The sequence below is a fragment of the Callithrix jacchus genome, chromosome 19, assembly GCF_049354715.1.
Source record: "Callithrix jacchus isolate 240 chromosome 19, calJac240_pri, whole genome shotgun sequence".
In the NCBI taxonomy this organism is placed as follows: Eukaryota; Metazoa; Chordata; class Mammalia; order Primates; family Cebidae; genus Callithrix; species Callithrix jacchus.
This window is the reverse complement of record NC_133520.1, coordinates 21191300-21335085: the sequence shown is the minus strand read 5'-3', so window position 1 is coordinate 21335085 and position 143786 is coordinate 21191300. Positions and strand designations below refer to the sequence as shown.

The 143786-nt window shown below is 43.9% G+C and overlaps 2 protein-coding genes and 2 long non-coding RNA genes across 10 annotated transcripts; 2 read left to right on the top strand and 2 right to left on the bottom strand.

Moving 5' to 3' along the window:
- Nucleotides 1-19999: 19999 nt before the first annotated feature.
- LOC118149465 (uncharacterized) lies at nucleotides 20000-25694 on the bottom strand. Its single transcript, XR_004736907.3, has 2 exons — nucleotides 25319-25694; nucleotides 20000-21304 (listed from the first exon to the last, which is right to left on the bottom strand). It is a non-coding gene; the product is annotated as an uncharacterized LOC118149465 (long non-coding RNA).
- On the top strand, nucleotides 25235-35298 carry LOC103789231 (uncharacterized). Of its 2 annotated transcripts, none has more exons than XR_615382.5 (4): nucleotides 25235-25540; nucleotides 31357-31515; nucleotides 32571-32679; nucleotides 33606-35298. It is a non-coding gene; the product is annotated as an uncharacterized LOC103789231 (long non-coding RNA). The 2 variants fall into 2 exon arrangements; XR_001908338.5 differs by lacking the exon at nucleotides 25235-25540 and adding an exon at nucleotides 27291-27496.
- A 34328-nt stretch (nucleotides 35299-69626) lies between these two features.
- Nucleotides 69627-102494, top strand: RAB4A (RAB4A, member RAS oncogene family). 3 transcript variants are annotated; one of them, XM_008985291.5, is made up of 8 exons: nucleotides 69627-69824; nucleotides 84236-84316; nucleotides 86401-86515; nucleotides 92897-92959; nucleotides 94561-94677; nucleotides 96025-96120; nucleotides 99838-99974; nucleotides 100787-102494. In XM_008985291.5, exons 4-7 carry the CDS (start codon nucleotides 92947-92949, stop codon nucleotides 99951-99953), a joined length of 342 nt encoding a protein of 113 aa, XP_008983539.1. In that variant the 5' UTR covers nucleotides 69627-69824; nucleotides 84236-84316; nucleotides 86401-86515; nucleotides 92897-92946; the 3' UTR covers nucleotides 99954-99974; nucleotides 100787-102494. The 3 variants fall into 3 exon arrangements, with proteins under 3 accessions (XP_008983539.1, XP_002760619.1, XP_078212802.1); XM_002760573.7 differs by having other exon boundaries at nucleotides 94523-94677; XM_078356676.1 differs by lacking the exons at nucleotides 84236-84316; nucleotides 86401-86515.
- Nucleotides 102495-117509: 15015 nt separating this feature from the next.
- On the bottom strand, nucleotides 117510-138184 carry CCSAP (centriole, cilia and spindle associated protein). 4 transcript variants are annotated; one of them, XM_035281119.3, is made up of 4 exons: nucleotides 138065-138184; nucleotides 137259-137670; nucleotides 123262-123530; nucleotides 117510-121921 (listed from the first exon to the last, which is right to left on the bottom strand). In XM_035281119.3, the coding sequence occupies exons 2-4, from the start codon at nucleotides 137620-137622 to the stop codon at nucleotides 121745-121747; spliced, it is 810 nt and encodes a 269-aa protein (XP_035137010.1). In that variant the 5' UTR covers nucleotides 137623-137670; nucleotides 138065-138184; the 3' UTR covers nucleotides 117510-121744. The 4 variants fall into 4 exon arrangements, with proteins under 4 accessions (XP_035137010.1, XP_078212801.1, XP_078212799.1 ...); XM_078356675.1 differs by lacking the exon at nucleotides 123262-123530; XM_078356673.1 differs by lacking the exon at nucleotides 138065-138184 and having other exon boundaries at nucleotides 137259-137713.
- Nucleotides 138185-143786: the final 5602 nt, after the last annotated feature.

The following is a 143786-nucleotide window of genomic DNA, read 5'->3' as shown; positions in this document are numbered from 1 at the left end:
AAGAGAAGTCTAAAGATAGGTGAATAGGAAGATAATGCGTGGCCACAGGAAGGAATTATTAAGTATTATGGGCTGGCCACATGGGGACACTAGACTCCTATCTATATGCTCAATCAGATCTTCTGGTTGCAGACTGCCTTGGAAATACTCGTTAATGAAATGGAAAAAGCTCTGTCCATTTTGGCCTGACAAGAAACTCAAATGGGAAATGGGATTTATCAGAACCAGTTGGTCTTAGATTTAGCAGCTGAAGGAGGAGTCTGTGGAAAATTCAATCTAACCAACTGCTGCCTACACAGAGATGACCAGGGTCAAGCAGTTGAGGATATCGTAAGAGACACAACTAAACTGGCACACGTGCCCGTGCAGGCATGGCACGGATTTAACCCTGAGTCCTTGTTTGGAGGTTGGCTCTCAACCTTAGGAGGATTCAAGACTCTCATCACAAGTGTTGTATAATAATAGGTGTTTGCTTGCTACTCCCTTGTGTGCTTCCCCTGGTCTTTCAGATGATTAGAGAAATTTTCACTGCTGTAATAGACCAGAGAGCCACATCACAATTATATTATATGCCTCATTATCAGTTTCTTCGGAGGATCATGAGAATGAGAATGAGAGTGAGAACTCTCACTAATGTTTTAAGTAAGATTCTCAAAGGGTGGGGTGAGGGAGGAGACCCTTAATCACCCTTAAGCATCTAAGACCATCTCCCCCCTTGACTTCCACACTGCAATTCATAGGAGTAACAGCTGGCAGACCGGGAGCCATCTTAATCACCCTCCTACAGATGGCAGGCATGGAGTGGAGGCATCTTTCCGGAAGGCACTGTTTTTACTTGAACGAGATTAAACCCCCACCTAGTCACTATACCACATGCCTTTTCCATGGCCCAAGACCCCTTCACATGTAAATTCTAGAGTTGTAAGCCCAAGACCCTTTCACATGTAATTTGTAGAGTTGTAAGCCTTTAAAAGAGCAGGGACTTTGTGAGCTTGAGCTTGGCTGTTAGGCAACTATGCCACCTTGCTCCCAGCTGAATAAATCACCCCTTCCAAGTTTGGCGTTCGAGAAGTCTGTTTCACTGCCTTTCCTGCTTTGATTAACTGGTTTAACAAGAAAGCTTTCTGACCAGACACAGTGGCTCATGCCTGTAATCCCAACATTTTGGAAGGCTGAGGTGGGAGGATTGCTTGAGGCCGGGAGTTTGAGACAACTCTGAGCAACAGAGCAACAACCCATCTCTACAAAAATAAAAAGAAAGTTGAAGGGAGGGAGGCCAGTGGGCAGGGTTGGGCAATGGGTCTCTGGCTGAGCACCTGGGTCAGCTGCTGGCTAGAGGGCCAGGCAGTGAGGGAGGAGGACTGAGTCCAAGGGTGGGTCTCTGGGTCCTCCCCCGCCACTCCACCAGAGCAATCTCACATACGTTGTTTTTTGTGTTAAGATACAATATCAGATCTCATTTAACCACAAAGTTTCACTGATAAAAACACTGCAGAACAGGCACTGGTGTCAGAGGTGATCTTGAATCAGCTGATTCCTGGACGTCACCTTCCTCTCTTCGTTTGCTAAATGCCTAATATGAGCTGTTTTCTTATCAATTTCCCTAATCTGCAAAAACAGTCTGTAAAGTCTTTTAGGCTGACTGACGGTGCCATGGACACCATGTTAACCAACTCTGACCTGCACGGACACTCCAGATGAGTTCCTGGAAACCCTAAAGCAACTGGAAGACCATGAAAAGAGGAAGAAATAATCAACCCCTTAACTTTGAGACATTCTTAGGTTCCTTATTCCAACCTTAATTGATAAGGCCATTGGACTTTGTAACTGACCTTGTTCAGCCTCTTGACTCCACACCCTATGACCCCCTCCCAGCTTGCAAACCTATGACCCCCTCCCAGCTTGCAAAAAACCACCCTAAACAGTAACTTTCCACGGCCTACTCCAAACCTATAAAACTAACTCCTATCCCACCTTCCATCATTGACTCCCTTTTTGGCCTCAGCCCATCCTCACCTGGGTGAATAAACAGCCATGTTGCTCACACAAAGCCTGTTTGGGGGGTCTCTTCATTCAATGCACGTGTTTTAACACAGTCTAGTGTAGAAAAGATTTGAACCAATTGGGGGCATGTGCTCAGTATCAATTCTAGCATCTATGGCCCTGAGTATGCCAAGGAATGGTCTGACTGCTTCCCCCGGGGCCTCCCACTACCCAGCAGCCACCTTCTTACTGTTGGTTTCATCAATAAAGTGGGATAGAAAGCCAAGAGGAAAAAAATTCTGCTTCTGCAAGAAACTCTCATAAGCCTTTACCCACCCTCAATAATCACTCACTTGCCACACTACTCAGCATCTTCTTACAACTGGAATTCCAGGGACAACAAGGAATGTTCACTGAACTATGGATAAAGATTTTCCCGATGAACTGAGGACTTCTCTGCTACCCCTATTTATTTCTTGCCTCCTCCGCCTTCTGGCCTCCCAATAGCTCCTACCGACTTCATGCCAGGTGCATGGACCTGCTGCTGGTTCCCAGGTCTTTCTAAAAGTCAGGAGGGGTTCTGGCTGAACGCTTCTGAGCTCACTGGGGACAGTGACGCTGCTGCTTTTCTGCTGCAGGACAGTGGTTTGTTCCCTCATTCCATCAGATAACATACTTTGGGTCCCTGCTAGATGCCAGGCTCTGCTTTAAACACTACACACACAGAGATAAACACACACTGAGATAAACATGCACACACATTTCCTGCATAAAATCCAGTTATAACATGGCAAGGGAGACAGATAATAATAACAGAGTGACTGATAATGAAGGCAGGCGGGTGGGTTGAGGGGTGGGGACAGGACCCAGAGATGGAGCATGTTACCAAGACAAAGAGACAGGCGTAACCTTCCTGACAAGCCATTCTGCAGCTGCAACCTGAACACCCAGTGGCTCTGGCAGGGGAGCACAAATGGTTTGAGACATTTCACTAACTTAGATCGGGGCTTAGGGCCTACAAACCTCTACACCTGGCCCAGGTGACTCAGGTAATGCAGGAGTCACTCTGCCTCACACCACCCCCTCCAACCATCTACCTGGGGCCTGAGTGGCTGCTGTTCTGCAAATCTGGGAGGAAACTAGTCCCAACAACTGGTTTGGCATTGGAATAAAGAATATTCCAATTTTTAAAAATACTCTTGTATTCCAAAATTAGTATTGCTACCAGAAATTCATGTGCCCTCTCCCAAGCCCTGGAGAGGCAATCTATTTGCCCAGGCTCGAGTGAGACCACTTCTTCTTTTACGGGCCGAGCTCCAGAAGCAGAGTGGGCTGATGGCATTCTGGTTGTCCCCAGCCAACCATCCCTGGCTTCATGGGAAGCTGCTTTCAGCGGTGAGGCATCAGTGGGCCACAGTAAGCCAGGGAAGAGTCTTCGAGAGCAATTTACTTAAACTCTTGCTTCCAGGCCTCAGAGGTTCCATCCTTCACTCAAGAAAAACATGCTAAGTAGCTCCAAGAAACAATTAAGGAAAAAATCATGGCACAGCACTTTAGGAAAACGTATCAACAAGTGAAAATATCAGCAGATTTACTGGAGGAGGGGGAGAGCAGCCCTCTAGTTGGGAAGGCAGCTCTTTGACAAAAAAGTTTAAAACTCCCCGATAAGCATTTTGTTGACAAGGTCAGTCTTCATTCTTTCTGCCAAAATTAGAAACCACCTTTCTTTCCTTGTCATAACAGCACTGGTGCTTATCACCAATTGTGCGGGGAGAGAAGAGTAACATCCTCTAGGTCTGGAGATTGACAGTATGGAAGAGGAAGCTCTTAATTTCCAGAACCACCCTGTCCAGGAACTATTTTCCCTTCCCCTCTTACCAGACACCCAGATGGAAATCTGCTCTTCAGAGAAGGAAGGAAATGACACAAGGAAAAAGACATCCACAGATGAGTAAGCTTTGCCCAGGAAGCCACGTTAAGTGAGGTGGATGGAAACATAAATCAGAGAGAGCGAGAGAGAGCCCTAATCCTGCCTGGCTCTACTTTGCAAAGATGCTCACTCGCCACCAGCTCATGTGCTCCCTGATGGCCGCAACAATGTTGTATTTCCTTCCCTGTTCTAGCATAGAGTAACCTGCAATACTGAGCAGTTTATGCGCCTTCCCCTATGCACCCTGCAAGTTCCTGGAAAAACAAGGAGTTGGCATGCCACGTTTCCAGCCCCTCAGCCCAACTACCTCAGGACGCCTGCCTGCCAGCCTCCATACATCAGGGCCACAGTTTCAGATGCTCATTCAATGACCTCACGCTTTCTCTCGGACAGGGGCAGAGGCACATGACTGATGATCCAAGTTTAGAGCAGAAATATACAAGGCAGTCAGGGTTATAAAAGGTGTGCAGAGGTGGCAGGAGAATCACTGCTAAAGTGAAGCAGGATAAACACGGTTTCTTGGGATAAGGGTAAGAGCGCTTCAGAGAAGCTTGATTACCAAGAAGGCTGCAGTTCTGTCCGAGGGGAGATGTGCACAGACAGGCCTGTGATCGAAGCAGCGTTCCAGGGTAGAAGGGCAATGTTCAACCTAACTTGATGGAAAACACCAGTTTTTTTTTTTAGTCTCGTTTTTCCTGCCTTAGATTTAACCCATTCTGGGATGGGCAGGGAGAAAGAAAGACCTTCCCCAAGGAGTGCTGACCAGGCAGTTGTGTTTATGGGGAGAGCCTTTCTGACAGCAAAGAAGGAAGAACTAAGACTCAGAATCCTGGAGGGACTGGCTGCTGTTTTCTGGTGGGTTTTCTTAGAGACAGGGCCTTGCTCTGTTGTTCACTGCAACCTCATCGCCTGGGCTCAAGGAATTCTCCTGCCTCAGCCTCCCGAGCAGCTGGGACTACAGGTGTGCGCATCACATCCAGCTAATTTTGAAGCACTTTGTAGAGATGGGGATCTCACTATGTTGCCCAGACTGGTCTCAAACTCCTGGCCTCAAGCAATCCTTCCGCCTCAGCCCCACGAAGTGCTGAGATTACAGCTATGTCCCGTCACACCAGGATTTAGAATCCTGTCTAAAAGATCTTTCTAATTCGACCACCATAGCTTCTTGTGGAAAAAAAAAAAAAGCCAGGAGGACAGCTTTCACATGAAGGAGAAACAGTGGATCAAGATGCAAAGTGGCACAAGGTGAGGAAGGAACCAAGCAGTGGAGAGAAGCTCCAGCTCCAGGGTACTTAGAGACCACAAGGGAGAGAGCCATCAGGTGGTCCCTAACGCAGCCCTGCCTCAAGGAAAGACCCCTTGGAGGGTGCGATTTCAGTGCTCAGGAGCTCCTTCCCCACAGGCAGTGCACCCAGAGCTCTCATCCCTTTCCAGATTGCACCACGCACTATACACACCTCACACACACACCCACCATAATACAAAGGAGTCTCCTGACACTGTGCTCGGTGGTAGGCAGTGGCTCGCCCCAAGCAAGCGGTTGAATTGAGTCACCTGGGCCAGAACAGTGGGGGTCAGCACACACCAGGAATACTCATTACTTGGAAAACAAAGGGATTTTGTGACAACCTGAGGTAAAGCAAGTTCAGGGAAAATCACATCATAACCTCTACTTAAGGCTGACTGATGTTGATAGCCAGCTTCCAGGTGGCCCCAAAGGTCTTGCCTCTGTGTCTTCACACCCTTGTAGGGTCCCCTTCTCACATCAGTTCAGGGCTGGTAAGTGTGACTGACAGATTATGTGATATTGTTTGAATATTTGTTCCCTCCAAATCTCATGTTGAAATTTAACTCCCCAGTGTTTGAGGTGGGGCCTGCTGGGAGGTGCTTGGTGCCATTTTCACAGAGTGAGTTAACTCTCACTCTTGTTCCCATGGAAACTGTCTCCTCCTCCTCTCTCTTGCTTCCTCTCTCACCATAGGATGCCTGCTCCCCTTCACCCTCTCCATGAGTGGAAACATCTGAGGCCCTCACTAGAAGCAGATGTGGCACCATCCTGTGGAGCCTGCAGAATCATGAACCAAGTAAGACTTTCCTTGTTATAAATTTCCCAGCCTCAGGTACTCCTTTATAGCAACACAAATGGACTAAGACAGTGTGGCAGGGGCAATGATGTCTGACTTTCAAGTATCCCCGCTGTGGGGCATTGCAGCTTCTCCCTTGTTCTCTGAAAGAAGCTGGCCTGCATACCATGAGGACCCTCAAGCAGCCCTGTTGAGAGGGGCCCATGGAGAAGAGCTGAGGGCTCCCACCAAAAACCAGCTTGCCAGCCATGTGGCATCTTGGAAGTGGATCCTCCAGCCCCGGTCCAGCCTTCAGATAATACAGCACCAGCCAACATCTCAGCTGCAACCTCAGGAAAGACCATGAGCCTGAACAACCCAACCAAGCTGTTCACACATGCCTGGCCCACAGAAATTGTGAGTGGTATTAATGTTTATTGTTTTTAGTCACTGAGTTTGGGGATCATTTGTTACCTAGCAATAGATAGCTAATACAACTATGTATTAGCATATTTGAATCCTAGAGGGAGTCCTGCAGTATAAAAGAAAAAAAATTAAGTATTTAACTTTGTTTGACTCATTATTTCCCAAATGCTCTGGTTACATTACTTTTTTTTTTTTTTTGAAGAACGCCTCAATAACATCTTGGTGTGCTAATGCTGCACACAACATAGTTTCGAAAGATCCAGGCTGGCTTTGGTGGTATTTGTTGTAAAAATTATATCACATACACTTTATACAACAGTCTGATGCCAGATCAATTACATCTAATAAAACACATTTGTATAAAAGCTTAATTCCACTTTTTTTTTTTTTTTTTTTTTTTTTTTTGAGATAACACAGACTGGAGTGCAATGACTTGATCTTGGCTCACTGCAACTTCCACCGCCCAGGTTCAGGCAGTTCCCCCTGCCTCAGCCTCCCAAGTAGCTGGGATTACAAGTGCCTGCCATTATGCCCAGCTGATCTTTGTATTTTTAGTAAGATGGTTTCACCACATTGGCTAGGCTGGTCTCAGACTCCTGGCCTCAGATGATCCGCCCACCTCACCCTCCCAAAGTGCTGGGATTACAGACATGAGCCACCATGCCCATCCTAATTCCAATTTTAGAAACATAGTCACATTTAGATAGTTAAACGAATGCTAAAGGAAATCTGTTGAGTTAGCATTTTGAACATGGAAATATAATTCCCATCCCATCAGCTTTTACTTTCTTGGTTTTTGTAAATTTAAAGCTTATTTTTTATGGTTATATTTAACGCGTTTGTAAAATGCAAAAAGCATATATATAGTCATTAAGAACTTTAACCCCAGCTGCTGGTTAAAATGGGTCAAGGTTGCTTGGCGCAGGCCCCAGGCATCAAAGAGGGCAAGAGAGAAAGCCTGAGCCACAGCACTGCATGCCACAGTGGAACCACGCAAGCACACTCATCCAGAGAAAACCTCACTTTTCTTTTTTTTTTTTGAGTTGTGTCACTCTGATATCCAGGCTGGAGTACAACAGCATGGTCATGGCTCACTGCAGCCTCGAACTCCTGGGTTCCAGAGACCCTCCTGCCTAAGCCTCTTCAGTAGCTAGGACTGTAAGCATGTGCACCATGCCCAGCTATGTGTTTAAAATTTCTTAGAGATGAGGTCTTGCTATGCTTCCAGGCTGGCCTCCAACTCCTGGTCTCAAGTGATCACTGGGACGACAGGACTGAGCTACTGACCCCAGCTCTATCTACCTGTTTTGAAGGACAAGAGGACTTAACACTGAGAAGGACTTCAAGGAGTTTAAAAAGAGTGTGGGCTAGAAATCCAGAGACAAAGCTGCCCAGTAAGGTTGTTTCTCAGGGAAAGACCTGGGCGCCGGGAGGAGGGCTTTGAGCACTTGGGGCCTCCTTCCAGGTCAGGTGGCACCGTGGCCTCAGACTGACTCCTGGCACAGCCCTGACCTGCTGTGCAACTTCAGACATGTATATAACCTCTTCTGAGCCGCACTTTTTTAACCTGCAAAATGGGGTAATAATACCTACCTCACAGGACTTTCAAGTGGATTGTGTGAGAGCTGGAAGCACGGGCACTTCCCAAGTGCGCTGCCTTGCCCCCAGGTGTCTGCCTCCTCAGGAGCCTGGTAGATGAGGCATGAATTCCAAGGCATTAAAGATTGTAGGACAGGCGCAGTGTCTCACACCGGTAATCCCAGATCTTTGGGAGGCCAAGGCAGGCGGATCATGAAGTCAAGAGAGTGAGATCACCCTGGCCAACATGGTGAAACCCCATCTCTACTAACAATACAAAAATTAGCTGGGTGTGTTGACTCACACTTGTAGTTCCAGCTACTCGGGAGGCTGAGGCAGGAGAACTTGCTTGAACCAGGGAGGCAGAGGTTGCAGTGAGCCGAGATCGTGCCACTGCACTCCAGCCTGGCAACAGAGCTCAGTCTCAAAAAAAAATATGTGTGTGTGTGTGTGTGTGTGTGTGTGTGTGTGTGTGTGTGTATGACAGCAAGGGAACCCTCATTTACCACAGGGATCAATTATGGGAGATTTTTCTTCACTATAAAAGGAGTTTTTGCCTTCCAAAAGGATTCACTTAAAATGGCTTATTGCCTCAACCAGGAAATCTTCTATTGCAGTTTACAGACAATTAACTGCTTAGGAAATTAAAAGAGGCAGCACTCAGGGGCACTCCAAACTCAGTGAGACATTCGGCAGTTCTGATACAATAATGTCAACCAAATGTAAATATTTATAAAACCCAATTGTACACCATTTCTGAGGAATGTTCTTAATGCAGGCAGGCTCTCCAACACCAATGTGCCCTCTAGTGCTCCAGCATCAAAGCTGGCCTCACATCCACTGCTGGCAGGCAGAGGCAGGCTGCCGCTCCCTTACGCTCACCAAAACCGGGCCAATGCCTGGCTAAGTGATTTCAATTTAGTGGTGAACAATGGGTTATAAGTACATTGTCAAGAAGTCAGTTCATGTAGTGTCTCCAGCTTGAGTCTTGAATTCCCCTCATTAAATGGAACACATGCCTGTTTCATGAAAAAAAATCCCCCTTTTCCTGTTCCAATTTGTTGCCTCTGAAGATTCTACAGGACATGCAAAGCAGGAGGTTGGCTGGCCCCTGGGGACTACAGTTGTGTAGCCCCTGTCACCCAGCAAGCTGTTATGATGCCAGGTACCTACAAGTAAGTGGCTGGGTACCCAGGACACAGCACCCGCTCCACTGGGCACAGGTCTGCTGGGTGCAAATCCAGCTCTGGGTGTCTGCTCTCCAGGTGGGTGGCCCCAGCCCTAAATCTTATGGGAGCTGCAGGGCTTTAAGGAGCCTAAATTCAGAGGACCTGAACTCACTGCGGATGAAGAAAATTCCCCATGGTCCCCTTACCTCCGTCCACAAGAAATTGTAACTGCTATAGGTGTACAAAAGGAACAAGGAGAAACCGTCCAGACGCAGTGGCTCACACCAGTAATCCCAGCACTCTGGGAGACTGAGGCGGTGGATCAAGACCAGCCTGGGGAACACAGAGAGACCCCATCTCTACAAAAAAAAAAAAATACAAAAAATTAGCTTGCGTGGTGACACATGCCTGTAGTCCCAGCTACTCAGGAGGCTGAGGTGAGAGGATCACATGAACCCAGGAAGTGGAGGTGGTGGTGAGCTGAGATGGCACCATTGCACTTCAGCCTGGGTGACAGCATGAGACTCTGTCTCAAAAAAATAAGAAAAAAGAAAAACCATAGTCTATGCGTCTAAGTGTACAATCTAGTTTGAGAGATATGTCTCATCCATTCACCATGCGGAAAATAACTCAAGGCCAAATTTGGTGTCCTCAGTGTGGTTGAACTTGACTGCCATGTAGTTAGGAAAGACGAAGAAGCCTCAGGAAGAAGGCAGGTCTGGGGCTGGACCTTTACGGACAGAGGATAACAATGACCCTGACTTGGGTCTTCCCATTTCGCAGCTCCTGTGCTCGTGCTTTGCAAGGAGCTCTTCAGGTGCCACTCCTCTGCCAACACTATACAATTGCCACTACCATTTTCCTTTTACATGAAGAAACTCTGACTGAAGGTCAAATCCAGCCAGCCAAGTGATACTAACATAATTTTAACACAGATCTCTTTAACCTCAAAGCCCACAATCCTAACAACATTTGGATGGGTAGGAGGAGGAAGAGCAGTGCTTTTAAAAAAGATGAATGGAAAGGCAAGTGTTTGAAAGAGCCTAGGATCTGCATTGAAGAAAGGGAAGGGCATCCTTGCTAGCCAGCAGGTGTCAACTTGCAGAGGAAGGGAGACCAGGGCAAATGTGTTGGGAGTAACAAGATCGTGCATGGTTTTGCAGCCCTGCCTGGGGGTCCAGACTTGAAAAATGTGGTCTTGGGAACTAAGATAGGACCTAGAGTGGAGAGAACAGAGCCAGGGGCCAACCAAGAAATTGTAGCAAGAGGTCGAGGTGAGGGTGAACAGGGTCTGAACAGATTGATGAAAAGGAAAAAGCAGAGATGCAAAGCCAAGAGAGGAGCAGGAGAACGGAGCAGACACAAAACGAAAGACTCAAGATCAAGCTTCTTGACTCACTGAGCACCCAGGGCCCAGGGCCGGAGCCACCCAAGGACCAGATCTACCGTGGGGTACCTGTCTCTCACTGGAAGGAAACTCCCTTTGGGGCAGGTGTGTTTTCTTTACCAATATCCCCAAGGAGCATTCCATTCCTCTCACACCCTTACTGCACTCCCTCTGTGTCACCAGATCTGAGGAGGAAGAAAAGGGGACATAGGGAAGTCCCCTTAGCTGCTGTAAGAGATTGGTATATGTTACGACTTCTCTGAGCCTGTTTTCACATTAGCAAAATGCAAACAGTGATCTCCTGCAGTTGTTAGGAGGATTAAATTAGATAATGAAGGTGTTCGGAACATGCCACCCCAAAATACGCCACGTTGGCGTGTTGACTATTTTAAGTCAAAGACACTTAAAAAATAACAACAGCAGCGGCAGGTACAGGAAGGGTACTCTGACCTTCTCTAAAGCAGGATGTGAAACTCCCATGTGGAAGGTGTCTCTGCTTACAGCTCAAACAATGGGCCATTTTTCACAGTGCTGAGACCGGAAATGTAACCTGTTCTACCTTAAGTTTGCAGTCTCTAGGCCCTTTATCTTCTGGCAATGTTTTATGCCACCGTGGCCTCATAACGTTAATGTGGGGAGAGACTGCACGGCCCATCCGTGCAGCCTGATGCCCTCCCGCTCTCCATTCATTCAGCACGTGCTCGTGGAGGCTTTACTGCATGCTAGGTGCTGTGGTCTCCATGGGAAGCACAAACGTGAAAATGACTAGATCCTGCCTGAAGTTGCTCACAGTCCTCTGAGTCTATGTCCACCATTCTGTTGAGTTAAGAAGGGAGAAAAGCCCACTCTGGTCTCCAAGCTCCTTCTCCAATTGTGAAACAAAGAGGAATGAAAAGTCCTGTGCGGATCTGTGGTTTGAGCCAATGAGCCTTAGAAGCTCAAGTCTGCTCTGGGGAGGGCTAGAGCATCAGATGAAATGCAGAAAGGTCCTCGGAAAAAAGTAATTGCATGTGTGGATGGGGTGTGTGGGTGAGCATCAGGTGGGAGTCAGATGTCTTTTTTTTTTTTTAGACAGAGTCTACTCTGTTGGCCAGGCTGGAGTGCAATGGTGCGATCTTGGCTCACTGCAACCTCTGCCTCCCTTCAAGCAATTCTCCTGTCTCATCCTCCCAAGTAGCTGGGACTACAGACGTGTACAACCACGCCAGCCTTATTTTTGTATTTTCAGTAGAGACGGGGGTTTCACCATGTTGGCCAGACTGGTCTCGAACTCCTGACCTCAGGTGATCTGCCTGCCTCGGCCTCCCAAAGTGCTGGGATTACAGGCATGAGCCACCACACCTGGCCCAAGCTGTCAATCTTGGACCAGCCTCTTCAATTCTTTCAACCTCAGGCTCCTTATCTAAGAGGTGAGATGTATACAGAATTTATGGAAATGAGCAGAAACATTTTCATGGAAAGGGGGCCTCTAGCCTCTGGGGCCAAGGGGTCTCGGCTGCCAAGAACCCCGCCATGCATGTGTCAGCCCCACATACAAGGCATTATGCCAGGCAGTAGTGCCCATAGTAAAACACTAGACTAGCTGGTGGCCTGTATGGCATTAGATGACTCTGAGAACCATCTTAATACAATTAACATAAGATACTCACCACTCTGGACTTACAGATTAGCATTTCAAACTATGTTAGCTTTGGATTATATAAACTGCCATCTGCAAAAGCAATTTCCTTCTTCTTTACCCTAAACCATGTCCTTCAAGTCTCAACGGTATACCCACTGCCTCCGCTGTGGAGAATCTGCATGCTCAGTGCATAATGGGCAACGCCAGCCTCAGCCATGCCTGGCATCACCAGTGACAATATCCAAGGACAAGGAAGGGACTTCTTGCCCGCAGATGACTGAGCAGGTGCTTTATTTCAGAGTCAGCCCTGGAATGCCTACCCAGAGGAAGAAAAGAAAACTGAACTACCACTTTCAACAAAGAGCCAAGGACTCGCCCAATGGATGAAATGGCAGCTCATTTACTAATTGCGGAAGAAGCCCAGAAATCCAATTAGGAAGTAATTGGATTTGAAGGTTTAAAGCGTCGTATTGGACGTGGGCAGAGGCAATCCCTCCAATGTTATAAATCAAGAAAAATACAGCCTGCTGCTGAAAAGAGAAAGATACCTTAAAATAACGTGGTAATAAACAAGCAGAAATGCCAAAGACGACTCGCTTTGCTTTGCACTTAGCAGACTTTTTGCTAGCCTGCTGCGTTTAACTTGTTGGCTGGCGTAGCACTTAGGCAAAGTCAATGATCAAAACATCTGTTCACACATGAATCCAGCTGAAAACAAGAAATTAAATCTGCGGGATAGGAGGGATGGAGAAACAGGCAGAGTGAGGAGGAGGGAGGGAAAGAGAAGGGGAGGCAGGAGGGAGGGGGAGAGGGAAGCAGGGCAATGACTGCCGGTAATTCACAGGATCAAGGTTTCATATACAGCTCACTCTTCAACTAACGAGAGGTTGGGTTGCCAACCCCCCCATGCAGCCAAAACTTCCCATAGAACTAGTGACTCCCCCAAAACTTAAGTAATAATCTGTCTACTATTGACTGGAAGCTTCACTGATAATATCAACAGTAGGTTAACATCTATTTTGTAGATTATACGTATGAGTATACTGTATTCTTATAATAAAGTAAGCGAGAGAAAAGAAAATGTTATTAAGAAAATTGTAAGGAAGAGAAAATACATTCCCTGTTCATTAAGTGAAAGTGGATCATCAAGATCTTCATCCTCATCATCTCCGCATTGAGTAGCTGGGGAGGAGGAGAAAGAGGAGGGACTGGTCTTGCTGTCTCGGAGGTGGCAGAGGCAAAAGAAGTGGAGGAGGTGGAAGGGAAGGCAGGGAAGCAAGCACACTCAGTGTTACTTTCACTGAAAAAAAAATCCATGGACTTTTGCAGTTCAAACCACAGTTCAAGGGTCAACTGTATTATTAGGCTCCCATTTGCATGGAGCATGAAAACTAGAGCGCCATTGAACCTCTGTGGGATAAAGACATAGGACCTTCAGTGACTGCTCCATGCAGAGCTGTTCATAACTAATGCCTTCCAAGGAGGGAACTGGGAGAGCCCAAGCTGGGCAGGGCTGGGTTGTGGGGAGCACACACTGTTCTGTCTGTCCAGCCCCCACCTCACCCCACATGGCGTTGTCACTGTGCCCTCCCTCCCTGGGAGAGCTCTCTCCCTGCGTCCATGTGTTTCTGGTGGGGCCGCCCATCGCACGTTCCCACACTTGGCCCTAGCCTGGCTGATCCAACACCCTCCATGTGACTCAATGAGGGGCTGGCTCGAGGCCTGCTGTTTACCCTGTGTACACAGTGAAAGCTTCTTCCTCTGTCCTGAGGTGTTTCACTGAGATGACAGACAGCTAGCCTGTCTGTCTACGCTAAGCCCTTAATACATTATATAATCCAAAGCTAACGCAGTTTGAAAATGCTAATCTGTAAGTCCAGAGTGGTGAGTATCTTGTGTTAATTGTATTAAGATGCACCATTTAAATGTTCCCAGAGTCATCTAATGTCATACAGGCCACCAGCTAGTCCAGTGTTTTACTATGGGCACTACTGCCTGGCATAATGCCTTGTACGTGGGGCTGACACATGCATGGCGGGGTTTTTGGCATCCTGGACCCCTTGGCCCCAGAGGCTAGAGGGTTTCTTTCCATGAAAATGTTTCTGCTCATTTCCCTAAACCCTGTATACGTCTCACCTCTTAGACAAGGAGCCTGAGGTTGAAAGAATTGAAGTGGCTGGTCCAAGATCGACATGTGCGCCCTTCTGCTAGACAAGGAAGAAGTCCCTCCCTTTAGAAGGAGCTTGAGTCCCCCCACCTGCACCCAGGACTGAGGGAGGGTTAGAGACGACCCTGACCCAATCACTGAGCTCTTTTGTCCAACCTGCCCAAGACTGCTTTGCTTGTTTCTCACTTAAGTGAGGTCACAAAGTCTCCCTTTTCTTTAAGCTAGTGTGAGGGGTTTAAGTTTTTCCTTGCAACAGGAAGTGTCCTGATTCATAGGGGAGGCTTGTTGTAGTGTCGCTCTTAGACCTCCTCCACCACAGGCCCTGGGGCCCACATTTTAAGGGTGCTGCCCGGGTCCTGTCTGGCTGTTCCCCTCCCTGGGGGCTGAGGAGTCTGGAAGTCAAGGGACTTCGAGCATCTCCCTGTCTGAGCCAGACTCCAGAATCTCCTGCCACAAATCCAGCTCTCCTCCAGGGCCACACAGCCCTCTCCCTGGGTCTGTCTTCCAAAGGCAGAACGTGCTATAGGTGTGTGGACTCCTAGGCTGGAACCGGGTCAGGCTGGGAGGGAAGGGAGGGAGTCTTCTATCTGCACTCTTTCTTGAGCTCACAAATATTGGGAAGGAGGTTGCATTCGATGGATTTAAACCTCCAAACAACCTCTGAGGTCATGATTAGGACACCTTTTTGTAAATCAGCCAAGAGAGGAGTCAGGCACCTGGGAGAGAACCTAGCTTGGCCAGAGGTAACACTCTCAGGAACTGGGACATCCTCTTGAATTTTGTGTCTAACAAAATTAATACTAATTAATAACAGGAAAAATGTCCCAATACCTGCAAGAAAGACATAGTCACACCTGGTGGAAGTCATAGGCACAGCCGGCAAGGGTATTCACAGGCAAGAAGCCTTCCCAGTCAACTCTCAGAGCCAGCATGAGCCAGGGGGGCAGGGGTCAAGATTTGCTCACAGACATCAATGACACATGGAGTTCTGAGCGCTACGGGCACCTTCCAACTGACCGTCTGACTCTCTCCACATCTCCCTTGCCAGCCTGTCTGTCTACGCTCAGCCCTTAACAATGTATGCTTCTCCTTTCCCCTGCCATGGAACCAAACAACCCATGAACCACTTTTTATGCATGTCTTGGGACAATTCCTGCCATATCCCTTGTATCAGACACAGCTTGATTGTACAGCACAGCAGCTATTCCAGCGAATCCAAGCCCACGGAGATGTCGCCAGGGACAGTAACTGGTTAACGGAATTCACAGGAGAGCTGAAGCAGCAAACCCTAGGCTAGTTTTCCAAGAATGACAAGGAGCTGTTCCCTGCTACAGCCAGTAACCTCTTAATGGTACAGAGAAGCCCCTGCTAAGGTGTCTGACTCATGTTTGAGCCACAGTAGCAAAACTGAGGCCCACGCTCTCCCCTCTTTCTGTTTGGCTCTGCTCAGAAAGCAAGCCCCTCACAGGTCAGCAGATTCATGGTCTTAAGTGACCTCTGGATCTTCGGTTGTAAAGGAGTCTGAGAGATGTTAGCTTTTGCACCCTAGCAGAGATCAGAACAGCTGCAAAGAGGGCCAGCCTGCTATGTACCATCCTCCCCTGAAACCCGCTCAGAACACTGAGAGCACTGCAACTCCACGAAAGGAAAGTGGCCTCAGCACAGCTGTCAGAGGTGCCTCCAGCTTGGAAACCCCCATTGGCAGCCATGAGACCTTGCACCAGACAGCAAGGGCAAGCCATCCCCTTAATGTAAGCAGACAGCGCCCAAGCAAATGGGAGTGAGGAGGCGGCTGCGTCCGGGAGCCTCAGGGGTCCATCCCCCAGGCTGTCTTATCTTCCTTGGGGCCTCCCAGACTTCCTTTGGAGGAGAGCTGAGTTCCAACAGAGAGAACAAGACAGAGCCAGAGGAACTGTCACAGAGTACTATGACAAGGCTCTAGTCTACCCTTGATCCTGTGTGGCCTGAGAGGCACAGGGTCTGTGGGCACCCCTGCCTGAGGGCCTCCGGAAGGCTGGCCCTGCAGCCCGCCTCTGAGGGCATCTCCTGTCTCCTTTCTTACGAAATCCATACAGCATGACAGCCATCTCCCCAGAAAGTCACTTTATGACTTAGGATCGCTGTCACAACAGTTCACCTTCAATAAGACACTTACAGAGATTCAAAACAACCAAGTGATTTAAGTCTGTTTGCTTCAGGGACTTCTATCTTGGGAGGCCAACCCATCGAGCTGGGCATGCACCCCCTAGTGAGTTCTCCCTTTGTGCTCTCACATCAAACAGCAGGAACAAAAGGATCATAAATCAATGTTTTCAGAGAGGGCCAAGGTCTTTGTATGCGAGCAATGCCAAGTGGAGTGCCGGCGCACTCTGAGCAGCACACAGGTTCCATGATGCAAACAGGAATTTGAGAGATGAAGTAAATTCCAGGAACCACCAAGCCACCGCCCTCTTCTCCAGGTGGTTAATATTAATAAAACACTGGAATTTGTATTGGACTTGTTTTTAGAAATATCAAATGGCCCCTTTTCCTGTATTTTGCACATGCACTGCTAGACACACTCACCCGGGCAAGGTCCACATGCCCCAAACCTGCAGCTCAGAGAGCAGACAGAATCTCTCTGAGGCCTCAACTGCCCATCTCACTCTCATGTGACCTTGAGAAGGGCTGGCATACCAGCCTCAGGGCCACCCCTTCAGCCCCTGTGCTGGAAAAAACATTTAGGAAATGGCCAAATGAGTCCCAACTGTCCCAACTTTTACCTCATGTCATATTCATTAGAGATTCTCTGAGGGCAAATAATTGGGAAGAGGGAAGAGTGGGGTCATGCAATCGCATTGCTAATAACTTATCATGAAAACTTGAGGCTGGGCGCGGTGGCTCAGGCCTGAAATCCCAGCACTTTGGGAGGCCGAGGCAGGTGGATCACCTGAGATCACGAGTTCCAGACCATCTTGGCCAACATGGAGAAACCCTGTCTCTACTAAAAATACAAAAATTAGCTGGGAGTGATGGCAGGCACCTATAATCCCAGGTACTTGGGAGGCTGAGGCAAGAGAATTGCTTGAACCCAAGAGGCGGAGGTTGCAGTGAGCTGAGATCGCTCCACTGCAATCCAGCCTGGGCAAAAGAGTGAGATTCAGTCTCAAACAAACAAACAAACAAACAAACACTTGAATTACTGGTCTGGATGAAAAGGGTTTGTAATAAATCAGTTTAAACCAGAGTCAACAGGAATGAGTAGAAGTCTAGATGTATTTTTCATCTTTTAAACATAGAAAATATGTTAGGCCCAGAAAAGCTAAAGTTTACTGGAGGCCACACTGAGAACAGGTGAGCAGCGCACAGGTCTCTTGACTCCTCCGTGGCAGTTTGAGTCCCAAGCTGTGTGGTGTGGAATGGCTCCAACCAAAGTCCCTGCCAAGTGGGACAGGTGCACTGTCATTGTTCCCATGGTGACAGATGTCACAAATGGAAAACACAGGAAAGTCAGCTTATCTGAGCACAGGTGTGCCTGCTGCTTTCTCAAGGTCTCCTTGGTTGAGTCTCGGCTGTTAAAATCCCTGGCATCCTGATCTCTGTTCAGGAATTTAATTATCAGTCACTAAGAGGAAATGGTCCTCCAAAGGTGGATGGGGGGATGATTGAGGGGTGAGAGATGCCCCAGGGAGGGTAAAAGGGGAGGGAAGGGGAGGGAAAGGCCCTGGGGAGGGGAACAGGTAACAGGTAACTCCCACATCCCCACCCATACACAATGCAGATTCCAAAACGGTAGCCATTCATCCACCTCAAATGATAGGAGAGACCAGTATACTTTGGAACATCAAGAACCAATTCTTTCTTCAAAGAAGCTTTTCAGAATGCTCAAGATTTGTCAGTGAGAAGACTATGAGACCCAGATTTAACTGCTAGTACTTTTAGGTTTTTGCATCATGGATCAGTAGCCATTTGGGTCAGTACATTCAAGCTTTTCTCTTCCGAGATCTGTGTCAGCTTTGCAGGACTAAGAAAGTTGTGCTCGATAGCATTCTGCCTTGGGGACAGGTTCATTTCACAATTTGTATCAAGGTTCCAGGTAGCACAGTAGGTATTAGTTTCCTTAGGTTTGTAGATGACAAAATACTAGGAAAAGGACAAGAGGCCACGAAAGTGATGGATTAAGTTGAAATTCATCTGTAATATGCTGGAGAAGCAGAAACCATTAAGAAAGGAATTTGACTGGGTGCAGTGGCTCCCAACACTTTGGGAGGTCAAGTCAGGAAGATCACTTCTTGAACTCCTGGCTCTGGTCAATTGGATGTGGGCAGAGAACCCACAGGGTTGAACTCATTCCCACCTCCATCCCTTCATCTGGAGCAATAGGAACGATGTGGTGAGATGGTGGAGGACAGCGGAACCCAGCCTGTGCCTTCTGTGGAGAAGCGCCTCTCTGCACTCTGCCTATACTGGACTTGGGTAATACTTGATCAAGAAGTATTTATTTATTTTTTTTGAAATGGAGTCTTGCTCTGTCACCCAGGCTGGAGTGCAATGGCATGATCTTGGCTCACTGCAAGCTCTGCCTCCCAGGTTCAAGCAATTCTCCTGCCTCAGCCTCTCAAGTAGCTGGGATTACAGGTGCCCGTCACCACGTCACATGGTCCCACCTTACTGCAAGGGAGGCTGGGAAAAGTAGACTAGGAAAAGTAAACTAAAATGAGAATTGGCAAACACATAACAGTGAACCCTTTATATACATTATCTCATTACAGCCTTGTAGCTCTGTAGGGGAGCATTATCCTCACTTGCATAGTTAAGGAAACTGAAGCTAAGGATAATTAAGTGAACTGCCCCAGCTTCGCCATATTCATGGATAGTGCAGTCACAAATAAATTGAAGTCTTGGGGCTAGGTGGGATGGCTCATACCTATAATTCCAGCACTTTGGAAGGCCAAGGCAGGTGGATCACTTGAGGCCCGGAGTTCCAGTCCAGCCTGGCCAACATGATGAAACCCTGTTTCTACTGAAAATATAAAAATTAGCAGGGCATGGTTGTGGGCACCTGTAATCCCAACTACTCAGGAGGCTGAGGCAGGAGAATCACTTAAACCTGGGGGGCAGAGGTTGCAGTGAGCCAAGATCACAACACTGCACTCCAGCCTGGGTGACAGATCAAGACTCCATCTCAATCAATCAATCAATCAATCAATCAATCAATTTGAAGTCACAGGGAATTGTCCTTGCCTCTACACCTCCATTCTGATGGACTTTGAGGAGGGAAGTTGAGAAAAAGGATAGGAAGAGAAACCCTTTGGGACAAGCCTCCAAGAGAAGATAAAGGCAGGTGCCTGGGCTGCGTCTGGGGACCATCGTGTCTAGACCCCTGGGGTGCTGGTTAGCCTGCAGCACGCAGGCCCTGGCCCCTCAGATCTCCTCAATCAGAAGCTCTGTGAGTGGGAGACAAGCTTTGCACGTTAACAGGCACTCCAGATGAGGCTGATGGCTCTGAAACATGCTTCAGTGGAACAGCAGGCAAGTAGTACCTTCAGAGGGTAACGTCTGTGAGCCAGTCATTGTAATATGGGCAGGAGGAGGGCATTTCTCACCATTTCAATGTGACTCCACCACAAATAGAGTGTCTTGCTTTGTCAGGGGCAGACCACTCTTGAGTTAGATTAATTCACCAGGAGAACTTACAAGACCCAGTACACAGGTTTATTACAGCAAAAGGGTTGCAAGCACAATCAGCAAAAGGAAGAGATCAAGGGGAAGCTCAAGAGAGAATCAGGCACAAGGTTCCAAGGGTCCTCACCCAGGGAGTCATTCCCCCAGCAAGGAGTTGTGACAACACATTCAAGATGCAGCCCAAATAGGGAAGCCCATTAAAGACTCAGTACCCTGCCAAGCAGGGTGGCTCACACCAGTAATCCCAGCACTTTGGGTGGCTAAGGCAGGAGGATCGTTTGAGCCCTGGAGTTTAAGACCAGCCTGAGCAACATGGCGAAATCCGATCTCTTGTCTCTACAAAAAAGTACAAAAATTAACCGGGGGTGGTGGAGTACAACTCGAGTCCCAGCTACTCCGGAGGCTGAGCAGGGAGGATCCTTTGAGCCTGGGAGGTCAAGGCTGCAATGAGACAAGACTGGCCACTGCACTTGAGCCTGGGCAACAGAACAATGTCCCCTCTCAAAAAAAAAGACTCAGAACTCAGAGTTTTTATTGGGGTTTGGTCACACAGCACCTCTGCCTGGCAAATACCCAAATTCCAGAATCTCAGAAGAAAAGAGACGCTCAGCATGGACTCTTCTGTTTGTATAATTTAGGAACAGTGAGTCACGCTTATCAGTCAGTTAATGGTGTACCCCTCCCAAAATCTGTTTCCAGACACCAGCCAAGGGCCAACCTTGCAAGCAGGACTTTCTAAAAAAAGCAGTTTCAGGTCGCCTGTGTTAACTCTTTTCTTTCTGCTCACTGGTCAAAACAATTACACAAGAGAAAGAAATGAGAGCTGTAAAAGGATACAGAAAATCACCATTACAGAGGAAACCTGAACAGCATGGGGTCAGGGGGACCCAGCCCAGTGCAGGTGAGAATCTGAGTATAACTTTTGACTCCTCTAAAACTTAACTTCCAACATCCTACTATTGACCAGAAGCCTTAGCAATAGCATAAACAGCCAAGTAACACATATTTTGTACATTATGTGTATTAGATACTGTATTCTTATAATAAAGAAAGCCAAAGAAAAAAATGTTATTAAGAAAATCATAAGGAAGAGAAAATATATTTGCTATTCATTAAGTGGAAGCGGATCGTCATCCAGTTCTTCATCCTCATGGTCTTCAAGTTGTGGAGGCTGAGGAGGAAGAGGAAGAGAAGGAGTTGGTCTTGCTGTCTCAGGAGTGGCAGAGGCAGACGAAAATCCAAGCATAGTGGACTCATGCCGTTCAAACTTAGGTTGTTCAAGGGTCAACTGTATTTTCAGGCAATTTGGTTGTTTACTAAAAAAAATAAGAGAATCAACTGAAATTGACTAAATTAAATTTACTATACATATCAAATACATTTAAAATAAATTCTTAAAGGCTGGGCACAGTGGCTCATGCCTATAATCCCAGCACTTTGGGAGGCTGAGGCAGGCAGATCACTTGAAGTCAGGAGTTTGAGACCAGCCTGGCCAACAGGGTAAAACCCCGTCTCTCCCAAAAACATAAAAAATTAGCCGGGTGTGTTGGTGCACACCAGTTACTCAGGACGCTGAGGCAGGAGAGTCACTTGAACCCAGGAGGCAAAGGTTGCAGTGAGCTGAGATGGTGCCACTCAGCTTCAGGCTGGATGGCAGAGCAAGACTCCATTTCCAAAACAAAACAAAAAATTATTATTAGAACAACTGGTTTATAACCCCATCCCAGGTTCTGAAACACAGAAGGTCGTAGCCAGTGTAACTTTGAACCAAGTTAGAAGTTTTCTTGTTATGTGGGTCTGGACATTCTGATGACCTAATTGAGATGAAGTTTCGTGATTAAAAGTCAACAAAGGACCTTTGATTCTCTAAGAGAAACTAAAGAAGCTGTGAGGCCCATGCAGGCACAATCAGCAGAGGCAGTTTTTAAAGCTAGAGAGGCCCATGCCTCAGCCCTTCACCCAGGCCATCCTTCCTTCAGAGGCCTGTGAAGGGCTCCAGTGATGTGCTCATGTGTCCCCCTATGTTGTGGAAAATTTGCAAAAATTGTAGATTTTAACTGCAGTCAATGAGGACTACTCTCTTTTATTTTGACTTTAACTTCCTCACACTTCCCATCTTGCCTAGTGGCATTGGAGCAGGGTTTCTGCACGCCCGTGGTCAGCAGTAGGGATGGGCAGTAAGGCATTCCTGGGAGCCACCCAGACCGGACAGCCAGCAGCAACTGACTGCACAGAAGTGACTGCAAACCACTGAATTCAAATTGAATGAGTCCCCCGCTCTCATCAAGGCCTGCAACGTGACTAAACATTTTTTTAATGTCTCTAAAATGGATTTTCACAGACAGAAATGAGAAACCTGAACACAAATAAAAAGCAAAATGTTTATTCAAAATCTTCTTACATCTTAAATATGCCATTATGACTGTAATTGAAAGATGTTTTGGAACATAATTACATATTCCCAATTTGGACACATATAAAAAGGATTTTCTTTGCTCATCTTTAAGCTTATTTGTTAAGAAAGTAAGAGAAAACCCATATACAAAATTAATGGATTATGAAATAAAAGCAACAATTAGAAGCAAAGAAATTGTTGAAAATTATTTCATTATCAAGAAGGAAATTGTAACTAAAAGAAATTTCAGGCTGGGCATGGGGGCTCATGTCTATAATCTCAGGACTTTGGGAGGCCAAGGGGGATGGATCATGAGGTCAGTAGATGGAGACCATCCTGACTAACACGGTGAAACCCCATCTCTACTAAAAAATACAAAAAAGAGGCCAGGTGCGGTGCGTCACTCCTATAATCCCAGCATTTTGGGAGGCCGAGGCGGGTGGATCATGAGGTCAAGAGATCGAGACCATCCTGGTCAATATGGTGAAACCCCATCTCTACTAAAAATACAAAAATTAGCTGAGCATGGTGGTGCGCGCCTGTAGTCCCAGCTACTCGGGAGGCTGAGGCAGGAGAATTGCTTGAACCCAGGAGGCACAGGTTGCGGTAAGCCGAGATCACACCATTGCACTCCAGCCTGGGTAACAAGAGTGAAACTCTGTCTCAAAAAATATATATACAAAAAAGAAAAATTAGCCGGGCGTGGTGGCATACATTTGTAGTCTCAGCTACTCAGGAGGCTGAGGCAGGAGAATCCCTTGAACCCAGGAGGCAGAGGTTGCAGTGAGCTGAGATCACACCACTGCACTCCAGCCTGGGCGACAGACTCCATTAAAAAAAAAAAAAAAGAAAAGAGAAAGAGAAAGAAAAAGAGAGAGAAATTTGAGACTATTCGAAAAGCAATAATTCATTAAATAAGAAGAAATAGCTCTCCAGAAGAAGTGATGGATTATAATTATTAGGCTCTTGTGTTATTTTATAATTCAATTGGTTAAAAAAGAAGAAGAAAAATGCATCGCTGAATTCACTGGAAAAATATTTAAATTTTGTGCTGATTTGACACAAAATAATGGCGTTGGCATAAATAACATAAAACTCCTAACACATCACACAACTAGAGACACATCAGTGACAAACTGGCGGATAAGTTCTGCCAAAATAAAAAGTAGTTAACATTAGTCATTGCACAAGACAAGAAAACCTTGAACTCACCAGTATAAGGAATTTACTGCTTGAATAAACATTAAAAGAGAAAAAAAATAATTTCTAATGATTCAAATGCTCACCCAGTGTGCTTATTTCACAAATGAGAATTTCAGTAAGGTGACTGCTTTTAAAATTAATATGGAGAAATAATTGATTCAATAGCTTTCAATAAATACAAATCACAGTTAGAAGATTAAACAGTAATTCCCAATAGAAAAAAGAAAAACTACTTAGAAATAAACTCAACAAGAAACTATTAAGATCTATATGAAATTAAAACTTTAAAATGTTACTACTGGGGCCAGGTGCAGTGGCTCACGCCTGTAATCCCAGAACTTTGGGAGGCCGAGGTGGGCAGATCACCTCAAGTCAGGAGTTCAGAACCAGCCTGGCCAACATGGTAAATCCTCTGTTTACTAAAGATACAAAAATTAGCCAGGTGCAATGGCGGGCGCCTGTAATCACAGCTACTCAGGAGGCTGAGGCAGAAGAATTGCTTGAGATCACGGCCATTGCACTCCAGCGTGGGTGACAGAGCGAGACCCCAACTCAAAAAAAAAAAGGTAGTTACCACTGGACACATAAAAAAAATCCTGAGCAAATAAAAAGGCATATCATATTAATGGAGTGGGAAATGGGAAACACCATAAATGTCATTTCTCCCTAACTTACTCCATTAGTAAATACCCCATAAATAAACTATCCCAATAAAATAATGAGATTTTTAAACTAGATAAGCTGATCCTAAAATTCATATGTGGACATATACAAGCAAAGTAATCAGGAAACTTCTGAAAAAGAAGAGTAATAATGGGTCATCCTGGACAAACATTTGACAGTTTACAACTAATCGTTGAAATGGTATTGATGAGAAATACACAGGCAGATAAGTGGGACAGAATAAAAAGCCCATAAATAAACACAAGCCTAAGTGATAATTTAGTATATGAAAAGGACAGCACTTCAAATCAGTGCATAAAAGATGGTGTTAGAACAATTCGATAACCATCTGGGGGAGGGAAATGAAGTTGAATTCACACCTCACATCTTACACCAGGATACATTTAACATGGATTTAAACTTTTAATATAAAAAATTAAATCAAAAGTGTTAGAATACTTGATGGGCTATTTTAAAAATAATCTTGGTGTTTAAAAAAAAATCTAAGTACAAAACACAGCAGAAGTCACAAATAAAAAGACTGATCCAATCAACTACATACATTTTTTTTTAAAAGTTTGTAGGGCAAACCAACATAAATAAATCTAAAAGACAAATGACAAACTAGAAAATATATTTGCAATTCACATCACTAGCAGAGAGCTAATTTGGAGTAATATATAAAAAGTAAAGTAAGAAAAAAAAAACCGTAACTCAATAGGACAAATAGGAATGTGTGTCCAACTTTGGACACATCCACCTGAGGCCCATCTGGCAGTTACTGAAATGTGTCACAGGGGCAAGCAACCAAAGGGAAAGAATCATCAGAAAGCAACAGAAACACAAGTGTTTCATCCCTGATGAAACAGTCTTCCCAAGGCTATTTATACTGCATCATCTTCAAAAGGTCGCCAGGCACTGGATGACTTCATCTATTTATCTTGATTGAGCACAAGGTCCAAGTCCTGCTTGTGGCAGTGGCTGCAGTCCCTGTCCCACACTCACCCCCGAGACAGCCATGTTCCTGCTTATGGCCGGGTCTGCCCACCCCGCTCCACCCTACACTCACCTGGAGGAGGGAGGGGCCAGGGAGGCCTGCCACTTCTGTCAAGACAACCTCCCACGCAGGGTCACAGCAGCAGGCAGCTAGCTTAAATTGTGGTATTTACAACCAAATGAAAGCGGGAAGGAGTCAAGTGGAGATCACTGGAAGTAAACACTGCAAAACCTCCAAAACCAGGAGCCGGGAGGCACATTTTCTTTGGGAATAGGCCAACTATTTGTTCCTTTGGTGAGTGTGGGGTTTATTTAACTAGAAAAAGAGAGCCTGATTTAATTGTGTGCATGCACGTGTGTGTACATTTACACACAGAAGGGGGTGGTAACGGGGCTCCTCCAGCTAGTCAGAGTTTCTGCTCTCTTTTGTCAGAAAACAGGCCAACACTGTGAAGCCAAAGTCAGTTACTGAACATGGGTGTGCTCTTCCTCTTTATTTGCATTTCTGGAAAGGAAGGGGAGAACGGGCATAAATAACCATTGTTACATCTGCTCTGACCCGGTAGGCACTAGGCCAATGGATGTTTAAAGCAACAGCCCTCTCTCTGTAAGAAACACATTTTTATTGCAGCCCAGTCCACACACACACACATGCATACACATATTTACACAGAGTTCATGAAAATGATGTTAATCATTACTACATGTGAGGCACTCTGATATTTTCTATTTTATTTCTTATGTCTGTTTTTTTTTTTATTTTTTAGAGACAGGTTTTTGCTCCATCTCCCAGACTAGTATGCAATGGTGTGATCATAGCTCACTGCAAACTCAAACTCCTGGGCTCGAGCGATCCTCCTGTGTCAGCCTCCCTAGTAGGTAGAACTACCTGTGTGCGCTGTGCACCAATACACTCAATTAAATTTTATTTTTTATCTTTTTTTTTGTAGATACAGAGATCAATACATTATCCAGGCTGGTCTCAAGATCCTGGCATCAAGGGATCCTCCCACCTCAGCCTCCCAAAGTGCTGGATATAGGCATGCACCGCCATGCCCAGCCTGTATCTTTTTTTTTTTTTTTAACTGAGACTAAGTCTTGCTCTGTCACCCAGGCTGGAGTGCCGTGGCATAATCTCAGCTCACTGCAATCTCTGCCTCCTGGGTTCGAGCAGTTCTCCCAGTCAGCATCCCAAGTGGCTGGCATTACAGGCACGCACCACCACGCCTGGCTAATTTAGTGTATTTTTAGTGGAAAAGGGGTTTTGCCTTATTGGCCAAGCTACTCTCGAACTCCTGACCGCAAGGGATCCGTCCCCTCAGCTTCCCAAAGTGCTGGGATTAAAGGTGTGAGCCATCACGCCCAACCAAATTTTTTAATTGTGGTCTAACATATCATAATAAATTCACAATCCCAAATGTAAAGCTTGATGGTTTTTTAAGGGCTTTTTATTTTATAACCAACTTTATTAAGATATGATTTATATACCACAGAATTCACCCATTTAAAGTGTACACAGCTCAGTAGATTTTCATACATTTCCAGAGTTGTACCATTATTATCACAGTCTAATTGAGAACATTTTCATCACCCCATAATAAAATGTTATACTCATTATCTATTCTAAATTTTTTTACATGCAGTCATAATGAAATGAAATCTACTTGATTCATGGGTCAGAACTGAGAACTGTAAAATCAGTGCAGCTGTTTCACTGAAATGTCTCATTTATTCCTCACTAGACCTCAAAAGCAGGTGTTAACTATGCCCAGGTCACAGTACCGAGAGGCAGAGAGATACATAACGTGTCCAGGGTCACATACTCATAAGTGACAGAACTGAAAGTCCAAGCCAGTCCTCCAGGCGCCCTTTGGAGTTCTTCCAGTGGCACTGAGACAGCAAGAGCCACTGTCTGTCCCCGGAAGGGTGAATGCTGCAGTCACAAAAGCAGGCCCCACGCATATCCTCGCACTGCTGGGAGCCACTGGCCATGGTCAGCAGGGTGATCTCACTGCGCAAAACTGGTTACAATCAGAAATGCTGCCAGACGACCTGTGCTCAGAGCTCAGCAATGAGATTCATAACTGGGCTGAGCTGGGGTGACGCTTAGCACAGCAGGATTCGGAAGATGACTTTGAGAAGCAAACTCGTAACAAAAGGCCTTCGGGAATAATGCTGCCTCGAATTCTTTTTTTTTTTTTTTTTTTTCTGTGCCTGGCAGGGAAAGAATTTTAAGAACAAAATAACTATGGTTAGTTGCAAAAATTAACAAGAAGAATTTATGAGTCTGTGGGAAGAGGTACCTGGGTTTGTTTTTTTTTTTTTTTTTTTTTTTGAGGGAAAAAGAGAAGAAGGGGAAAAAAAGAAAAAGAGGGAAAAAGGAATATTACTTCATTCCTAAAATGGGTTTCAATAATGGCCGATAAATATTTTGAGTGTTTCAAGTGGTTAATGCATATTTTATGTGTTTAAAATGGAGACCTCTATTGTGTTTATTTGTTCTGGCTCTGAGTTCAAGTCCTGGATATCGTTATCAATTTGTTGTCTTGTTGAATCTAAATCTCATTATGTGTCTTATGTATCTGGGTGTTAAGATCTCTTATTGTTACATTAATCCTTTACCCTTGCATCCTTGTAGCTTTGAAATCTATTTTATTAAGTGTGAGAATTGCAACTCCTGCTTTTTATTTATTTATTTTTGCTCTCCATTTGGTTGGTGAGTTTTTTTCCATCCCCTTGTTTTGAGTCTTTGTATATCTTTAGATATATCGTTAGGTTTTGTGGATAATGTATATTTTGTGTGTTTAAAATGGAGAGCTCTATTGAGTTTATTTGTTCTGGATCTTAGTACCAGTCCTGGATATTGTTATCAATTTTCTGTCTCGTTGAATCTAAATCTCATTATGGGTCTTATGTATCTGGGTGTTAAGATCTCTTATTATTACATTAATCCTTTTATCCTTGTATCCTTGTAGCTTTGAAATCTATTTTGTCAAATGTGAAAATTGCAATTCCTGCTTTTTATTTATTTATTTTTGCTCTCCATTTGGTTGGTACTTTTTTTTTTCCAACCCTTTATTTTGATTCTATGCATATCTTTGGATATACTGTTAGATTTTGTCTGTATCTTTTGATTGGGAGATTTGGTCGATTTAAATTTAGTGTTGCTGCCGTTTGATATTAACTGGCTATTTTGTCCTTTTGTTGATAAAAATTCTTCTTTGTGTTAATGCTCTTTACTTTTTGGTGTATTTTTAGATAGGGTCATACTGGTTGTTCCTTTCTGTGTATAGTGCTTCTTTTAGAAGTTCTTGTAAAGCAGGCCTGGTGGTAATAAAATCTCTGAGTACTTGCTTGTTCCTAAAAAATTTTATTTTTCCTTCAAATGTAAAGCTTAAATTGGCAGGATATGAAATTCTGGGCTGAAAGTTCTGTTGATTAAGTATATTGAATATTGGCCCCCACTCTCTTCTAGCTTGTAGGGTTTCCGTTGAGAGATCTGCTGTAAGCCTAATAGGTTTACCTTTATGGGTAACTTGATCTTTCTCTCTGGCTGCCCTTAATATTTTCTCCTTCGTTTCGATCTTGGTGAATCTAACGATTATGTGCCTTGGGGTTGGTCTTCTTGAGGAATATCTTTGTGGTGTTCTCTGTATTGCCTGGGGTTGAATAGTGTCCTGCTTTGCTAAATTAGGAAAATTTTCCTGGATAATGTCCTGGAGAGTATTTTCCAGCTTGAATTCATTCTCTCCGTCACATTCAGGTACACCAATCAAGCATATATTAGGTCTTTTCACATAGTCCCATATTGCTTGGAGACTTTGCTCATTCCTTTTTATCCTTTTTTCTCTATTCTTGTCTTGTTGTTTTGTTTCATTGAGTTGATTTTCGACCTCTGATACCCTTTCTTCTGCTTGATCTATTCGGCTGTTTAAGCTTGTACATGTTTCACTAAGTTCTCGTGTTGTATTTTTCAACTCCATAAGTTCATTTGTATTCCTCTCTATATTGTCTATTCTTTTCAACATTTCATCGAACTTTTTTCCAAATTCTTAGTTTCTTTACATTGGGTTAGAACAAGTTCCTTTAACTCCCAGAAGTTTCTTATCATCCACCTTTTAAAGCCTACTTCAGATAATGGAACACAGTCCTTTTCCATCAGGGCTTGTTCCGTTACCGATGAGTCCTTTTCCATCAGGGCTTGTTCGGTTGCTGATGAGTCCTTTTCCATCAGGGTTTGTTCTGTCGCTGATGGGTTCTGATTCTGAGTATACTCGGCCTTCTTAGGCTGTTTTTTCCCCTTCATTGTAGATGAACCGCCTTTCTGATTAGTTTTCTGAGTCAACGTCCAACTTACTGATTCCCAGTGTTGGGATCCGAGCAACCCACTGTGGCGGCCTAAATAGCAGCGGTAAGACTGATGGTGCTCTTCTGACCGGGAATCTCTGGTCTGGCTTCCCTCTTGAGTCCGCAACAAGCGGCTCTGACTTCCCGGAGCTCCAAACTCCGGTCAGTAGGGGAAGCAGTCCCGTTGGCTCTGCGTGAAGAGCTGCTGTGCCGAGACGCCGGCAAAACCGCTGCGGCGGCCACAAGAGTTGCGCTGGCGACCCGTGGGGCTCCTCCTCTGGGAATCGGCTGATCAGTGAGTGACGAAAATTCGTCTAAAAGTGTGGTGTCGTCTCGTTCTCTGGGCTTTCACTGGGAGCTACAATCCTGAGCTGTTAGTGGTCGGCCATCTTGGATCGATCTCTGCTGCCTCGAATTCTATAAACGTGCAACAGATGACCACATTTCAGAAGCTGCAAACCATTGCAAGGATATATGGATATTTTCACAGCATTAAACTATTGTTATCAAGTGAAACTTAGAGAATTTCAATGACATGCATCCCAAATTCCTGCAGAACAATTGTACAGCCTGCTGTAGTGAAGTGCAGATGAAAAGTTCGTGTCTTCTCTCATATCCCAACCTCTCAAGTGGTGGAAAGGGGTGCGTGTGCGTGTGTGCAGTGTGTTTATGTATAGATGGGTATGTTTGTGCGTGTGTGCAGTGTGTTTATGTATAGATGGGTATGTTTGTGTGTGTGTAGAGTGTGTTTATGTATAGATGGGTATGTTTGTGTGTGTGTAGAGTGTGTTTATGTATAGATGGGTATGTTTGTGTGTGTGTAGAGTGTGTTTATGTATAGATGGGTATGTTTGTGTGTGTGTGTAGAGAGTGTGTTTATGTATAGATGGGTATGTTTGTGTGTGTGTGTAGAGTGTGTTTATGTATAGATGGGTATGTTTGTGTGTGTGTAGAGTGTGTTTATGTATAGATGGGTATGTTTGTGTGTGTGTAGAGAGTGTGTTTATGTATAGATGGGTATGTTTGTGTGTGTGTGTAGAGTGTGTTTATGTATAGATGGGTATGTTTGTGTGTGTGTGTAGAGTGTGTTTATGTATATGTGTTTAGTTTGTAAGCACAAGTGTGTCTATGCATATATTTTTGTGCATGTGTGTGCATGTGTTTGAGTGTGCATATGTTTGTGTATATTTGTGTGCATGCTTGGGTTGTGTTTGTGTTTGTGTGTGTCTGAATATATGAGTGTGTTTATGTTTATGTGTGTGTTTGAGTGTGTGTGTCTGAGTATATGAGTGTGTTTGTTTATGTGTGTGTGAGTGTGTGTGTCTGAGCGTGTGTGCATGTGTGCACGCATGTATGTGTTTGAGTGTGCATGTGCGTGTGTGTGTGTGTGTGTGTGTGTGTGTGTGTGTGTTGCAACAGCAGCCGGGTGTTGCAGGGCAGAAGTTTCAGATGCATGGAATGGCGAAGGCGCTGGCCAGCCTTCCACTGCACGTGCTATTTAATATGCATATCTGACTCCCACCACTTGGCTTGTTGGGTGGTAGAGGAGAGTAAAGGTCATCAGGAGAAGACAGTATACTAGAAATGAGTGTTTTTCCTTCCAGTCCAGCCCTATCCTGTTTCTACATACCCCTAAGTTATGAAATCAGGTTCCCCTTAGAGATCGTTTCCTGTTATGTAAGTAGGATGTATGTATTTGTTCAACAAGCCTTGCCTGAGCACCTTCAGCTGGAACAGACAGCACAAACTGTCATTTTCTCCCAGAAACTCCCTACTGGTCGGCATCTGGCATCCTGTCTGAGATGCTCATGAACACACACTACCAACTTGGATGCTAGGGAAGAGCTGGAGTTTGCCCAAGAGCTGTGCCAAAGAACCAGAAACCCTACTCCCAGTCTGAACACGGCTGTGCCTTGAACTCATGTAAGCTGACATCGCTTTATTGCCCAATCAAACCCAGGATTGGGGCCCCGTGGAATAGCAGGGGCGGTAGGCGCAGAGCAGTGGAGCAAGCATCTGATGGGTCAGAGTGAGCGCCTCGCCAGAGTTGGGTGTGGCTTTGTCACCTACCATTCTAGGATAGGCTTGACGTGTTTCATGGCCTCCTTCACAGCTATGGGGGCTCCCTCTGTAAGATGCAGTGCAGGGTTAAGGGGTGCGGATTGATCCCAAAACAGAACAGAGCTGGTCTTGATAGAGGTTGGACTTCCCTAGAGCACAGGATGTTGACACTGAAAAGCAGTCACAGGGCAGGGGTGCAGTTCAGGGCAGGTGGGCCCAGGTCAGCAGCAGTTCATGACCAGCATCCTCAGCAACCTCTGATCCCAGTGACAGCATGACCAGTCTCCCCTAGGAAATGGGTTCCTTTGAACTTTTCAAAGGTATGAAGGAGAGCCTCCCTTTTTATGAGTTCTGCTGCAGGCAGAGGAAGTGGCTGTGTGCAGAGAGAGCAATTAGAGGCAAAGGTTGGCAAGGTGCTCTCTGGCCAGGCATGCTGCAGCCTGCCAGGGATGGACGGGGCGTGGGCCAAGGCTCTAGTGCCCTCCTGTGGAATCTGGGTGGGGGAGGGGCTCCTGGACAAAAGCAGGAAGCCACTCCAAGGCATCCCCATTTGGGATAAGTCCGCTTTGACCCCACTAGCCGCAGTACTCTGGAAGACAGAGGCTCGGTCCAGCTCCCCATTCGTTAGGTGTTGTGAGAAGCCTCTAAGCAGCACCAGTATCAATTCTGGTGGTGGGACATGGTTAGTTCATTTTTCGGCAGCGAGGCCGGGTCCCCAAAGGCCTTATCACATCCTAAAGCCGCATTGCTTTCCTGCAGGGATCTGCCCAAGATTCACACATGATGTGATACATCCCACCAGGTGGACACCCCTTCCAGTTGCCCAGGACTGAGTGTCCTCCTGGGAGGCAGGACTTTCAGGGCTAAAGCCCGAGCAAACCCGTCACCCAACTCACATGACCCTTATCCCCCCACAGAGAGACCCAGGCCTTCAAAGAAAACAAACTAAGCTACCCCTGTGGACAGAAGGCCTCTAGACCAGCCCTCCAGGTGCAAGACAGACCCAGAAGCATTTGAAGATTAGAGGTATGGAGCCTTCCAGACCTGTCCCCAACCAAATCTCTGGTGCTAAGCCAGGCCTGGATGGTCCCCCAAGCCAGGCTGAGCTGAGCCTGGGCACTGAGCCCCACTCTCCTCTAAGCCAGCTGAGGTTGTGTCCCCGTCCCACCCACCCGCCCTCTCTGGGGTCCCAGGTCCCTACAGCAACCCTTTTCCCAGCTGCCCAGGTAGGTGCTCAGGTATGGTGAGTATGCATGCCACCCAGGGTGATGTCCACATGGCACTGCCAGTTCTGTGCATTGGGCTATAAAGAACACTCTCGTGGAGTTTATTTTTGTTATGTCTCTCAGCCCTGGTCGGGTGGCGTGGGGTAGAGGGTGGGTGCAGTGTGAGCTAATTATGGCTAATTTTGCTTCTGCTGACCAAGAGACTAGATGAGGTTCACAGAGTGCATCTGAAAAGCTGAGGGGAAGTGGAATGGCATTTCCACTGGCCTTTTCATCCTATGAGTGCCCCAGCCTCCCCTCTGGGTATCCCAGCCCTATGCAAACGGAGGCTTCCTCGTACCTGCAGGCATTGGTGTCAGGCCTGGGAAATGAAGAGCAGGGAGAAAAAGTGGGTCGGAAGGGAGAAGAAAAGGCGGTGGATGGTGAGGAGAGAGACAAGAGGGGGCCCCGAAGTAGCCTCAGTGCCCCAAGTGATGATGCTCCCCATTTCCTAAGTACCCCAGCAGCTAAGAGCTCTGCATCTATCGGCCACATGCTGACTTCCCAACATCTCTAGGGGCCAGGCTGGATTCTGCCCCATTTTTAAGTAAAAAGAAAGTGCCTCAGGGAAGCTGAGCAATGTACCCACAGTAACACAGCTGTCAGTCTCACCACAGGGAGGTGTGACTGCAAAGCTCTCAGCAGCGATAAGATACAGCTTTCTGTCTTTTAAACTTCTGTTTGCAGAAGTACCCGGTGAATCTCCATGCCAAGGAAGCTTTCTATCCTCCTAAACTGAAAGATTACAGGTACTGAACTCATTAACAGAAGCACCTGGAGAGTCAAACCCTCGCCTGAAAGCCGGGAACGGCTGATGCGCGCCCCCTGCCGGCTGTTTCGAAAACAATCAAATAACGTGAGGCTGGCAGTGTGGACAGGGACGCTTCACAAAGAAACGAGAAAACGGCAGCCATGCTGAGACTGTGCTGGGTTTGGAATATGCAATTCTGGAGACGAGAGAGAAAAGACAGGAGCAATTCAAAACGGCCGGTTCCCTAAAGGAATATTTGAGAGAGTGGTTCTGGAATGCAAATGGTCTTTCAGCTTGAAAATGTGCAGTGGCTGGTAGATTGACAGAGCCTGAATTCAGAACACAAAGAAAAGACGAGAAATGAAATGTAGTCCTTGACTAAAAATAGAAACAGTCACAAAAGCCATACATAGACAGACACATAGAAGATGTTGACGAAAACAATATTTGAGTGCTTACTAGGGGCCAAGCACCATTCTAAGAGCTTTACCTTTATTATCTCATCTAATCGTCATAATGATCTCCGAAATGATACTAATTTATCAGATGTGGAAAGTAGGGCATACAGATGTAAAGCAACTTGTGCAAGACCAAACAGCTAGAAAATAGCAGAGCTGGGATAGATACAGCAAACAAAAGGCAGGTGGAAAATGGATTACAAGTTGCCCTTATCCAAGGTGTTTGCAGTGCAGTGGCGTGTGCCTGTAACCCCAACTCCTTGAGAGGTTGAGCTCAGGAGTTTGAATCCAGCCTGGGCAACAGAACTAGACCCCTCCCCCCCGCCCATCTCTAAAAAACAAAAAAAGTGCCAGGCATGGTGGCTCACACCTGTTATCCCAACACTTTAGAAGGCCAAGGTGGGAAGATCACTTGAGCCCGGGAGTTCAAGACTGGCCTGGACAACATAGCAAGATCTCCCCAATCCACATCTCTACAAAATTTTTTTAAAAATTAGCCAGGCATGGTGGTGCACCTGCAGCCCCAGCTACTCAGGAGACTGAGGCGGGAGGATCGCTTGACCCCAGGATGTTGAGGCTGCAGTGATCACACCACTGCATTCAGTCTTGGTGACAGAGTGAGACCCTGTCTCAAAAATAAATAAATAAATATGCTTGGGACCAGAAATAATTCCAGTTGAGATTTTTTTAAATATATGAGATATATTCCAAAGACAAAATTTTAAAAAAGATATGTAATGAGGTAACTCGAAGATGGAACCCAAGTCTAAAGACAAAATTTGTTTATGCTTTATATATAAATTCTTATAAACACAGCCTCCAGGTAATTTTATACAATATTTTAATAATGTTGTGCATGGCCAGGCACGGTGGTTCATGCCTGTAATCCCAGCACTTTGGGAGGCCAAGGCGGGTGATCATGACATCAAGAGATCAAGACCATCCTGGCCAACATGATGAAACCCCGTCTCTACTAAAAACACAAACATTAGCTGGGCATGGTAGCGCACACCTGTAATCCCAGCCACTGGGGAGGCTGAGGCAGGAGAATCGCTTGAACCAGGGAGTCAGAGGTTGCTGTGAGCAAAGATCGTGCCACTGCACTCCAGTCTGGCAACAGAGGGAGTATCTTAAAAAATAAATAATAAATAAATAACCTGCCTGACGTAAAGTCTTGAATACTTTTTGACTGTGATTTGTCACGTGACGTTAAGTGTGGAATTTGCTACTTGTGGCATGATATTGCTGCTCAAAAAGCTTTGGATTTTAGAGCATTTTTGATTTTGGATTTTCAGATTAGGGATACTCCACCTGCCTGTACTGCGGGAACAAATATGCTGCCTTCCGGCGTGTGGGAAGTGACAGTGGTTTCCAGGAGTGATGAGGTATTTGAGCTGCCCGTTGCTCCTTTTTATATTCCCATTCCCCCTGGAACCAAAACAAACAAACCAGCCAAGCATTTGTAAGGCTGATGGCTAAGGTGGTGTGTGGCCACAGTAACGAAGTCCAGCCAACTCCCACTCCCGGAACGGGAATGTCTGACCCCTGCACCATGAAAAAACATCACCTCACCTCCTGAGCTGAGTAGCCGCAGAGACAAAGAGGGTAAGGAAGGGAAAGAACCTTAGGCTTGGGGCTATTTCCTATAGTTGTGGTTTTTAACAGGAGCTGGCATTCCTAGGCAGACAAGAATGCAAATTGGCCAAGGTACAGAGGCGCCTGAATCCTGTTCCTCAGACCCCAGGAGCCGCCCGAAGGTCATATTTCCCACGTCAAAGATGCCATTGTCACTGCTTGCCTAACAGAAGTGGGTGAGTGAAGGGGGCAACGTTCCCTACGGCTGACCTCAGTGTGGCTCTAGTTCCTCCATGCCTGCTGGAGCATGGAGCTGAAGAGATGGAGGGAAATAACTGCGCAGCTTTTGGAGTCAATGGCGGGTGTTCTTGCATTATGGAGGGGCGCCGAAGACTCCCTGGACCCCAAGTCTCCACCCCAGTTAGAGGGAGGAGTTGATAAACTGGGGATGGCTGCAGGGAGTAAGTTTCAACCTGAACACTGAAAATCGGCCTGGGGATCTTGGCAGGGCTTTAGCCCTCACATCTGCCTTCGGGTGAGGGACTTCCAGCTGACCTTCTGACAGTGTCCCCCAGTGTTATGTAAGGGCAGAGTTAAGCTTTTGGCAGCAGGCAGGAGCACAGAAGTGCCAGGGACATTCTGTTAACAAAGCACAAAGGGGAGAAGGAAGGAACAGGCCATTCTTGTCCACCGTGCAGACTGAGCTCCATTGTGTTGATCTGACATGACAGGATCTGTTTCATTAAAAATTCCCTCATCACCACCAGTGTCAAAGTCAAATCCCTCCCAAGGCCAGAACCCAGGCCCCACTATGGAGCCAGGATTCTGCAGCTCTCCAGTCTGTGGATGAAGCCTAAAGCTCCAGCGAAAACCCAACCGCCTGGATCTGCAAGCTGTGGGGAGGGCAGGCCATTTGGCCACAACCCACCCACTCGAGGAATCGCTCCTTTCCACTTGTCTGGGCATAGTGGGAAGGAACGCCTCCAGAAACCAGCAGGGAAGGAGTCTGCGGGGCTCCACCGTGCCGGTGATTTATGGAAGCCTTTCAGGGCCAGAATGACACCATCCACCTACTTCCTGCTAATTCATATTCTCAGAGCTTTAAATCATGGTGACAGCCCCTCCAGGTGCTCTGATCAGTCAAGGACTTCCAGGACCCCGAGGACCAGGGCACCCCACAGCTGCACTGCAGGTTACGCCCCCACCCGCCCCAAACCCATCCCAGCTCCTGCTGCTCTAGGCCCTCAGCTCAATCAGATAATCCACGGAGATGTGACCTTCTTTTCACTGATTTAGAAGCTCTCTCAACTGAAAAAATTACAGAAGTTAGAAAAAATAATTGACATTGTGACTCACCCCACCTCCTTCTATTGCTAAGCTGCAAAGTAAACACCTCCTACTGTAAACAGAATTCACCCTAAATCACTAAGATCTTTTGTTTAACAAATTCTGCGACACCACTGCAATATTGCTGGGCAGGAGGAATTTTCTGATTGCCCAAAGCATTTTGAGTGCCCATTATTTCCACCCCACCTTTAAATGTGGGACCAAACCTTTGAAGTATACTGCCTCTTGCAAAAAAAAAAAAAAAAAAAGGAAGAAAACCACGCACACTAAAAAGCTTGATTATTTCTGAGGAGCACCACAGTGGCTCACCCTCCATATGGTAGCTATAGTCAAAAGCACAAAAAACAAAGCAGGTAGAAGCAGAAATTAGGCAAGAAATAAAGCCCAAGCTGGGGAGAAACTGGAGAAAGGCTTTTCAAAGCAAAGTGACAAGGAAAAGGGAAACTTGAGGATGATTTTTTTCTCTGAGATCAGAGCCGGGCTCCACGGCCAAAGCTAAGGTGAGCCCCGCAATTGTCAGGCAGCCAGTAAGCATTTGTCATGTTTCCAGTACACGCCTGCCCTTGTATTTGGAATTAGAGGTCACCTCTGACTATACCTAGGCTCTTCTAGAAAAAGAGATCCATCCTTACAAACTTAAATTATCCAGATTGCTATGTGGCTTTTCCTGTCCTGCTTCTTGTAACATAAGGGATTCTGTCCTTAAAAGAAGGAGGCCAGATATGTACTGTGACCCATAAATTCAACTCGGGATCAGACAAGAAACTCAGGATCCTGGGATCTTGGCCAGGACATGCCCTAACTTGCTTCATGTACAGTGGGCTGTCATGTCACTGTTCTCTCGAAAACTCCAGACAGGAAGGAAGGGTTGTGATTGATTTCCAAGCACACAGCGGGGAGTCACGCTGCCTGGAAAGCAGGCCACAGGCATTGCCTCCCAGGGAGTTTGGTTCGGAGTTTTCTTTGTTTTTTTTTAATTGCTTTTTAGGTTTTGGGGTACATGTGAAGAACATGCAAGATTGTGGCATAGGTACACACATGGCAGTGTGATTTGCTGCCTTCCTCCCCGTCACTTATATCTGGCATTTCTCCCCATGCTATCTCTCCCCAACTCCCCACCCCCCACTGTCGCTCCCCTATTTCCCCCCCACCACAGACCCATTCTAATATGATCAAAGCAGTAGCTGGGGTGGGCGCCCCTCTAAAAAGGAGGTGTCTGATTAGGACTATGTGAATTTAAATTCTACTTCCACTTGGGAAAGTATGCATGTAAATCATTGACAGCTCCAAAATTCTAACGATTCTGTGAGCCCCTGGAATGAGAAAGAGACTCATCACACCAAGAATAATTAAATGACCAGCTGTGGGCAGTGTGGGGCTTCAGACAAAGCAGAGGTCTGCGTCAGGAGACATGGGCTTGGCCCTCTGTGGGGCAGGGCTGATGTTGGACACGAAAATGCACCAGCACCAGCAGAGGCACCACTGCCAGGGGATGCTGTGAGCCAAGATGCAAAGCAGAAATGAAGCGATAGGTTTCCCAGGACAGCATGATCAGAGTGATTAACCCAGTGGCGAGGAAGGTTTGTCTGAGGGAGTGATGGAAGGTAAGGTCCACTGAGAGCATCAAGAGTCTAGGCATTGTGGGGATATATAAAGGAGAAATCCAGATTTTATAATAACTATTTTACAAAGATTACTCTGGAATCAAAGTATAGGAAGGACAGGATGAAAAAAGAGGAAAGGCAGTGAAAGCTCCTGTTCAGCCTACAACATCACCCAAATAAAAGGCCTGCAGCAATGGAAGCAGATGAGAGCGGGTAATGGGAGAGACACTTCGACATCCAAAAGGTTGAGATTCAGTGTCTGGGTGATGATGGCAGATAGAAGGAAGGGTGAAGAGGAAGAGGATGGTGTGAGCCTCTGTGTGTCCGACTAGCAGCTTGCACGGCCTCCACCCTGGTCATATCCAGTCTGCCTTCAAATCACAGTCCGATTTCTACAAGTGATGCAGGATGTCTTGCTCCTTAGTTCAGTTAAATCTGGGTTCTCATCTCACAACCAGGAAAAATTAGGCACGTGGACACATTGAAAGGTGAGGAGGGCAGAATTTATTAAGCAAAAGGAAAGTTCTCAACAAAAAGAGGGGTCCTGCATGCAGGTTTTCCACCTCACAAATTGAGTGCCTGGCCATCACACATGAGTCGAAGAGGACAGGCATGAATTCCTGATGGCTTCACCCCTTCTTTCAGTGCACATGTGGGCTCTTAGTCTGGGCCACTCCACATTAATTTCTCTCCCTTACTGCGCATGTGTTGAGGGACGGAATTTTTCACCGTGGGTATGTTTAGGTAAGCCCACTGTGCAAAATGTCCTGGGTGAGTGAGAGGTTCTGCAGGGACCCTTCCCTATTTGCCTAGGCATTTGACTGTCTCCTGCCTCTAACACAAGTGGACAGGCCTCTGAGACTAAGCCACTGAACAGCTGGGGAAAATGGGGCCTCTCTGGTGGCTTTTTCTTTAGGATAAGTTTCAAATCCTCTAACAGAGACTCACAAGAATCGTGGCTTAAGCAAGATAGATGTCTATTGCTCTGTCTCCTAATTGTCCAGATAAATAGTAAGTCAAGGCTGGAATGGCAGCTGCAGAGGATCTAAGACCCTGGTTCCTCTTTTCCAGTTGCTCTGCCATCTCTACAGTGCTGCCCCTGTTGGCATTCTCCAAACTGGCTTCCCCACCCCCAGAATGTTCTAGGCAGCAGGATGAAGGATGGGATAGAAAAAGATCACACCCCTTGCTGTTAAGGATATGATCTAGAAATTACATACAATAATTTCACCCACAGCCTTTTGGCCAGAACTGAGTATGTCATGACCCCGAGAGACAGGGGCATCTAGGAAATAGAGTCTTGACCCTAAGCCACCCGAATGCAAATCCTATCACTATGAACGAAGGAATGGATGGATATTGGGGCTCCACCCAGCAGTAACTGCTACCCGTAGCACCTCACCTAAAACAACAAATCACATCATTTTCAAGTAGTGTACAAAGAATGGCCCAAGAAAATTGTGGTACTGAAAACCCATCTTTGCAAAAATTGTAACAGTGAGAACATTATGCTAGTGAAAGACCTGATCTACCCAATCCCCATCTTGCCTTTACCCTCCAAATTGCCTTTGGTCATTCCTAGGTGTGGGCCAAGCTAACTTTGGGAGTTAGAAACTTTAGTTTATAGTTTAAGTGATACTAGTCCTTCCCCAAAACTAAACTGCCTTTGTAAAAGGAACTGGGACCACCCAGTTAGAAGGATGAGAGAAGCCTGAGTTCTGCTAAGATGGAGGTGTAAACAATTACCAGCCACTATTCCGTAGATCAGAAGATCGCAACTTCCCCGATTACTCCTGTGGATAACATCACTCTTGTCGAACCTAAGCTTGGTCATTGGAGGTGTCCTTTCAGGATTTTATATTTCTCGTGACCAGATGATGGGACCTTGACTCTTGGCCCAGCCAGTCCTGTGGACCCACCCAGGAAGCAGACTCAGTGCACGAGGACCATTTTCCACACCCTTGTGATTGCATCCCCAACCAGTCAGCCACATCTGTTCCCCTTGCCCTCTGCCAGCCAAACGACCCTTGAAAAACCCTAGCCTCTGAATTTTCCAGAAGGTCGGCCTGAGTAATAACTTCATCTCCCACAGAGTGTGGCCAGCCTCATGTCAGTTAAACTCTTTCTTTATTGCAATGCCACGATGTCAAAAATTGGTTTTATCTGTGCAGCAGGCAGGAAGAACCCATCAGGTGATTACAATATCATTATCAGAAACGCGGAATGGAGAGGGGAGCCGGCAACTGAAATGGGATTATTCATTTCAGATTGTTTAGTGGCCCTCTGAAGGGACATTGGCTTGGACAGCTGGCACTTTAGCTCGGGGAGAGGTCAGATTTGGAAACCAAGGTGGCAGTCATGCTGGGGGAGACCAGGAACGTCCTCCACTGGTGACAGGATGTGCCTTATATGGGACTGTCACAGTACTGTGGATATGTTCTGAAACTCTCCCCAGAGACACCGTACATCCTGCTCTCCAGTAGTATTCCTGTTCTAAATGACACTAGCGTTTAACCTTGGGGAAAAACGTGTTCCTTTTTCCTATTGAGTCTGTATTTGAAGACTTGATTGGCAATGACTCCTCCTCACTAGGCAAGCTGGCACCTTCTTGATGCCAGTCCCTTTTAGCAAATATGTACACACTGGTAGGGGGTACAGGGGCAAAGACAAGAAAAAGAGAAGGGCTGAGAATGTCCAGGTCACCCACTGCAGCACAGACTGGCTACCTTTTCTCTGGCAGTTGTTATTAAGAGCATTTTCCAGCGTCCTGAGATTTCCATCCCGATTCTTCAGCCAACCATTCTAAAGAGTTAGCATAATTAGTGGATCTGGGGTTAAATGGACCAGGCACCAGCACCTTAATCTTGGTGGTAGAGAGCGACATCTGGCTTTTGGGAGTGAAGTCGATTCTAGAGCATAAAGTGCTGCCGACACTGTACTCCAGGGCTGCTTAGTGTGAAAGGAAAGAAATCTTGGGACCCCAAAATCACTAAGCCAAAGGGAAGAGTCAAGGGAACTGCTTAGGGCAAGCCTCCCATTCTACTCCTAAAAATGTAGCTACTAAGATTAAAAAAAAAAAATAGAGTCTTGATCCAAGGCCACCCAAATGCAAATCCTATCACTATTAAGGCAGGAATGGATGGATATTGGGGTTCCACCTAGCAGTAAGTGCTACCTGTAACACCTCACTTAAAACAATACATCACCTCGTTTTCAAGCAATGTAGAAAGAATGGCATACACACCTCCCTCACAAGGAATTTCCTTTTGGACAACAGACAGACAGAACTCAAAGTCACCCCTCTGCTCACTGAGAGTGCCTCCTTTGGAGAGGCTAATCAAAAACTCAAAAGGACGCAACCATTTTGTCTCTTACCTACCTATAACCTGGAAGCCCCCTCCTCACTTAGAGTTTGTACAGAGCCAATGACGGAGTGGGAAGATGACCTTCCCCTGGAGTCTGGACAGCCAGCAGCCAAACTCCTCGCTGACTGCCCCCAGCCAAACACCTCACAGTGCTCAGATGTTCCTCCTCTTCTCTTTCTCTGCCGCACCGTTCTGCTGTTCGTCTGCTTGTCTCTTTGTCTCCTTGTCTGCTTCTGGAGCCTGGGGATTGTGATATGAGTACAAGATGGCCAAAAGGCAAATTTTGGTGTGAAAACAGGAATGTCTGTCCTCATTTAGGGTCGCAGATATCTAGGCTTCAGGGTGGGGCCTTTGCCAGAGAACTGCCCTCTTCTACCCAGTGTTTGCCTGTCTCCTATCCCTATCACTAGCAGATGCTGCCTGTGTGTGTGTGTGTGTGTGTGTGTGTGTGTGTGTGTGACAGAGTATCACTCTGTCGCCAGGCTGGAGTGCAGCGGTGCGATCTCGGCTCATTGCAACCTCCGCTTCCCATGTTCAAGCAACCCTCCTGCCTCAGCCCCCCGAGTAGCTGGGACTACAGGAATGTGCCACTACGCCCAGCTAATTTTCTTTGTATTTTTAGTAGAGACGGAGTTTCACCAGGTTGGCCAGGCTCATCTCGAATTCCTGACTGCCTTGGCCTCCCAAAGTGCTAGGATTACAGGCGTGAGCCACGCACCCAGCCTGCCATATTATTTAATAGAGCAGGATAGCACAAAACTTAGAAGGTATTGGATACCATTTTCCAGGCTGACGGCGCATTGGTAAGACACCGTCAAAGAGTAAAGCACCACATACACACGAAGAGGAACCATTTGTGGGTGGTATATAAAAGGGGAAAATTAATCAGAAAGGGAACATACCCAGAATTTTTCATTAGAAAGTGTTGTGTAAAATCTTGAAAGTAGACTATTTTTATGAAATGTACTATCTATAGATCAGAAAAAGACTATATAAAAAGACATATTTTTAAAACTAAACAAAATGAAAATGGAAAAGCAACATTAATATTATATGTGGTATCAAATTAGCTTATTAAATAAATATGAAATCTAAAATCATATTAACTTATTAAAAGAAATATAAAACCTAACAGAAAGACTAAAAAGAGGATAGAAATACCAAATGTCAGTGAAGTTTAGAGTAACTGGAACTGTGATACACTCTGATCGGAGTATACATTTTTTATTGTTGTTTCTTTGAGAAACTGTGACATCATCTACTCACACTAAACGTATACTAATAAGCTAAACATCTACTCAAGCTGAACCTATACTCTGACCTAATAATCCCACCCATAGGTAAACACTCAAAACAGAATGAATGAGTGTGTCCAGGGAAAGACACACACCTGGGCATTCACACCAAGTGTATTTACAATAGCCAAAAAACAAAATAGGTCAAGTATCTGTTAACTGTGGGTGGATATTTTCAGTCTCTTGGCTTTAAAGCCCTTCCATGATTTCCTATTGTTTTCTGATCAATTTTGTTTCCTATTCCTTTTACCTAAAAGTTCACAGTTTCAAACAGGTAAGACTCCTCGGTCTCCACTGGATGTAGCAAGGAATACGTAAGTGACGGTGCACATTCAGGCAGCTGGGTCAAAGGATGGGCAAACCGTGGGGGTCAGAGAATGAACTGCCCCGGGCGGGTCTCTGCAGGTTCATCTGCCTGGAGCGAGATGTTCACATTTCAAAGAGTAATAAAACCTGGATCCTTTCTCTTTGGTTTGCTTTAACAATCCAGGGACACCCGTGCTGTGACTTAAAAGAGGAAGCAGCCAATTCACAAAAGAGTGAATAAACATATACAAATCTCCAAGCTCACCAGTATGGACAAAAAAATACAACACAGCTCGGTAACATTTTCAGTTTATCAATTTGGCAGAGTTTAAAAATTTTTTAACAGCCAGTGTTAGAAAGGTGCAGGTGAGCCATCTCACACACTGGGGATGGAAGTTATTTTGGAAATAAGTTAAACGCCTTAGCTCACACACACCCATTGTTCCTTTTTAGAATTATCTAAAGGAAATATAGTGGACCCATGCAAAGATGGAAATTTCAAGAGACTCATCACAGGGTTATTTGTGATAGAAAAATCCAACAGTCCAACAGGACGTTGGATAAGTAAGGTATCATATATCTATCCATTTTGAAATGCTGGTAAAAAGTGTTTAATGTTTATAACCTATTGTTTAATGAAGAACAAATTATAAACGATATGCAAAGTGTGTGAATATGGAGGTAAATACTGTACATGTGCACATGCATATATAGTATCAAAGACAGAATTACAACACATTTTGTTATAGCTCTCATTGACTTTTATTGGCAACTCATGAATCAGGGCAGCATCCATTCTACAGAACAGAATGAGTGCTTGCACCAGGCAATGGCAGAATCGTGGGTTTTGTAAGGTGGAAGCAAGGAACAGAACAGTAGGAAAAGGCTGACTGGTTAACGTCGGGTTACTTCCGGTTGCTTTTGTAATAAGGGTTAAAGCAGAGGGGACTTCCTTATATACTGCTGACTCAGGAAGGCTGGAAATCTGTTTTCAGGAAAACCTGGTCTGTTTTAGAAATCTATCTGCTTCCTTAGAGTTTTAGTTTGATTATGTGGCATTTAGCATGAGTGACTTCATTTTTATTTGGTCTGGTCTATTGGGGCATAAGTGCAGGAGCTCAGTCCAAGACACTGGCCTCTCATAATTTTTCTTTAATAATAGAAAAACACTGGAAACCTATATTACCAAATTGGTGGGAATATGGGATATTTAAATTTTCTTCATTGTGCTTATCTATATTTTCTAAGTTTTCAAAAATGAATATTCATTAATGCTGGATTAAGAAAAAATAAACATTATTATATTTAATAACAAGCTGAGCTCCTCCCCAACATCCCTCAGGGCCAGAGCCAGCCCTTCTTCCCAAGCCCCCTGTCCTGGGATTCTCAGGCCTTGAAAGCCACAAGTGCAAGTGTTTGGCAGGGCCCTGGAGTCTAGGCACATCCATTTGGTTTCCCAAGTGACCACCAGTTGACTGGTTAATACCTAGGATCTCTTTTCTTTAGATGCTCTATGATGAATATCACTGTACCTACCAATCATCATCCTAAGAAAACACCATTTTACCAAAAGAGAGACGGGAGTGATTATCCCCTAAAGAAGGAACCCCTTAGGCCCCCTGTAAGTATTAATTGTCTCCTATATCTGGTTTAGAATGGCTTATTGGGATAAGCTCCCAGGCCAAATCAGGGCCCTGAACAGTCCCCTAGCCTAGGGGGCCAGCAAACTATGGCCCAAGGGCCTTTTTAGAAATGAAGTTTTATTGAAACACAGGCACTCTCGTTTGTTAACTGTTGTCTGTGGCTGCCTTTGTGCCACAGTGGCAGATGCGAAGAGGTCACATGACCTGCAAAGCTGATATGGTTTGGCTCCATGTCCCCACCCAAATCTCATCTCAAGTTGTGATCTTTAGTGTAAGAGGAAGGAGGTGACTGGATCATGGGAGTGGACCTCCCCCTTGCTGTTCTCCTGATGGACCTCGTTAGACCTGGTTGTTTGAAAGTGTGCAGCACCTCCCCCACCTGCACTTCCTGCTCTGCCACGTGAAGATATGCCTGCCTCCCCTTCGCCTTCCACCATAATTGTATGGTTCCTGAGGCCTCCCTAGTCATACCTCCTGTATAGCCTGCAGAACTGTGAGTCAAGTAAACCTCTTTCCTTCATAAAGTACCGGGTCTCAGGTATGTCTTTATAGCAATGTGAGAACAGACTAATACAAAGGGTAAAAATATTTTCTATCTTGCTCTTTACAGACAAAGGTCACCAACCCCTGCTCTAGACAGTGGAAGGCTGCTGGGGCCTGTCTTTTGCCCAGACATAGGCCCTAGTAGTTTCCCCAACTCTCACATCACCAAAGCTGTCTGCTGCTTTTGGAGGAGAGGTATGGAGAGGTTAGGAATGTGGGGGGAGGGGGACTTACTGGAGAAACGAGTGAGACAGAAATGAAGGCAATTTAAAGTCTTCAGAAAAAGAGAAGGGTAAGATGGCAACAAGAATAAAAAGAAAAGAAAAAGAGAAGGCATCTCAAAAATGCATGAATTTATAAGATATATAATTATATATACAAAATTATCATTCTAACATAAAGTTTTACCTAATATTTAAATCAGAATACATCTGTTACAGGCCAACAGGCATAATAAAAATTACAATAACAATAGTAAACCACCTTGGATTTCCACAGGGCCTTTCTTTTACTAAGTTCAAAGCCTTTCCTTCTAATCTCTCATCTACTTTTATAAAATGTATGAGAACTGTTCTCATTTAACAGATGAGAAAACAGGTTAAACTATAACAGAACTGGATTTGAGGTTTCTTAATTTCAGATAACAATATGATTCTTCATCTAATAAACCAGTGCTCCTTTTGTGAGCAAATAGGGAGGGTGCAATTAGTACTTACGCTTGGACAACAGGTGTAAGCCAAAAGTGTCCCAGGCACACATTAATTCTCACTTTATAACCTGCATTCCAGAGCAAAACTAAATGAGGAGAGTTCTGTTTATATAGTTTTCAGCACGTCGAATATCCACAAACTTACTTCTTGTGAGTTTAGAATGTAAAAAGCGGAGAAACGAGATTGTTGTATAGAAACTTCACAAGCCTAGCCAGCTGTGGTGGCATGCACCTATAGTCACAGTCATTTGGTAGGCTGAGGCAAGAGTTAGGACTCTGAGGTTGCAGCGAGCTATGATTGTGCCACTGCACTCCAGCGTGGGCAATCGAGCAAGACCCATCTCTAAAAAGAAAAAGAAAAAAAAAAGAAACTTCACAAGCTCAGAAGTCTAGGAAGCAGCTAAGCTGCCCACCTCTAGGCCTGGGGCCACAAAGCTATTAGCCTATCATCGACTTGTCATTAGGGCCAAAGCAGGAAGAGTTCTGAGGAGGAAAGAGAAGGGAGGTGGGAAGAAATATCTGTAGCCAAAGGCACTCTGAAAGCCACAGCAATTCAGGCCTCAGTGGGGAGCCCAGGCCCAGATCTCAAAGCCTGTGTTCCATGAAAAGGTGGAACAGTGGAAACTGATTATTCAAATGCTTCTCAGGCTTTGGCAGAGAGAGGAAGGAGGGAAACAGGAGGGAGGGTTATCATCAGCGTTTGTTGGTTATTCATCTTTCTGTCATACAGGAGACACCTCATAAATGTTGGGCGAATGAATGATTGATTGAATGCATTTCCCTGAAGCAAACTTAAGCAATGGACTTATTAGCTTCAAATATTGGAATAACATTTGTAGCCACAAACCAAGGTTTCAGAGGATCCCACTACTTGTACTGGTTTCTTCCACTTCCGTCCAGATCCCTCTCCCAAGTCCTGTAAAATGTCGATAAACATAATATGTGCATCGATGTCAATGCGATGATTTAAAGAGTTAACATATATAGGTTGCTTAGAATAATACCTGCCCTATTGTTACCATCGTGTAAGTGGATATGATGATGATGGTGGTGGTTGAGGCAGAGGGGAGATGGTGATGGGGTAATGAAGTGGTGTAGGCGATGGCTGTCATTGTATTGACAGTGGTAATGGTGATAAAATCCAAGCGCCATAAAACAATTTCAAAAAGTCTAACATACGTGCATTTGGAGTCCCAGAAAAAATAGAAAAGGAAGAAAGGTTAAAGCTCAGTAATTCTAGGGGAAGAAAAAGAAATAGGGCAGAAGAAATATCTGAAGACATAGTACTCAAGAATTTTTCTAAGATTAAACTAAAACAATAAAACCACAGGTCCTACTTTAGAAAACCCTAAGTAGGATCAACAAAGAGAAAAACACACCTGAACATTAAAGTCAAAGTGCTGAGAACTCGAAGATAGAGAGGACTCTCCAGGCAGCCAGAAAAAAAGTTACTTATATGGGGTAAAAAGGGATAATCATTATAGTTAACTTCTGAACAGAAATCATGGAACCCAGCAGGCGATGGAGAGACAGCTTTATAGGACTGTAAGAAAAAACCCAGAGACCTCGAATTCTATACCAAGCAAAAATCTCTTTCAAAAATGAAGGTAAAATAAAGACTTTTTTTTTTTTTTTCAAATAAGCAGAAGCTGAGATAATGTATTGCTGGCATGCCCTACAGAAATGTTCCATAAAATTCTCCAGGGAGAAGAAAAATGATACCAAGTAGAATGTGGGATCTCAAAAAGAAGAAAAAAGGAAGAAGAGTGCCAAATGTGCTAAACATATAGGTAAATGTTAAAAAAAAAAGACAATATTGTGTTCTTTCCAATATAATTTTTTGTTACCTAAAGCAGGGATCATAAACTACAGCCCACAGGACGAATCCTGCCTGCTGCCTATTTTTGTAAATAAAGATTTTTTGGAACATAGCCCTCTCTTATTTCTGTCTTCTCTATGGCTGCTTATGTGCTATAAGAGCAAGGTTAAGTAACTACAATAGAGATCGTATAGAGTGAAAAATATTTACTATCCAGCTCAAAAAGGTTGCCAACATCTAAATGTATTATGGGGGTTGGGTGTGGTGGCTCACACCTATAATCCCAACACTTTAGGAGGCCAGGGGAGCTGGATCACCTGAGGTCAGGAGTTCAAGACCAGCCTGGCCAACATGATGAAACCCCATCTCTACTAAAAATACAAAAATTACCCAGGCGTGGTGCGGCATGCCTGTAATCTCAGCTACTCAGGAGGCTGAGGTAGGAAAACTGCTTGAACCAGGGAGGCGGGGGTTGCAGTGAGCTGAGATTGCACCACTGTACTCCAGCCTGGGTGACAGTGAGATTCTATCTCAAAGAGAAAAATAAAAAATAAAAGCAAATGTATTGTGGGATTTGTGGTGCATGTAGGTGTGTGACAACAACAGCACAAAGAAGGAAAGGCGGAAATGAAGTGCCTGCTGCACAGTTCTTAGGCTACATGTGAAGGAAGACTGGGGTAGGTTAAAATGTATATGTAGACCCTAGAGTAACCAGTAAAAAATCATAATAGAACAAAGAGGCATAGCTAATAAGCTAAGAGCCGAGATAAAATATAATTAGAAAAAAAAACTCAGGTGGAGTGGCTTGAGCCTGTAATCCCAGCACTTTCTGGCCTGTAACTAGATCTCAATACATTTAAAATGATTAAATTCATGCAAAGTATGTTTTCTGACCGCAATAGAATTAAATTAAAAATTAGTAGGCCAGACATGGTGGCTCACTCCTGTAATCTCAGCACTTTGGGAGGCCAAGGCGGGTGGACTGCATGAAGCCAAAAGTTTGACATGGCAAAACACTGCCTCTCCTAAAAAAATACCAAAATTAGCCAGGCATGATGATGTGTCCCTGGCTAATTTATATTTATATATATAAATTTTATTTCTTAGTAGAGATCCCAGCACTTTGGGAGGCTGAGGTGGGTGGATCACTTGAGCCCAGGAGTTCCGGACCTGCCTGGGCAACATGGTAAAACCCTATCCCTACTAAAAATACAAAACAAAATACAAAAATTAGCTGAGAGTGGCCGTTTGTGCCTGTAGTCTCTGCTACTCAGGAGGCTGACGGGGGAGGATCACTTGAACCCTGGAAGCAGAGGTTGTAGTGAGCCAAGATCACACCACTGCACTCCAGCCTGGGTGACAGAGTGAGACCCTGTCTCAAGGAAAAAAAAAAAGGCCGGGTGCGGTGGCTCAAGCCTGTAATCCCAGCACTTTGGGAGGCCGAGGCGGGTGGATCACGAGGTCAAGAGATCGAGACCGAGACCATCCTGGTCAACACAGTGAAACCCCGTCTCTAGTAAAAATACAAAAAATTAGCTGGGCATGGTGGCGTGTGCCTGTAATCCCAGCTACTCAGGAGGCTGAGGCAGGAGAACTGCCTGAACCCAGGAGGCAGAGGTTGCGGTGAGCCGAGATCACGCCATTGCACTCCAGCCTGGGTAACAAGAGTAAACTCCGTCCAAAAAAAAAGAAAAAAAGACAAATCTATTGCTAGTAGCAAAAAAAAACCAAATTTTTTTTTGAAATATCTTAAATGTCCAATAATAGTAGATTGAATGTTTTGATATGTTCAAATAGAAAACTATGTAGTGATTAAAAATATCTTTGTGGAAAAAAATACTAGCATGGAAAAACCTTCACCATAAAATGTTCACATGAAAGTAGATTATGAAACAATACACACACTATGTCCCAATAATGTGTGTATGTGAACGTAGAAGGCTAAAGAGCATATATTGCTGTTTTAGTCTGTGCTGCTGTAGCAAAATACGACAGACTGGGTAATTTATCAACGATGGAATGTATTTGTCCCAGTTGTGGAGACTGGGAAGCCTAAGATCAAGGCTCTACCATGTCTGACATCTGCCTCTGTGAGGGTGCCTTGTGCTGAGAGAGAAGACAAACAGAGTCTTCACATGATGGAAGAGAAGAGTGGTCTGAACCGGCTCCATCAAGTCCTTTTATGAGGCACTAATCCAATCACTAAAGCAGGTTCTGGCTCTGTCACCCTATTTCCTTCCCTCCTTCCCTCCAGCTTTCTCTCAGATTCTTCCCATGTGCATCTGCGCCTCGTGTGCATCTGTACCTCGGTCTCCCAGTGCTCCATGTTCATTTGGCTCATCGCTCGGGCTCCAGCAACTCTGGTATACAGGTTGATAATTTCCTACCAGAGAGCCACTCGCCTTTGAGGAAGAAAGGATAACTGGATCCAAGGGAGAATCCAGAGGTTTCTGGAAAATGCAGGAGTCAGAGCAGGCTGGAATGGAGGATAGAGGCGACCGTGAACACTGAACACATCATCTGTGCAGGACTGTTCATACCGACCTGCGGCTTCACACCAAAATTCTGGGCATTGGAATGTCCTGCTGTAAAGGAGTTTGTGTGCCTCAAACAAACACTCCAGAGATGTTTTATATGACAATGACAGAGTAGAGGAATCTTCTAATTTCTAGCAAATTAGAGGGGAATTCTTTCTTCCTTCTTTCCTGCCTTCCTTCCTTCCTTTCTCTTCTTCCTTTTCTTTCTTTCTCCATTTCCTTTCTTCTCTTTCCTTCCTTCCCCTCTTTCTCTCTTTCTCTCCTTTCTTCCTTCTTCCCTCCCTCCCTCCCTCCGCCCCTCCCTCCCTCCCTCCCTCCCTTCCTTCCTTCCTTCCTTCCTCCCTCCCTTCCTCCCTTCCTCCCTTCCTCCCTTCCTGAAACAAGGTCTTGCTCCATCTCCCAGGCTAGAATGCGGTGGCATAATCATGATTTACTGCAGCCTCAACCTCCCAGGCTCAAGTGATCCTCCCACCTGAGCCTCCCAAACTGCAGGGATTATAGGTGTGAGCCACCATGCCCAGCCTTTGTTTCTTAATAGTGTCAGCAACTGAGAGAGAGAGGAAAGGAAGCCGGTTTGGCGTACCTGCTGCCTCCTCAACATCTTCAGCCTTTATGGGCAGCGCATCCCCTGTGCAAAACCAGAGGATATATTTTGTGAGCCCCAGAAGTAACTGTCTGGAATAGACATGCAGGGCCTTCTACTGTCACCTCTTATGCAACTGAGCTTCCTAAAAACTGTGGTGTTTATCTCTTCCATTGCTCAGTACTGCTGGGACTGGGGCTGCCAAAAAAAACACCCAGGTTTACTGCCCTTCAGAAACTGACTGTCTGCTCTAGGAGATAAGAATATACATGACAGAATGTGATAAGATAATAAGCAGAATGTGATCAGAATTATAGGAGTATATACAAAAGATGTGAACACTGATAGAGGTCACTACAACCACCTGCTTTGTAGAGGAGATGAAATTTAGCCTGGGCTTTGAAGGATGAGTAGGAGTTGGCCAGGAATGGGGAAGGGGAATAAAACCACGAGGAAGTATACGGGTGTGGCATACGTAGAGCAAGGTAACCGGAATATACTGGAGGTTGCTTAGTAGAGGAGATTGGAAAGGAAAGGGCCAGATTATGAAAGAATTTATGTATTATGCAAAGAAGTTTATATCTGACCCTTGTTTTTTTGACAATCTAGCATTTAGCTTTATCATAAGATAAAGATCTCTCAATGCTTCACTCAGAAACTTCATCTGATCTCTTAAGAATAAAAAAGTGACTTTCTGGGCTTTCTTTCTTTCTTCTTTCTTTTTTTCTTCCTTCCTTCCTTCCTTCCTTCCTTCCTTCCTTTCTTTTGTTTTTAATATCTTGTGTATACTTTAACCACCATAAATTCAAGTTTTCTCTTACTTTGACATGAGTTGCTTAACAATGGAATAATTCATTTCTTTCTTTCACAACATTGCCCTTTTGAAGATTTTAGGTTTTCTAAAACTCTGAATACTTTTGGCTATCATTATCCAGGGAAAGCTGAAGACACTCCAAAGCACAAGGACAAAAGAGACCCTGTCAGATCTCATTAAGCGCTCCAGCACTGGGGGCACAGGGAGCAAGAGAAAAATACAAAGTTGGAAACTGAGCTGAGTGCTACACTTGTACCAAGTGAGGCCTGCTTCACTGGGGACTGGGGCAGGGAGGCCTTCATCTTGCTCTAAGCTCTGCAAAGTACCTCACACAATGCTAAGTGGAGAGCTACTCAATAAAAGCTATGCAATGCAGCTGGGTGTGGAGGCTCACGCCTCTAAACCTACCACTTTGGAAGGCCGAGGCGGCTGGATTGCCTGAGCTCAGGAGTTTGAGACCAGCCTTGGCAACATGGTGAAACCTCATCTCTACTAAAATACAAAGAATTAGCCATGCATGGTGGCAGACACCTGTAATCGAAGCTGCTGGAGAGACTGAGACAGAAGAATCACTTGAATCCAGGAGGCGGAGGTTGTAGTGAGCCAAGATGGCGCCATTGCACTCCAGCCTGGGTGACAGTAGGAGACTCAGTCTCAAAAAAAAAAAAAAAAAAAAAATGCAGTGCTTAATAAACGCTGTCTTCTCCTGATCCTCATTCCTCTCCTCCTGCCACCATCGGGTCTCTCCTCGTTCCAGGTAGCTCTAAGTACCATCTGTGTAATAACACCTCCTACATTTATTTCTCCGACCTTGGCCTCTGTTGACTCATGCATCTACCTGCCTCCTCAACATCCCTCTGTGATCGTTAACAAGAAGCTCACACTCTACAAATCTTGATTTCTGCATCCTTTATGTGGCAGTTTATATTGACCAAGGATGGGCACAATACCTCCCATCCCACGTGTCCTTCTACAGTGTGACATCGACACCCTCCCATCCAGGCCAGGGTCCATGTCCCCTCTCTTTGAACTCGGACCAATCTTTGTGACTCCTTCAAGCAGTAAAGTACAGCAGAAATGAGACTCTGGGACTTCTGAGGCAATGATATGAATATGTCACATGCTTCATCCCTTGTTTTCTTGGGAGTCCACTTTTGGAGCCCAGCTGCCATGCGGTGAGGGAGGAGGTGCAGGAGTTCTGGCTGACATCGCAGCTGGGGGCCCAGCCTCTAGCCTGCATCCACAGCCAGACATGTGAGTGACAAGCCTCAGATGGCTCTAGCCAGCCTCTGGACTGCCCTAACTAATGCCACCTGCAGTCATCCCTACTGAGCCCTGCCCAGACTGCAGTTGGTGAGTAAATCAAATGATTGCTGATGTTTCATGCCACTAAGTGCAGGATGGTTTGTTACTCAGCAGTAGGTAACTGAAACACATCCACCGAAATCTGTTCCGGTAATAGAACCATTATCTACTCCACTGCTCAGGAAAAACCCCACTCTTTATTGCTCAGCAAATCCAGCGAATTCTGCCTTCAATTATATCCAGAATCCAGCCATTTCCTGTCACCTCCCTCCCCATCCCCCACAAGCCTCTATCATCTCTCTGGATGGGCAACAGCCCATAACGGCTCCCTTTGTCCACTATGGCCTGGTCTCCACAAGTCTTTAGCATCCTAGTGCCTCTTGTGAGTAATTTTCTTGTGCCTTGTCCCTTAATCACATCAGATCTCACTCAGAATTTAAAAAGAGAAAAATGCTCTCAGTGGCTGGCAAGCGCTGTGCTCTGCCCTGCACAGCCTGGCTCAGCCCACATGCTGTGATTTCCCTGCCCAAGTATGCTCCCATCTCAGGGTCTTGGTTTTCTAGAGGGTTCCTCCCCCAGATACCACAGCCTTTGCTCCCCCTTCTCCCCTTTGGTCTCAGTACAAATGTGTCCTTATGGAAGAATCGTACATGCACCCTACTGAAAGCTGTACTCGGCTTCCCCCTTACCATTCATTAAGAATCACTGACAAGAGCAAGAACATGTTGGGCATGGTGGGGTGGGGAGGAGGGGGGATGGAAAGAATGAGGAGACACCATATTGTAAAAATACTCAAGCGGACCTGTGGAGAGGACCACATGGGGAGGAACCGCAGCCTCCTGCCGACAGCCACATGGGTGAGCCAACCGGGAAGTGGGTCCTCCAGCCCCAGGCTAAACCCCAAGTGACTGCAGTCTCACAACAGGCTCCAAGTGTCTAAACATCCTCACAAGAGACTCCAAGTAAGATGCACCCAATTAAGTTGCTCTAGATTCCTGATCCACAGAAACTGTGTGAAAGAATAAGTGTTCATCATTTGAAGCCAGTAAGTTTGGGAGTTTATTCTAGAATGATAGATGACTGATACATCCCTTTGAGTTACCACAACTCCATTTCTGGGCAACACTGCCTTTGGCTCATTTGAGAGTCAAGTTTTCATGAGAAGCTTCTTTGTAACATTTCTACTCACAGACCCTGGCAAACTGACTTCAGAGTCTAACTTTTTTGTTTGTTTTTTGTTTGTTTGTTTTTTGAGATGGATTCTTGCTCTGTTGCCTGGGCTGGAGTGCAGTGGCATGATCTCATTTCACTGTAACCTCTGCCTCTCGAGTTCAAGTGATTCTCCTGCTTCAGCCACCTGAGAAGCTAGGATTACAGGTGCCTACCACCAAGCTCGCTAATTTTTCTTTTTTCCTTTTTTTTTTGTATTTCTAGTAGAGATGGGGTTTCACCATGTTGGCCAGGCTGGTCTCAAACTCATGACCTCATGGGATCCACCCAACTCAGCCTCCCAAAGTGCTGGGATTACAGGCATGAGCTGCCGCGCCCAGCCAGAGCCTAGCTGTTAATCGCTCTACTCTACTACCTCCCACCTCCTTTACGTAATAAGATCACAGTACACAGTGCTGTAAAATAAACACGATGTTTTTCTATATATAGTCACACTTCACCCTCACAGGAACCCTGAGGCCGGAGAACAGTGAGCTTTGTATTTCTCCATTTTGCAGTTTATAAAACTGAGGCTCAGAAAAATTGAAATTCTTTGCTCAGGGTCATACAGGTACTAAGTGGTAGCTGAGATTCAAAGCAGTTCTTCTGACGCAAATCCTGGGTTCTTTCTATAATCGTCTGCTTGGGCTGCCATCACAAAGTAGCACAAACTGGGAGGCTTAAACAACAAAAATGTCTTGTCTCACAGCTCTGAAAGCTGGAAGTCCAAGATCAAGGCATCAGCAGGGTTAGAACCTTCTGAGGGCATTCTGAGAGAGTCTATTCCACACCCCGCTCCCAGCTTCGGGGGCATCCACATCCGGCTCCCGGCTTCTGGGGATTGCTGGCAATCCTTGCGCATGCCTCAGTGTGCAGATGCGCCACTCCAACGTCTGTCTCCACTATCACATGGCATTCTCTCCTTGTGTGTCTCTCTCTTCCTCTTTTTTAAATTTTGTTTTGTTTTTTTGAGTCAGGGTCTCCCTTGTTGCCCAGGCTGGAGTGCAATGATGTGATGGTAGCTCACTGCAACCTCAGACTCCTGGGCTCAAGCCATCTTCCCACCTAGCCTTCCAAGTAGCTGAGACTACAGATGCATGCCACCAGGCCTGGCTAATTTTTAAATTTTTAGTAGAGATGGGGTCTCAATATGTTGCCCAGGCTAGTCTCAAACTCCTGGGCTCAAGCCATCCTCCCACCTCAGCCTCCCAAATCGCTGGGATTACAGGTGTGAGCCACTGCGCCCGGCCTCTCCTCCTATAAGAACCAGTCAGACTGGATTAAGGGTTTACCCTACTGACCTCACCTTAACTTACTTTATAATTACATCTGCAGAGACCCTTTTTCCAAAGCAGTTTGCATTCACAGGTACTGGGGCTCAGGGCTTCAGCGTATCTTCTGGTGGGGGATACATGCCACCCATAGCATTTTCATAACTCATATTTTCCCTTAGCGGACAATCTCTAGAGCATCGCTGGACTGGGCCTAGACAAATTCTTGGAATCACCCCGCTGGTGCCGGCTTCCTCACAAAGCACAGCCTGGGAAACGAGCGTTCCAGAAGAGTGTATCAGTCAACCCACCAGGGGGCACTATGTGACCAGAAAATAACCCCAAAACACAGGCAGTTTCATTAAATTCCGTCCTGTTAATGAATTTTGTTTCTTAACCTCATTTCTTAAATTAACTCACACCTGTAATCCTAGCACTTTGGGAGGCCGAGGCAGGCGGATTGCCTGAGCTCAGGAGTTTGAGACCAGGCTGGGCAACACGGTGAAACCCCATCTCTATGAAAATACAAAGAAAAAAAATTAGCTGGGTGTGGCGGTGTGCACCTGTAGTCCCAGCTACTCAAGAGGCTGAGGCAGGAGGATTGTTTGAACCCGGGAGGGGGAGGTTGCAGTGAGCCGAGATCACACCACTGCACTCCAGCCTGGGCAACAGAGCAAGACTCCGTCTCTGGAAAAAAAAAAAAAAAAGAAAAAGAAAAAGAAAGAAAAGAAAAAGAAGAAAAGAAAATTAGCATCTTCACATTTGATAGAGAGTCAGAGATTTCCTGATGTTTGAATCACAGATTTCCGAGCAGCTTTAAACCTCATTGTTTCCCCATATGTAGCAGAGGATGGTTAGTAGCCCTCCCAGATCCTTGAATCTCTCTGAAATGCCAGGTGGCATTTCAGAGCTAAACTGAGGGGTCAGGAACTCCTCATTGAATCTGAGATTCAAGTGAGATCACACATCTAAAAATAAGTTGAAGAGCAAGATAGCCAACCTCTACAGGGCTGGGTCAATCTGTCTCTGGGAGGTAATGTTCAACTCTAAGCAAAGCTGCATGAGAAGAGAAATCTGCACTCAGCTGCTGCTTCCTGGCTGGCCTCACCACTCCCCCTTCCTTCCTGTTCAGACACACATCCCACACACTTGCCCCCAAACCCCACTGCCTACCAGGTCCCAAAGAGGCCCCAAGTTCCAAAGCCACTTCCCCCTCAAGCACAATTTCCAGTTTCCTTAAAGTCAGCAGTAGGGAAAGGCCTCTCTCTAACTGAAACAAAATCTGAAATTCTTTTGGGTGAATCAAGAAGGGACCTGGAAGGAAAACCCACAGGGAGCCTCAGTATCAGCAGTCCCTGAGTCCTGCCCTGCGTGGCAAATCTGTTCCTAGGGATTCTGGCATTTCACCTTAACACAGACTGCGCTCATCTGGGCTGATTAAAAGGCTTGGCATATTCGCTCCATGGTCATCCTTGCTGTGTGCTTATAGGTGGTGCCAACACTCACTTATTCATTTCACAGATGTTTGTTGGGCACCTAAAATGTGCCTGACACTGGGGCAGATGCTACAGGGGAAAAAAAAAAAAAGAAAAGAAAAAGCTCAAGTCTCTTCCCCTCATGGATTTTACATTCTCAGCTCAGAGGGCTCCAAACTCCTTGCCCAGCCAATACTGAACAATTTCTGCAGAATAGGGGCAGGGCAGGGAAATAGACTTTTAAAACCAATGGAAGAGACAATCCTTTTTTTTTTTTTTGAGACGGAGTTTCACTCTTGTTACCCAGGCTGGAGTGCAATGGCGCGATCTCGGCTCACCGCAACCTCCGTCTCCTGGGTTCAAACAATTCTCCTGCCTCAGCCTCCTGAGTAGCTGGGATTACAGACATGCGCCACCATGCCCAGCTAATTTTTTGTATTTTTAGTGGAGACGGGATTTCACCATGATGACCAGGATGGTCTCGATCTCTTGACCTCATGATCCACCCGCCTCGGCCTCCCAAAGTGCTGGGATTACAGGCTTGAGCCACCGCGCCCGGCCTAGATGATGCTTTAAGGAGGAAATCAACCGTCTCAACAGGGAAGATCAAGGAAAAGTCTTGAGTTGAGACCCTCCCTAAGAGAGGAGGGAGAGTGCAGGAAGGAGAGTGAAAGAGCAGGGGGAGTTGAAAGCACCCTTTCTACCAGTTCTCAGAGGCAGCTGAATTGGGGCCACTTCCTCTGGATAGAAAGCCCTGGCTGGCTGGAGGAATACATAGATGGCTCCTATAGGGAAAGGGAGTGACCTGCCAAAATAAAAGAAAGAACGAAAAAAAGATAGCTTAAAATTCAGCCCATAGTATGTTTCTAACACATAGATATTTCTAACAGAGAAACATCTCCAGGCCACATGTCCTCACTGCTCAGACATAAGGATTTTCTCACTCACTGCATTTAATGCTTTATTCAATCTCTGCTGTTCACTGTTCCATTTTCGACAAGGGGCAGTGCCTGTGTCCTTTAAGAACAAAACCATTCCTCAGCCCACAACAGGATTTCTCTAAATGTGGGACCACCTGAATTAGAAATACCTGGGGTCAGCCAGGCGAGGCAGCTCATGCCTGTAATCCTAGAACTTTGGGAGGCCGAGGCAGGTGGATCACCTGAGGTCAGGAGTTCAAGACCAGCCTGACCAACATGGCAAAACTCTGTCTCCACTAAAAACGCAAAAATTAGCTGGGCATGGAGGCTACTTGGGAGGCTGAGGCAGGAGAATCGCTTGAACCTGTGAGGCAGAGGTTGCAGTGAGCCGAGATTGCACCATTGCACTCCAGCCTGGGTGACAAGAGAGAAACTCCATCTCAAAAAAAAAAAAAAAAAGAAGAAGAAGAAGAAATACCTAAATACCTGGGGTGCTTATTAAAAACTGTGGGTTCCTAAGCCCTGACGGAGATGGGGTGAAATCAGAATGTGAATTTGCATTTCTCACAGGTCCCCCAGGTGATTTGCATGTGGCCTGCAGTTTGTGAATCTGTGTTAGTTTGTCCTCGTCTCTGGCCGTGACCTATACAAGTGCAAGGCATTGTGGTTGTGCACTTTTATGATTTTGAATCTACTGGTGATGGAAAGTCTTGTAGCCTGAGTTGTGTTCCCCTCAAAATTTATATGCTAGAATCCTAACCCTCAAGTGTCTTCGAATATGACCTGATTTAGAAACAGGGTCGTTCCAGTTTCAGTTAGTTAAGATGAAGTCATTAGGGTGAGCTCGAATCCGATATTACTCTTATCCTTATAAAGAGGGAAAATGTGGACACAGACACACGAGCAGGGAGAATGCCACGTGAAAAGGAAGGCAGAGATACTAGCAATGTTTGCTGGGAACACAAAAGATGGCCAGCAACGAACCAGAGGCCAGGAGAGGGTCCTGGAACAGATCCTCGCTCAGCTCTCATGGGGAGCAACCCTGCTTACACCTTGACCTCAGAGGTCTGGCCTCCAGAACTGTGAGACAAATTTCTGTTGTCCCAGCCACTTGGTCTGTGGTACTTCGTTACAGTGGCCCTAGAAACCTAATACAGAAAGGTGACACGGTGCACCACTGCAGTGTCCGACTGCATGCCTGCTGGCCCGGCTGCTAGTCCACACAATTTCAGGGAAAGGAAGAGAAAGTCTGATGACTCTGACCTAAATCTCTCCCTCCTATAAAGTCAAAGGGAACATCAATAAACCCAGGAAGCTTTTTCTATTAGGTCTCATTAGTCTTCCATTAAAAGGCACATTTCGCCAAGTTGATGGATGGAAATGGTATTGGCTACTGTCTCGGCCCGCGTAAGAAGCTGGTGGAACAAAATGAAGATGTCTGAAAGGGCAAGAAGGACAGGCTGCTAAGAAGTGTGGAGGTGGAGGGTGTGGTGGGTGGGCTATGCAGTGGGGAAATCCCCACCCTAATTTCATGGAGTAGATTACATTTTCCTATGTGAAAGTCTATAATTCTGTACCAAAACTTCTCAAAATCAGCCCGGAAAGGGCTGTAAAAAGGCATGAAAGAACACTTGAGGGTGACAGAAAAGTTCCCTACTGGGAAGACGCTGAAGTTGCTCCATGACCATGTACATTTGTCAAAACTCATCGTACACTTAAAGTTGCTGAATTTCGTTGTATCCAAATTATACCCCAGTAAAGCCGATTAAAATGTTAAAATCAACCCATAAAAGAAAATTTCAGTTGATGGTGTTCAGGAAGAATTTCTTATTAAAGGCAGTTGTTTTATAAACTACCTTTGAAATAAGAAACCAAAGGCTGAAAACAGGCTGTTTAATTTGAAACACAGTATTGAAAATAAATAAGTTAAAAAAAGATAATTCTATGGTATTTTTTTCAGAATATGGGGGAAACATATAAACATAATTAAAAAGAAAAGAGGAACCAGAAAATCCTCTTTTTCTGAATATAAAACAAGAATTTAAATGACTCCGGTGAATAATCCCTGGGCATCAGTGCTGTTAAATGCAGAAGCAGGCAGAGAAGCATCCCCATTAGAACTGATGGAAGATTAGCAGGTGAAGGTAGGAAATTATATTACTGAACTCAAGAACTCTATCCACAACTCTAGCCTCGGCTTATTGTTGTAGACTGTTACATCAAGCATTTTTAGCATAATCCTGTTGATAAACAAAATCTATATGCTGGGGGATGACAAACTCTAAGACTTGAGTTTAATATTAGAGAACTGGATGTTAACTTCAGGACTATTTTCTATCTTAAAGCTAACCTGAGCTTACGCTGAATTTACAGGAGCGCTCTGGGGATGTTTCCTACCGTAAACGCTTTCCCATCTGTGTTTCCACACTTACTTGGCATCGCAGTGCAATAAAGAGCCCTGGTTTGGATGTCCCCTTTACTGTAATATGAAGATATGAAAAGCAACCTTGTCAGGTGTGGTAAGGATCAAGGGAAGTGACATGAAGCACCCAGAACAGGGCCTGGCTCAACAGAGCACTGATTTCCTTCGGTTCCCTTACATTAAATAATTCAATGCCTTTTGAGATCACAGCTCTGTGTGTTAGGCATTTTATACTGCATTTTTAAACGGAGACGTGTCAGTTTGGTTTGGCTTGAGAGAGAAATTCCAACATTGACACATACTAGCTATGAAAACTGGAGCAAAATATGTAATCCATTTGGGCTTCTGTTTCTTCATCTGTAAAATGGGATAATACCTCCCTTAGAACTGTTGTAAGAATTAGGTTTTATAGTACATGTAAAGCACTTAGCACTATACCTAGTGTTTATCAAGTACTCAGTAAACTATACTAGTATTAGATGATACTTTAAATAGTTTTATTATAGCCTTCCCACAATCATGTGGTGACATATAAGAGATCCTTTTTTTTGAGATGGAATCTCACTCTGTCACCCAGGCTAGAGTACAGTGGCATGGTCTTGGCTCACTGCAGCCTCTATCTCTCGGGGTCAAGCAATTCTCCTGCCTCAGCCTCCTAAGTAGCTGGGATTCCACCGCATCCAGCTAATTTTTGTAGTCTTAGTAGAGACAGGGTTTCACTATGTTGGCCAGGCTGGTCTTGAGTTCTTAACCTCAAGTGATCCGCCTGCCTCTCCCAAAGTGCTGAGATTATAGGCATGAGCCACTAAGCCCGGCCAGAGATCCACTTAGAAATTTCCCATACATCAACGTATTTACAATTAAGTTCATTACATTAAATTAAATCCATAGAGAGCTACTGAGTTTTATTTCATTCATTCACTTATTCAACATCTTCTGAGCGATTGAGGGTTCACTATGTGCCAGATACTATTTTAGGCATGGGGATAGAGCAGTGAACAAGGCCAATGCATTGCCTGCCCTTATAGAGCTTATAGTCTAGAAAAAGAGTACACAATAAACTAATAAAGGATTGTATGTTACGTGGTGTTAAATGCTATGGAATGGGCCATAGAACAAAGTAGGGCACATGAAGTGCTGGGGGGATGAAATGCAGAGGGGTTGCTATTTCATATAAGAAAAGAAAGGTGGCAGGGCATGGTGGCTCATGCCTGTAATCCCAGCACTTTGGGAAGCCAATATGGGTGGATCACGAAGTCAAGAGGTCGAGACCATCCTGGTCAACATGATGAAACCTTATCTCTACTAAAATACAAAATAAAAATAAAAATACAAAAATTAGCTGGGCATGGTGGTGCATGCCTGTAGTCCCAGTTACTTAGGAGGCTGAGGCAGGAGAATCGCTTGAACCTGGGAGGCAGTGGCCAAGATTATGCCACTGCATTCCAGCCTGGCAACAGAACAAGACTGCATCAGAAAAGAAAAGAAAAAGAGAAGCCGCCCTGATGAGGTGCCCTGTGAACAGAATAGCTGAGGGCTGTGAGGGCCATGTAGACACCTGGGACAAGAGCATTCCAGGAAGAGGAAAAAAGCATATGCAAACGTCCTGAGGCCAAAGGCTGCTTGATGTGTACAGGAACCGGCAAGAAGGCCTGTATGGTCAGAGTCAAGAGAATGAGGGGTGTAGGGAAGCAGACCATGGATGGCTTTATAGGCCATGTGAGTGAGATGAAGCTTTTGGGCAGAGTCTAATGGGACTTATAGTCCCCTCCTCCCAACACTAGCTGTTTTAAAGGAGAATTGTTCTTTATTTTTGGTTTTGTTTATTTACATTTTAATAGGATTGCTCTAGCAGTGGTGTTGAGAAAGGCAACACAGGGAGACAAGCACAGAAGCAGGAAGGGGAGGTACCTGCCAAAGGCAGGGGAGAGGTGCGGCAGGCTGGTGCAGGAAGTGGGGGACGGGCAGCAGGAGTAGCGAAAGCAGATTCAGGATGCTCTGACAGTAGAGCCTGCAGGCCTTGCTGATGGATCAAATGTGGGTGTGAGAAGTTAGGCAGGACCCCAAGGTTTGGCTCTGGAGTAGTGGTTAATATTGTCAACTGATTGGATTGAAGGATTCACAGTATTGTTCCTAGGTGTGTTTGTGAGGCTACTGCCAAAGGAAATTAACATTTGAGTCAGTGGATTGGGAGAGGCAGACCCACCCTCAATATGGGTGGGCACAACCTAATCAGCTGCCAGAGTGGCCAGAATAAAGCAGACTGGCTGAGTCTTCTGGCCTTCATCTTTCTCCCGTGCTGGGTGCTTCCTGCCCTCTAACACCAGCCTCCAAGTTCTTCAGCTTTCAGACTCTTGGACTTACACCAGTGCTTTGCCAGGTGTAAAGCACCTTTCGGGCCTTCGCCCACAGATGGAAGGCTGCACTGCCGGCTTCCTTACTTTCCAGGTTTTGGGGCTCAGACTGATCCGCCGCTGGCTTTCTTGCTCCTCACCTTACAGGCAGCCTATCATAAGACTTTACCTTGTCATCGTGTGAGTCAATTCTCCTTAATAAACTCCCTTTCATATACACATTTATCCTATTAGTTCTGTCCCTCTAGAGATCCCTGACCCTGACTAACGCACCTGGCGAACTGCCATTTACCGAGATAAGAAAGATTGTAGAAGGCACTATTTTGGTCAAGAAATTTGGATGTTTGGTTTTTATTTTGTTAGTATTAAGAAACCTAATAGGCATTCCTCCAAGTGGAAGTATCAAGGAAGCAATTATACATAGAAGCCCAGGCAAGCTAGGAATTTAGGAATCATCAGCTTTAGATCATATTGAAAGCCTTAAGACTGGATGAAATCAATGGGTGAGTGACTGACTGCAGGTAAAGAGTGCCACACACTGAGCTCTGTAGTCAGACAGGAGGAAGCAGCACTCCTGAGCTGGGGCTTGTGCAGTCAAGCAGAGAGAGAGAGAGAGAGAGGAGAGGAGAGGAGAGGAGAGAGAGAGAGAGAGAGAGAGAGAGAGAGAGAGGAAGAGGAGAGAGAGTGAGAGAGAGAGAGAGAGAGAGAGAGAGAGAGCGTCAGAGGTTTGCAGAGGGGTCCCATCAAGTCTTCTACTGAGCAGTGCAGGCAAGTCAAGAAATATCTGCATCTCTTCTATGGTGGTAGGCACTCCTACCCCGTGCCAGATAAAGAATCACCTGCAAATATTAGAGAAGACAATCCCCAGCACTCATGCACGGCCCAGAGAAACTCCTAATTCTGCCAATCACGGTGCAAACCTTCATAACTCAAGGGCCTATTGAGTAGAATGCTACTAAGGGGCTATCCCACAAAAAAAGTGTAAAAGTAAGACCTGAAGCATCAAGCTCTTCCCAAGGAACTTACCTGCACCCAGAACAAAGCTCAAAAATATTTATAAAAATAAACATTTTATGTATCTCAAAGTAAACTTCTCAATGTCTGGCATTCAGTACAAAATTATCTGGCTTGTAAAGTAGGTAAATATTACCTACAATGAGGAGGAAAGCCAATCAATATAAACAATCTCAGAAATTACTTAGATGATCGAGTTAGTAGAGATGACATGAAAACCACGAGGAGAGCATGTTCCATATGCTCAAGAAGCTGGAGGAGGGCCTGAGAGCATGAGTAATAAACACAGAAGTCAGAGGACCCAGACGCAGGGGCGGACACCGAATGGAACCTCTGCAGATGAAACGGCGATGCCTGAGAGGAAAACTACGCTGGATGGAATTGACAGCGGATTAGAAACTGCAGGGAAGATGAGTGAATTTAAAGACATAGCAATGGAAATTACACAAAAATGAAAAACAGAAAAAGACTAACAAAAAATGGACAAAGCCTGAGTTAGCTGTGAGACAAAATTAGGTAACCTAATATTTGTGTAGCAGAATTACCAAAGGAAAGGAGAAGTAGGGGGCAGAAAAAATATTTGAACAAATGATGGCTGAAAAAACTCCAGATGTGATAGCAACTATAAAATCAAAGACCAGAGAAGTTTGGTGAAACTCAAGGACAAGAATGTCAAAGAAAATCAACAACTAGGCACATCGTAATCAAACTGCTTCAGACCAGTGATGCAGATGAAATCTTAAAACCAAGCAGAGGTAAGAAACACGTTGCATAAAAGACATAAAGATTAGAATGGCGGTTGACTACGTACCAGAAACAAAATAAGCCAGAAAACAGTGAAACAGTATCTTCACATTAGAAAAAAAAAAAATTGCAAAACCTAAAAACTGAAATTGAGCAAAAATACCTTCAAACACAGAAGTAAAATAAAGACTTTTTTGGATATATAAAAGCTGAATTAGTCACCAGCAGATCTGCACTTCCAGATCTGTTAGGGAAAGCCCTTCATTTGAAAGGGAAATGGCATCAAGGAAATCTCATCTACACAAGAAAATAAGGAGTCCTAGATATGGTAACTCCGTGAGTAAATATCAAATACCTTTTTTCTTGTTTATTAAAAATAATTGGCTGAAAATGCAGTACATACATACAAAGTATTAAATATTATTCAGTCTTAAACACAATGGAAATTCTGACGCATTCTACAATGTTACAGATGAAACTTGAAGGCATTATGCTAAGTGAAATACGACAGTCAGGAAAAGACAAATACTGTATGATCCCATTTATATGAGGTACTTTGTCTAGAGAAGTCAATTCATAGAGACAGGAAGTAGAATGGCAGTTGCGAGGAACTGTGGGGAGAAGTGAATGGGGAGCTGTTGAAAGGCGATAGAGTTTCAGTTTTGCAAGATGAAGAGTTCTGGAGATGGATGGTGGTGATGGCTGCACAGCAGTGAAAATGTACCTAATGCCACTGAACTGTACGTTGAGAGATGATTGAGATGGTACATTTTATGTGTATTTTACCACATTTAAAAGAAAAAGAGAGAATCAGTAGCTTAAGTAAAAACAATAACAACGTATGTGTGTGTACAACATATGCAGAAGTACAACATCTTCCGCACAGATGCTAGGGGAGGATGGAGGTAAATGGTTGTGAGTTTCTTATACCCTGTATAAAGTAGTGTATTATCTCTTGGAGGTGGACTGTGATAAGTTAAAGACCTATACTATAAACCCCAAAACCACCACAAAAGTAACCTCACAAGAAGTTATTCTAACTAAGTAACAATAGCAGTTCCCCTGAAGCAGCAATCACAAGTGTACACATATGTCAAAAAGTATCAAAATGTACACTTTAAATATGTGAGGCCGGAGGTGGTGGCTCACACCTGTAATCCCAGCACTTTTGGAGGCCGAGGCAGGTGGATCACCTGAGTTCAAGAGTTTGAGAACAGAGTGGCCAACATGGCAAAACCCCATCTCTACTAAAAATACAAAAATTAGCTGGGTATGGTGGTGCGTGCCTGTAATCCCAGTTACTCGGAAGGCTGAAGCAGGAGAATTGCTTGAACCTGGGAGGCAGGGATTGTAGTGAGCTGAGATCATGCCATTGCACTCCAGCCTGGGCAACACAGCAAGACTCCATCTCAATCAATCAATCAATGCAGTTATGCCTATTATACTTCAATAAAGTTGTTTCAAATAAAAGCACAAATGAGCTCCCCGGACAGATGAAAATTCCAGTGGTAGTCATAATGCCTTTCCACATACTTTCTCTTCTTTCTTTCAGGGACATAATAATATTGCATTTCCTGTCCTCTTTGAAATTAGGTGTTGCCTCATGACTTGCTTTGGCCCATGAAACGTAAATACAAGTTTTCCTAGCAATTAATTCCTGGTAAGTGCTTCTCTAGCTAATACACAATCCGTTCTAATGCATAGCCAGTCCTACCTGAGTGATGGTGGAGATGTGTTTAGTTAAAACACATTTGGTCAGCCTGGGTCTATGAGGGCCCATGATGAGTGGATCTCTGCGAGTGGGAGTGGACAGGTAGTCTGAGTGAGGAATTTTGCTGTGTAAGTCACAAATGGGTTGAGAGATTTTCATCACTGTAATCTAGCCTATTCTGACTGAATATTCCCTAGCAACAGAGGGATCTGATCATGGACATTGATTTGTTTGACAGTGGAAGGTAAACTGGCCCAGTGACCTCTGAGGTCTCTGCTTTCTTGAAGATGTGAGTTCTATGTCATAGTCTCCAGCAGCCTGGGTGTGGAATCGAGCTTCCATTTTCAAGTCTCCACTTGTATGTCCAGAATTTGGCTCCTTCTCAAAGTAACACCCAGGGATTGCTGAGTTCCCAAGTGCTCAGACACAAGTCCACTCATGTTCTTCAATTCTAGTTACCAAAGAAAGTCACCATTCCACTGAGGCTGTGACCATGCCCTCCACCAAGCCTAGCTCCAAGAATCCCATACATCAAGCCCCAGGGTGCCTCACATTGGGCATTAGATGTAAGGTTCTGCCAGATCCTTCAGCATTGTCAGGGAGCCGGAAGGAAAGTATCAGATACTTGAAGGACCTACGGACCTGGAAAAAAGTGGGATCTCCTTTCAGCTAGAAAAAATCCTTCTCCATAATTATATTTCCCTCAGACAAATCTCCAACATGCCTAGGCTTTTGTATATCTGTTTTCAGTCTGTCACAAACCTCCCCCAAAGAGAAAGGAGATGATATCTGAAGAAAACCATAAATTAATCTTGCAATAATTTTTTCTTTCATACAATCAGTAGTGCCTCAGAATCAAAGTGGTCTCTAAGGATATTTTGAAGAAATTCATTTTCTTTCAAAGATCCAAAGTTACTGAGATGCAGAGAATCTTCCACAGTATCATTCAAGGATACTGAATGGCTCCTTAAAATCTCACCGCTGCATATTTCTTCTTCCAGTTGTGATACTGCTGTTACACGTGCAAACTAAATGATCTCTTTGGGTGGTTTTTCCAAAATAAATAGTCTTTCCCAAAAGCTTACCTAAGTCTTCATTTTCCACAAAGTAGAAAACTACCCATGGCTTTGAAAGAGCAGCATAATTTGTATTTCTACCACCTTGTCCAGGTTTCGGGGTTCTCCAGTCCAGTTTCAGTCAATAACGCTAACTATCACTGCAGCTCAGTGACTTCTTCCTTGTCCATAGCAGTTTTTGACAGAAAAAAAAAACCAAATCTAACAAATGGGAATGACTTCAGGTAATGCTGTTTTCTTCCCACTGTCTTTCCTCTGAAATGGTTTTAATCAGAACCAATTTGTTGTACTCAGGAGCCTTAATCAAACCTGACATGCAGAGAACCAAGCGAGAAAGCAACAAAAGATCTGAGCCATTGAACAAGGAATATATACAAAACAATTTTAGGAAATTACAGCTCTCACAACTTTTCAGCATGAGGCCTTCTCTGTAATTTAGAAAAAAAAATGCATTTATTTGTTATTAGGATCAGAGAGAAGAGAAAAATACCCACCCAAATAGCCACTGGGGAAGAGGGAAGCTCTGATGACAATTTATGTGGAGGATGGAGCCAAACTGACTCAGGAAAAAAAAAAAAAAAAAAAAAAAAAGTATGTACTGGCATTTTCCACACAACCCAGGTCACTTGGGAACTAAGCCAAGGATATTTTGAGCATTCAACTACCTATTGTGAACAAGGCTGGGAACTATGAGGCGCTACGTGGCCCTGATCATGCTCAGATGGGCCAAATTATCAACCAAAATTCTCTTTCCCATAAATGTTTATCTCTACATTTCCCACAGAAGGGGATTCAAACTCACTTTTGCTTCTGAAACCAAACTATCCAAAGCCAGGTGAGATGACTCACGCCTGTAATCCCAGCAATTTGGGAGACCAAGGAGAGAGGATGCTTGAACTCACCAGCTCAAGACCAACCTGGGCAACATAGTGAGATCCAATCTCTACCAAAAAAATTAAAAATTAGCACGGTGTAGTGGTGTGTTCCCCTAACCCTAGCTACTCAGGAGGCTGAGGCAGAATTGGCTGGGCTGGGCTGACAGAGCCAGACCCTATTAAAAAATAAAAATAAAAATTCCTAAATTTGGAAACATCCCCAACTGAGAGCCAAGAGATACGTCTCAGCCGTAACCCAGAATCCTGTAATACGGGATGTGGAGAGGTTACTGTCTGTAGGCTTGTGGTGACCCTTCAGCACCTGGGCACCTTGCACTTCTGTGGATCCGCCCACATCCGCTCAGCTCCACCCAAGAGGGTCGGGCAGTTGGGAGTGAAAGCTTAGTAGCTTCCCAACAGGTGAATGAACCTGCCTCCCACTCCCAGGGCGGCCTCTGGCCGTACACCTGGGGCCTGCTGCCTCCTTGTTACACATTAACCAAGTCTGGCCTCGATAGTAACACCGTCAGGGAAGTTTCTTCCTGGCTGACAGCCACAGATGATGAAGGTGGACAACGTCTTAACGGAAACGGGCCAATTTGGCAAATGGACTGCTTTCCTCTCCAGTGCTGGCACCTTCCTCCTTTGTCCGGCAGCTGGACCCCACTGTCCTCAGCCCTCTGTCACCCCAAGCCTGCCCACCGCCCGCCTCTCCCCGACCTTCCCTGCGGGAAATCCGGGCTCAACCCCCAGATCCCGCAGCCGCAGCTCGGCCCGCCCGGGCGCACACCGCCAGGCGGCCCAGGCCATGCACGTGCTTGCGCCGCGCGCCGAGGTCCCCGTGCGCCCCGCCCAGGCTTCCCCGTGCGCACGCGCAAACGCAGGCCCGGGCTGGCGGCGGGGAGGGGGCGGGCCTCGCGTAGCCCTCCTCCTCCCGGTCGCGGCCGGACCGAGGGCGGAGGGCCCTGCGCCTGCGCGGAGCCGGAGTCCGGCTGGACTGCAGCCGCTGGGAGGCCGGCGGTTGCCGTGGGGACCGGTTGGGCCCCTCCCTCCTCCGGTCCCCCTCCCCAGGGCCTTCCCCACCGCGACACGCCGGCGGACCGCGGGCGAGAGCAGCCGGTGACCCGGCGAGAGGCGGCGCCGCTCCAAGATGTCGCAGACGGCCATGTCCGAAACCTACGGTACGAGGCCCGGGCTGGCCGGGCGCGCGGGTCGGGCCTCGGGGGGCGTCGGCGACGCTGGGCAGGGCCTGGGCTGTGGGGGTCTTGAGGGTCTTTGTGGCACCGGCCAGAGCCGGGGGACGGATCTCCAAGTGTCGGCGCTTGGGACGGGGATGGGTGCGCGGGCCGCGGGGGGCTCGGGGTGGGGTAGCGGGTGTGCGGGCGCGGGCAGGGCTGTTCACAGCGCACTGGCGTGATTCGCCTTTTCAAGTTTCCTCCTGCTCTTTCTCCGCGCTTGCACTCTTAGCGTTTTCCCCTCCGTCTAATGTAAATAACTGAAGGTTTGGAAAGCCAGCTTAATGTTCTGTTTCAGCTGCGATATTATCCCCAGCGAGCGGTGTGAAGGGCTTGGGGCGACGCCTGTGCTCCTCAAACACTCCAGTTTGACCTTTCCTGGTTTGGAATTCCTTGCTTTACGTTGGGATTACAGTGAGGAGTTATTGATAGACGAATTCAGCTCTTCCTCCGGAGACCTCTTGCTTCGTTTATTTCTCCCTCTCTCTCAGTGGTTTTTAGCCTTTTCTGGGTTGCATTTTGGCTATTTATGAACATGTCTTGTCTCTTGTCTCCTTAAGACCGTAAGCGCCTTGGAAGCAAAGTCCTGGCTGTTTAATCTTTGTTCCCCTGCAGCACTCAGACCTGGAGGTGCTCGACAAATATTGTTTTGAATAAGCGAAAGCTTTCCCAATGCATATACTGTGTCCTTCCTCTCTCCCTCTCCCTCTCCCTCTCTCTCTCTCTCTCTCTCTCTCTCTCTCTCTCTCTCTCTCTCTCGTCTCTCGCCTTGCGTGGCAAGAATAAACAACTTGTACTTTGTATCAGGGTTGAATATTTATAGAGGTTTACCGGTCCCTAATCACTCTTTCAGATGTTAGTTTTCTCAGATTAAGACTTTGATTTGGAGTTTTAAAATCCCAGAGAGAGGCTCAAGATCAAAATTACATACCTCAAGCCAAATTAGTCCTGTCTCCATCTGTCCGGGCGTGCTGCTTTCCTTCCCTGCAACAAATGCTGTGGAATGGCATTAGGGAAGCAGGCACCACGCTGGGAGGGCTGTAAGTACTGCAGAGACACGGCTCTGCTCTCATGGAGCGTACAGTCTGTTGAGGGAATGCAGTATTAATCCAGTTGTGATACTAATGAGTGAATAACTTAAAACCAGGCAAGAGTTCTGAAGAAATGTGGTCTGCGAAAGTGTGTTAGAAACAAAGTTGACCCAGACAGGGGTGTCAGGGAGGCATTAACCAGGCAGCACACAGAACATCTCAGGCCTGTGGGAAGGGCAATTCCAGAAGGGTGTTTCAAGCATTACGCTGGGGAGATGGATGAGGAGGCAGAGAGAAGAGGGCCCTGAGGAAGGCGTCAGTCTGTCTCCTAAGAAAAAAAATGAGAACTTTTGGAAGGGTTTCCGTGCTGGAGTCACAGTGCATTTGGTCCAACATAAGTGAGTGACTCCTGTGACTGGTACTGCCCTGCTCTTGGTGACACAGGGGCATGACATCTGTTCCTAGAAGGCTTAGGATATCTTCCAGTAAGTCGATGCCTTCATCATGACAAGTGTTTGCAAATGCTTCTGCAAATGACAGTGGTCTGGTTCTTCCTGTAGAGAACCACAGTCAGAAATGTAAGGAAAACGTACTCTTTAGCAATTTTTGGTTACAGCTTTGCACTTCTTTCAAGTGCTCTTTAGCTCACACTTAGTTTCTTTAACCTGAGTAAGGAGCAGGGAGCACTAGGGAAGGGTGGAATGTCCAACTAAGAAAAGCAAATGGGGGTCATGAATCAGTAAGAAAGGACTGGAAGAGTTCAGGAGATAGAGCTTTTAGTGCTTCATTTTTCATAGACACAGCCGATAAAATAGAGCATATCTTTGGCATCTCCACTTCAGACACAGTTAACTGAACTTCTCAGCATCACAGATTGACTGATTAAATTCTAATCATAAGGCTTTGACCATTAGTATTCTTATTTCATGGTAACTTTCAAATATATTTTTACTTTCCAACTCTGAATTGAATTTTTTCTTCTGATAGAGGAAATTAAAAACTAGTAGGAACTAATCAATAGAAAATGAGGCCAGACAGGATGGCTCATGCCTGTAATCCCAACACTTTGGGAGGCCGAGGTGGCCAGATTAGTTGAGTTCAGGAGTTTGATACCAGCCTGGCCAACATGTCGAAACCCCATCTCTATTAAAAATACAAAAAATTAGCAGGATGTTGTGGCACACTTGTAATCCCAGCTACTCAAGAGGCTGAGGCATGAGAATTGCTTAAACCCAGGAGGCGGAGGTTGCAGTGAGCCAAGATTGTGCCGCTGTACTCCCACCTGGGCAACAGAGTGACTCTGTCTCCAAAAAAGAAAGAAAGAAAATGAGTTTTAGAGAGAGCAAGCAGGACAGCTGAAGTTTGCCAAGCTAAAGTAAAAGTCACCTAGAACCAAGTCCTGAGCTGTCACTTTCACTTATCATTGGCCATATTTATACAGCATTGTTTCTTAAAAGTCAAACAGTCAGGCTCCCTTCTGGACTTTTGCCTCTGAGCTGGTGAAAGAATGTTTGCCTAACCTTTAAATTCCTTTGTAGTCTGTGCTCATTTTCTCCTCTGTAAAAGGAGGCTCTGTGCAGCTTGACAGAGAGATGAGGAAAAATCAAGAGCCAGTGCATGAAATGAACTGGTTTGGTTTGGTTTTGAAACAGGATCTCACTCTGTCACCCAGGCTGGAGTGCAGTGGCACAATCATAGCTCACTGCAGCCTCCACCTCCCCAGCTCAAGTTATCCTCCCACCTCAGCCTCCTGAGGAGCTGGGACCACAGGTGCACGCCTCAACACCTGACTCATTTAAAAAAATTTTTTTTGTATGTTGCTGTGTTGCTCAGCCTCGTCTTAAACTCCTGGGCTCAAGTGATCCTCGTGCCTCCACCTCCCGAAGTGTTTGAGATCACTGAAATCAGTCATGAGCCACTGTGCCCTGCTGAAATGTACTGTTAATGAGCTACCTCTAATTAATATGCTCACTTAATATACCTTTAACATACTAAAGCTATATATCACCTTCCATAGACTGAGTAGCATTCAACATTTTTGTGGCTTTGAGGTCACTAACCACATGAAGACTGTACTTTATGTAATATCGTGAAACAAATTGAAATCACAGATAGGTTTCAAATGAAACGGTAATCTGAATATTAGAAGCAAGATTCTCCCAAATGTCATCAGGTACACAAAATTCTTAAAGCTCTGGCCAGTTAGTATGGCCTGGGACTTCCCAAGGAACTCTGCTTCAGCCATCTGAGACCTGGGAGATTACAAATTGGTTGAAAGTAATTTTGATGCCAAGCAGCGATGTTCAGAAAGGAGCTAAAAAAGTATATGTATGGGAAAATGCCAGAAATTTCCTTCAAAATTTAAGTGCTGGGGTAGTTTGAGAGTGAGGAAAAATCTAATACAAAATCTCTACATATTAGAGTTTATGCCATCTACAATGGGAATAATTTATGAAACAGAAGAATATAACTCAAATTGCTGGTTCTATGCTCATTTTTATAAAATATACTCTTAAAGTTTTTATTTTGTGCTTCATTTTGAAAACAGCACAGTATTAAAATATTTACCAAATAATTTTGGGAATCAACAGAATAGTTTCCTTGAAAAAATATAGCATTGTAAGCTATTTGGGTTGAATCGTGTTCCCCAAAATATCTGTTAAGGTCCTAACCCTAGTACCTGTGAACATGACCTCATTTGGAAATGGGATCTTTGCAGATGTAATCAAGTTAAGATGAGGTAATACTGAATTGTGGCGGGACCTAATTCAGTGACTGGTGTACTTATAAGATGAGGGAAACTTAGACACAAATGCGTTCAGAGAAAATGAGATGTGATGATGGAGGCCAGGATTGGAGGATGCATCTACCAGCCAAGCAGTGCCAAGGGATGGCTGGCACCCACCAGAAGCTAGAGAGAGGCCAGGAGGGATCCTTCCCTCTAGCCTTCAGAGACAGCTTGACCCTTCCAGCACTTTGAATTTGAACGCCTGGCCTCCAGAACTGTGAGACAAGGAACTTGCTTTGTTTGAAGCTTCCCAGTTTGTGGTTCTTTGTGATGACAGCCCTAAGAAACTAATACATAGGCTTTGCTCATCAAAATAAGATTCATGGAGAAATTTGCGGATGACAAGGCAAGGTGGATTGAGGAAGATATCCTTGGTAAAAGGAAATAGCATTTCAGAGTCACCCGGTTCCAATAAAGTGTGAAATAACTTGCTGTTAGGGAAATCACCCCATTCGCACTTTACCTTAATTTCATGAAAGATAGGACAGGTAAGCCTATCAACAAAGGAATCCTGTAACACCAAAACAAAGGACATTTCTTCAAGTTGAATAAATACATGATTGTAACTGTTTGTCATTTCCTTTTTCTCTTTCACCGAAAGCTGGTGAACATTTCAGGTACCAAAGCATGGGAAACCTTGTACCAGTGCTTATCAAACTCATGTGCACAGAGTCCCCTGGTGTGTTAAAATGTAGGTCCTGGCTTGGGGGGTCAGGGGATCTGCATGTGACCAGCTCCGGGGTCATGCAGGTGCTGTTGATTCAGGGAGGCATGTAATGACTCCATGCTCGAGAACTTTGAAAACATGGTTTTTAAAAAAAAAAAAGTTTATTATTCTTTCTCATGGTCATTTGAGCTGTAAAGTATTCTAATCCATGCCTGTGACTTGACTGCTGATGCTCTGATGACTGTCGCATCTATATTTCCGGTCACATCCTTCACTCAAACTGAAGACCTTATTTACAGCTCCTACCTAACTACACTTGGGTGGCCTACAGGCATCTGAATGCAACATGTCCTAAACCCAACAAATTACTCATGCCTTTACCTCTGTCTTCTATTTTTCCTGCATCTGCCTAAAAGAGAGCGTTAGAGCCCATTTTTAAGTTTCCCATCCTTACCTCCTGGGTCTATTTGGTTTCAAAGTTTTTTGAGCTGACTTCTTAACATGGTTTAAGTTACTGTTTACCCTAAAAAAAAGATGCAAAGGAAAGTTAAATTAAGGCCAGTTTGCAGGATTAAAAGGTAAGAAAATTGAGTTTCATTCCAAAGTTATTTGTTGCAGTGACTTGAGCCACTGTGCTGACTTACCTTGCAGCTTGCCACACAGTATCTGCACCACTGCCCATAGGCAGCTTCCACAGCACCTGGGACCGGCATTCATGAGGATGCGAGAGCCTCCTGGGCCATGATGGGGGTACTTTTCTGCTTTAGAAGAACAATTATATATATATATATATAATTATATATTTATTACTGTTATGTCAGTGGAAAGTAACAAAGAATTGGCCTACTAAGTAACTGGCTTCTCCACGTCAGCCTCTTCAGTGCATGTGATCCCAATGAGTGGGTCAGGAAAATCAAAAACCCAGTCACCAGCCTGGAGCAATTGTTGGGGAGTCTGTGCTGGAAATGTTAAATTTACAAGGGTCATGGTTCCACTGTGCCGATGTTTAATTCAGTCTTAGGTAAACCGCACTCCCATGGCACGCTGCAGAGTACCGTGATTAGCTTTCACTGCCTGTTCCACTTCCTTTACTTCGTATTCTTCCTGCTCCTCCACAGGTCATGTGCTCTTCCACTGCCCAAACCTTCCACCTCTCCTAACTAGCATTTCATCAAGGTTTCCACGGTTCACTTCCACCCTGACCATTGTACCAGAACTTTTTGTCCATTGAAGTACATGTCATCTGTCCTCTGCCAGCTCCTCATTGCTGTTATCTGATGACCCCCGGGGATAGTCCTTATTCAACAAAGTCATCTATCATATGGTCATGCTCTTTGCTCCAACTTTCGACTGATCCTGGGTGACTGCAGTGTCCTTGCAGAGGTCAGTCAACAACTCAACTCCACAGTTCTTTACTTTATCTCTAGTCAAGATGAAGTCGGGTCTGTTTTCCTGCCTCTTCAGATACTTCCCTGGCTGCTCCCTGGACTTTGTCACCTATCCCATTCTGACCACTCCAACTTCATCCAGTCTTCACTTTAAGAGCTTCAGGTTCCTGGTCCATCTCCTTGCTTTCTTCTTCTTCTTTTTCTTTCCTTTTCTTTCTTTCTTTCTTTTTTTTTTTTTTTTTAAGACAGAGTCTCACTCTGTTGCCCAGGCTAGAGTGCAATGGTATGATCTCAGTTCACTGCAACCTCCACCTCCCAGGTTCAAGTGATTCTTGTGCCTCAGCCTCCTGAGGCACTGGGATTGCAAGCATGCGCCACCATGTCTGGCTAATTTTTGTATTTTTAGTAGAGACAGGGTTTCGCCATGTTGGCCAGGCAGGTCTCGATCTTCTAACTTAAGGTGATCAGCCCACCTCAGCCTCCCAAAGTGCTGGGATTACAGGTGTGAGCCACTGCACCTGTCCCCTTTTTTCTTTTCAGGCAGTGAGCGTCTCCCTCTTCAGATAGGACACCCATGGCTTTTCCTTCCACGTCATCATCCTTCTTGGTCTTTCAACTACACACTCTTTGCACAGCTCCAGTCCTGGCTACCCACCCATCTGCCTTGCCTGCTATGCCGACAGAGCTCCTTTTAGATTGGTATCATTGCAGATGTATGGTGTCTGCTTCCAGCTGGGTACTCAGTAATACTTAGCAATCATTTTTCTTATCCTGGCCATCTCTCCCTTTCTACACAGCAGCTGTTTTAGACCTTCACATATCTCAAGTCCATTCTCACTCCCAGTAGATGACCAGCAGTAGATGTCAGGAAAAGATGCCATGTCTGCAAACTTGCTTATCTCATCCTTAATCCCTTCCATGTCATCTCAGGAGAAGGAAAGTCTCTCTTGTTTAAAACTCACCGCAGCCTTCTACTTCGGACTCCATCTCTAAAGCTTTAGGTCCACACTTCACCCGTCATGTCTGTTCCCTCCTGTCCCCTTTCCACTGGTAGCTTCCAGGCTTTGTGCCTTCCTCCTTGAACTACCTCTGTCTCTCCTTTCCCTCACAGCTAAGCTGCTGATTGTAAGAGCTGTCAGTACTTTTTGTCAACAGTGTCTTCCTTCATTCTTCAACTGACTGTAATTAGGATTTTGCCCCCGCCTGAAGTGGTGTTGATTTCACCAGGGATGCTGATGATCAGTCAGTGGAGACTTGGCAGCCTTTATCTTAGCTTCTCTTTTCATACTCAGCCCTTATAAGAACTGCTTCCCAAAATCTCCACTGTGTTGCCTTACAGGTATTTTCAACTTAATCTCTGAGTTTGCAGCTCATTCTTTTGCCTTAAAGTTGTTCCTCCTCAGAATCTTCAACATCTCTTATCTCAGTTTTTGTTATCACAAACCCTAAGCCTTTAATTCCTAAAGAAGGAATCTTTCTTTAAATGACTCCATTCTACCCAAATTCTAATGCTGTATCACAGCACTTAGCCTCTTCTGCAAGGAAGTAAGACACATTAAATGGATCATACAGTCAGAGGCCATACATCCGTGATTTTTTTCCCTGATATTTGGAAATCTTGAAAGCAAGACCACTGCTTGGGGAAGAAACGAGGAAGGCAGAGGTCACATCGTCTGCTGAATGTGGCTCAGTTTTCTTGAACACTCAAGGTCATCATTGACTGTCGACTGCTGAACAAAATGTGCTGTGCTATTATGGTCACTTTCTAGCTCATCCCCTGCTGTCCCAGCTCACAGTCCTACTTTAGTGTATACTTTTGATCTGCTGCACTTTGGGGTGTTAGGTAATAGAGGCTGCTTGAAGTGAATGTAAAACAAGTCACTCGGTTCCAAATGAGGTGTCTCCTGTAGAGTTAATCTCCTTTGGCTTTATGTTTGCTATTTCAGTGGCTTGGAGGCCCTATTTTTCTGGTCTTTATTTTGTCTGTGTTCCTGAATGGCTGTGTTCCTGAATGCTCAAGACTGAGTTCTAATTATTTGATACCTTTCCTCTTACCTTATTTAACATTTCTCATATGAAAAGTTAGAAGTACATGAGTAGGATGTATCTGTTTTAGACTTTCTATTTTGGGGTGTGGTCTTTCCCTTCAAGTTTAGTTCATTCTGCAGGAAACCCTTATCAGGTGAAGGTGATTATCATTATCACCTTATCAGGTGAATGTGATTAACAGAATTTTTTGTGATTTTGAGCCCTCAAGTTAACATTCACTATAATAAACACCAAATCTAATTAAAGCAGGCACAATTACTTAACCAATTCACATTTCGTTATCTTATGTAAACTATGCATTTTCCCTTCATTAATTAACTCTAATACGGCTATTCACCTATTCCTGGTAAGCCTTTTTGTAGTTGTTAAGCACTGTACACAACATATAAGACATACCACATGATATGTTGTATGTATGTCGTCCACTGTTAAGGAAAAAGAAAACCACAGATTATAAATACAAAATAAACCCATAAAACTAGTACAGATTCTACCATCTTCTGATACGGAGTCTTGGCAAGTGAGATCATCATTGCTGCAAACCGGCGATGATTTGCAGACATTGAACGCTCTGAGAGAACATGGTGCCATGCATTCCTGCCAGAATGATTTCTGTGAAATCTAGGTAACTAGCACTAACTGAAACTCAGGAAGTGAGTTGGATTTCGTCATCTACCAAGGAATAATTCATTGTCCTTTGTGATGCTTAGTTTTGTCTATGTTATCCAAATACGTGTATCACCACACAGAAAAAGAGCTAATGGACAGCTCGGCTGCTTACCTGCTGCTCCTGCCTTCTGGTATTGTTTCCTTCTTGACTCCTTTGCTAGGTCTTCCATTCTGGGGGGGCTGTGCATAGTAAACTTAGAGTTATTGTCTGATAATATCACCTTTTTTTTCAGTTAAGCTTTCTGTTTTGAGATCATTGTAGATTAATATACAGTTTTAAGAAAAAAATGCAGAACTCTCATGCACCCTTTTCCTAGTTTTTCCCAATGTAAAAAACTTGCAAAACTATTGCAGAATGTCACAACTGGGATACTGATGTTGACACAGATACAAGACACTTCCGTCACCACGAAGATCTCTCCTGTTGCCCTTTTATACGCACAGACTTCCTTCCTGTCGCCACACCTTCCTTAGCCTTTGGCAACCACGAAATCTGTTCTCCATGTCTATAATTTTGTCATTCTAAGAATGTTATATAAATGGAATCTTGCAGTTACAATTTTTTTAGGATTGACTTTTTCAGTCAGTATAATTCTCTGGAGATACATCCAGGTTATTGCATGTATTAGCAGTTTAATCCTTGTTATTGCTGAGTGGCATTCCTTGATATGAGTGTACCAAAGATTGTCTAACAATTTAGCTATTAAAGAACATCTGGGTTGTTTCCAGTTTGGGGCTATTACTAATAAAACTGCCATAAACATTCATAAACAGGGTTTTGCATGACTCTAAATCTTCATTTCTCCGAGATGAGTATCTAGGAGTGTAGTTGCTGAGTCATGTGGTGTGTTAAATGTTTAGTTTTATAAGAAACTGCCGACCATACAGTTAACATTTTACTTATGTTAAAATCTTCACCTATAGTGGTGGGTTTGTCTGTTTGACCTTTTAATTCTGTTAGTTTTTGCTTGACATATTTTACAGCTGTTTGGTGTGTATACATTCGAGATACCTATATCTTATTGATAGGTTTACTCTTCTGTATTAATAGTTATGTAATGGCTTTTTCTGTCTCTCGTTATTTTCTTTGTTCTGAAGCCTATTTTATCTGGTATTAATACAGCCAGCCCTGTTTTTCTTTGATTAATGTTTGCATGATACATCCTTTTCCATTCTTTTGGCAGCTCGTATCATTGTAATTGAAGTGAGTTTATTGTAGACGATGTATGCTTAGGTCATGCCTTTCAAGTCAGCCTTCAAGTCTTTGTCATTTAATCAGTATATTCATTACATTTAATGCAATTATTGATACTGTATGACTCAGGTTTGCTATTTTATTTCTCTGGTTTCTTTTCCAGGCTGCCTTCACTGGCCATATTTAAAGAATTCTGTTTGATTTACCAAGAGTGTTTTTGAATATATCTCTGCTTATAGCATTTTCAGTGGTTACTCTATGTCTTACTTTATATATACATAACTTATCATAGTTATATATATCATAGTTTACTATTGTCATCTTTTAATCCTTTCTTGTTTTAATTGTCTTAAGTAATTCCTTTACATATTTTAGAATTGTATAGATAATACTATTTTTCTTAAACAGTTAAACAGAATGAAGAAAACCCAAGATAAGAAGGAAAGCCTATTGTATTTGCCCATACTTTTGCTTTCCGTGTTCTTTCTTCCTCTCTGATATTCCAAGATTCCTTCTTTTATTATTTCCTTCATGTTTAGAGTAATTCCGTTAGCTTTTCTTTTGCAGGTAGATTTCTTGGTGATAAATTTCGTTAATTTTTTTTTAAATCAGAGATTGTCTTGATCTACCCCTTATTCCAGAAGAATATTTTCACTGGATATAGAATTCTGGGCTGAGAGGCTTGCTTTCTTTGAGCACTTAAAAAATATTGTCACTGGCCTCTGGCGTCCATTGTTTCAGATGAGAAATCTGCTGTTGAATTGTGTTGTCCTTATATAAATGGTATTATTTTTCTCTGGCTACTTTTAAGATTTTTTATTTGTCTTCAGTTTTCAGAATTTTAATTATGATGTATCTTGTCATGGGCTTCTTTGCGTTTCTCTTGTTTGGGTTCATTCAGCTTTTCAAATCTGTAGATGTCTCTCACCAAATTTAAGTTTTCAGTGTTATTTCTTGGAGTGCTTTTTTCAACCACTTTCTCTTTGTCCTCTCCTTCCAGGACTCCAGTGACATGAATATTAGATCTTTTTATTGTCCCCAGGTCCTTGAGGCTCTGTTTATTTCAGTCTTTTATTCTTTGATGTTCAGATTGGACACTTTATCATTTTGTCATCTAGTTCACTGATTCTTTCCTGTCACTTCTATTCTGCTGTCAATCTCATCTACTGGACTTTTTATTTTGGTAGTTTTATTTTTCAGTTTTGAAATTTCTGTTTGCTTCTTCTGTATATCTTCTAGTTCTTTGCTGAGACTTTCTAGTTCTTTGCTGACAATTTCTAATTTTGTCATTTGTTTCAAGCATGTTGGTGTTACTTGTTGAAACATTTTTATAATGGCTGCCTTAAAATATTTGTCAACTTGTTCTAACATTTATCATCTTGACATAGGGGTATGTCTATTAGCTTTTCTCTTTCAGTTCAAGGTCCTCCTGGTTCTTGGTATGATGAGAGATTTTCAACTGAAACGTGGACATTTTTATACTATGTTTTGGGACCTTAGATCTTCATTTAAATCTTTTAATTGGCTTCCTCTCTTAGACACTACCTTATCATTGCCATCATGTCTAGATTCTGGAATCTAGAAGTTCAGATTCCCCACTTGTTCCAATTGACACACGAGAAGAATTCATCTCATTACTGCTGTGTAAGGATTAGAATGTTCTGGTCCCCCTTTCCCTGGTGACCTCCACTGACACTGTGGCAGGGGCACAAAAATGCTCATTATCCAGCCAACAGAGATAAAAGCCCTAGCTCCTTACTTGGTCTTTCTGACACCATCTTCGTGGGGATATTGATAGACTTGTTTATAGCCTTGCAGGGGTGGAAGTATAGGCTCCCCATTTGGCCTTTGCTGGTGTAGGTACAGGTCGGACCATAGTTTTTGCTGTGGTGCTTGGCTAGAATCGAGTCATTATTATTGTAAGAGTTTTTCTCTCTCTTGCTGTTCTGCCCTTTTTTTGGTCCTGTGGCTAGAAAGAGCAAGCTTTCACTAGGACGTTTTTTTGCCTGCACTCATTGGCATTTCTGGGTTGCCACCTTGTTCTGTTCCAAGCCTAGGATGTAAGAGGCATAAAGAACCCAGGGAACTTTGTTTCAAATCATTCCTTGGGCCCTGAAATCCCTGCTACACTGGCCTTCTTTTACTCCACCCTTTCAGAGTTTTTTATATTTGTTTTCTAGGATTTTTTTTTTTTTTGAGTTGGAGTTTTGCTCTGTCACCCAAGGAGTGCAGTGGCACAATCTCAGCCCATTGCAACTTGTGCCTCCTGGGTTCCAGCAATTCTCCTGCCTCAGACTCCTGAGTAGTTGGAATTATAGGTACCCATCACCATGCCTGGGTAATTTTTGTATCTTTAGTATAGACGGGGTTTCACCATGTTGGCCAGGCTGGGTCTTGAACTCCTGACCTCAGGTGATCCGCCCACCTTGGCCTCCCGAAGTGTTGGGATTACAGGCGTGAGCCATCACGCCCAGACTTTTTTTAGGGTTTTCTTTTTTTAGTTGTTTCTTAGTGAGAAAAATAGGAGAAAGTACTTCTACTCCATTGTCCTGGAAGTGGAAGTCCACCTGGGCTTTAAGGGTAATTATTTTGCACATCAAATGTGACAGTGATGGGTCATGTTGCCCCTCTTCTCAGCCCTGTGAGGATAGTATAACCCACTGCCTTCTAACGTTTGGAATCAAGACACCTAGTTTCTTTATAAGCCTTTTTTCCTTTCTTTCTTATTGCTTTTACAATCTTCATGTTTATTCTGCAATTTTACAATTATGTATTTACATGTAGGTTTATCCTTATTTATTCTTCTCATGATTCAGTTATTTTTTTTATTTGAACAATCCTTTAATCCTTTAATTTAAATTCTATAAAATTCTCAGCCATTATTTCTTTTAATATGGGCTCTCTACCCCCATTGTCTTATTTTTTTTAATTCTAAAATTCCTGTTAGACCCATGTTAGATCTTTTCCTTCAGTCCTCCATATCTCCTAAGTTCTTTCATGTGTTCTGTCCTCTGCTCTCTGTAATGCCTCCTGGTAATCTCCAGGTTCTATTCTGATTCCCTAATTCTCTCCTCAGTTTTGTCCGTTTTGCTCTTTAACCTATCCATTGAATAACTAGTTCAGAGGCAGTGCTCTGTCACCCAGGCTCCGTGTAGTGGCACAATCCTAACTCGTTGCAGCCTTGAACTCCTGGACTTAGTTGATCTACCCCTCTTCAGCCTCACAAGTAGCTGGGATTACAGCTGTGTTCCACCACATCCGGCTAAGTTTTTTATTTTTATTTTTTTTAGGAACAGAATTTTGCTGTGTTGCCTAGGCTGGTCTTGAACTCCTGGGTTCAAGCAATCCTCCCTCCTTAACCTCCCAAAGTTCTGATATTACAGGTATGAGGCAATGCGCCCAGCCTGGAATTTTTTAATGCTAACAAAATTCTAATAGCATTATTTTTAGTTTGATTGCCTATAACCATGCAAATATTATGAGAAGTTGAATAGGCTCCATCTCTCAGTGGTGATTAACATAGTTTTTAAGAAACAGGTGACAGAGCTAGGGCAAGTGTCAGTAAAGGAACACACTATTGGAGCTTAATTTGAGGAGGGAAAGTAGCTATGATTAGGGAGTGCTTGGTCTGATCTGGAAAAGAGTGTGGAGGTGACATTTTCAAAGGTGTAAACAGGGGAGCCAGGAATACAGAGCAGAGCCTTTGAGGCCACAGAAAGAGTCAGGCAGCAGTGGGGATTAACAGCTGTGGGTCAGGAGCAAGGGTGAGGAGTGGACTCAGCAGCTGAGTGAAAAAGGGAGAAAGTTAGTGTTCCGGTACTCCTGGGCTCCCAAGCTATGCAGAACTACAGTTCTTTGCTAACAGAAAAAACAGAGTGAATTCCTATGGGTAATACGAAGTTACTGATACTACATCATGCTAATTAACACTTTCCAGGATTTGGAAATCCTTTATTTCCACTTCATAAAAAACAATATCCCAAATTAAATATATTACTATGTAAAGAAGAAATTATTCAGTTTGTCATTGAATCAGGCAAATTTCACACTTGAAGTGCTGACCCAAACTTGGCTTGAGCAGTTACAGATTACAGATGAGGGAATAGAAGAAAGACCACATAAATCTGCAAGTGCAGACAAAACTTACCTGTGTTCAAACAGAAGAAAGAAGCAGACTCTTCAGAGTTAGGCTTATCCTTTTGTACAGAAAACACTTGAAATTTCTAAACTAAGTTTGCTTGCAACTGAATACGCATATTTCTTTGGATAGTGGCTAGATAAAGGATAAATTTTATTCATTCCAAGAGTAGTTTTCAAATTCGAGCTTGAAAAGTAATTATTCAAAGAGCACAGTTTGGAAAACCACTGAATTAACATGTCACCCAAATACCTAAAATCCTTAAATGTGAAAAGGTAAGTCAACATGTGTATTGTCATTTTACAAGATACTCAGTTACCTCTTTTTCCTGTTACATTAACAACTAAGATACTAACTTTTATGTTTATGATCTAAGAAGAAATTCATAGCACCATTTTGAGGTTATTTTCACAGTCTCTTTTTATCTTTCAGATTTTTTGTTTAAGTTCTTGGTTATTGGGAATGCAGGAACTGGCAAATCTTGCTTACTCCATCAGTTTATTGAAAAAAAATGTAAGTGACATAAAATGGTCATTCTTCTGTGCATGTCTCCTTAGAGTCTTCTCTTGCTCAGTTTTGTTTACAGTAAAACTTACAACGTTTTTCCATGGTAAAAAGTAATAGTTTAAAAGTATTTTAAAGGGTTTTGTTATTAAACTTTGGTATTGTCATTTTTTTATTAAGTTAGCATTTCAATTTAACAATGGTTCAATACATGGTTACTTATACTGTACATTTTCCAGAAGCTAAGAGATCATATAGTGATGTTGAAGAACGCAAAGGCATTCTCTGGCAGGAATCCCATTTCCTGACAGCAGCCAGAGAAGCTCTAGGCATAGATTTTGGATAAAATAACAACGTTGGATCCTTACAGTGGCCTTCTGTTGTAGTTAAGGCAGTTGCTGTCATCAGTTCTGTTTTATAGACCAGGAACAGAGCTCTTGACCACACATCCCATCTTTTACCATCGACCCTCACTGTTTTGGTAAGGGAGGTTGAATTTTTTTATTTCAAACTATGTGAGGCCTTGGAAAACTGTAGAAGACTGTAGGTTTGAAAGGCCCTTAAAATAAAAAAAATGCTTTTATAATAATGGAAAGAATTGTGGAGAAAGACCTGTCTAGTTAGTGGCAGGTGGGCAAAGGCTCAAAAACAGAATGTTTTATTTAGTTAAGTGCATGTTAAGGAAGTAAATGTCAGACACCATAGGTGGGTAAAAAGGAGAAAGAGCCAGTATAGGGTGTCTTGGCAGAAAGCTTTGAAGAAGCATAAAATTATAGGAATTTACTCTGCTACTTCCATTTTAATCAACCAAGAGCTTGTTGGAGCCTGTGTTTAGTGACATAGACCCAGTGTGGCTTAGTCACAGAACCAGTCCTTACTGAAATTAACAAATGTTCATTCACTGGATAGTTTATTTACAAGTTGCCAAGACTTAGAAAAGAATACCCACAGGGTACCAGTCCAAGTACCCAGCTTATATAATCATTCTCTCCTCAGAGAACTCTCCTTCAGGGTCCTCCCCGCAACTCCTCAAAACAGTGATGAAGGGAAGTTCTCTCATTGTAACCAGGATGCCCCTGGCCTTTAGTTACTGTCTTTTGAAGGATTTTACTCTGCATTTTGCCTGTTATTTTACTCCTAATGGAATTTCCATACTAGTTCTATACTGTCTGGGCATGAAACAGACTGGCATAGTCACTGTAACCATTTACCCTCTGCCCTGTAAATAATAAAGCCAGTTGCCAAGTAGCATCCCTGATTTCTGGAACAGTTAAATTTTGTTTTGCAGTTACAAAATGTAAACTAGTCAGTGGACTGAATAGCTGTGTATTTGATTTTAGCTTCTCTGTTCATCATCACAGAAATGTTCTTTCACAGGCCATGTATTCCCGCTAGGTTTAGCAAAATACTTATTTTACCTGTTTCCTGCCTGTTCAAACAGTTCTAATTTCTTAAACGAATTCATCCCAAATCATTCCCATAGAACATACAATGAATGAAAACTCAGACACTTGTAGATTGCATAGGGTTTGGGGGGTGTGTTTGAGAGTGTTTTGTTTTGGGGTTGGTTGTTTGAGGGTGTTTTTTCTTTGGTTCAGTTTTTTTTCCGCCTTTTCCCTTTTTCCCTGTTTTTCCTTCCTTTCACTGTTATTTCTTTAGAATATTTAACTATTCAAATACAGTACTTGGAACTGCCTCCACCTCACTACTTACTGAGTTCCAGACCTGTCACCACTGAACATTATGCCCTGAATGGTACCCTGGTATGTCAATAGTCCCGTCTGTGAGGTCTTAACAGCGCACAGTTGGATGCAGTTCAGATATGGCAGGGGTACCTTCAGGCATAGGCTTTTAAATGTATGATTTGTTTAGGGGTTTTGGGAAAACATCTTTATGTCTCTTTGAGAGTAGGGGCTGTGTGTATTGTCTTTAAAACTAAATGCATCTTCTCAGTGGAATGCTGGAGAAATGAATAGCTGGAGTAATGTCTGTTCTCCATTGATGTGACTCTTGGTTTTAGTGTCACTTATTTAAATCTATAAGCCTGTTAATGTTCTAAAATTAAATGTGCTGTTCTTGTTTTTCTTTTTTAGTCAAAGATGACTCAAATCATACAATAGGAGTGGAATTTGGTTCAAAGATAATAAATGTTGGTGGTAAATATGTAAAGTTACAAATATGGGATACAGCAGGACAAGAACGATTCAGGTAGCTTTTCTAACTTAAAAAATATTTGAAAGTTGGATTTAAAATAATTGATGATATTATCTCAATATATTATGTCTCACCCCCTCCCCAACACACCCTTCCTTGTCCTAATCTCAGAAACTTCATTTTTGGAAACTTTGATTGACAAGACAGCTCAAATTCAGGTTAGCTCTCTACAGCCTGGATTTACTAAAGAATACAGTAGGATCTCAGAGCAACTGCATCATAATTTGGAGGCTGACCCCTTCTCAGGAGGATGTGGCACTGTGTATTGTACAGTATGTTTCTAGATTAAAATCAGAGCAAGAGCTTGTTTTTCTGTTTCTTTTTTAAAGAAGAATTGTTTAAAACCTCTTGTGAGGTTGTATTTTGTTTTACATTAACTAGAGCATGTTCTGATGTTTGATACACACTCCACAAAATATTCTCTCCACACTTTTATTACAATAGTGTCATAATTGAGGCTCAGAATGATACTGCAAATAAGGTTACATGTTTAGTATTCTGTATCTACTAAAGCAAGAAAATAGACTAATATTTAGTTTTGTGTTTCGCACAGATGCACAAAGTCAGAACAGATATTCATAGTTTTATAATTCAGTGAAATAAAATCCACCCCATTTGTAAACATTTCACTTAAAGTTGAGTATATATCATATATTAAGTAATTGAAGTTCGGCTGGGCACAGTGGCTCATACCTGTAATCCTAGCACTTTGGGAGGCCAAGGCAGGTGGATCACCTGAGGTCAGGAGTTTGAGACCAGCCTGGCCAACGTGGTGAAACCCTGTCTCTACTAAAATACAGAATGAGCTGGTTGTGGTGGCAAGTGCCTGTAATCCCAGCTACTCTGGAGGCTGAGGCAGGAGAATCGCTTGAACCTGGGAAGTGGAGGTTGCAGTGAGCTGAGATTGCGCCATTGCGCACTAGCCTGGGCAACGAGCGAAACTCTGTCTCAAAAATTAATTAAATAATTGAAATTTAATGATTGCTTCAAAAATACCATAACCACCTTTAATCACCATTGCTTTTCTGGAAGCATTGATTAAACGTGATGGATTCAATTAGACATTTATGTCTTTTCCCTTTCAGAACCCCATTGACATAACTATTAAGTAACTAAAATTGCATTAACTCAAAAAGGCCAAGATTGGGAGAGTACGTAATTATGATTGAGAGATTTAAAAAAATAGTCTTAAAAAGATAGGAAGTAGATGGTGTTCTGATAGCATAAGGATTTCCACCCTAAGTGCTGTAATGGGGAAAGCCGTTTCTTCCTCCTGGGTCCCAGAAAAGGTCAGGATTTGGAAGCATCAGGTTCTACGGGAGGTAGAGGTTACAGAGGTTCATGTGTACACATGAAATAAGGTCAGTCTTTTAAGTTGAAATGGGGCCTAGACTCAGGGTCATAAGACCTACCTGAGGGCATGGGGTCAGGCCTCAAAAGAGGGAAATTAGGTGAACGTGAAAGCCTCTGGTCCCCAACCCACCTCCCCGACCTCTTCCCTGGTCGCTGGCAGCCAGGTACGTGTGTCCCAGACAGGAGAAATGAGTAGTCAGCAAAGAAAGGCTTGAAGGTACCAACATTTTGCTCTCCCAGTGAAACAGCCCAATCTCTATTCAGTCATCTGAAACCCTCCAAACCTACGTGCTCCACCCACACGTAAAGAGCTTCTTTTAGACTTTTTCTTTTTTTTTTTTCCTTTTTTTTTTTTTTGAGATGGAGTTTCGCTGTTGTTACCCAGACTGGAGCACAATGGCACAATCTCAGCTCACCGCAACCTCCGCCTTCTGGGTTCAAGCAGTTCTCCTGCCTCAGCCTCCCAAGTAGCTGGGACTACAGGCATGCACCACCATGCCCAGCTAATTTTTGTATTTTTAGCAGAGACGGGGTTTCACCTTGTTGACCAGGATGGTCTCGATCTCTTGACCTCAGGATCCACCCGTCTCAGCCTCCCAAAGTGCTGGGATTATAGGCGTGAGACACCGCGCCCAGCCTAGACTTTTTCATTCCTTGCTCTTGATGATCAGGCAGCAGTTTGAAGAAAGTTTCTATAGTAAAAGAAAGAGCCCAAAGTAAAAAAGGTAGAACTTTCAGGGAGTAAGAAAAACACACTACAACCACAGTATCCTCAGAAAGAAGAGCAGAGATTGCGTTGAAGTATGTCATAAAAACAGTCACACTTAAAAAGAGTAATCAGAATAATATGTTAAGTAAACTCGTGAAAAATGGGAGAGATGACACAAAGAATCATCCAGAATTAATCCAGAAGATAGAGCACCTGACTAGTAGGAGTTCCACAAGAGAGAAAGCAGAGGGAACAAGAGAAGAAAATGTTTCACTGAATGAGATTCCAGGTTAATTGACCCACCTAAAATCAAACGTAGTAAGGAAGAAGTCCACACCAGAGCATGTCACGTGAAATTTCAGAGCACCAGAGATGAAGTAAAGAAGATCCAGAAGGGTTGCAAGAGGGAAAAAGCAGCCACATATAAGGTGTGAAAATGGAATTGCTTTGGACCCTTCCACTGCAACATTGGAAGCTAAAAGAAATGGAAGCATTGCCTTCAAAACTCAGGGTGAAATAATTCACCAACCTAAAATACTAAACTTAGCCAAACTGTAAGTATGTGAGTAAACGCTGAATACCATCAGATATGCAAGAATGAGGAGGAACCCAAGATTATCTTTCTTAGAAACTTCTTAGAAATGTACTTTCTTAGAAAGTTCAGGAGGATATACTTCACCAGGACAAGGACATGAACCCAGAAAGAGGAAGATGAAGCCAGCAGGGAGATCCAGCTCAGAATGGCAGAAGTCTAGGGGGATGGTGAGGGAAGACCAGGACAGCAGACAGTATGTGATGGCACTGCCATCCTGGGAGGACCAGGGAAACAAGTGAGGGTCTTTGTAAGTGACCTCACGACGCCGTCAGAGCAGGGAAGAAACAGCTCTGAAATTCATAGCTTCCTAAGCCTTTTGTAGAAATGAGAAGAAACTGTAAGATCCATGAGTATGAGGGTTTTTGAGTTTTCTGTTTGTTTCCCTGGTGCCCAGAATAGTGCCTAGCACATGGGGTGCAGTATGTGCTCTTTTAATGACTTAATTAAAGGAAACCTAGTTACTGGAAGGAGAGAACTCACCTTGCCTGTGAGTAGCGCTCCCAGAGAGGAGTGAGGCAGGAGATGGCTGTGTTTAATTTCCAGACTTTTAGTAACATTTCACTTTAAAACTATATACATGTATTATGTCGGTTAAAATTACTTTTGCAAGAAAATTTACCATCTCAAAGTAGTACTCTCAAATGTGTAAATTTGTACACTTGAATAATTTGTATAAGAAACCATTTGTCAAAAGACAGTGCTATAAAATAAATTTGAAAGTAAAATTGTGAGAAGTAGATATGATATAGCTTATCTTGAATAGAACTCTTCAAGGTTTGAGAATTCGTTAGAATGATTCACACACCTCAGGAAAAACATTTTTACTGGCATTTGTCGGTTTGTTAGATAGGCATCAATTCAGGCACAGCCCAGTGGAGGAGAGTGAGGTACGGGGACGGGCCATGCCGCCAGCATGCCCAGGAGCTCTCTGAACCTCATCCTTCTAGGTTTTTTTGTGGAGGTTTTACTACATAGGCATGATTTATTAAAGCATTGGGCCCCATTGCACCCAGCACCTCCATGCCGCCACCAGCCCAGGAGCTCTCTGAACCTCATCCTTCTAGGTTTTTTGTGGAGGTTTTACTACATAGGCATGATTTATTAAAGCATTGCCCATTGATGATCAACTCAATCTCCAGCTCCTCTTTCCTCCCCAGAGGGCTGGGGTGTGCTCTCGCCACATGGCAAAGGCTCCCACGGCCACAGCCGCTGTCCCAAGGCTCTCTAGCCTGCTCCTCTTCCTGCAGTTACCTCCTTGGTTTATGAAAGACACCTTTATCACTAAGGAAATCACAGGGGCTTGGAGCTCTGTGCCAGGAACCTGGGATGAAGACCAAATATGTTTTTTTTTTTTTAATTAGGCCACAGTTAAGTTCTGGAAATGTCTAGCTAGCAGAGGTCCAGGCCTTGTGCTAGGCACCAGGATCCTCATGGTCAGTGACACAGCAGAGCCCTGCTTCGTGGACAGGAGGCAGGCAGCCAACACAGAGACAGAGAAGGAGCGTCCCACTGAGTGGGATGGTGCCACCCAGGACACAGCACCCTGAGATAGACAGGGGGTCCACTAGATGGGGGTGCTTGGGGAACATTGCTGAGGAGAGAGTGTTGAATGAAACCTGAGGGACAAGAAAAGCCAGCGGTGTGACAAGCCTGGATGGGAGTGGCAGGTGCTGGGAGCAGGGAGGAGAATGGGGCCCAAGGGCCAGGTACAGTGAGGAGGTGTCCTGGCGTGGGTCTTGATGAGTTAGGCTGCTCTGAAGAATGGACTGTGGCCCCATACTCAGGGACAGTGGTGTGGACAGACAGGATTTGCTTGGTTAGGAGACTGGACTAGGCTGGTGGAGTGAATGTGGAGATGGACAGAAGGGAGTTGGAGATGGACAGAAGGGAGTTGGGGATGGACATGGAGCTGATTGGTTTTAGAAACAGGGTGGGTGGTGATGCCCCTTCCTAGGCCAGGACGAGCCTGGAGGGTGGGGCCAAAAAGAGTTCTGTTGTGCATTTGTTAAATTTAATGTGTTTATTGGGCAGTCTCATGGAGATTCAGAGGCAGCACTTGGATCTGAGCTGGAGAAAAAATTTGAGTCAAATGTTAATAGAAAAGAGAGCCCAGGACTCAGCTCTGGGGAATTGCAATCCCAGCAGGACAGATTCAGAATGACAAGAGCCAGAGAAGTGGCTGGTGACCGGGAGGAAGAGTAGCAGAGTGCAGGGTGCAGAGACTGCAGGAGTGAGGACAGAGAAATGCCCACCATCTTTGGGTGCACAGAGGATGGGGACTTTGACTGGCTTTTGGGGAGTAGCAGAGATGGACACCAGGTTGGGGGTGAAGAAGTGGAAGCTGCAGGTAAAGAGCTCTTTCATGGTGGCTCACGCCTGTAATCCCAGGACTTTGGGAGGCTGAGGCGGATGGATCACCTGAGGTCAGGAGTTCAAGACCACCTGGCCAACATGGTGAAACCTCATCTCTACTAAAAATACAAACATTAGCTGGACATGGTGGCAGGTGCCTATAATCCCAGCTACTCCAGAGGCTGAGGCAGGAGAATCGCTTGAACCTGAGGCGGAGGTTGCAGTGAGCTGAGATGGCGCCATCGCACTCCAGCTTGGGGAGCAAGAGTGAAACTCCATCTCAAAAAAAGTTGGACGAAGAGCAGACTGTGGGACAGTAGCTGAAAGGATTGTGCAGCATATTTATGTTTTGTGGTTTTTAAGATGGGTGGTACTAGAGCCAATTTATTTTGTTTTGCTAATGGGAAAAATCCTGACCTCCTGGCCCCCCCCCCTTTTTTTTTTTTTGAGATAGGGTCTTGTTCTGTTGCCCGGATTGGAGTGCAGTGGCATGATTATAGCTCACCATCACCTCCAACTCATGGGCTCAAGCAGTCTTCCTGCCTCAGTCTCCTGAGTAGCTGGGATTACAGGTGTGAACTGCTACACCTGGCTAATTTTTTGTAGAGATAGGGTCTCTCTCTCTGTTACCCAGACTGGTCTCAAACTCCTGGTTTTAAGCAGTCCTCCCTCCTGGGCCTCCTAAAGTGCTGGGATTGCAGGTGTCTGGCCACCAGTGGGAAAAATATGACAAAGAGGGAGAGATTGCTAATGCAAGGGGGAACACGTATGACTGAAAGGCGTCTTCTTGAATGTGAGAGTGGGCATGACATACTGGGACACTCAGTTTCCCCGATAATAATGGGACAGGGACGCAGATGAGTGCAGGGCCGTGATGACTATGGATTCCTGGCTAGGAGATAAGACTGTTTCCATCAGGGCACCTCCCTTTCTGCCACCGCAAGAGATGGAGAGAACCTGAAGAGATGGAGAGAGTTGTGACTAAGGGTGGCTAAGGGTGTGGGGTAGATGAGCCCGCAGAGAAGCAAGTGGATTGCAGAGCCCCTTAGTGTCCATCTAGGGGTGGTGCTGGCTGACTGCCTTCCGCCTGCAGACAGCTCGCCCTGCCAGGAATTCTCAAAGGAGGCATCCATCAGAGAGCTGCATCCACTGCGAGGATATCTCCTACTTGTCTCAGTGATGTGATTTCAGGCAAAATAACTCCTCACACGTATGTTCAGATATCTTTGAGTCATTTCTCTGTTAAACCAGTGTCTGTCCCTGTGTTGTGGTTTACAAAGCAAGCATGGGTATTTTTTTCATGGGAGGATGGGATACAGTAAAGGGTCTCAATTGGTTGAAAGTAAAAGCAGTGTAATTCTTCCAGGTCCGTGACAAGAAGTTATTACCGAGGCGCGGCTGGGGCTCTCCTTGTCTATGATATCACCAGGTAATGCCAGTTCCCCATGGTGAAGGAGGCTGCTCAGTGCTCTGCAGCCTAAAAGCTGGTCTTGGTGAGGTGCCCTCCATGCAGTGTGTGCTTTGTGTGTCCGGAGACCATGGTGTGACTGGCATCCAGGAAGCCCCTTAGCCCTTCCATCTGGGGTCTCAGAGGTCTTCGAACAAGCCCCTACCACTGCTTTCCCATGTAGATAAATGTGTTTGTAAGGTTTTAGGTAGATAAAGCACTCCATCCTGTTGCATTACATTTCTTCACCTGATGCTTGGACACTTTCCTTAAGGTTCACAAAGCTTTATGTGTGGAATTTATTAGAAGCGAATTGAGATGGGGTGAGGACACAGACTCCGGGCTGAGACTGCTTGGTTCAAATCCCAGTTGCAGTCACTAGCTGGGTGGCGCTCTCAGGCCAGGTGCTTCAGCTGCCTGGGCCTTAGTTTCCTTGTCTGTAAGATGGAGTTAGTAGTAACCACATGATCCTCGTGAGGTTATTGGGAAGCTTAAATTAGTTCATGTAAAGCACTTGGATAGTAGCTATCAGTGACATACGGCAATTTAACTGAAATAAAATTTAAAATTATCTTTCTAGATTGCACTGGCCACATTTTAAGTCCTCAGTAACTACATATGGCTGGTGACTACCAGCACAGATTAGAACATTCTTATCCATGAGGAAATCCCATCTAGCAGCACTGATCTCAGTAGCACCACTTAGAAACATGTCATGTAAACGGCATCATCTGGGGGCCCTTTCTGGGAAGGAACCTGTCCGGTGAGAGGATGTCACTCAGCCTGTTCCCCCTGTCGAATCTGTGTCCCTGGAGCCAGGTGTTTGCAGAGGAGGCAGGCAGCTTCTGACTCAGCCCTTTCTGCACTTGCCCAGGCAGTGAAAGGCTCAGCCTGCTGAAGTGTGAAGTCATTAATCAGACTAACAAAATGCCATGAGAAGAACTCTGTCCTTAGACACATGAGGGCCAAAAACAGTAAGTCCGAGAGTTGGTCCTGGAGTCAGACAGACTTGGTGAAGGCCTGGCTTTGCCACTGGCTGCTGTGTGACCTAGGGCAACTTAATTAATCTCTCTGGGCCTTGGATTTCTCATTGGAAAGGGGAATAATGGCAGTCTGTGTCATGGAGTCCTTATAATCAATATTATGAAGTTCTTTAAAAGAAAGTACTAGCACATTGCAAGGATTCATTAAGTGGCAGCAGTTAGCTACGAAGTCTTGCTTACCAGAGTCTAGTGCCTTGCACATGCTAAGAGCTCAATAGATATCTGTAAAGTAAATGGAGGAACATCTGTTTCCTTTTGCCCTGTGACTGGGCAATAAAAAATGACAAAATGTCTGACTTACTTTCTCATTTTACTGGAAACAAAACGAAACAGACTCTATGGGTATGGTATATACTTGGTGCATTCATGATGTCTGAGTTACTTAAAAGTGTTGGTGAAGCGTTGAAAATGTTGAAAAGCGGTATGAATAGTGAGAATGACTGGAAAGAGTTGCTAGTTTTATAAAATACATGTATTATTTTCACAATCTTATATTACGCAGCCGAGAAACCTACAATGCGCTTACTAATTGGTTAACAGATGCCCGAATGCTAGCGAGTCAGAACATCGTGATCATCCTCTGTGGAAACAAGAAGGACCTGGATGCAGATCGTGAAGTCACCTTCTTAGAAGCCTCCAGATTTGCTCAAGAAAATGGCAAGTGACCTTTTACTTCTAACTGTTTTTCCAATGGCATATTTGAGGATAATAGCATTTCTTTGAATTAGAATTGGAATTTCGAGATTAAACTAGATTTAGGAAAAGTGGAATTTCCAATTGTTTTTACTATAAATTAGATCTCGTTAGCATATTTTTAGTATATTGCATTCTGCCTGCAGAAGTTGCTGTGATGATGAAAGCAAGGATAGTAACTTTATGTAATGACTCTGAATGTTAGAGATCTTGGGCTAAAGTGAAACTTACAACAATAATATTTTAAGGCACTAACCAAATGATGTCATTATTTTTTTAATGTATTTTGAAGGAAAGTTGGTGAAATATTAGCCCTAAATAGAAAGGGAAGCAGAAGAGGAAATACTCGGCTTATTGGCTTTATTCTACTTTTGCTAAATTTAAGTCATTTGGTTATAGGTGGTGACTTTGAAGATTTTTTGAATTTCCATATAGGATACAGGAAAATGCCACATAAAATTAATGGTTGCTTAATTAATGGATAAGAGAATGATTTTAAAAATTCAGACATTTTAAATAACTAATTTTTAGAACCAAAGACTAGAATATTCTAATAACAATATTTGATTGGACTCTAGGATTACCAAATTATATTGTAACTTGACTAGTTTCCTGCTAAGAAAATTAACATGAGAGAAATCCATATGCCATCATGACAGTGTCTAAAAAGCTATTTAGAAATCAGAAGTTTAGAATGTCAACAGAGATGAAAAGGAATTTAGATGTCCTCTAAATGAACTTATTTTTACAAGTGAGGATGCAAGAGGCTAGAGAGGCCATGGTTTGCTGAGAGAGCAAGCAGAACAGGCCTTTCTGCTGAGATGAACAAACCCCTCAGGTGGGTGGAAAGAGTATTAATGCCTATAGTATCTCTTCGTGGGCTGTATGACAAATTGCAGTATAGTCCCCTAAAAGGTGTAAGCACTTGTTGATCATATTTGTGGTGACACTCAGATCATTTGAAGAAGGACGTTGCGACTTTTCCTGAAATCGATGGCAGGGCCATTTTGGCAAGCTGGCTGCTTCCTGATGGGCTGTGATTAGCTGGGAAAGCCTGGCTGTTTGCTCAGCCCCTGCCCCAGGTTAAGTGCTAGCACATGCGAGAAGTTACTTTTCAGAAAAGGCTACAATTAGAACTTCAAAAAACACATAATGATATATATTGATTTTGGACTTACAGAAATATATGGTTTTAGGTCATAAATTTTATTTTATCTGCTCTTCTAAGAGAATGCTATACAGGCTTTTAGTAAGTGAAAATTATGATCATCTTCTAAATATGACTTTGTATTTTGTTGATGTCCATTTTAGAGCTGATGTTTTTGGAAACAAGTGCGCTAACAGGGGAGAATGTAGAAGAGGCTTTTGTACAGTGTGCAAGAAAAATACTTAACAAAATTGAATCAGGTAAAAGCATTTCCGTTCATCAACTTTTTTTCTGTATATTTTATACTCTAGCTCAGTAAATCACCTTTTGATATTTTCAGGAGTGATTTAGTAAAGAATATTCTCTCTGTACCTGCCAACCTAAAATCACCACATATGAGTTCAAAGGTCATGTTCTCCTGGCTGAGGTGATGGCACACCCTCCTTATCTGGATGGTTTCCATGGTGATGAAAGCAATGGGCACACCATGAAAGTGCTAGCTCAGCTGTGGAAGGGCAGTCAAGGTTTTCAGGGAGTGTTTGCATTTAGAACCATAGTCTTTTTTGGGTCCTTAACTAAAAGGAGGAAGAATAGGCCTTTGTCCACTCTGTCAACAGCACACTAATTCTGTTGGGCCAGTGGCCAAGTGTAAGGGAGTTACAGGTACATCGTGTAGTGTTGGTAGTTGCAGATCGGGCATCACGGAACTATGCAGTTCAGAGTAAGTTTATCTCTGAAGCTCACTGAGCATGCCTCAATTATAAAATGCCTTATTTTTGTATTTGTTGCTTCAGTAAAATTAATTTACAATAATCCTAATGTAGGCAGCTGATGAAATACTATGTAGTTGTCATTTACTAAAATAACTACATGTGGGCAGCACCTTTTAGTTTATTCATTTAAACATCTGAATGCCTATTCTTTGTCAGATGCTGGGATACAAAAATGAATAAATTACACCTTTTGCCCACCCAAGAAACTGTCTTTCATGGGAGACAGTCGAAGGATAATTATAATGTCATGAGGCTGATACAGTAATTCAGACATGCACAGGCTTAGGGTAACATGAAGAAGGGGACCTACCTCAGCCAGAAGATGGAAGAGGTGTTAGGGAGGGCTTCCAGGGGAAGGTGTTAGATGAGCTCAATCTTTCAGAATATAAGGAAGAGTACCTAGCCAGGGGAGTGAGGAGGAGGGAATAGCAGGAGAAAAGGTTGAAGAAAGGCAGGAGCCAGCCAGTCCTCATTCAGGATCTAGAACTTTATCTTGTAGCTTACCAATTCTCAACCCTGGGTGAGCACTAGAGTCACTGCGATGCATTAAAAGTTCTGATTCCAGGCCCTGCCTCTGGAGACACTGAACTATTGGGCTGAAGTATGCTGGAGGCATCAGAGTTTTTAAATGTTCACTTGTGCGATTCTAGTGTTCATCTAAGATTGAGAAGCACTGCTGCAGGTGGTCATCAGCAGGTTTGTGATGTGATCAGGTTGTAACGAGATAAATCATGTTTGCAGAGGTTATGTTGAAAACAGATTGAAGGGAGGACAGGGCTAGAGGCCAAGATACCAATTATAAGGCATTTTTTAGTAATTCTAGTAAGAGATGACTGATTAATGCCTTAAGGATGTGGAAGCAGAGATGGAGAGAGAGGTAGATCTAAGATATATTTAGGCAGTAGCATCTTATGACTCATAGGCCCACTAGTGGGACAGGGCAACTGATTCTTAGGTGGGAGAGGGTGAGGAGGAAGGGGGAGGAAGAACCAAGGGTGATGCAGTCACACTGGGGTTTCTAGACAGAGATGCGATGCAACCAGAGGAGAAGCAGGGAGTGTGAGTGAATGAAGATGGCTCTGTTGTGAACGTGCGGCCTTTGCAGTAACACTGGGACACACACATGGAGTTATCTAGTAAGCTTGGGGAAGAGTTCCTGGCTGGCAGTGTACATTTAGGAACTATCAATATATAGGAACAGCTAAAACTGTGGAAGGATTGTGATCATCCAGAGAACCGTCTGTTTAAGGAGAGCAGTGATCAACAGAACCCTGGAGACGACGGTTGAGCAGAGGAAGAGGAATCTACAAAAAGATGAAAAAGGAAATGGTTGGAAATGTGTGAAGAAAATCAAGGGAATGCAGGTGTCACTTAAACCCTAATTATAATCAAGTCAAAGGAGTGTTCGTTATGTAATGTAATAGTAACAGAGGGAAGTCTCATAAACTAAGAGCTGAAAAACACACATTGGGATGGGGAATAGAAAGTTAGTGATCACCTTGATCAAGAACAATTTTAGCAGAATTATGAAGGTAGATGATGGCTGGCTGTCCATAAGGAAGAAGTAGAGGGTAAGAAAGCAGAGTGTCCACTCCTCTCCTGAGGAAGCCCACGCTGGCCCTGTAAGGTGCAAAGGGTTAAAGTCGGGGGTGTGGGTGATGGGAGAGATTCTAGCAGTTTAAATGCTGAGGGGGAAGGAGAGAAGAATGGGCGAAGAGAGGGCAGGGAAGAAGGAGGGTGCTGGGTGAAGTAGGAGGGAGGAGAGTCGGGCCCAGGTGAAAGAGTTGAGTGTCAACAGAAGTGGACACAACATCCTTTTGTATGTTTTTTAATCAGAAAGAAAAAAAAAATTACTAAGCTTGGTACAAAAACCAAAACTGTAACATAAATCATTACAGTTGGCTTGCTGTTGAGTATTATTAAGCTCATCACATGCACGGTTGTGTTTACATGACCTTGCCATTTTATTCTTGTATCCCTTGAATGCATCAGAATAACAACTCATAAAATTTTCGAGATGTGTTTTTTCTAAGATCATCAAAATCATAAGTATCTCTAGGTGAAAAAAAATAAGGGTATAGATTAGGATTCTTCAGCCATACTTTTCATTTTTTTTAAATGGGTAATACATTTAAAATCCATTCTTTTCCTCCCCTTTTTTATATAAAATTTACCATATGATAGACAACCATGCCTTGCTTTTTTACTTACTATTATAAAACCCTTCAATACAAATCAGCATATAGTTTCTATATATACATATAATACATAACGTACACCTATATAACACATACTGTATATACTGTGTGTGTGTGATGTGTAATACAGGTTGAGTATCCCTAATCCAAAATATTCCAAAATCTGAAACATTTTAATTGCCAACACTGCCACCCAAAGGAAAAGCTCATTGGAGCATTTCAAATTTCAGATTTTTCAGATTAGGGATACTGAACTGTTAAGTATAATGCAAATATTTCAAAATCTGAAAAAATGCAAAATACTCTGGGTTCAAATATTTTAGATAAGGATCGCTCAACCTATATTTCACGTATGTGTTACCATAATTTATGTAACCAGTCTACTTTGGATATTTGGGTTGTTCCCAGTATTCTGCTATTATAAGTAATGTTAGAGTAAATAATTTTATATATATGTCTTTTTGCATGTGCATGAGTCTGTGTGTCAGACAAATGCCCAGAAGTGGAATTGCTGGGTCAAAGAACGTAAGCATCTGGGCTGTTGGTATAGAGGCTGTCACATTTTCTCCTAGTGATGGACTTCACTACAGCCATTTCCACAGCGTGTATTGTCATTCTTGGACTTTTGGCCAGTCCGATAAGTGAAAAAATGGTATCTTTGTAATTTAGTTTTAAATTAATTTATTTTATGTAAATAATATATTCACATAATTTGAAATTCAAGAAGTATGAAAGAGTATGCAGTGAAAAGTCCCCATGTTACCACCCCCTCCTGTCCCTGGCCATCCAGAACGCTGCCTCTCAATCAACCGTTCCTTATGTATCCTGCTAGAGGTATTTTGTGCCTGTGCAAGCAAACATATATATGGGTTTTTTCCCTCTGTTATTCAGAATGGTTGAATATATACACAGTATTCTGTACTTTGCTTTTTTTTTTTTTTTAATCTATTTTTGGGATTACAGAAACATAAAACCATTTTTAAAAGAATACTTGCTTGGTCCTCAGGTGAGCTGGACCCAGAAAGAATGGGCTCAGGTATTCAGTACGGAGATGCTGCCTTGAGACAGCTGAGGTCACCGCGGCGTGCACAGGCCCCAAACGCTCAGGAGTGTGGTTGTTAGGAGCCGTGGGAGAGTACACAGGTGGGTGCGGATACCTCCCTGCCCTGAGTTCCTGAAGCTGAAGTTCAGAGGCCTGTTAAAGCTTTGGGAAGCTGCATTGTGAAAAAGAGAGGATCCCAGCCACGTGCAGTGGCTCTAGTTCCAGCACTTTGGGAGGCCGAGGTCGGCAGATTACTTTAGCTCAGGAGTTTGAGACCAGTCTATCAACAGCATCATGATGAAACACCAGCTCTACAAAATAGAAAAAGTTACCCAGGCGGTGGTGGTATGCACCTCTAGTCCCAGCTACTCATGAACCTAAGACAGAAGAATTGCTTGAGCCTGGGAGGTAGAGGTTGCAGTAAGCCAAGGTTGCACCACTGCACTCCAGCCTGGGCAAAAAAAAAAAGAAAAAAGAAAAAGAGGAGAATATTCTATAAGTTAATGTTGGATGTTCTAACTGAAAGAATTTACACTCTATAGGAAATTCTCATGCTCTTGTTCAGAAAGAAAGGAAAGGCAGGCGGTGGTTGACGAGAGAGGGTGAGATACCTTGATGCCTTACATCAGTGAGGAGCCTTTCCTGGATTGATTGAGGTCTAAATGAAAGTGCCTTTTGCTAAAACAGGAGGCCCATTTACAAAATTGGCAAATGTCTCCTTTTAACTTTTTAAAGCTTCCTCTTTTTCCCCATTTACCACAGTGGACATTTTATTTATAGCCAACATCGTATAGTAGGCACAGGCAAGTATTGAAAGATGAGATATTCCCGAATTCTCTTTTAGGCTTTAAGCTATATTTACTTTTGCATCTATAATTATGCAGATTTCTAAATTGTTCTTAATATTTTTTAGGTGTTCATACAGTGGCATTTGGGACACAATCATTGGAACCTGAAGAATCTGAAGTTTTTTACCACCATCCTTTTCTACTCTGTATGGAAGGAGATCTTTATGGGGAAAAGAGAATTTGGGTGTTCTGCAAGCCAGTCGAAGTGGTGCAGCAAATCATATAAATCGAATTAAATGGACAACACCGTTAGATGTGTATGTGTATGTAAAAATTTTCTGTTCCATATTCTCCTTTTCTCTTTCAGTTTAAAACATGCTATGTACGGTATGTCCTGTAGCCCAGTGCAGCTCCACAGCATGGGATCTGATGTATGATATGATAGAATGTGGCACTAAATGCAGTTTCAGATTTTATTTTTTTTAATCCTATGAACTAAAATTGTCGATTGTGAGGTGTGCTTTTCTCGTCGTGTCGGTTATATTGCATAATTGGTTATATTTATGACCTGACATTCAAACACTCTGGCATTGATAGCCAGCGTGTTTCTTATTTAATTCTGTTTACTACAGTCTACATGGTGTTTCTGTGACCCACACTCGAAGTACTAGATCAGTAGACATTCACTGACATACCAAAATAAAATGAAAAATGGAGTTTTTCCGTGAACTTTATACTGTCCAGCTCTGTTGATTTTAAGTCATCTTCATCCAGGTCAACTGAGGAAGTGTATCTGGAGTACCTGCTCTGTTTTAGGCTAGGAAGCTAGCACTAAGGATGCTAGTACCTTTACCCAGCCTACCAAGCTACTAATTCTCTCAGCAGTTGATAAAATACAATAGACCATGCAGGCTGGGGCTGCTCATCCATTTCCAGTTTGCTGGTCTGTCTGGTCTCCCTTCTAGAAAACACATTGTTTGTACTGTGCTTTTTCTGGAATTCAGTATAATGGCACCACTGCCTGTTTTTCACATCTTTTGTTTCCTGTTCATTTTAAGGAAACCTAACTAAATCCAGTTAATATTAAAAGGACACCACTCATTAAGAAATTTCTTTATGGCTTCTGCTGACTACTTAAATGCCTTACTACAGTTATCAAGTTGACATGTTTTTAATTCATATAAGGTATAGGGTATATTGAAGTATATATTGTATTACAAAGACTTGTTCTTATATTTTAAAATGTCAATGCAAAAAATATATGGTGGAATGTTTCTTTAAAGTTGAAATGCAGTATTAAAATTCAGTCTGAAAGTTTAAAAAGCTTTCTTCACCTTATATATGTTCTTCCACTGTGACTTTTTAGTTGAAGACTAGTAAATTAACTTTTAGTTAGAAGATGTCTACTGCTTTTGTTGTTTATTTTAATCAGCAGAGCAGAGACACATAAAAACTCTGGGAAATGACTAGGATAAAAATATCCATATGTATCTGTTTTAGATATTTTGAGTTTTGCTTTTTTTTATGCCTTGAATATTTTATTTCAAAAAGTATCTGAAGCAAATTCTCAGACTGAACTACTTCTTAGACCTCACTGTAAGAGTGTTTTAGTCAACGTCTCATTTATGATAGATTTGCAAGCTGCTCGTTTTTGAACAGCTTTTTGCATGGGATAGGAGCATGTCTATTCTAACACATCAGCTTATTCAAAAGCCGGAATTTTAAAAATAAGATAAATGTAAAGTTGTTTTATAAATGATCCTGTTAATTAAACCACAGACACCATATATCCTTCTGCATCCTTTTACCAATAAAAGTTGCTGGAGAACCAAACCATGGTGGTTCTTAATAAGGCTTTGCCTTTAGGGAGAATGAGGAGGGGAGATAATTTGGTATTGTTCAGGCTAGTAATAAATGTTATGTTTCTATTTCCTACAACTCATTAAGTTTTCAGGAAGCTCTTAATTTAGATTTCTAAGAAAGTAATTATTCAGTCTTCTATAAAAGATTATGAAGACCATTTAAACTGGAGATTGTAATTTATTCTTTTACAGTCCAGGATTTAAGTGAAAATGAGAACATCACAATTTGGGAATCTGTAATGGTTTTGTCGAAAACATTACTTGTGGCTTGTTATGAGTTGCTGAATTCAAGAACATTGATTCCTAGCAGATCAATAATAGTATTTAAGGAATCTGATGCTAAAATTAGAAAGCTAAATGATTTGTAATTTGCACTGTGACATAGCAGATGATGTTTATTTTCTGTCATCTTTTTGTTTTTGGAGAGGCAAATTAGAGGTGCTTTTAAAAACCCTGTGACTTTTTAATATTTTGTGGTGCTGTTTGTGACGCATCGCTTTCCCGATCCATCTAACTGCTCATGTACATAAAATCTCAGTCTGTCCTACTTCGTGACTTGGTTACTTCCCGATTGCATTTATTTCTTTAAAGGGTTGTTTTAGAATTTTAGAGGAATTTATCTGAGAACACAAGATCTACCATTTTCAGTAGGACAAGTGATCAAGTGAGGCCACCACCCTCAAAGGTCAGAAAACACTACCTACTGATAGAAAATAATGTGGTTAGGGAATCTGTTTTTTCTTTCAAAAGAGAATTTATGTACTTTTTTCCCTTCATATATCCCCCTCATTTTCTTTCTCTTTTATTTTTATTTTTTATTTTATTTTTTTGTAGAGACACAGTCTGGCTATGTTGCCTAGGCTGGTCTCAAACTCCTGGCCTCAAGGAATCCTTCCATCTTAGCCTCCCAAAGTGCTGAGATTACAACAGGAATGAGCCACCATGCCTAGCCCACCCAGATTCTCCCTTTATATACTTGTAAAGTTTTTATAATGGAGATTTTCAAATATACACAAATATAGAGAACAGTAGTCTTACGAGCCACTCTGTCAGCCAGCTTTAACAATTGCCTACATTAGGCAATCTTGTTTTCTTTATTTTTACCCAACCTTTTCATGCTGTAGTAGTTAAAAATATTCAAGGCATCTGTCATTTCACCCAAGAATAGGTCAGGGCCGGGCACAGTGGCTCACGCCTGTAATCCCAGCACTTTGGGAGGCCAAAGTGAGTGGATCACTTGAAGTCAGGAGTTCGAGATCAGCCTAGCCAACGTAGTATAACCCTGTCTCTACTAAAAACACAAAAATTAGCCGGGCATGGTGGTGGGTGCCTATAGTCCAGCTACTCATGAGGCTGAGGCAGAATTGCTTGAACCTGGGAGGCAGAGGTTGTAGCGAGCCAAGATTACTCCACTGCTCTCCAGTCTAGGCAACAGAACAAGGCTACATCTCAAAACAATATATTAAAAATTAAAAAAAAAAAAAGGTCAGTATGCGTCTCTGACAATAGCATTTTAAAAAAATTTTATGAAATTTCTGTACCATTGGGAACTTACAAAGCCAAGGCTATTGAGGTTTTTCATATCTTGCAGTCATATAAAGTTGGTTTTCTGATATGTAGTAAAACAGCAAAATGTGTCTCTCATGAAGCATTGGAGGCAGTGACTTCCCAGCATGTGTCCAGTTGTACCCGAAGTGCTGTTCCCTAACCCAGAGGCAGTTGTACCTTTAGCAGGGACACCAGGGTCATCAGCCTGCTGTACATAGCCAGCATGGCTTTGGAGGGCTGGTACCCCTTGTGGTACTGGTTTTAAAACACTCTTGCTGATGTAATAACATGAGGTATATTTACAAATCATCTCTATAAATTTGAAGATCCCATCTTCAGAATGCTCTATTTTGAAGAAGTATTTTTCTGTAAAGGAAACATTTATCTTTGATGCATGCTTGTTGGGACCATCTGTAACTGTATATAAGGTAGGTTGAGCCACTCCTTTTTTTGTTTTTTGCTGTTGTTTGTTTTGTTTAGTTTTGTCTTCAGAGACGCAGTCTTGCTGTCACCCAGGCTGGAGTGCAGTGGCACAATCATACCTCATCACAGCCTCAGCCTCCTAGGCTCAAGCAGTTCTCCCACCTCAGCCTCCCGAGTAGCTGGGACTACAGGCATGCACCACTGCCCCTGGCTAATTTTTTTTTTCTGTTTTGTCTCCATGTTTCCTAGGCTGGTCTCAAACTTCTGGCCTAAAGCATTCCTCCCACTTTGGCCTCCCAAAGCCTTGGGATTATAGGTGTGACCCATCACACCTCGCTCTCCGTTTCTTAAACTTGCAGTAATCTCGGTGCGCACCTTCATGCCGAAGGGCTTTGTCAGGAACCTTCTATGGCAAACTCAGTGAAAACTGGATAAGCCTGTGCTCTCAAAACTCCTTTTCTAACTTCTTGATGCAATGTGTAAACTTCATTTTAAAGAAAACTAGAGTGAAGAAAATAAAGTCCTTCATTTTTTAGTATTTTACATTCTAAAATGTCATGAAAGTAATAGTTTACTAAATATTTAAGGACCAAGTAATGACATATGATGGTAAAAATGCTAATTTCTTTATGTTTGGTGGGGAGCCCTCAAATAATTTTAAACTGAATAGGAAATTGTTTAATATGATTGATTTGAGGTGAATCTACCACATTATGACCTTTTACAGAAAAGTCATCAGATTGGTTTGTGTAGCCATAAAGGTCCTACCATGCCCTTACTCTACTCTCACTTCCTGGGGAAAATAGTGCTTTTATACAACACTCGTGCACATCTCTGAAAGCCCCTGGCTTTCTCACAGTCTCTGTGGGGACTCTTGGGTTCCTCACCTGGAATGCTCCTCAGCCAGCCCTCCAAGTCTGTCGAACTGAAGGCCTGCTGTTCTTTGGGGTGTGGTGCAAAATTTCTCTGCTGCGGTGCTTTCTCTGACCTCAGCATATGCGGACACCCAGCTCCCATGATTCTCTGTCTAGACCTCCTTTCTTGGTATTGATCTCATTGATGGTTCCTTGTCCTTGTTTGTCTCCTCTACTGGGCTAAGGCCTCCCTGGGACAGGGCTGCTATGGTGTGTCTGATGCCTGGCACACAGGAGGGACTCCAGTGCTTGTGGAAAAGACAAGTGATCACAGAGCCAACCGTGTCCCTACCTCTTTCCAGGTTATCTGGGTATCGCAGGTGCAGTCTATCCACTGCAAGATCCCACTTTGCAAAATTTCCAAACAGGCAGTTAAAACCCTTTCTGCTTACTTTGTTTTTGAATATTGACTACGGTACATGTTTTACCTTCCAGGATTGATAGCTTACTAGATTTGGGCTTCATGTTTTGTTGTTAGGATTAGTATTTCTTGGGGATTCTGTCTGTGCACTCTTAGCTGGCTCTTGGCACATCTCACAGCACAGCCTGCAAACAAGCAGTTATGCCTGCTGTGTTCTCCATTTTAGCAGGATTTGATATTGTAAGAATGGGGAGCTTAGGCTTGAGAGTTGTCAGATGCATCTGAGGATATAATTGTCCATAAACCTCTGATCTAAGGCCTAGCCATGATCAGCTATTATAGTATTTTATGATGCCTCATAAATGATTAGGGGTGAAATGTGTTGAATCTCTCACTTCTGTTAATTACACACTCTCAGTTACAGTTGACAAGTCCCCATGTTGAAGCAGAGGCCGTAGCTATAATTAGATCCTGGAAACTTAGTAACTCTGCCGCCTTTTCAAAGGAGTAGAGGAGTGGCAAATAGTTTTCCTACCCTAATTTTAAGACTCACTCTTTCACCTGACGCTTAAATTCTGAATGCTATGTAGTCTGTTTACATGTGTTTCTGATTTTCCAAATTTCAGCCCTATCTGAACGATAAGAACTTGACTCCTGCACTTGGAGGGCTTCCACAGTAAGAATCTGCGGTTGCCGAGGGCTCCTTTCACTGCATCTCCCATCCCTTCTCAAAGTATAGGACTCAATGCCCACCTTTCTTTTCTTCTTTAAAAAGCATAGTGTGTCAGAGAAACACTGGATAATAGTTAGTTTAACAATAACCTATTTATAATACTATCCATTGAAATGTCTGTAATAGTAAAACCTTGAAGAGGCATAGCATATTTTACAACTGAAGAGTATTCTTATATTTAGCGATGAATTTACCCTTCAGAATGACCCATTGCAGTGGTCATAGCAGGTATTAGGCCCATCTCACAAATGAGGGGCCCGAGCTGCCCAGGCAGGGTGGCCCAAGGCCATACTTCAGGAGCAGACAGCAGCCCTGGGTGCAGGTCCCTCTGCCCGGCACAGTGGATGAGGCGCATTTTATTATGAAAATTTCAAATATGCATTTGTTTTAAAAACTGTAAACAGTTCTGATTTTAATTGGTATAGGAATATTTGCCATTAAAAAAAAATTTTTTTTTGAGACAGGGTCTCAGTGTGTCATCCAGGCAGGAGTACAATGGTGCAGTCACAGCTCACTGCAACCTCAAACTCCTGACCTCAAGCTATCCTCCCACCTCAGCCTCTCAAGTAGCTGGGACTACAGGAGCATACCACCACCCCCAGCTAATTATTTTTTTTTTTTTTAGAGATAGGCTGTCACTATTTTGCCCAGGCCAGTCTCAAACTCCTGGGCTCAAATGATCCTCCTGCCTCAGCCTCCTAAAGTGCTGGGATTACAGGCATATGCCACAGCACCCAGCTAGTACTGAATTATCTGGAGTGAGGGGTAAGCTTATATCATCATTGTGAAACCATGTTTTGATTTTAAAAATCTTGCAAGTTTGGTAGCTAGCTTTTTTTGACCCTGCTTCCAGCAAATTGAATTCAGTAAAAGTATTACAGATGAGAATTACATGAGTGAAAACGCATGCCAATTGGTTTTCAGAATGCCTGTCACAGTCTACTTGTCCTCAGCAGTTAAAGCAGTCTGGTACTGATATATTGTTGGTTAGATCTTCCTGTCATCAAGGTGAGAAGGTGCCTGTGAAGCCTTGGCAGGGAGGTGGTTCTCCACCCTACGTGATTGAATCTGCCTTTCTAGCCACAGCAGTTAGTGTGTTTATTCTGGTGGCATTCCTGTGCTGTCTGCGAATAAACTATTGACCCATGCTAGCCCTCACCTGTGCTACTCATCTCTTTTTTATTTTTATTTTTTTGAGATGGAGTCTTGCTCTGTCACCCAGGCTGGAGAGCAGTGGCCCGATCTCAGCTCACTGCAACCTTCACCTCCCAGGTTCAAGCAATTCTCCTGCCTTGGCCTCCTGAGTAGCTGGGATTACAGGCACCCATCACCACACCCAGCTAATTTTTGTATTTTTAGTAGAGACGGGGTTTCACCATGTTGATCAGGCTGGTCTTGAACTTGTGACCTCGTAATCTGCCTGCCTCAGCCTCCCAAAGTGCTGGCATTACAGGCATGAGCCACCGCGCCCAGCCCTCTATTTATTTAACTTAGTCCTTGAGCAAGAGTAGAAGAAAAACTTTATTATTCACTCATGAATTTAATCTGTAACTACTGTTATTCTACCACGGGCCATCATCCTCTTTTCCTCTTTTTTATTTCCAGGAGTCATTTTGGCTTTAAATGCTAGCCTGTTGCTCCAGACTCCTACCATCCGTATTATGTTTTAGGAAGCATCTAGTGAGTGGCCTGAAGTTTAGGCTCGGAGTCTGGTGTTTGTTCACAGGAACCTTCTGTGGGGATGATACTCTGCTCTGGTTTGTTCCATGACTAGGTGACATGCAGGTTTTGTTCCATGCCTGGGTGACATTACACAGCAAAGGAATACTTGAGCTGGGCTTCAAGGAAACATTTAGCTATGTGGTCATTGTAGAAAGCACAGATGACAAACGGGAGCTGAGTGTAAGTATCCACAAGTGAGCACGGGTCGGGGCCTGAGGGCGATGCGGAGGCAGGCCAGGTTGCCGTCCATTGTCCGTGGAGCAGCATGGGAGGCCGTCCTAGGAGGCTGTTGGCAGCAAGTATGTGCGTGGTCCACACTTCCCAGATTCTCCTCAAACACCAGACAGCAACCCGGACACAGATGAACTCCCCAATTGTTCTGAAATCCTGAAGCTCTAAAATAATGAAACAGAAATGGATGCAGCAGTTGTCGCAGGTATTAGTCAATACCTAAGTGTTAAGAACAGTAAAACATGAACTAATAGTGATGTTAATTTTCACAAAGTCTTTTTTTTTTTTTTTTTTTTTTTTTGAGACAGAGTTTCTCTCTTGTTCCACAGGCTGGAGTGCAATGGCATGATCTTGGCTCACTACAACCTCCATCTCCTGGGTTCAAACGATTTTCCTGACTCAGCCTCCTGAGTACAGGCGCTCACCATTACACCCGGCTAATTTTTATATTTTTAGTGGAGACAGGGTTTCACCATATTGGCCAGGCTGATCTCAAACTTCTGACCTCAAGTGATCCACCCACATCGGCCTCCCCGAGTGCTGGATTACAGGTATGAGCCACCGCACCTGGCCATACTGGTTTGGACCATCCGTCATTAGTAAAATCAAAAGCATGTGTGCACAGTAAAATTCCAGGCTCACCTCCCACAGCCAGCCCCTTAGCCCTTGAACCACTCGCGTGAGGACCTCAGACGCACTTCTCTGAACATCCCTTTCCATGTGAAAATACTCGAGGCAGAGTGTCCTTCCATTTGTGGGTTTCTATTTTTATTTTTGAGACAGGGTCTCACTGTGTCTCCCAGCCTGGAGTTCAGTGGTGCGATCACAGCTCACTGCAGCCTCAACCTCCTGGGCTCAAGCCATGCTGTTACCTCAAGCCTTCCAAGTTTCTGGGATGACAGTTGTGCATCACCATACCTGGCTAATTTTTTGGTTTTGTAGAGATGGAATTTCACTATGCTTCCCAGGCCAATCGCGAATTCCTGGGCTCCAGCAATCCTCCCACCTCGGCCTCCCAAAGTGCTGGCATTACAGGCGTGCACCACCGCACCTGGCCCATTTGTGTTCTTAGCATGCTCTAAGGCTGTTCCACACTTTCCTCGTTTGTGTTTCCCCCGTCGAGGTCCAGTGTATGACTAGAAGCAGGCAGTGTGGATGTGACACAATCTGACCCGTGTCCTGTACCAGATGAATGCCCTTGTTCAGTACATCTGCACACATGGATGTATCAGAAAACTTTTAGGCGTGGAATTGCTAAATCAAAGGCATACACCTTAAACATCAATAAAGCTAACTGCCCTCTGAAGAACTTGCACAGTTTACACTCCTACTTAGAGTGGGAAGCCCAACTATTTACAATGCCCAACTTTTAAAAGAGATTTAAGGTTTATATTTTGTCTTTATTAAACTTTAATGGCCATCAATTTTATGGTAGCCATGAAGACTGTGTCCTTTTATTCTACAAGTAGCCGTCGCACAGGCTTCTCGAACACCACATTATGGTGTATATGTCGTGGGAAACCCCAGCAACATGAGTCCCTGCTGTGGAAGAAAGTGGAGCAGAACCTGGGTCCAGAACAAGGGAAAGACGAAGTCAGACCTAGGGCTTTCGGAAACGCTGGATGAGCGTCAGCGGCAGTCAGAAGATGCTATACTGTGTATTTTATTGTTGGTTAACAGAATCATGTTAAAATTCTATTCCTAGAAAAGGTTCATTGCTTTGGTGAAAATCCAAGATTTATACTTTATCATCCAAAAATTGCAGAGTTTTAAATATCGTAATGTGCCTGAGTCCCATTCGAGACCAGCAGGAAGTGGAGGGGCCCCGCACTCTTCTCCTCCCTGAGGTCAGACAGTGGCATCCTGAGTAGGGGGGCTCCATGCAGGAGCCCAAATAACATTCACTTACAGGACCCCCAGATGGCTCAGTTATTAGCCTAGCTTAAGAATCACACAGCTGAGCATCTTCAGTGGGAGAGCATCTCTTTGAAGAGTGATTGAATGTATTTGTTTCTCTTGTTTTCTCTAGGATTTTTTTTAATGGTGAATGCATTCTTACGGTTTAAAAATCAAAGCCGCATGAAAAGGTGAACACTGAAGGCTCCCTCCCCATCCCATCCCTCTATTTCTTCCCCTGGCCCTGCAGGTAACCACTGGCTGGTTTGTGAATCCTCCCAGAGCTCTGAATGTAGATACAGATATTTTTATTAGTATAAATATCTTCCCCCTCTTAATGTGACAGACACCATCTTTTGTACACCTAAACCCTATCTTGGAGCTTTTTCCACTTCTCAGTACATTGAGAGCTTTCTCATTAAAGACTGCACAGGGTTCCACTTTGTGGAAATACAGTTTTCTTTAGTCAGTTTCTTACTGATGAACTGGGTCATATCCAGTTCTCTTCTGAGGTAATTGCAAAATAGCTTGGTTAATGACAGCATCCTTAATTTTTGTTTTCACTCATACTCTCCTCTCATCAGAAAAAGTAGTAATTTCCTTCCTGTTTAGTCCTTTCCCTACACATCGGCAGGAAGCATTTAGAAACTTTGATGGAGGTGAGGAGCAAATCCAACAAGGGGTGTGCAAGACCTTTTATTCACCAAACCTTTAAATCCTGCTGAAATAAATATAGGAAGACCAACCTAAACAGAGACATACTATATTTGGGGATAAAAAGACTCAATATTAGAAAGATGTTAATCCTCCAAAATTAGTCAATTCAATGCAGTTTAATAAAACTGCCAAATTGAATTTAAAATTAAAATTTGACATGCTCACTTTAAAGTTCATATTTAGAAAATAACCAAGGAAAGAGAACAAGGTGGGCATCTGGAGACTTGGCCTCCCAGATATAAAATAAACTGTAAAATGATAATAAAACAATACTGTGAGCTCAGGTGTGGACAGACTGATCTATAGAAGAGCAGCATCTGGAAACCTTCCCATGTATCTGTAGGAATTTTTTTTTTTTTAATGATGTAACACTTCATATCAGTAAAGACTGTTTACCAGATGGTGTTAAATCCATCTGCTACCCATTTGATTAAAAAAGAAAAGTTGGGCCAGGCAGGGTGGCTCATGCCTAAAATCCAAGTATTTTGGGAAGCTGAGGTCAGCAGATGGCTTAAGACCAGGCATTCGAGACCAGCCTGGGCAACATGACAAAACCCCATCTCTATAAAAAATGCAAAAATTAGTCCGGCGTGCTAGTGCACTCTTGTAGTCCCAGTTATGGAGAGACTGAGGTGGGAAGATCACCTGAGCCCAGGGAGGCTGAGGCTGCAATGAGCTGTGACTGCACCACTCCACTCCAGCCTGGGCAACAGAGTGAGCTGGTCTCAAAAAAAAAAAAAAAAGAAAGAAAAGGAAGGTTGGATTTTTACTTCATATTCACAAATAATTAACTCCAGTTGAATTAAAGAGCTAAAACCAGAAGCAAGGTTTTTCTTTTAAACCATTGGAAGACAATATTGCATTTTTTATAATCAAAGCGTAAGTCTTTCAGAAAGTCCCCCATCTATAAAGGAAAGCTTTGAGATGTGAGTATACAAATCGATACTTTCCATGAGACAAAAGATAGCATAAAGGAAAGCAATGGGCTGTGATAAAATATTCACAAAATATCAGAAGATTTCTATCAGATATAGAGAGAGACCCTAACAAGGTCAGTAAGACAAATTCACTTTAAAAAAAAAAAGGCAGTGTGCTTTTCTATATTTTTTTCCAAAATAATTTTAAAAGATTGGCAAAGCACATAAGCAGCCCATTCATCAGAGCAGTAAAGATAACTGATTAATAAGAACAAGCTGCTAACATCACTAGTAATCAGTAAGGCCAGGCACAGTTCACGCCTGACTTTGGGATCGCTTGACCCCCCAAGTTCGAGACCAGCCTAGGCAATATGACAAAACCCCATCTCTACAAAAATTAGCTGGGTGTAGTGGCACGTGCTTGTAGTCTCAGCTACTTGGGCTGAGGTGGGATGATCACTTGAGTCCAGGAGTTTGAGGCTGCAGTGAGCTATGTTTGCACTACTGCCCTCCAGCCTGGGTAACAAAATGAGACCCTATTTTAAAAAAAAAAAAATCAGTAAAATGTCAATCATCGTATTCCTGACGTTGACATACATGTATGGCTACCTTTTACAAATGTTCAGTCATACTAGACGTTTCTCAATAATTTTTTCAGCATAACAGCTCTTGGCTTCATTCATATTCCATTTTTGTTTTCAATTTCATTAATGACTGCTTTTCTTCCTTCCTTTATTCTCCTAGATGTGGGTTTATCATTCTCTGTTTACTGTGGAAGCTCAGATTATTGATCTGAAATCTTCTTTCATAATAAAAGATTTCAAATCAATAAAAGAATTTATTGCACTTGATGCAATAAATTTCCCTCTAAACACTGCATTATCTGTGCCTACATATTTTAATATGCTATAATTTCACTTTTTTCCCCTTTGAAATATTTTCTGATTTCTCTTGAGAATTCCTCTTTGGTGGTTTGAGTATGTTTAACTTCCAGGCCATTTCGGATTGTCCTGTTATCTTTCTATTACTGAATTTTAGTTCAATTCCATTATGGTCAGAAACATACTTTGTATGATTTCAGTTATTTTACGTTCGTTCAGGTTTACTTTATAAGCCAGGATATGGTGTTAGAGAATGTTCTGCGTGCTCCTGGAAGAATGTGTGTATTATGCTGATGTTGGGTGTGGTGCTCTATAAATGTCCATTACAGCCATTTGATTAATGATACTCAGTTCTTCTGTCTTGACTGATTTTCTATCTATTGATTAGTTCTATTACTGTTAGGAGTATTGAAGTCTTCAACTGTAATTGTGAATTTGTCTAGTTCTTCTTTCAGTTGTCAGATTTCCTTCACGTTTTGCCTCAGCACAATCTTGTCATGTTAGCTTTTTTCCAGTAATTCCCCTGTCCACCGTAGACATCTGCTTCCTGTCATAACCCTGCTTTCCTTGGGCGTACAGAGAATTCTATGTTCTGCTGTTCTTGCACTGTCTCATTTTTTTAGGGGTGATGCTTGCCGCACTTAGGTAAGTCCAGCAGGTTTTAGGGAGCATCACTATGCTTGTGCACTGTGGGCACAGAGGCTTATATACAGTGTAGTTCTGCTGCCAGGTGTGTATACCTTTAAACATGCTGTGTCTTCTTGGTGAATTGACTCTTTTATATAAAGACCCTCTTTATCCCTGGTAATTTCCTTTGCTCTGAAATCAATTTTGCTATTGCTTTTTTTTTTAGATTAGCATTTGAATGGTCTATTTTTATTTTTTATTTTTTTAATTTTTTGAGACAATGTCACCCAGGCTGGAGTGCAGTGGTGCAATCTCAACTCACTGCAACCTCCACCTCCCAGGTTAAACCAATTCTCATGCCTCAGTCTCCTGAGTAGCTGGGATTACAGGCATGGGCCACCACACCCGGCTAATTTTTGTATTTGTTTTTGTTGTTGTAGAGATGGGATTTCACCATGTTGTCCAGGCTGGTCTTGAATTCCTGGCCCTAAGTAATCCACCTGCTTCAGCCTCCCAAAATGCTGGGATTACAGGCAAGTGCTGGGATTACACGCCTGGCTAGGTTTATCTTTTTCTGTCCTTTACTATTAACCTATCTGTATGGCTATTTCTTATAGACATCATATGGCTGAATCATGTTTTTGAAAAATCATTCTGATACTGTCTTTTAATTGGTATATTTATACTATTTACATTTAATGTAATTATGTGTGTGGTTTCTTTTTGTTCTGTTTTTTTGTTCTTTGGCTCCCCATTTCCTGTTTTCTTTTGGGTTATTTTAACCTTTATTTTCTTTCTTTTTTTTTTTTTTTGAGACAGAATCTTACTCTGTCACCCAGGCTGGAGTGCAGTGGTGCAGTCTCGGCTCACTGCAGCCTCCACCTCCCAGGTTCAGGTGATCCTCCTGCCTCAGCCTCTGGAGTATCTGGGACTACAGGCACCCGCCACCATGCCTGGCTACTTTTTGTGTTTTTGAGATGGTTTCGCCATGTTGGCCAGGCTGGTCTTGAACACCTGGCCTCAGGTAATCCACCCATCTGGGCCTCCCAAAGTCCTGGGATTACAGACATGAGCCACCACGCCTGGCCTAGTTGAACATTTTTGGTATTTCATATTGCCTATTATGATTTTGACTATATCTTTGTATAAAGTTTTGAAAGAAAAACACCAGTCTATTTAGAACCATTTTTATCACTTAAATTTAATTAGAATCCAGAAAACTTCTCCCCAAGTGGGTCCCTTTACCTGCCCTCTTTCTGTTAAAGTTGTCTTATATATTGCATCTATATACATTGAAAACCATATCAGACGATGTTATATTTTTTGCTTTCAACAATCAAACATGTTATAAAGAACTCAAGAGGAGAATAGTCTATTATATGTTACCCAGATAGCTGCCGTTTTTGTTGCTCTTCTTCATTTCTGATGTTCTAAGTTTCCTTTCGGTGCTGTTTTTCTCTGGAGGACTGCCTGCCTTTGCCGTTCCTTTAGAACAGGCCGACCGCTGCCTGTCCTCTCCGTTTTCATGCATCTGGGAATGTCTTTATTTCACTTTCATTCCTGAGGAATGCCTTACTGGATAAGAATTCTGAATTGACAGTTATTTTCTTTCAGCATTTTAAGAAATGGGCCACTTCCTTCTGACTTCCACGGTTTCTGATGAAAATTCTGCTGTCATTCAAATTGTTGTTTCCCTATAGGTAATGCATCATTTTTCTATGGCTCTTTCAAGATGTCTTTTAGTTTTCAGCAGTTTCTGATGTGTCTGGGCATTGACTTCTTTGAATTGATCCTGTTTAGGATTTACTCAGCTTCTTGAATCTAAGATTTCAGCCATCTTGGGATTTTTTTCAGCCATTAATTATACATGTTCATCAAGCACTGCACTCTCTTATCCATCTGCGACATGACTGTGAGACCTGTCGGTATCATCCCACAGATCCCTGAAATTCTGTTCATTTTTCAGTGACTTTTTCTGTTCAGATTGGATGATTTGATCAATTTGTGTCTTTCTTTTGTCATTTCCATTCCATGGAGTCTATCCAGTGAATTATTAAAATGTTATAGTATTTTCAGTTCTAATATTTTCCTTTGGTTCTTCCTTATATTACCTCCTTACTGATCTGTTTCAGGAGTGTTTGCTTATTTGAGCTTTCTTAATATTAACTACTTGAAAGTCTATAATGGCTTCTGTTGTCTTTTCCCATTAGAATTATTTTCATGGTTTTTAGATGCCAAATAATTTGGGATTGTATTGTAAACATTTTGAATGTTACATGATGAGACGCGGCTTTTGTTTAAGTCCTATAGAAAATGTTGATATTTTTGTTTTATTATAGCAGGATAGCAGGCAATTACCTGGTGAGGTTCAGGCCAAAAACTCCAACCTTCCTTCTGTGAGTTTTGGTCCCAATGTCACTTCAGTTTTCAAAGCTTTTGCAGTGCTATTTGGATTCATCCCATATAGGCCCCATCTTGTGGTCGGCCTGAGGCCTGACAGAGCTCACCTGTAAGCTCAGTTCTCAGCTGTCTTTGGTATGACTTAGTATCATCTCTACCCTAAGCACTGTGAACAGTGTGACTAGGTGGGAGGGAGTTCATAAATAACTGCAGAGTCACTTTCTTAAGCTCTTCCCTCTCTGCTCTCTCCTCAGTACTTCCTCATTCCCTAGGGCTCCCCTTTTTTGGTTGTCTGGCCCAAAATTGCCCACTTCTGCAATTAAGCCATATCCTTCAGAGAGGAAAAGAGCACATCAGCTCAGGCCCACCTCATGGTGACACAGCTCTACTCAGTGGAGATGTGTGAGGCTCTCCCTCGGGCTCCTGGCTCCTACAGGCTCCCACTGGCGGCCAGGGGTTACCTGGGAGCTTCAACATGAGAAAATGGGGAAAAGGAGTGGGAAGGGGGTCATTTCCCTCACTCTCTGAGCTTCAGCTGTTCCTTCCCCTCCTGTCTCTCAAGCCAGGCTGCTTCTGGATCTCTACACCACGGTGCCCACTTCTGTGCTTTGGCCTGTGTTAAGGCCAGATGATACATGAAGAAGGAAAAAAAGGAAGACACCACCACTTTAGTGGTGCTTAGAAGTCTAGCGTACCCAATATGTGTGTTGATACTTACTCTTCAGAGTCCTCAAGCAGCTGTGTGACACACTCCATCCGTATTTTATAGATGTCATCAGTAAAAGCAAAGTGGGGGAATGTGTGCTTACTCCATCTTCCTGGAACTAGAATCTTCCCTAAGATATTAAGGGACAAAAATTGGAGAATGTCTATAGCATTATCCAATATTTGTGCCAAAAAAAGTGTGTGCATGTACCTCCAGAGAAAAATGCCTAGGAAAAAGGTCTGCAAATCTACACACAAAACTTAAAACTGGTTTATTCTAAGAAGGGGAGTAGAATTTCAATGAGAGGAGGTTGCTGTTGAAGGGAACTTTCACTTTTAACTCTTATCTTTTTTTTTTTTTGAGATGGAGTTTTGCTCTGTTGCCCAAGCTGGAGTGCAGTGGCATGATCTCAGCTCACTGCAACCTCCTCCCGGGTTCAAGCGATTCTCCTGCCTCAGCTTTCCGAGTAGCTGGGATTACAGGTGCCCGCCACCACGCCTGGCTAATTTTTGTATTTTTAGTAGAGATGGAGTTTTACCATGTTGGCCAGGCTGGTCACGAACTCCCGACCTCAAGTGATCTGCTCACCTCAGCTCCCAAAGTGCTGGGGATACAGGCATGAGTCACCATGCCCGGCCAACTCTATACTTCTTTTTGAGTTGTTTTAACCATGCACTATTACTTTTGTAACTTTCAAAATGGTAAGATGATGTGAAGGAAAAGACTGGGAAAAATTAGAGCTCAACTGCAAGTGTATATACACTATTTATCTTTTCCTGGACATACCTAATGTATCTTGTTAAACATTTACCTACTGAAAAATCCTTTTAGGAGTCAATATGATCATACATTTTCTTCAAGTCATTTAGGTACTAAGCAGAATTATTTCTCACAAAGTAGTCTCAGCCTGTAATGTTAATTAACTTTATTCACATTTTTCCAAGTAAATACAATATTAACTATAAGCTAAAAATGATACATAGGTCTTAGAAAATACAACCCCAAATTCCTGTGGCCTGGGCTTTGTGATTATACGTACCCAGCCTTGGTTCCTCCAGCATTTTAAAGTGAGTGCAGTGCTCAAAGCAAACTTACAATAGCATAGGGAAAGCTTCCCTCAATAAAGTTTTGTTATTATAAGAGAAATCTAAAAAGAGGCATCTACTGTCTTCATTCAGGTGTCCAGAATTTCAAAAAGAAAATAATATTAAAAGAGCAATCGATTTTTTTTTCCATCTCATACTAGCAGGCTTGAAGGAGGCAAATTTGAACCAAAAACCTAGACAGAGCTCCTTGCGTAGGATTTGGTATTAAGCATACCTTGCACCGAATAACTTCATATCCACCCTATAATGCAAATATTCATTTCAAATGCAGACATTTTGAAATGACCAGGTCATAGTTTTAAGATCACTCTTTAAAATATCATTTAACTGATCACAAAATTATATAGTAAGGACCTTTTATGGGTCTGGTATTAAGTTAGACACAAAAGCAACTATAGCATCAAGCTACATAAATATTAGCACCATTTTTAATCTAGTCCAGTGAAATGTAAAACTATCCATTAAACTGATTTCTACCAAAGCAGTCAACAAGAAAAATCGTTTGACTTCTGATATATGCTTTGCTCCTCTTCCTCTTTGCTGGTAATACTTTTGAACATTGCAAAGAAAGTAAAGTCTGTCCTCTGTATCTGAGAGTTCTGCATCCATGGATTCAACCAAATATGAATTGAAAATATTTGGGGAAAAAGAGATGATTTCATTTGTGCTGAACACGTACAGGCTTTTTTCCCCTAGTCATTATTCCCTAAACAATACAGTATAACAACTATTTACAGAGCATTTACATTTTATTCAGTATTTTAAGTAATCTGGAGATGATTTGAAGTATACAGGAGGATGTGTGTAGGTTATATGCAAATATTACACCATTTTATAGAAGCGGCTTGGGTATCCGTGAAGTTTGGCATTCTAAGGGAGGCCAGGAACCAATGCCCCATGGATCCTCAGAGGCGACTGTACCATAACATTCTATGTACAAAGTCTGTGCCCAGTACAGCATTATCAACCTAAAAAAGGATAGCAGAAGACCCTACAGATTTAACTTATAAACTGTGCAGAATTCTTTTCTGGAAAGAATTATGGTTTCCAATAACAGCCATATTGATTGCTCTCTTTCTTACAATTTAGTCCGCTGAGTTCAAGTGACCTAAGTGTGTGTGTGTATGTGTATGTGTGTGTGTATATATATGTGTATATACATATATACACCCTTCGAGTTGCTAGGAATTGATCTTTGATGAAACACAATGACAGATACTACACATGAAATGGCATAAATATGCCTCCTACATAATATGCAAGAAAGATCACCCTGTAGCCTATTTTACATTTATTCATTTTTAAAATGAGTCTTTTAAAGATTCATTTAGTCAAATATTTCCAAGTAAATACAATATTAACTAAAAGGTACAACTATTAACTATAATCTTTTAAAGATGCATTTTTAAAATGAATAGATGTGCTTAGAAATTTTAAGGAGCAGAGTATCTATGTCGCCAGAGGTCCCAAGGGTTTTAACAGCTCCTGAATAAGAGCGGTTAAAAGACAAGGAATCAATTCCTATTTACCTCCCCTCCCGTGGACTTAATGTCCAGCAGAGTGCTAGATATTATTGCTTCAATATTCTATTATTTTATATTAAAAGCAATAACATAAAAAAACAAAATCACATTTATGACAAATGTTTTAATTAAGAACTTGAAATCAAAAATTTTAAAAGAGTTTTATGTAGCATTTAAGTATCACTGGATTCTCAGTTTCAGACTTTTTCAACATGAAAGGTAATTTTTAAACTATCTCACTGTCTTGCAGGTTGTCCCAAGAATTAGAAACACGATTACAACCATATTCATTTCTAGAATGAAAAGAAAGAAGGAGACCATCAAATTGTAACAACTCTTAAAATTTTCACAGGTTCAAAAGGTAATTGTCACTCTTTAAAAAACAAAGAAAAGAAACCCTAAGCAACTAAGGACTTGGACATAAGATGAAGGCTTACAATTAATTCACACTGATTAATTCACGATTCATGCACTTTAAAAATCTCGTTCATTTGTCTTTCACCTAAAATGAAGAAAAAATTGGCCAATATTTGCCTTCTAGGCCTTACCTGTGTCTGGAGTTTTAAGTAGTAAGTACATTAAATAAATACAAGTCTGTTTTCTAAACAAGAGAAAAGTCTGGGTGTTCAAATCTAGAGGAAGTCGGGTTTCTAAGGCATTCCGTCAGCGTGGGGCCTGAGGCGCTCTCCAAGGCCGTCCTTCCTAGATTGTCAGCTGCAACACGAGCCTGAGCTGGATGGCTAACACCAAACATGCAAGAAGTGACTTAACAGGAACAGTTTTCACAATCAGCTAACCACACCACACATTAAGGTGATCTTTCAGTACCTGTGTCATTTAAAGACTTTAATAATAATTAATACCAAAATTCACCGGTTACTAGCAAGGCTGTTTTGAACAACATGTAAAATTTCCTCTTTTGAAATATACAACTCAACATATTAGGAGAGCTCTCCAAGGAAACAAATTCACCTTAAAACTATGCAAATATTTAAAAAGTTTTTTAAAGCTCACAATACTTCAGTATGTGTTTTCAAAGCTTAAACAGTTATGATCACACGTGAAGATTTTATAGGGAATGAAACCAATCTGTTCTAAAAATTGACTATGGTCTTCCAAAACCCAGAGAAAAATATCAAGGTAATGTTCAGCCTCACGTCCACTCACACATCTTCAGGTGCCAAGCTGGCATAGGCAAAGCACCTTTCTTATCTCTTGTAAGAGATAGGATTCTATTAGAATCCTATCTCCACAGGATAGAGAGGATGTCATCCATCTGATGGAAACCAGTGTTTTTTAAAATCATTTTTCTACCCCAGAAGCAAACATACTAAAGAGAAGGAGCACTATTTACATAAATTTGTGCCTATCCACACACCACCATTCTCTCCCATTAAAGTGCAGGTAAGAGCTACTAGCTAGGAATCAAAGAGTAATGTAGTTCAACCTAAAGTTTGAACACTGTACATCATCGAGACTTTGTTGTTGTTAAGTGCTGTAAAGAAAAAGTAGAGAAAGAGGGGTGCAGTCTGTCTTACAGGCATCTTAACACCGGCCCCCATCCCAGTGGAACAAGCAATGCCGAGTACTAAATGCAATTCCACACTGTAAGTTTGAAATGTCATTGCCAGCTATTATAGAAGAGGCAAAAGTCCACAGCAGGTGTATGCCAAAAGATTGAGTGTGACAAGGGACTGAATCCACAGTATGTGTTCTAAAAAAAAAACTGGCAATAAAAAAGTGAGTCTTTGACTCCAAAGAAGCTTCACTACTACTCTACACACATATTGTGTTGTGTGCACTTCATCTATTGGAATGTATTTGAGCTATTAAACTATTAAATAATAAGTGCCTAGATGCTCATTGAAAGAGAAAAAGAGACCCTCGCCCAGCCCAGATAATTCTTAAATATCACAATCTTACATGAAGATGCTGCTGAACCGAAATACAAACAAGTTTAAATTTTTCAGGAACTAGCCAAGTTCTAGTTTCATTATACATGGAATCAGTAGCAGTGTTGACACTCAGTTTTGACTTGATATTCTTTCACAAAGAAAACAGCACATAAGGAAGACGAGTCTTATGTTGTAGGATGGAATGGTCTTATAGCTACAGAATCTGGAAAGTTATTTAGAACAAGATGAAAATAGGCTCTACCTAAACTTATGAAAAGAATACTGAAGTGTAAGCATCCGTCGCCATTTAAAGGCATTTGGTGTCAGTGTCTTAAAAGACTAAGATGCTTTAAAACAAAACCCTTATAAGAATATCAAAGATTTAGGGAATTATCTTCATAAATAACCAAATGTCTATGGCTTCAACTGTCTGCCCTACTGCCGAGGTAGGTGACCAATATTCATCAAAATAAAACAATCTTTTACAAATTCCCTAAAAAAAACCTTGCATAATCAGTTGGTTTCTTAAACCTGTGTCCAGTTTCTTTTGATGGTTTTTGTTTTGATTTTCCTTTTGGTCATTGACACTTTTTAAAAGAGGCTGTCCACCCAAGTGTTTCTTCAAGCTCTTGCTGAATAGCACCTCATGTATTCTGTCATCCACGGGTTCTCTGAGGAGGAAGCCTTCATCTTTCTGTTCTTCTCTATATCCACAGAGTGGGCACGCTGCCTTTGGGCAACCAGTTTCCTTTTTTCCACCTGTCTTCTGTTCTTGGCTCGTAATGCTGATTCATGAATCTAAAGAGAGTTCAAAATAAAAGGATAGTAACTTGAGTGGCTATTACACTAATGTTCAACAAAGGTTGCCACGACGCTGCCTATTGCCAGGTCACCTGCAGCAGGGCAGAGCCAAACCCCGCCTCTTTCTAGAGTTCTTCTTTACATAAAAATTTCCACAGAAGAGCCATTCTCACTCGACGCTACTCTCATTTGATTCATTTCCGGGATAATGAAACTAAGCAACAGCAAATTAAATGTCAGACAGAGATGGTAAGCAACGAATTTGCATGTGCCTCTAGAACTGGCTCTGGAAATCTGTCCAAACTGCTTAGCATTAAGCATAAGTATTTCACTAGAGACTCATATACAGCTCATAAGAAGCAGGGGAAATAAAAGAACTTTAAATGTTTACCATTGGTATACCAAACACATCTCAAGGGATTTTACCACCAAAGATGTCTTATACTACAGATAAATCCTGTTCAAATTAATCCTGTGGACTTGTCAGAGATCTTTTGTTAAACGGCAGGTTTGTGGTCTCAAATATCACTCCAAATAACACCATCTGCTGGGGTTCAGAGGCCTGTTCAGGGAAACTTGCATCATGCTATTTATCCAGAACCGTTCACAGTTCCCCTTTCTGCTTCCTTAAATGCACCCTTTGCTTTAGGCTGTCGTAAGGGTGTTAATGCTAATGTACATGTTTTGTGACTCCACATGAAGATCCTCTCATTTGAAATGTTTCCAGGCCTTGATACAGGGGGACAAGCTAAGGCTAACTCAGGGGAGAACTAAAGCTCCTGGGAGTAAAATGCATTTGTTATGGATGAAGAGGGGAAATGCAGCCATTTAAATTTCATCAGAAGAGCAAAAGGGAGCCTATGGCAGATACCAAGCCATCAGTCAATCAGACAAACCAAAGATAAAGGAGTCCAAGTGCCGGGTTACTGAAGCTGGAGGAAACCTAAACAGCTCAACAGGCCAGTGGCAAATCCAGACGGGCCGTCGTCAGCCTTGGCTGTGCTGCTTCTCCTTACCTCTTGGCCCCCCAGGAACTTGGGAACCCCAACTCAGCATCTACTTTTTTGCCCAGCTTGGTGTCACTAAACCCTTCTGGGTACCAGGTAACTCCCAGCCAAAACCCCTCACTCTCCAGGCAACCAACATGCAGAATCCTCCTTTGATTTATCAGAGGTTCCAAAGGTTTGGTGAGTTCCCCAGCCCACCATGCTATCCCCTAAGATCTCCCATGGGCCCAAAGCACCCAGTGGCCAAAGGACGTGATGCCCGATGGCAGGCACATGGCCCCGCTTGCCACTCTCAAAGGGAACACAGAACCACAAGGGCCCAGAGCAGACCTCGTGCACAGGAGCGGATGCGCAGACATTGTGAGTCTTCTGGCTTCCTGTATCCGTCTGTTTTTCTCCCCAGCCATAAAGAGCAAATGGATGCTTGTTTTCTTTTATTTTACTTGATGATCTTTGGGGACTTTTGACTGCTTTCCTGTTTCCTCTAGCAAATAAGGCACTTGGTTGCTGTCGAGGCTCCGTCCTGGCGGGTGATTTGTCAGTCTCTCTTGTTCTAGGTGGTTGTTCAGGTTTCTCTTCTACATCTTTCCCTGGCAGTGCTTTTGGAAAGAGATAAATGGGATGAAAATATACTTTGAAATTAGATTTATATATATAATTACTTTAAATATTTAGGTTGAAAAATCATAATGCGTAAGTCAGTAACATTTTCATTTATGGCTCAACTCATATCCACTTAAAGCAGAAATATAGGAACAAGTTAACATGGTAATTTTCAAACCATTTATCTCATTTTAAAATCAACAACAAATATACCGAGATTGAACCACTGCCACTCAGATTCTAACATTTAGCATCTGCAATGTTAAAAGCTAGAAAGCACCACAGCCTAAGGGCTTTCTCCTCAATTCCCCAAGATAAATCCAATCATCTCAATTTTGCTTTGCTTCAGGGAAAGATCTGGATGTGTGGTCATCCTCCAGCAGCTGCAGAAGGTTGGTATTTGAGTTCCTCCACCCAAACATGCTCCTTAGTCCCTCTGTGCTCTTTCTGAGAGACGTTCCACCTGAAAGCCCCTCCACAGCACAGGGAATGGTTTCCATCGTTACCGCCTAGGTGCACAGACAGGCATTCCCCATGAAGTGAGGGCCCAGTTTTAAGGGGGTTTCCGCAACACTTGCAATGGAAATGACCCCATGAATCAGGCCTGGGTCCGTATCACACCCCTAAATTCTGGGGAACCTCCGGTAATGAATGTGGCTGCCCCACCTGGGGGAACCTCAGATAGCAAGGACGTACTCTAAAAATACCTATTCCCCTGAACTACCTTTTGTGATTTTCCCATTTCTTATTTTTTAAGCTTTTCTTCTTTATGAAATCAGTATGATTCAGTATTAACCCTTTGTAAGCCTGTGTTTCCTTCCACTAACAGTTCCACTGAAGTAGGAGTTCCTGATGGGTCTAGGGTTCCATCTGAGGTGCCCCGGTTATTTAGGCCATGGGAGACCCATTTTCAGATGCTCCAGAGTTTTGCTTTTAGTCATGATTTGATCTTTCTGTTTCCTTTTTTAGAGACAGGGTCTTGCCTTGTTGCCCAGGCTGGAGTGCAGTGGTGTGATCATGGCTCACTGCAGCCTCAACCTCCTGAGCTCAAGTGATCCTCCCACCTCAGCCTCCTGGAAAGATGGGACTACAAGTGTACACCACCAAGCTCAGGTAATTTTTTTTAAAAATTTCTTGTAGAGATGGGGTCTCGCTATGTTGATCAGGCTGGTCTCAAACTCGTGGCCTCAAACAATCCTCCTGCCTCAGCCTCCCAAAGTGCTAGGATTACAAGCCTGAGCCACTGCACCCAGTTATCATTGATGGTTTTATAGATTGCTATTACAAGGTCTCATCACCTCTGTAGGATAGAATTTTGCCATTACTACCTTTAGTCGTGACTGTTCTCTTGTCTATTTCTACTTCCCTTTAAAGTTGAGGGCGATCAGAGATAGGGGAAGAGAGGCCAGTTAGAAAAACATACTGATCAGACCAGCTGGGAGGTTGTGCCAGGAGGCTTTTTAACATGGACCCTCCAGCCAGGCATGGTGGCTTACACCTATAATCACAGCACGATGGGAGGCCAATGTGGGCTCCCATAGTGACTAACATGGTGGAACCCCATCTCTACTAAAAGTAAAAAAATCAGCCAGGCGTGGTGGCGCATGCCTATAATCCCAGCTACTCGGGAGGCTGGGGCAGGAGAATCGCTTGAACCCAGGAGGCAGAGGTTGCAGTAAGCTGAGATCACACCACTGCACTCCAGACTGGGCAACAAGAGCAAAACTTCATCTAAAAAAAACAAGGTCCCTCCAAAGCAGACAGCCCAGCAACACTGCAGCAGGATTGTGACTGGTGAGAAGGAGGGGCAGTCTGACGGAGCCCTCAACCGGTGGGACCTGACGCCGTCTCCAGGCAGAGTGTGGGAACTGAACTGCAGTGGGTGTCTGCTGAAGAAGTGACTGCTTGCTTGCTGGAGGGAAGACTGCCCCACATATATTCAGGGTCACAGATAGCCCCACATATATTCAGGGTCACAGATATCCCCACACATTTTGGGATCACAGAAGTCTGTGTTGATTGTTGTTGTGTGACACCAGAGGAAAAAGAGTTTGAGAGTTTTTTCCAAACAGTAAGTGTATGTTTCTAAAACCCTGTTTGAAAAAACAGTTTAAAGATGTCTTCAAACAAAAACAGCATTTCCACCAGTAATGGTGGAAGATTACAACGCCCCTTTTTCAGTAATTGGCAGAACATTCAAATAAAAACAAATTCGGTCTCAATTTAGAGCTGGTGGTCCAATACGATAGCCATGAGCCACATGTGGTTACTAAATTTTTTTTTTTTTTGAGATGAGTCTCACTTTGTCATCCAGCTGGAGTGCAGTGGCATAGTCTCAGCTAACTGCAACCTCCATCTCCTGGGTTCAAGCGATTCTCCTGCCTCAGCTTCCCGAGTAGCTGGGACTACAGGCACGCACCACCTCACCCAGCTAATGTTTGTATTTTTAGTAGAGATGGGGTTTCACCATGTTGACCAGGGTGGTCTCGATGTCTTGACCTTGTGATCCGCCCGCCTCAGTCTCACAAAGTGCTGAAATTACAGGCATGAGCTACCATGCCTAACCTAAAGTTTAATCAAGTAAGAGTAAATAAAACTAAAGATTCTGCTCCTCAGTTACACTAGTTATTGTTCAAGTGCTCAATAACCACATGTGGCTAGTGGCTACCCTGGTAGACAGTGTGGATGGAGAACACGCCCATCATCACAGAGAGAGCTGTACTGAAGAGTCTGATGTTTTAAATGCATTTAAACAGAATTCATAAACTTGACTGAATAGATGTATATAGAACACTGCACCCAACAACTGCAGAATATAAACCCTTATAAAGCATATACGGAACATTTATAAGAATCTGCATATCCAGGGCCATAAAGAAATCTTAATATGTTTACAATTGAAATTACATAAAATGTATTCTCTAACCATAATGTAATTAAACTAGGTACACAAAAAAACTTCTAAAAATCCCTCCCAGTTTCAAAACTTAAAACCATTTCTGAATAACCTATAGATCAAAATGAAAATGTGGTTGCACAAAAATGTCAAGGTCCTTAATGCCACTGAGCTGTGCGCTTTATTTATTTTATTTTTATTTTTTTGAGAAGGAGTCCCATTCTGTTGCTCAGGCTGGAGTGCAGTGGAGTGCTCAGCTCACTGCAACCTCCACCTCCCAGATTCAAACAATTCTCCGGCCTCAGCCTCCCCAGTAGCTGTGACTACAGGTGCCCCATGCCTGGATAATTTCTTGTATTTTTTAGTAGAGATGGGGTTTCACCATGTTGGCCAGGCTGGTCTCAAACTCCTAACCTCAAGTGATCCGCCTGCCTCAGCCTCCCAAAGTGCTGGACCCGGCCAAGCTGTACACTTTAAATTAGTTAAAGGGGGCTAGGAGCAGTGGCTCATGCCTGTAATCCCAGTACTTTGGGAGGCTGAGGCAGGAGAATCACTTGAGCCTAGGAGTTTGAGACCAGCCTGGCCAGCATAGAAAAATCCTGTCCCTACCAAAAAGAAAAAAGTTTTTGTTTCATACAGGGTCTCACTCTGTTGCCCAGGCTGGAGTGCAGTAGCATAATACTGGCTCACTGCAACCTCTACCTCCCAGAGCTAAGCAATCCTCCCACTTCAGCCTCCCAAGTAGCTGGGACTACAAATGCATACCATCACACCCAACTAATTTTTGTATTTTTTGGTAGAGACAGGGTTCTGCCATGTTTCCTAAGCTGATCTTGAACCCCTGGGCTCAAGTGATTCTCCTGCCTCAGCCTCCCAAAGTGCCAGGATTACAGGCATAAGCCACTGTGCCCAGTACCCCCCGCACACAATATTTTTTTCTTAGTGAGCCAAGCACGGTGGCACACAACTATGGTCCCAGCTACTTGGGAGGCTGAGGTGGGAGGATTCTTGATCGCAGGAGGTGTGGCTGTAGTGAATAATAATTGTGCCACTGCACTCCAGCCTGGCTGACAGAGAAAGACCCTGTCTCAAAAGTAAATAAGTAAGGCCAGGCACATGGCTCATACCTGTAATCCCAGCACTTTGGAAGGCTAGGACAGGTGGATCACGAGGTCAGGAGTTCAAGACCAGCCTGACCAAGATGGTGAAACTCTGTATCTACTAAAAATACAAAAAATTAACTGGGTGTGGTGGCACATGCCTGTGGGCCCAGCTACTCCAGAGGCTGAGGTGGGAGGATCACTTGAACCTGGAAGGCAGAGGTTGCAGTGGGCCAAGATCACACCACTACAGTCCAGCCTGGGTGACAGAATGAGATTCCATCGCAAAAAATAATAATAAGTGATTTAAAAAGTGGTTAAAATAGTAATGTGTGTTATGTGTATTTCAGCACCATTTTTCAAAATTCCAAGTAGTGGTAATAGGGGCATTCTTTTCTTTCCTTCTTTCCTTTCTTTCTTCTTTCCTTCCTTCCTTCCCTCCCTCTCTCCCTTTTTCTTTCTTTCTTTCTCCCCCCCCCTTTCTTTCTTTTTCTTTCTTTGACAGAATCTGACTCTGTCACCCAGGCTAGTCTTAAACTCCTGACCTAACGATCCAGCTGCCTCGTCCTCCCAAACTGGTGGGACTACAGGTGTGAGCCATCGTGTCCGGCAGAGGGCATTCCGTTAATTCTGGCATCACTGGGAACATTTCTCATTTCCTCATTGAGTACACATTGCATTAGTGTTTTTTTGTTGGTTGGTTGGTTGGTTTTGAAACAGTCTCGCTCTGCCACCCAGGCTGGAGTGCAATGGTGTAATATCAGCTCGCTGCAACTGCCACCTCCTGAGTTCAGGTGATTCTTGTGCCTCAGCCACCCAAACAGCTGGGGTAACAGGTGTGCGCCACCACACCCTGCTAATTTTTGTATTTTTGCCATGTTGACCAGGCTGGAATATATGTTTTCTTTTCTTTTTTTTTGCATTTTAGATTCTGGGGTACATGTGCAGAACATGCAGGATTGTTGCATGGCAATGTGATTTGCTGCCTCCATCCCCCAGTCACCTACATCTGGCATTTCTCCCCATGTTATCCCTCCCCAACTTCCCTATCCCCCGTCCTTCCCCTAGTCCCTTCCAATAGACCCCATGTGTGATGCTCCCCTCCCTGTTTCCATGTGTTCTCATTGTTCAACACCTGCCTATGAGTGAGAAGATGCAGTGTTTGATTTTCTGTTCTTGTGTCAGTTTGCTGAGTATGATGGTTTCTAGATTCATCCATGTCCCTACAAAGGGCACAAACTCATCGTTTTTTATGGCTGCATAGTATTCCATGGTGTATATGTGCGACATTTTCCCTGTCCAGTCTATTATTGATGGGCATTTGGGTTGGTTCCAGGTCTTTGCTATTGTAAACAGTGCCAAAAAGAACGTATGTGTATATGTGTCTTTATAATAGAATGATTTATAATCCTCTGGATATATACCCAGTAATGGGATTGAGGTGTCAAATGGAATTTCTATTTCTAGGTCCTTGAGGAATCGCCACACTGTCTTCCACAATGGTTGAACTAATTTATGCTCCCACCAACAGTGTAAAAGTGTTCCTGTTTTTCTACATCTTCTCCAGCATCTGTTGTCTCCAGATTTTTTAATGATCACCATTCTAACTGGCATGAGATGGTATCTCAATGTGGTTTTGATTTGCATTTCTCTAATGACCAGTGATGATGAGCATTTTTTCATATGTTTGTTGGCCTCATGTATGTCTTCTTTTGTAAAGTGTCTGTTCATGTCCTTTGCTCACTTTTGAATGGGTTTGTTTGTTTTTTTTCTTGTAAATCTGTTTTAGTTCTTTGTAGATTCTGGATATTAGCCCTTTGTCAGATGGGTAAACTGCAAAAATCTTTTCCCATTCTGTTGGTTGCCGGTTCACTCTAATGATTGTTTCTTTTGCTATACAGAAGTTCTGGAGTTTAATTAGATCCTATTTGTCTATTTTGGCTTTTGTTGCCAATGCTTTTGGTGTTTTGGTCATGAAGTCCTTGCCTACTCCTATGTCCTGAATGGTTTTGCCTAGATTTTCTTCTAGGGTTTTTATGGTGTTAGGTCTTATGTTTAAGTCTTTAATCTATCTGGAGTTAATTTTAGTGTAAGGTGTCAGGAAGGGGTCCACTTTCTGCTTTCTGCACATGGCTAGCCAGTTTCCCCAACACCATTTATCAAACAGGGAATCCTTTCCCCACTGCTTGTTTTTGTCAGGTTTGCTTCCTTATGTGGATACTACACATAAATGTTAAATTTTATAAATTTTTGTGACTATTTTTAAAAATATAATGAAAATTAGAAAATGAGTTTGAATAAAAATGTTACATGGCAAAATATACATGATGCAGCTAAAGCAGTTATCAGAGGGAAATGTATAGCCTGAAATGAATATATCAAAAGAGAAAAACAGGGGGCAAAAAAATCAACAATGAGCATCCATTTCAAAAAGTTAGGAAAGAACAAAATAAACCTGAAGAAAATTAAAGGAAAAAAGATAATAAATTAATGAAAATATATCATAAAGAGAATCCACAAATCCTCAGCGTGGGGAAAAACTAAACCAATTCACAAACCTCTGGCAAGTCTGATCAAGAAACAGAGAAAAAAATAAAAATAAAAATAAGTTTAAAAAATATAGCACATTGGAGGGTTCAGGTTAAATATACACTGGAAACCTGTGCTTCATAGTCCCTTAAATTTTATAATCTCTTCCTCCTGAAATCCTACTAAAGTGAAGGAAAAAAGGTATAAAGCCACAAGGACAGAGAGCAAGGCAGGTGATGACATCAGGCAAAAGGCATCAATAAAATTTGGAGAAAAGAAAAGGAAGTAAAGAGGTAAAAATGGCCTCACAGAACTGAGCAGGATGAATCCTAACTGCCAGAGGGGAAACGCCTCCAGGATAGAAGTTGAGCCCTAGAAAGAGTCATATGAGCCAGGTGTGGTGGCTCACGCCTATCATCCCAGCACTTTGGAAGGCCAAGATGGGAGGATTTCTTGAGCTCAGGAGTTTAAGACCAGCTAGGCAACACAGCGAGACCTCATCTCTACTATAAATTAAAAATGGGAAAAATAGGTATGGTGACGCAAGCCTGTGGTCCCAGCTACTCAGGAGGCCGAGGCTGCAGGATCACTTGAACCTGGGAGGTCAATTCTGCAGTGAGCTTAGATCATGCCATTGCACTTCAGCCTGGGCAACAGACTAAGATCCTGTCTCAAAAAAAAAATTAAAGAGTTGTATGAGGTGCCAGCTTCCTCAATGCTAGTGCAGTGGATTATCTTTTCCAGATGTTCAGCATCAATCAGCACCCCAGCCCTCATGCTCTTCTGCCTATAATATGGATGTGCTCCATTAAGAGTTGGGATCCATGGGCCCTCGCCTGGAACCTGGGCTTGGTGCCATTGAAAGTAATGGCAAAACCCACAATGACTTTTGCACCAAATAATAACTTCCCCAGTGAGGGTAGAATGGGTGAGGAAGGGCCTGCAGAGCTCCTGAGGATAAAAGAGAAAAAGCAATGCAGTATCCTCTCAGTCTGTCTCTGAATGCTGTCCTTTCAGACTAGCCAGTGTGTTCTGAGGAAGGCCAGGCACAGGAGGAGGTCATGCATGTGAGGGTCCCAGCAACAGCCCAGCCGGGCCCCTCCAGCCCGGAGCCTCTCAGTAGAGGCTGTAGACAAGGTGTCTCACTGCCCAGGGCCAACTTCCAGCCCAGAAAATGTATCTGTGTGCTCATTCAACCATGAATTGAAAATATTTGGGAATATTTTCAATTAATAAAAAATAATAAACAATGAAAAGTAATACAAATTAAAAACACAGCATAACTATTTACATGGTATTTTATTGTAGTAGGTGTTATAAGTGATCTAGAGATGATTTGAAGTATACAGGAGGGTGTGCACAGGTTATATGCAGATACTACACCATTTTATATAGGGACTTGAATATCCACAGATTTTGGTATCCATGGGGGTGTCTTGGAAACAATCTCTCACAGCTATCAAGGGACAACTGTTTTCACTAGTTTTAAGCTACTAGTTTTCAAGGTAATTTTATTACACAGCAATTGATACTTCTTTCACATTCTTTCCCCTAGTTCATATGCCAGGTGGTCACCCCTCTTCAACCCAAAGGCTTGCAGATTTCAGTCTTGAGTGGCAGAAGCAGGGTAGGCTTGGACTTGAGATGACCCTAGGGACAGCAGAAGCCAAGGGTAACGGCTTCCTGAAAACGAATGAGCTGAAAGGCCTCATGGTAAAGGAGACCTCTCCCAGCGCTTTCCTCCATCCCTGTTCCCAGGATGCTGGTGCCAGGCTTATTCCCCATGAGACAGGAGGCTGCAGATGCACGGTCTGGGCAGCTCACTCAAGAGATGCTGGCAGGTGTACATGTTTGGAGCCCCCAGAGGAACAGCTGGGTCCTCATCCAATTACAGAAAACAGGTATCCCCCGTGCACAGAGCTCCTAAAAAGCTCTTTCAGGCCTTACTCTTAAATATGAGCAGACAGGCTAAGAGCAAACATCTGAGTACATCCTCTGCTAGTAAGGAAGAGAACTATGCAGAAAAAGGCAAGGCAGGGAAGGGAAGGCAGCTCCGAAAATATATTTCTGGCCTTTTTTTTTCTTTGTAGGTTAAAAGAAATCTGAAAACAGAATGCTATTTTTTTTTAATGTAAAGAACATTAGGAACCAGAAATAGATGATCTCTTGGGAATTTAAAACTAAGGTGAGAATTTAAAATTTCAATAGAGATATTAAAAGATAAAAATGAAGGGTTCTCCCAAAAAATAGAACCAAAAATTCCAAATTCCAATGTTGAAACATTTTTAAGTAAAAATGTTAGAGGTCTGCTCCAGGTACACCATCCAACTAAGGATAATTATAGAAAGAGAAAATAAAGCATATGGAGCAGCGGAAATTATTTTTAAACAGAAAAATAGGAACTATCACTGAACTGAGAGAAGCTTCCAGAATAAAAAGGCCCAGCCAGATGAATGAAAAAAGACACACACAGGCACATCACAAAATTGTAGAACATCTAGGATAAAAAGAATCTCCCAAAAGCTTCCAACAAAACAAAATGAAAACAAATATGGGGGGCGGGTCACATACACAAAGCAGGACTCAGAATGGCATGGCACTTCTCAAGACTACGACCCGAGGCTAGGATTCGGTGTAATCATAATGCCTTCAAACGCTGAGGTTTCCAATCGAGAATTATCTACCTTGACAAAATATCAATCCTGGATATTATAAAGGCATTTTCAGATTTGCAAGGTTATAAAATTTCTAATTCCCATGCAGTATTTTACAGGCTCTACAGAGGAGGTACTTCATCAAAAGGAAGAAACCAGCCAAGCAAAAGGAAGACCCAGACATGCAAGGCAGGGGAATCACCTAAAGGAGGGAAATGGTAAAGAAAGCCCAGTTCAGCAGCTGTGCCTGCTCTAGTATAAAATCTACACTAGAACAAGAGGATTGAGGACTCAAAAAACAAAAAATGTCTCCAAGGGAAAAAAAACATCAAACGAACAGAACACCTGATATATCTGACATATGGCAAGTTTTATAGTACTATTAGGCTATTTCAGGCATTAGTGATAGGTAAAATAAATACGAAATAAAAAACAGTGATAGGTGGCTTACTTTTTAATAATCCTATTACTGGAGTAGGGGCAAAAAAAATGAGCAAACAAAAAAGTGAAACAATTATTAATTTCAGGAAAACCATAAATTTTAACAAAAAATATATTACATGGCTCACCTGCAAATATTTACACAGCCATAATTCAAATACAGAACAGAGATTAAACAAAACAATCATACGGTTACTATTGTGGGGATATGAGGGTTGGTATGTGTCTGGGGGTAGAATGGGGAGGCAAAGCTAAGATCCTGAGCCAAATCTTCATCTCCCATAATGGGAAGTCAGTTGATAATGTTCACAATCGAAAAGCCAACAGATAAGTCTAAATAAAAAGAGGGTGGCCAATGCCGAAAGGAAAGTGAAATCGAGTTGAAAGGGGCAAGGGGCATGGGTGGGAAATGCGGCAGGGGCATGTTTTGTCATTTTAAGCAAAATTGTTTAAATTACTGCACATGTAAACTTTGCTAAAAATAAAATCTAATCTGAAAAGAAAACGTGACTATGAAGTAAGGCATGGGAGACAGTCTAGATCACTCTTCACAGCATATTGGCAGTGGGAGGAAAAGAATCCCATGGTCCACAAGCACTTCCACCCCCAAACCCCAGCACACACACACACACACACACACACACACACACGGAATTTCCTAATAACTTTTTAGTGTCCATCCCTTAAGTAAGAATGGGGAACCAGGGATCAAAGAGGCAAGAGGTGAAAGACTCTGCTGAAGAAACACAGGAAGAGCAGAAAGCAAACAAAAACTTCTAATATATATCACTAGTAAGAAAAATCCTATATGCATGAATCGGGAACCAGATACTATCTTTAAAAAGAAATATAAAGGGAAGGAAAGGAATGAGAGAAGGAAGAGAATGAACGCCAGCCCAGAAAACAATTCAAGAGCTCTTAAATTTAAAAGAATAATAGGATCCCTCAAATGGAAAATGTAATGAGAGATTTAGAAGATACAGCTGAGAATATCACCCGGAAATCAAAACAACAAAAGATGAAAATCTGTAAAGAAAAACTTAGAAAATTAGAGGATAAAATGATAGTCTAATATCCAACTAAGGACTCAAAAAAAAAAAAAGAAATGGGAAAAAAATAGAAACAAAATAATTGCAGAAACCTTCCAGGAATTAAGAACGTGAGTTTGTCTATAAAGGCCCGCCAAGTGCCCAGCAAAGCAAAGGAAAACAGATCTAGATCAAGGAAAAATGTCAGAACACAAAGGCCAAAGAGAAGACCCTGAAAGCTTCCTGAAGGGAAACACGTTTCCTACAAAAGATCCAGATCAAGAATCATAACAATGCCTGTCTGTAACATCAGCTGTCATAACACATAGCAGGAGATGCCTCCAGAGTGTCTACAGACTACAATTCCATGCCCAGCCACACTCACCAAATTGTAAGGGTAGAATAAAGCCATCTCCTGGCATTCAAGGAAAACTAACCTTTGAACCATCCTCTCTCAGGAAGCCACTAGAAGATGTGCTCCACCAAGGACATGAGGGCCACACGACAGAGACTCAAACCCAAGAGAGAAGCCAAGAAAGGTCCTAGGAGGATGGCCAAGGGCCCTCCCAAGATGCCAGCCAGCCAGCAGGCCACAACAGCAGCAGCCACGTCTGACAGAAGTAGGTCAGGGGCCCTGGGAGGGGTGTCTAAAGATGGCAAGAGTGATAGTGAACCTGATGTGTTGGTTCTATTGTGAAAGAAAAAGGAGAATCATGGGAAACAGTATGGATCAGCTTTGAGCAACTTTTTCCATGGACACAATATTGTAGATACTAATTATGAATCCAACAAACTCTATGAGGACTGTATTGAGCAGGTATGAAGCTGGCTCATGTGTGTGTGGGTGAGGGGATCAGTAAAAAAAAAATGTTAAAAACTGAAAAAACAATCAAATGTAAATAAAAGCTATGTTACTTGGAGATACGGAAATAAATACCAAAGGAAAATCCAGGGTGTTATGTATGGCAGGGGACTGATGCGCTTTTGTAACAAGTCAGGTGGAACTACATGATTCTATGTGAATCTGTGGGTTCGAGGGAGGTAAGAATTTTTATGTCTTGTAGAAACTCAAAAGAGTACTCATTGCTCTAGTATTTCAAACCATTCACTTAAAAGCCAGGATATTTAATCTTGTGCAAACAACACAGGAGTCAAAGGGCCTCTTACAGGTGGGAGCAAAACAAAAGATGCTGCTATCGTGAGTCCTGAAAGCAGAAACATCCTTTCTCCTTCCTGATGCCTAAACCAGAAACATTTGTTAGCAGGGAAGAAATAACTGGGAGGACACTATCTCTAAGGAAACCAAAATAATCATGAACTCAGAGCTTACCTGAGCTGGTAAACACAGGCACCATCCATATCACAATGCTGCCTAAAAACTGTATTTCTATTGCATGCAAATATTTGACAGCTCCATCACAAACAATAAAAGATGGGGGAGAGAAAAGCCCGTTTAGCCTGATAAAGTACATCTCAATTTAGCTAGCAGATCAGAGCCCACAGGAATAATCTGGAAGGCATGTTCCCTACCCCTCCACCTTCTGTTATTTGCATTTCTAGCAGTGATCACTGAAGCATCATGATTTGTGGGGATTCACAAGTAACATGATGGGAGGAGGCAATCCTGCCTCCGATGATGAGCTGAAAATAGCTGAAGATGGTACAACCAGGAGCAAAGCGACCTGGCTCAGAGCCGAAATTTCATCTCCTCAGCCTCTCACAGAGAAGCCAGGAAGAGTCTGATTGGCTTGCAATCGGGTAAACAAAAATACATACATAAATAAATAAAGTCACTAATCCTGAGCTTCTGTTTCTTCATCTATAAAATTGAGATTAAAACGCGGTCTTTTTTCGAATTGTTTTGAACATTAAATGACAACATACATATTCCTACATCAGTGACTGGATGTCTAACAGGCTCTCATTGCATTTTCCTTATTTTCCTCACTCCAGTCTCTTTAAAATCCAGGGATTTGGTGGTGCCTGGCCAACGTTAGAGAAACAGGAAGGAACCATTGGTTACTCCAGGCTGTACTGAGGCTTCAGCTGGGTCCTCGGCACCAGCCTCACATGCTCACAGTCCCCAGCCCTGCAACCCTCTGAGCAGGAAAGAAAGTGAAGGGCCAAGGCTGGAAGCACCGGGGGCAGCAGGAGCACTAGCGCTTTCGGATCTGGAGGGGCGAGGGAGGATGGGTCCGGACGGAATGAGAGAGAACCTAGCACTTACAAAGATGCTCCCACAGCCAAGTTATACAACACCCCACGTAAACAAACGCAAAATATTCTTTAAGGACAGCGCGGCGAGGTCGGAGTTAACACGAAAAACAATGGTCCCATTCATCAGACAGAAAGCTTAGCTTTGTGATTCTTAACCTTTTGGGTCACCTTTGAGAATCTGATGAAAGCTGGGGCTCCTCTGATCAAAAATGGGCGCTTAGAAATAAGCAGATGGGACTCGGTGCTTAGCCAAGCCGGAGAGGCCCGCGAGGACAGACCCGGGACTCAGCCAGCTGCGCTTCAATTGAGTTCACCGCTGGCTGGACCGAATGCCACCTAATTAAGGAAATTAAAGGTGGCAAAGGCTGCCCCTTCCTTATTTCGTCAAGACAGACGGATTCTGCCTACGGGGTGGGGGGATGGGAAGGAAAAGCCTGCCCCGAGGGGCGCAAGAAATAGAAATCGACGGCCGGGTGTGGTGCTCACGCCTGTAATCCCAGCACTTTAAGGAGAGACTGAATCACCTGAGGTCCGGGGTTCGCCACCAGCCTGACCAACACGGAGAGATCCGGAGTTCGAGATCAGCCCGACCAACATTTTTCTCTACTAAAAATACTAAAAGAACCAGGCGTGGTGGTGCAAGCCTGTAATCCCAGCTACTCGGGAGACAGGCAGGAGAACTGCTTGAACCCGAGAGGCGGAGGTTGCGGTGAGCCGAGATAGCGTCATTGCACTCCAGCCCGAGAGACAGAGCGAGACTCCGTCTCAAAAAAGAAAAATCATAGAGATTGGCTGCTAAGAGCTTGGAGCAAACCGTCCCTGCGTGCAGGCCCCTTGCGCTCCCCTCCCGGCCCAGTACCTGGCAGAGCTGCGTCCTCCGCATCCTCGGCCTCCGCGCCCTGCTCCTCCGGGGCCCCGCGTGCCCGCCGTTCCGCCTCCTCCTGGGCCGCGGGCTCCGCGGGCGGCGGGGGCGGGGGCGGGGGCGAGGGCGGGGCGCACCGGGGCGCGGGGCCCCCGACGCCCGACGACTCCGACGATGCTGAGTCCTCCGAGGAGCCGGCTGGGCCCCAGTCGTCCCAGAGCCAGGGCGCGTGCGCCTGCTCCAGCAGCCGGCGGCCCAGGCGGTAGTGCAGCAGCTCGCGGTAGCACGGCCCGTACTCGTCCCAGCGCGGCTCCTGGTAGCGCTTCATGTACTCGCTCTTCACCCCGCTCCCCGGGGACATGATGTCGCCTGCCGCCTCAAGCGCCAGCCGCTGCGCGCTACCCGCAGCCTACGGGACCCGGGACACGACACAGAGGCTGCCCCGCCCCTCCGCGGGCCCTGCCCGCCGCGACGTTTAAACCCGGAGCCCCGCCCGGGCGGGCGCAGGGGGCGGGTCCCGGAGGGGGCGGGGCGGGGGCGGGGGCGGCCTCGACCGGCAGTGGAGGCGGGGCCCGAGGGGGACCCGCGCTACTGGGGTCGGAGGGCTCACCGCCGAGGACCGCTGCTCCGAGGGCTGAAGGCGGGGAGGCTGCGGGCTGGTCCCGCAGAGGGGACCGCGGGATCCGGGGGCTGATCGGGGGGAGGAGCGAGGCAGGGGAGCGGCGGGGCCGGTGATCGGGTGGCCCCGGGGTCTCTGGAGGCGCCCCCTGAGCGAGGCATGCGGACCCGCGGGGTGGCCTTACCTCCTTTCCGCGGCACCCGGCGGATCCTCTGCGCCCAGGCCAGAGGCGCGCGTGGCGCAGCAGCTAAAGGGCGGCTCGCTCTCCGGCACGCTTTCCTCCTGAGCAAGATGTCGCCGCGGCGGCCCGCGCTCCCGCGGCAGGCAGGAGGCGGAGGCACCGCCTCAGTCCCAGAGCCTCCCCCCGCGCTCCAGGCCCCCGGCCCCCTCCAGCTCGGTGAGGGTGGCTGCTTCGGTGCAGAGCGCGAGGCTCAGGGGTACGGGCGTGCCTCCGCGGGCGGGCCTCCCAGTCCGAGGGCCTGGGCCCAGGCTCAGGTCCCTGGCCCACTTATTCGAGGTTCCCGCGCTCGCTAGTCCCAGCAGACGCTGCCCCAGGCACATGTCACACCGCAGTTAGGGGCAAGAGATGCCCCCTCTCTCCGGAGATGCAGCCCCCCCACCCCAGGCCGGGGCCGAGGTCGACACTCTGTCCCCATTCGAAGCCTCCCCGTTCCTCTCCTCTGTATTCACAACACCTGTTACTCTGGGTTTAACTCCCTTTTATGTCTACACCCCCAGATTCTTTTAGATACTGATCAAAACCATTTCACTCACTCAGAGACCCGTTTGCACATAAAACCTTGACAGATTCACTTACGTTGTGCAGAAGTATACAATGTTGCCCCATTTGTTACAGTTTCAAAAGTGGCCCCTCACTATTTTCCCTTTCTTCAAAAAAAAAAAAAAAAAAAAAAAAAATGCCTTGATACAGTAGCTGCAAAGAGATTTGAAAGGAAAACAACTTTTGGAGAATCAAAACATGTAGCAGTTAAAAAGCAGGCCCAGGCCATGAGCAGCGCTCGTGGCTTCTGCATCGGCACTCCCACGACTTCACCTACTTTCTACATGTCCGCCTCCTGCCTCCCACCACTGACGCCCACTTCATCATAGCTAAATGATTCAGACGTGGGTACTGACCCAAACGGGGCGGGTCAGACCGTCTGCTCTGAAAACTTGAAGTTGCTATCATTAGCGCGGGATGGTGTTAATGGCAATTTTTTGGACGGCAACTCCAGGATATCATGCTGCTAATGAGTCCGCGGACGCCCTGATTTCCCCACTTCCCAATTTTATTTTCTGTTCCTTGACTTACATTAGGGACATTCTAATGCATTTTCCTTTTGTTTAAGTTGGCTGGGGTTGATTTCTGATGTTTGCAACCAAAGTAACCTTAATAAATATTGAATAAGGTGGGGGAAATGGTTATACGTAGTTCCGTGAGACATGGCAGGACACCATCCATCTCAGCTTTTACTGCATAATTCATTCCAAAAGTGGTTTAAAACAGCTAAGAGTTATTATTTTTCATGATTTTGAGGGTTAGCTGGAAGTTCCTCCACAGTTGGATTCTGAGAGAGAGACAGCAGGGCTAGAGGGTTCAAGATGACCTCCTGATATAGTTGGGATAATTCTCTCCTCCCAATTTGATGTGGAAGTTGATCCCCAATGTTGGAGGTGGGGCCTAGTGGGAACTGTATGGGTCATGGGGCAGATCCTTCATGCATTACTGCCATTCTGCAGTAATGAGTGAGTTTTCACTATTTTCGCTTGAGAGCTGGTTGTTCAAAAGGAGCCTGGCATGTCCTCCCCTCTCTCCCTTGCTCCCTTTCTCTCTCCATGTGACATGACAGCTCCTCTTCTCCTTCTACCAGGATTGGAAGCTCCTTGAGGCCTCACCAGAAGCAGATGCTGGCACTATGCTTCCTGTTCAGCCTGTAGAACCATGAGACAAATAAACCTGTTTTCTTTATAAATTGCCCAGCCTCTGGTGTTCCTTTAAACAAACTAGTACACCTCCCTCAAATACCTGGCAGTGGGGTGGGCTGTGGGCTGGGCTGTCTTGGTCACATCCAGAAGGCTGGACTGGCAACTCAAGGTTATATACATGTCCGGCTGCATTCTCCCATTCAAATAAATCACCAGGCCAAGAGTCAAGGGATAGAAATAAACCTCCCTTCTGCCCAAGGGAAGCAGCAAATTCACATTGCAAAAGGCATTGCATACTGGATGAAGGAATTTGTGGGCATATTTTATAATCTCCAACACAACACACACACACTAATATAAGGGCAATTTGTGAGGCCGAGGTGGGCGGATCACCTGAAGTCAGGAGTTCAAGACCAGCCTGGCCAACATGGCGAAACCTCATCTCTACTAAAAATACAAAAATTAGCCAGACATGGTGGCATATGCCTATAGTCCCAGCTACTCTAGAAGCTGACAGGAGAATCACTTGAACCTGGGAGGCGGAGGTTGCAGTGAACCAAGATCATGCTGCACTCCGGCCTGGGCAAGAGAGCAAGACTCTCTCTCTCAAAAAAAAAAAAATAAATAAATAAATAACATGTTCATCACTCTAAAAAATAAACAAATAAGGAGAATATATGGTATTATACCATTTTTTGTATAACTAAAAATAAGCTTAGGAATGATTTGGGGGTTTTCTTTTCACTTGTCTCTGTTTTTCATAATTAAAAGTATTACTTCATTCTAATATTTAAGCATGTTAGCATGTTAGGATTTATCCACTTGAAAGTGACCAAAACATTTCAAACTAGCTTAAACAGAAAGGATATTCATGGGCTCAGGCAGAGGTAGAACTACGTGTTCAACCAATGTCACCAGAACTCTCTTTTCCTTCTCTTTGTCTTTGAGCTCTGCTTTCCTGCTGATGGCTGGCCTCTTCTCCCATTGGAAAAGGGCTTCCTCCATACAGCTGGAAAAAGAATTGGTATTCCAATTATAGACAAAGATTCTTCAGTTATGTGCTCAGCTGTTGCCAGGGACATGAGATAATCTGATTGGCCAAGGCCAGGTCACATCCTCATCCCTGTAGCTAGGGATATAGTGGTAGTCTGGGGTCGACAGCCTCACGAGAACCACAGGGGGACAGGGAAGAGCAGCGAGCAAATGAAGCAACATGTGTCCATTTATACATTTGTCTTTGTGTTAAAATAACAAGAACATGAGGAGTAAGACCAAACTGGGCAGCACTCATGGGATGGAAAGGACTGCTCTCTGGGATATAATTGACTGTGTAACTAGCTGTTAAAAATCGAATATAGTCATAAACAGAACCTGTAAGATTGTACTTCTAGATCAAAGGAGGTAAGGCTCCCTCCAGAGAATCCCCGGTTCGTACAGCACTGAAGGATGGCCACAGTGGATGAGAGTGTCAATTCGTTCTGCAGATGAGATGAGGACCAATTAGCAGAGATGAAAGAACTGTGGCAAATGTTACTGGCTTGGGACTGGTTTCTTAAGCAAGAGGGAACTTTTAGGAATGGCCTAAGGCAGCAGTCCGCAACCTTTTTGGCACCAAAGACCAGTTTCGTGGAAGACAATTTTTCCATGGGTGGGGGGCAGTGTGGGGGGTGGTTTCGGGATGAAACTGTTCCACATCAGATCATCAAGCGTTAGGGAGATTCTCATAAGGAGTGCACAACTTAGATCCCTCACATGCACAGCTGACAACAGGGTTCACGCTCCTGTGAGAATCCACTGCTGCTGCTGATCTGACAGGAGGAGCTCAGGCAGTAATGCTCGCCTGTCACTCACCTCCTGCAATGGGGCCCAGAACCTAAAAGGCCACGGACGGTACTAGGACCCCTGACCTAAGAAGCTCACAGGAAAAATAGAAAATGAGGAGACACCAAGGGGACTCCAGAAACCAGACTACAGGATCCAGGCATAGTCAGGAGAGGAAGGATCTGTCCCCTCAATTTCAGCAGAGGAAGTCCTCACTGGGATGCAGTGCTGGGTGAGGAGGGGCATCTCCCACTGATGGAGACTGGGGAGCCAACAGAAAGGAAGATCTGGCTGGGGGCATTGGCTCACACCTGTAATCTCAGCACTTTGGGAGGCTGATGTGGATGGATCACTTAAGGTTGGGAGTTCAAGACCAGCCTGGCCAACATGGTGAAACCCTGTCTCTACTAAAAATACCAAAATTATCTGGGCATGGTGGGAGGTGCCTGTAGTCCCAGCTACTTGGGAGGCTGAGGCAGGAGAACCACTTGAACCTGGGAGGGGGAGGTTGCAGTGAGCCAAGATCATGCCCCTATGCTCCAGCCTGGGCAAGAAAGCAAGACTCCATTTCCAAAAAAAAAAAAAAAAAAAAAAAAAAGGAAAGGAAAGTCTGGAACCAGACTCCTGAAAGATAACAGAAAAAGAATAGATATTTGCCACACAGGCATACAGATTCCACATGAGAAAAACCTGCTGGCGACCAAATCTGGCCAGGAGCAGAGCAGGCAGCCTCACAGGGACATGAAAGCTGTCCACCTCCGGAGGGTGTGGTGGAACTTCCCAGAGCCCTTCCACCCTAAGCCTCTGGCACTACCACTTCCTCAGCTTGCCAGCCCATCCTGTGTCAATAAACTCTTCCTTCTGAGCCAGGGGAGGCCGTCCTCCAAGTGCTTCCTCGACTTCCCTCTTCCTCGCTTCTGAGAAGAAGCTGATCTTTCCATCTGGCATGCTCTGTACCCACCCCTCCTGGCTCCTCCCACATAGTGCTCCCCCCACTGCCCTCTTCTGCCCATTTATCTCTAGATAGTGCCACTCTCTTTCTCTCCCCTGCTCCCCACCGCTCCTTCCAAATACAAACATACTCAGGAGACATCCCCTATCTACTCAATACTTTTTATGAATTCCCCTCCCGTTGTAGAAGCCAGAAAAGCCAGATATTTTCCCCAGCCTCCCTTGCAAATAGGGAGCAGTCATGAGACCTACCTGTGCTCTCCAGGTACCCTATCCCCAGACTTTGATTCAGGAACTATGATGCATAGAAACAAGGGCCAGGAGGATCTCGCTGACTGAAATGCCAATCTAAAGACCAAATTCTTGGAGCAGCAGTGGCCACAGTGCTGAGAAAAATGTCAGCATCTCGAGCTAATGGTGTCAGGGGTGGGATACTGCAGTATCCGATACCCAGCAGAGCAGCAGCCTCTGTTGTTGTTCTTCCTTCCAGAGCGCCAAACCTGGTGTTTCAGCCTCTCCAGAGAATCTTTAGGTATGTGTTTTCTCCTAAAATTAACAAGAGTTGATTTTTTTTCTTTTTCCATTTTTTTTTTTTCTAGATGGGGCCTCATTCTGTCACTGACTGGACGTGCAGTGGTGCAATCACCTTCTCTGGGGACACTTGATTCCCCCACCTCAGCCTTCTGACTGGCTGGGACTACAAGCAAACATCACCACGCCCAACCAATTTTTTTGTATTTTTTGTAGAGACAGGATTTTGGCATGTTGAAGGCTGGTCTTGAACCCCTGGGCTCAAGTGATCCCACCTCCCAACATGCCAGGATTGCAGGCACCGCCTCCCACTGTGCCCAGCCAGAGCTGGTTTCTGTAATGTGCATTTAAGCATTTTGTTTGACACGTTGGACTGGTTTGCTTCCTTCCTCTCAACTTGGCTTCTCAGTTTCCTTAGTAGTTTCCTATGCCTGCTCCTGTTTTTTTCTTTATTTTTTTTATTTTTATATTTTTGTGTGTGATGGAGTCTCACTATCCCAGGCTAGAGTGCAGTGGTGCAATCTCCACTCACTGCAAACTCTGCCTCCTGGTTCAAGTGATTCTCTTGACTCATCCTCCCTTAACTGGGATTACAGGCATGCACCACAATGCCTGGCTAATTTTTATATTTTTAGTAGAGTTGGGGTTTCACTATGTTGGCCAGGGTGGCCTCAAAC

Bases quoted from the DNA above. Each gene is read 5' to 3' on its own strand.
- RAB4A (XM_002760573.7), top strand. From the start codon at position 69,794: ATGTCGCAGACGGCCATGTCCGAAACCTACG. The intron at 69,825-84,235 runs GTACGAGGCCCG...TTTATCTTTCAG, and splicing joins GGCCATGTCCGAAACCTACG to ATTTTTTGTTTAAGTTCTTG. The intron at 96,121-99,837 runs GTAAAAGCATTT...CTTGGTCCTCAG, and splicing joins ACTTAACAAAATTGAATCAG to GTGAGCTGGACCCAGAAAGA.
- CCSAP (XM_035281119.3), bottom strand. From the start codon at position 137,622: ATGTCCCCGGGGAGCGGGGTGAAGAGCGAGTACATGAAGCGCTACCAG. The intron at 123,531-137,258 runs GTACTGGGCCGG...TCTTTCCAAAAG, and splicing joins GGAGGACGCAGCTCTGCCAG to CACTGCCAGGGAAAGATGTA. The intron at 121,922-123,261 runs GTCTGCTCTGGG...AACTCTCTTTAG, and splicing joins CATCCGCTCCTGTGCACGAG to ATTCATGAATCAGCATTACG.